Source organism: Biomphalaria glabrata, chromosome 1, assembly GCF_947242115.1.
Source record: "Biomphalaria glabrata chromosome 1, xgBioGlab47.1, whole genome shotgun sequence".
NCBI classification, from domain to species: Eukaryota; Metazoa; Mollusca; class Gastropoda; family Planorbidae; genus Biomphalaria; species Biomphalaria glabrata.
Window position 1 is genome coordinate 16,690,917 of NC_074711.1, and position 144,179 is coordinate 16,835,095.

The window sequence follows — 144,179 nt, forward strand, 5'->3', positions numbered from 1 at the left end:
TCCTTCATGCAGAACGCGACATTCATAAAGAATGTGGTTATTGTTTCTACGTGTGTCGTAATTGTCCCTGAACCATCCGAAGTAAACACCTATTAGACAGTTTCCAACTCGGAACTGGGCTAGGACGGTTTGTTCCGAACGATTAAGCCGCCACCACGTGTCCTTTCGGTCTGGTCTACTCAACTGCCTATAGAGCTCACCGCCAGCAGCATCCCAACTGTCGTACCAAAGTGCCAACAATCGGATGTTGGCTAGGGATCGTACACTCTCGTAAGTGCACGGTTCATCATGTAAGGTTGCCGTTTGCGCCGCGGACTTCGCTGATCAGCGAGAACGTTCTTTCAATACATTCTTATTAAACCTACGAATACTAAATACTTGTTCGTGAAGTAAGTGCTGCTCCTTTGCGGAATCAATTTATTTTTATATAAAAATAGCCGAAGCTTACTTTGATAATGTTAGAAACTATGCAGCTGTAGTGTTAGAATTGAGTTTTAGTTGGCCTATATAAATGTTTACAGAGTCTGGAGAGAACCACACTCGCGAGATGTCGGCAACAGTGGATTAGACCATTTTGGTAAACTCCAAAAATGAAATTATTTGTTTTAAATTAAATTATTTGTTTTAAATTAAATTATTTGTTTTAAATGAAATTATTTGTTTTAAATTAAATTATTTGTTTTGTTTCAGAGGATGGCAGCGAGAATGCTTAGAACTCGAGATCATTGCCATGACACCGCGGATATTCTACCACATGACCAGGCAGTCAATTAGCTGTAACGATCTCAAATTTTAATTGGTTTAAATATTTGACCAGGTCAAAGCTAAGGTGGATTAGAAGTTTCTGGGGATATTGTTTGAAAAAGAGTGTCTGCTAATATTGGAAAGATAGGCTACTTATATGCAGCATTCTTACAGGCGATTGGGGGGAGGGAGCGATCAGTCAAAGCAGGGGCCATTTTCCAAAGGTTACGGCCTATTTGGACAAGCCAAGGTATTGGTCTTGAGACAAAAAAAAAATCCACCTATTAAACACAGACGTAATTTTAACTTATGGATACGAGATATGATCGAAATCGAGGCTAAATGCGGCCCAATAATAAAAGGGCTAAGATCGACTGTAAGAGTCACTAACAGAGATCGTGTCACAAACAAAGAAATCCTATGTGGAACGGGCACGAGACTACAACGAAATTGAGACCGACAGTCGAATGAGGTTTCCGGGACATAGCCTATATGTTTTCGAACAAAAATAATATAAAACAATCTATACATAAACCTTTATAACCATTGCTCTGTGCACAGTCTTAAAGTAAATCTTATTAGCAATAATAAGACTACTGAGGGCAGCCACTTGACACATGGAGAGGTATAGAATGTAAGGGCTGGGGATACCAAGATCGTTGTCCAAAGATGTGAATTCATAGAGCTTTGCTGAGAAGGACTGGGATGGGTTTCAAATCCACAGGACAGGGAATGATGGGACAATTCATCTTCAGCCATGTCTGGAGGACATGCTCCTGGGGCAGGTTGGTAACACTCCACTTCATCTTCGGCCTCAGGCTCCATTTGGCTTTCTTCATCATCATCAGGACCTCTATCTCTTGTCTCAGTATCGGGCCAATCGTCTGTTGGTTTCAGACCTTGTCGATGACTTTCGTCGTGCAAATGTCAACAAATTCAACGTCAGGCTTCCTTGGATTCTCTTGACCACCATCAGGACTTCCCTCTTCAGTCTTGGCAGCTGGACCAACGTCTGTTGGGTGCAGATCTGGCTGGTATATCTCGACTTGCATATGCCTCTCAACGGCTTCGTCAGGTTTCAATGGGTTCTCATGATCACCACCAAGGCTCCTCTCACTGGTTTTAGCATCTGAACGAACGTCTGTATTGACGATTCTCTCCTCCACATCAGGTATGCGTTGGTTCATGGCGGCTATCTTGGTGTTCATGGCATCTATCTTGGAATTGATGTTTCCTATCATTGAGCTCAAGAGTTCATCCATATGCGGTTCTACGTCAAAAAGATACGTGTCTGGATCTTCCTCTTCTTCCACTATGTCTTCCCGGAGGCGTGCCTGTAAGGTTTCTTTAATTCCACTTGTCTTCAGCCTTCGATCGCGTAGCTCTCGCTTCAGTTCTTTCACTTCGAGTTCGTACAGCAGTTTCAGACGAGCCATAGTAGATCTGTTCCTATCCGATCCCACTTCTGACACCAGTTGTTACGAATCTCACTATCCAGGCTCTCTGCAAACTGCAGCTTACACCACCAACTTAAAGAACTTGACAACTCAGGGCTCCAAAGTAACGTAACAATTTAATAGTTGAATAAATAACAGCCAATACTGTACAATTGGCAACACGTACACTGTACAAATATCTCTCCGATAACACCGTTCCGCCGTATCAACTCTTGCACTGGCCTCTCGGTCTCGTTCCGGGCTTGCACTGGGTTCAACAGTTCAGGACTGACTTCACACACTAGGCTCGTTGTGTCGGACTCGATCGCAGACCAAGATCAAGACGCCAGCCGTCTCAACTGTACTTGACAGTACTCCGCACTGAACCGTCGTAATGCTCTGTACAGAACCACACCGTTGAACTGTGCTATAGTCGACCGTGTTCTGAGCCCCTGTCGTGAACCTCCTTTCTGAACCGTCTTGACTGCGACACTCCGCTCTTTATATAGGGTCCCTACTGGCCTTCTAGAACCGGACAGAACGTCGCTCGACCACTCTGGGTGTCAGATGACTACAACCCTCGTGACGCTCCTGAGCTCTGTTCACGACGTCGATCCTTCCCGAACCATCACGGTTGACCGCTCGTCTAGCGCTGGCCTGGGGCGATTTGCGTCGGCTAACTACACTCACACCACTACCCCCATCTGTGCTTCCACCAGGTTTATAACATTATATATATATATATATATATATATATATATAATATTATATCTATGGTATTCGAATTCGAAGGCCTATTGCTTTGATGCAAGGGTGGACTGGGTGTCAAAATCGGCCCAGGCATGTCTATACACTCCGGCCCATAAATTGTATATCGTACGATGGGCCTCAATTCTAGGCTTACCTGTTCTCAAAATCGTTATGTTAAGTTTAATAATGTATCTATAACTGTACGCATACTCTATATCTTTGTAAGACATAAAGGTCCCATGTTGCTTTTTCATCGCTAAGTGTGTAGGCCCTAAAAGGATGAAGCTTACAAGTTGCACTTCTCTACGGATGTAGGCTATTACATTATTTTGGAAAATGTCTTAAATTAAATTAATATTAGGACTATTTAGGACCTACAATGTGGTCTATAAACGATTTTTTTAACGCGACGCTCAGAGAATGTTATAAAGCTATTAACAATTTAATACGTACCAAAGTGACATTCGTGTGGACCTTTAGGTGACCCTACCGGCTCATTTGGGTACCGGCCCACCTGGCATTTGCCCGAATGCCCATATAGCCAGTCCGCCCCTGCTTTGATGCTATTTCGGGTTCGTAACATTTAGGCCTATGTGTCAATTGACGATTTGCCGGGAGTCTCATAAGACCATCGAAAATATGAATTGTTTTTTGGTAATTCTAACGTTTAAAGCTAGATATTGTACAAACTTTTTTTCCCATTGGAAGCTACTATATTTTTTTTTATTGCCCTCCCAGGATAGATGTTGTAGACAACTTTAACAGAATGGTCTCAAATATTGTAATTGCGCAGTATAAATGAATGTAAACTAATGCATACCGCAACGTTAAACTATATCATAGATATTACTTCAATGGTCACGCCGTGACGTCATAGCCAAATATTAGTAACAAAGACACTGCCACAAGAATTACAAGTAATTAAAAGCGTAAATGCATGAATCAAATGTAAACATGGCTCGATTTGTCTGAAACAATCCTATCCTTCCAAATGAAAGTTCAAATTGGCAAACGAATATAGAAGAAAATATTTAGATGTTGCCAATTGTATCTGATCACTATGAATCTGACAAACGGATATAATGGTAATTTCTTTGAAAGAACATTCGCGCATGCTTTAAAATCTACCAGACATACTGTTTGCACTTGCCAGAAGTCCATTCACAGTCAAAGTTGAAGAAGTTCCGAGACATATAAGAAAGTACTGATCTCATTACTAGCGATGCAGTAAAAATGTCAGTTTAAGAAATCTTGATCAAGTAATTGCAGTCGTATTCCGATTTGTCCGTATCACGATATTTTTCTCCATTTCAAATAATCATTTTCGAGAAATATCGCACGAAGCCAAAATAAAAGTAGACTTGTAGAAGATGACAGTATTTGTGATCTTGCAAAGACTGTCTAGAACATCTCTAATCTGGTAAAACATAAAAAAAAAAAATTCAGACAGTTAGAACGATATTGTAGCAATGATAGCTTGTCCCGATCAGCACTGCATGTGCTCCGTCATATGCTTTTCAAATTGTTCATCTAAGTCTGCAACATGAATATTGGTGACTAAGAAATAGAAAAGTAAATAGATGTAAGTCTGAAAGATCAATAATTCATTTATTTGTAATGCAATGATAAGGAGAATATATCTATTTGAAGAATATAATTCCATACTATTTCGTGATTAAATATAGTTTTGGCAATGTATATCAGATAGCCTACTTATAGGAAATGTCCATTGTATAACAGAAGGAACTGTTATTTTGCTTATGAACGGGGGGGGGGGGGGTCACCGCAGAGTGTGGAATTGTAAAAAGGGATCGCCAAGCTTAAAAAAGGTTGAGAACCGCTGTTCTCCAAGGACTTAATAATAAACAATAAGGTTCTAATAGGCCTAATGTTGTGAAAGTCCCCTGTCTTTATATAGATTTATGTAGCCACGGGAAATACTGTCGAAGACAAGCCTTATTATAATATGCATCCGTATGCATCATTCCTTATTTTTAAATCTAGGTTTTTAGACTTCATATATATCGGTTGAAAAGTGATTTACAAGAAAATGATGGCCAGTGATGACACTATGCTTAGCTACACTAGTACACCGGAAATGTAAATAAATGGCGATCATGGTACACAATTTTGCATGCTAGGATTAGTAGGATCTGAATTTTTTTTTTTAGAATAAGTTATGAAATTGACATACAGTGACGACAGTGTTACTGATATTAAGCAGTGCTGTTGTGTTGATACAGATTAGATTGATTAGATTTTAGATCTACTCCAGTTCTCTATCATTATAATCATATGATCTAGATCTATCTATAATCTATATTTGAATTATTTCCATAGATAGTAAACTATTAACTATAGTATAGTTACAATAGACAGTATGAGTATACTTGTAACATCAGTACATCAAGATCTAGACTAGTGCCTAGAGCAGTGAATGAGTGATGAACAAATTTGTGTTTTTAGGAGTGGATCAAAAACTTTTTTTAAACACAAAAAATTAGAATTTACTACTATTAGGGGCCTATATTTAAACTTTTATATACAAAATTATTCTAGATCTATGTAAATGAAGCTCTAAGTGATTTGACAGATTTAATAGTTCATCATATTGTAGTGCCAATTGACCACAACTTTCCTACATTTCATTATGAAAAAAGATGTAAACATTTGAAACATTACACAATTTGACATTTCTGGAGCGTGAGGTTTGGAAAAGTGGATTTGGACAAGCCCCTACAATACTCTAATTTTGTGTAACATTTAGAAATAATTACTTTACATTAAAATGCATACTAAAATATCTAGATTTTTAAAAATCACTGAAATCTTTTAAATTCACCATCAAATTACTTCAAGCTTACTTCATTCTTCCTAGCGTGTCTCCATTCACATCAGTCAGTAAACAAAGCATCTGAGTTAATTATGACATTTTTACAAATCAGACAGGAACATATAAAACTAATATATGCTGTTTCATCTTAGTTAGGCCAATATTAGAATTTTTATTCTTTGTTTGGGGCCCCCTCAATTCATGAAAACATTAAAAAATTATTTCTCTAATTCTGTGTTTCTCTAAATTTGTAAAAAAAAATATATCAGTTGTCATTGTTTTACTAATATTCTTTATTTTTTAAATGGATCTTTTTAAACAAAACTTAAGTAAAACAATTATAGAAAAAATCTATAAAATAATTTTGTTTTTCCACATCAAAAATACTAAAAATAAATAATCACACAAACATGGAGAAGATTGTTTACATGTATAAGCAATGAGTGGTAAGTTTCCACAATTTTTTTTTGTTTTGTTCTGAAGATGGCTGATATCCCCTTCTAATCTGTTAACATAAAAGATGAAGGGAGGGTGTAGATTTATCTAAACTGTAATGTGATACCAACATGTCTTTTTTTAAGTGCTTGGTAGGAATACTATTGTTCTTTACCTAAAAATGCCTGGTCGTGCGGTTTGCGCGCTGGACTGTCGTTCGGATTTATCGACGGTCGAGGGTTCAAACCCTGCCCACTCCCATCCCCCGTCGTCCTGCGAAGGTTTGGACTAGGAAGTAAACTATCTTCAACTCTGAAGGAACATCCGAATTATGTAAAACATTTTTTACAAACACATCACCTGAAATTTATGGTATTGGGGAGAAGCTTGATTCTTTGTCCAATTATCCTGTTTTTAGCTACGAATCTGACTTGCTTAAATTTTCTCTATGTAGTGATTTAATATTTAAAAAATCGCGTCTTGTTTTTTATTATGCTGAATTTTTTGTTTCTTTTTAAATATTCTGCAAACCTTAACTTTTGATACACATGAATTATTTCCAGTTGGTAGCCTGAATATAAAAAAAATCTTTTGATTACACTGGAATCTGATAAACTAGAGGTGTCTGATAACCTGTGGTGGAGGCTTGAAAAGTTGGAATAGACAATAATTGAACATTGTAGAACAGGACACTGTCCCATAGACACAATCTTTGCCAGGTTGACACAATAAGATTTTGAAATGTAATTGTGTTTGGTATCACAAGTTTTGTGTATACAAAATCGTAGTTTTCACACAGTATCAATATTTTGTTGTTATGATTAAATGTGTTTACCCATTTTTCATCAGATAATTTTTCTGTAATAGTAAGAAAAACAACACCATGAACTTAGCGAATTCACAAAATGGACCTAGGGGACAGGAGCCACCAATGTATATTCAAAGACCATCTGCTGGACAGTCACAAGATGTTCGCCATATTCTAGCCAGAAATTTCAGAGAACTCTACACAAGAGATACAATAAGGCCTGATACAGTAAAGAATTTACAAACATCAAGAGGTGGAGATGATGCTTACCATGAGCATTACGTGGAGAGTTTGCAAAAGGTATCAACATTGATTAAGTTGCTATGTTGAGGTTTTTGTTTTGGATAATGTAAAGTGATTTAAAAAAAAAGAAATAAAGATAGTTCATATTCATTCTTATAGATTTACTCTGAGTGGCAGCGTCGCATGGATGAAGCGGCCATGTTGGAGCGACACATTATGCAGGCTCAAGCTAGAGCTATGTCAGCTGATGAGCGAGCACTTAACAAGGCCTCTAAATCCTGTGATAATTTTGGCTCATTAGGGTTGCCACCAGGTAAAAAAAAAATAGGAAAAACTAAGCAATTTCACATTTAAAGAAGTTCATACTATTAGTTTAATTTATAAGAAATTCAAATGTCTATTGTTTAATAATATCAAAGCATTGTCTTGAGTCAAGAAGTTAAAGAAGTGTGCAATATTTAAATAACTGCTGTGATCTATGTCTATTGCCACATCTGATGCCTATGAAACTGACTGCCTGGTTGTTGTTGGGGGGGGGGGAGGTTTGCTTGTCTCCATCTGTCTCTTTCTTAAGTTAATTGCTGGTATGTGTTTGCCTCAATGCCAGTAAAAGCAAACTGACATATCTGATACAATTCATCATATTCCTGTAGTGAAATATGAAACAAAATCATTTTTAAAGAGCTTAATTGTTTTTTTTATACACAACCACCTTATCACATCCTATACTGTGCTTGTTCAAACTTGGGCAACCACAACCATGAGAAAAGCCTTGTCAGGGTGCCCCCTGGTTTCCCAAACTCTGCTGGCTTTAGGCACCTTTCCCAGTACTCAAACCATTTTTCCATTTCTATCTTTTGGATTGTTGCCAGATAAATGATGGAAACTCACTATATGGTGGGTTGTGTTAGCCATTCTAGGTGGACCAAGGAATCTACAACAGGTCTATCTGTTGTAACTTTCCACAATTGCAATTTATACAGTTATATTTAAAATCAATTCAATGGTATTAAAAGTTTTCAGTTCAACCTCATTTTATCATTTCTGAATCCCTTTTTTGGAATTTTGTTTCTTACTCAATACTCCACAATTCAATGTTAAAACATTTTGCTTGAATCCATACAATTTTTTTTCTTTTAAAAGATATAATGTATTTAAATCAAAGTAAGAGAAATACTTTAGTATAAGGACTACTACTTGATAACAAGAAATAGAAAAAAATATAGTTACATCACTCATGGATAATATAGCATCAAAGTTGATATAGAAGCCAGTTGGTATAAATTAAAATTGACACAGATTTAAACTTCATTATCTCTTTCTTTCTAAACTAGGGCGGGCACACTTCAAGTCATGCATTGACACTGAGCTACTAAGGAAGCATAATCTACTGATACCCAGTGATTATATGGTTCAAGAGCCTTTGACAGTACCAGCTCCTAAAGGTTAAATTCTTTTTTTGTGTTACTCTATTCCATTACCATGTTTTAAAAAAAATTCATTATAATCTAGTTTTTTTTTTATAGAGTTTGTGTCTATTGTAATAACTATATGATATCATTACACAGAGGAAACTTGCTGTGAATGCTGGGAAGAATTAAGGAGTGAGATCTTGTTCATTCATTTTTCTGTTCATTAAATTTTTCTTTCTGTGTTACAAGAAACAAAAAATACAAGTCAGAGCATAGTTTAGTGCACCTTGAAAAACTCAATCATTAGATGGAATGAAGAAAACAATTTGTATTTCATAAAGCTCATTAAGATGCACACACACACACAAATTTTTGTTGTCATTATTCATTTAAAATATTTTTTTCTTTATGTTTTTATTTGCATTTTGTTTGAGTCGAATTACATATTTTTATTCAAAATTTACTTGATATTAAATAATTAAAATATACACTTTTTATTTTTCATTAGCTCCTGAACTACCTGACTATGCCAGAGAGACTTTAGCCTCCCGGCAGCACAGTCGTCCCAATACTCAGCATTTAATCACTACTCCAAGATCAATGCTACCAGGAGACAGTGAGGACTTGCCATCATTTTTATCAGAGGAGGATATACAGGATTTGCCTGTGCAAAAACATGATGTGACAAGTAGCCAGGTAACAATCAATGAAATAGAAAGGCTAAAGTTATATTATTACATTTGAAGCAGCTCTGTATCTTTCTGGAATGTAATTGTCTAACAAGTGACACCTTTCTTATATTTAAATTAAAACTTTTTTCCCCTTTGAGATCTATAGGGCAGATGATGTAAAGGTCATCTGTTTCTGTGGCCCTTGGTTAATGCATGTTAGGCCAGCACAATGACCAACTGCCTTTACTTTTCCCCAACTAATGTCTGGCTGGACTCAACTTTAAATGGTTTTAAGCAGAAAATTTGAACTCAGCAAAGCTTGCTAGTTTTCATGACACTAACTATAATTTATTCTTGAGACAAGAAAAACAAAAAAATATCCAAGAATTTAAACTTTTTTTTAAGCCTTATTTTATTGTTTTGATTTCAGTTTATTTCCATTGTTTTGAAATTGAGGAGCAGAAAATTAAAAGTCACATAAAAAAAGTGTGTTTTTTTTAATGTTTATTTTTAATTCATTTTTTTTTTTCAATCAATTGATTAACATAAATGTGTTTTTTTTTCTAAAGCCTGAGTTTCCCAAAAAAGCTGGATGGAAAGAGTTTTTATCAGAGGAACAGAGAGAAATAGACAGAAGAGACTTGGACTTAATAAATGCAAAGATTAATTACCTTAAGAATCCACGTTATGTACCACCTGAGAATGTGAGTTCTTTGATAATTCCCAAAAAGAAGAAAAAAGTCATCAATGGTAACCTTCAGGTGGAACCTAAACAGTAAGTTTTTCTCTTGTAGCTAATTCATGAGGAAAGAAAATTTACCCAAGGAAATGTTCTCTGTATTTTATGAAATTTACAGATTGGCTAAAAATCCTTATTTTTTTCCCCCCTAAAACTAGTGATGTAAGCAGGTTCTATAGTTATCTCTTTTATCTTAAGCAAACTCTTGGATTTATTCCAAACTTAAAATTCTGAACAAAACTTTGATTGTCGCAGGAAACTCATTTTTAGAGTGTACTTGCTAGCCAAAACAAAATCAAATATTACACGAAAAATGTCTGTTAAAATTCCAAATCATGTACAGCATACAATAGGGACACTAATTCAAAAAGTAATAGTCTTTTTCTTCTGTATTCATGTTTACTATGCTGGAGGAGTCCAATATCTGAGATGAACTGCACAGCAGTCTCCCACCACAAAAATAAACCCCAAATGTTTGTAAATCTACTCATTTCTCCAAAACATTTTTTTTGTAAACTGCTGACAAATTAAATTACTTGAATATAAGTTGATCTACAATCAAAGGTTTAAAGACATTAAACAATATAAGCATGTTAAGTTTCCTTTGAAAATCTACAGGGAGTTAATGCAAATAAACTTTATTTCTATTTCTTGAGAGGTCATCAGCTATTCAAGGTTATTGTACACAATATTTACAAGTCCATAATAATGATCCACATTCTTTTCAGTCCCCAAAAAATGTCAGAAACTGTTGAATAAAAACAACAGCAAAAAAAGTTTTACACTTCAGATCCTTGGTTTTGTAGCTGAGTGTTTTACTGCTCAGCCAACATCAGAAAAATTAGCATAGCAAAAGGAATTTTGTTACAATATTATATTTAAAAAATATAAACCTATTTGAATGCAGACAAACTTCTAGTCCAGTCATCTTTGTGCCTTGTCCTGCTGTTGTTGAATTTATCAACTATAAAGTTGGAGAGGTCTATGAGGTAATGCACAATTTCTTAACTAATAAATATTTTGTCAACAACCAACAAATATAGATCAAACAAAATCTATTCTTGTTAATTTTGTTTTTGTATGAAACCTTAAAATATTTTTTCCCTTACTCCTAAGATTACATTAGAGTTGAAGAATATGTCTTCTGTAATGCGCCAATGTCGAGTTCTGCCACCCTCAAGTAGCATATTCTCAGTAGGCTTAGGTGAGAATGTACTGTTGTACATTTATAGCACAAGATTTGTATATTTGATAAATTTTAGAATTTATCTTTTTCAGGTACCTTTTTTTATTACTTATGTAAAGTCAAAAGTCTACTTGATATTTATTGTATTTGTAGTTATTAAGTACTTTTTATATACTTTGGTGATTTATTTCCATAGGCCAGTTTCCTGGAGAAAATGGGTTAGTTGCCCCAGGAATGAGCTGTAGATATAATATCAGGTTTGCCCCCAATTCTTTGAAAGATTACAATGACTGCATCACTGTCCAAACTCAGGGATCCTATTCTATTGATGTGCCATTGAGAGCCAGACGTCCACCACCTATTCTTACGTGTAAGTAAAATGTACTGTACTTGGTCTTTTTGATTTGAAACACATTTGAAATGATTGCACCAGTAAGTTAATTTGACTGTTTAATTTGCATGAACAATTTGTGGAGTCCTAAGTTTACTAAGCGAAGCTCTACTTTGTTACCTAATGTGCTAGTCTCTTTGTCTGAAAGCTAATAGTTTTTAAAGGATACCATTCTACATTATAGTGCATTTAGACAACCAGGGTAATATTAACTGTGTTGTATTACATAAAAGCTTGCTCAGATTGGATTCTGTAATAGTTGGAAAACAAGTCTTCATCATTGTGAAGAAATAAGTCCTTTTACGTTTAAAGTGCCTTTTAATTGTGGAACATTTCAACATAACATATATACACGGCAAGGTTAAGTACAGATCTATACTTCGCTAGCTGACTTCCTCTCTTCTTGTTTACACACTCGTCACTTCCCCCAAGTCCCCTAACTCTCGATACCCAACACTTGACCGTGTGTTATGGTTGACCACACAGTAACCGTGTCACAACAATTATTGTACAATATAAACAGAATGCTCACACAGTCATAGCTCTCAAAAGGTATCTAGAATAATTACTTTTACACTGACACTCTTCTGTTTATCCTCTTGTCTTCCCCTCCCTGGGTTGGACTTCAATTCTATAACCTCCTCTTCTTGCAATTTTTACTTCATTAAAAGCCTGAAAGCCTTTTATATTCTTGCTACATTATTATTATTATTATAGCTTTTATATAGCGCTACTTTCATGCTTATAGCATGCTCAGAGCGCTTTTGGTCAAATCTCATTTGTGGACCAGTTGGGGGGGGGGAGGGGGAGGGGGTATCTAGGAGTTGGTTTTCCGTGCTGCCTTTAGGTGCTCAGTAAACACAACTCTGCCCAATACGGGTGTCGAACCTCGAGCCCCCTTCTAGGTAGCCAAGCCAAGCCAAGTTCAAGCGCACTTGGCCTCTCAACCACAATTCCTACTACATTGCCATAAGTCTTTTACTTCATTAAAAGCCTTAAAGCCTTTTATATTCTTGCTACATTGCCATAAGTCTTTTAAACAATCAAGCCCAATCAGTGAAATAAAAAAAATGTATAAGCTTTTTTATTCCTATCTCAATGACTGTTGTTACAAAAAACTATTTTAAAACATTTTATTATCATTGGTATTTTATTACATTTATAATCATCACCTTATTCTCAGTAATATTTGTTTTTTGTTTTATGGCTGAAAGTACCAAATGAAATAGATCTTGGTAGCTGTTTGGTTGGTGGTGTGCAAGTGACTCATATCATTGTCAAAAATGAAGGAGGACCTGGAAGATTTTGTCTATTAAACAAAAATAAATGGCCATCTTCCAGCATCAGGGTAAGACATTGGAGTTTATGTACATTTATTTACAAATGTTTTTAACCATTGTATTGTCAAGAACAAGAGATTGTACTATTATCAATCTCTCACATGGTAACAAAACTAATTGCAGACTTAACTGATACAAATTAAAGTAAAAAGATTTTGGCTTAACATCTTATGAAATTAAACTGTTCATTTCAGTAGTGTCAGGGTCATTAAGACATTTGTTTGCAGCACTGCCACAATTAGGTTTTACTTTTTTTTTTTTGCTTGGGTAACTTGAAAATGCATTGAAAATGCAGAATAGAAATTTGGTTAAGTTTTCTTAGTTTAGGATTTGATCATGGAGGATCATGGATTGGAACTTGTGACATTCAGCTCACATTATTATAAAGCACGGAAATAAAAAAAAGAATGATTTAAACAGACTAAAAATAGTTTATGAGTAGTCTTGTTTAAAGATAGTCATGTTATATATTTATTGGATCTTCACTGTACAAACATATTAATGTCACATTGCTGTCAAGTAACCCCTTTCCTAACCATTGCACCAGCAAAGATGAGTAAAGTGACTAATTTTTTGTAATTTATCAATTTTGTTATTTATTTATAATTTATAGACTCTGATGCCAACTATGAACAGGATGAATTTTAAACAGTCACCTATCTTTATTATTCCAACAACATTTGAGCTACTTCCTGGACAAACTATTCTTTTGGAGGCTTATTTCAGTCCTCAGTCAGCAAAAGATTATTTGCAAGAAATGGTTTTAACGTGTGATAACTGCCATTCAGCCCACTTCATGGTTAAAGGTGAGAGCTTGTTGAGTCATTTACATTTTGCAAATCCTACCTTGCCTTTGCTAAAAACACTCAACATTTAATTATTTATGTACATCACATCAATTTCTGATGCTTTGTACAAAATCATGGAGTAAACACTGCTGTTTTTGTTCAATTTTTAATGTATGTAGGCGAGACCAATGGTCATAATAGGCCTGAACACTGACCTGTGATATGGCAACCTGTGGTCAGTGGAGACAAATAGTTCATTCCCACATCTCAGTCAGTGTTGATTTAGGTCACAAGTTTTACATTTTATCATTAGGGAGATGAATGTCAGCATTTAATTTCATAGATTTGCAGTTATGGTACATTTTTTTGTTACAGGGAAGTTAGGTTGCCATTGTGACTGAACTAAGCTTCTGCACCCTTCCACAAAAAGGAGATGGGAGATTCTAATTAGATCAATGTCAAAGGCAACAATTATTTCATTTCCAATGCTGTTCCCTAAACCAGAAAAAAAAAAAGGTTTTACAAAAATATGATATATTATGCTGCTAGTGCTACTTTCAGTTCATGTGGCATGTAATTTATCTCCACAGTTGAAAAAGTGAATGAGATCACACCAAGGCGAAGTGTGGAAAAAGAAAAGCCGAGTATATACTTTAGAAACATATTTAGTTGGCATAGCGTTAGAGTTATGGGACTTGATTTGGATAGTGAAAGTACTGAGTGGTGAAGGCCTGTGAAAACACAGTAGCATGGCTAAAAAAATTCACAAAATTACAAAATGAAGAATTAGTTTAGATTATCTTCTTCTTGTCAGAAGACATTAACATTGGTATTGATGTATAGATCCATATCTAAATTATCATTTATTAAATGGACCAAATAAACTTAAAAGTCCCAAAATAATGTATAAATGTTTGCAAAATAAAATACAACAAAATATTTGTTAGCATAAAAAGAAATCATTAGTTCATTGAATACATATGAATATTAACTGTTGTAATAATAATAACAATATTAATAAATCTCCGTAGCCTGTGGTATCATGTCATTAGTCAGCTTAACAATAAAATATCTGTAACACTTTCGATTTGTACATGTCTCTTCTTTTTGTTTTGGCGGAGATAGGTTGTGAACCTGCCTGAGTGAACCACATTGGGGGACAATTTCGCGTTTGTGTATCTGCACAAACTGTCTTTCTAACCTAGTTATTGTCCATTAGCTGATGAGTATTTAGTTACTTTCAGTTTCTTTTTGTTTTAGTAGTCAAACTATTATTAATTCATATAATGTTTCAGACCACTCAGACAACAGAATTTATATTGAAAACAATTGCTTTTTCATCATACACAATTTGTACATGTCCAGTGACTTTATAGGTCACTGTGTAGTGTGAATGGGATGGAGAAATGGGAGGTAGAGCACAGGCATAGGTGGTTTGATTGGAAAGAGGTTAGAATATACCTAGTCAGACAGATAGAGGCTTCTCTGTACTTTTGGAAGGCTGACAATAACTTTTAAATATCCTATTTTCTGTCAACTACAAAAATTATGGATCACTTGATATTACAATTAATAAATAAATATCAAGCATTTTTTTTTCCTTAACATTGTGAATTGTAAAGCCAAATACATATGTATTTTTTATTTCTTTAGGGGAAGGACAGCTGGTGAAAGTTGGCTTACCAGAAGAGAAAAATCTGGTATTCTCTGATCATCTGCCTGGAGAATTGAAAGACATAACAGCACAACATCTCATTAAGTTTGATGACCTCAATCCTTTCACATATACAGAAAAGAAAATCAGTGTCAGAAATTACACGTCAGTATGCCATTCTGTTTATATATACTTATCAAACACTCATTTTTTAATTTTTGTTTATGTTCCTAGTTATTAAAAATTAGATTTAAGTTGGAATAATCAAAGGTACATAACATCAAAACCAATTGCTTTTCTTAGCCTGCTTTTACAAAAAACAAAACAAACCCACATTCACACACAAATTTAAAATCTACATAAAGTTGCAATACATATTTTAACCTGTCTTTTTTTTTTATATAGAAAAGTGGAAATACCATATCAGTGGGTTTTTTATAAACCACTAATTCAGCATAGCTGTTCAGAAAAAGCCAACCTCAGTGGTACAGCAAAGGATGTGGAAAGAGCCCTAGATATGAGCAGTGTTTTTAGTATTCATCCCCCTAGTGGAGTCTTAAAGCCTTCAGAGTTGACAGACTTCATGCTGACTTTTGCTCCCCCTAAAGTAAATGGATTTATATATATTTATATATATTTAAAGTTTAGCCAATTATGCCCTATAAAAATTAGCAGATGCTGCTGCTCTCCATGCATGGTGTAATGCACAAATTGTAAGATAAATTTCCTTATGGATAATAAAGATTATTTTTATTATTATGTTAGAAACAAATGAGTATTCATTCTCTGGCACTGCCAGGGTCAAGTTTCGTTCATTGTAGTCCCTTTATCAGTTTCCACTGACGAATTTTCTGGTGAAGTGGCAGGTCTGCAGCAGTACTGCCCTCTGACAGGCAATGAGAATGTTCCTAGGGTTCTTGAAGGTATCTGTGAGGTCAGTTGTTATTATCCCCTCAATTGATATAACAATGGGGCATATTGTTATTTTGGATAACTTCCATAAATGCTTAATCCCCAAGCCTAGGTTCCCATATTTTCGTTGTTTTTCCAATTCTGTTTTTCATAAATTATGAGACGGTGGAATGGCAATGTCAATAATGCTAGAGTTTTTTTCTTTTTCATTGATGAACATTATTATTAGTTATGACATTAAAACACATTTTTTTTTTTTACTTTGAATCATAGAATTAGAACATTGTAGATTTTGCTTAAATCATTCTTTGGTTTGCTTATCATGGCTTCTTGTTGGTGTATTGGAGATAAAAAGTCTAAAAATAAACAATTCAAGCTCTATGTTATCCTGCAAATGCAACTAAAACTAGATCTAGGTATTAATTCTCTTCAAAATTTATTCTCATTTTCAAAATAAATAAAAAATCAGGATCAACTCAGACTATTCTAGCTGAAACATTTCACTATGTACAATAACTACACTTTTCTCTCCAATATGACCTTTTCATTTGTTTCCTTTCCAACTCCTGAAACAAACTGATGAAATAATATTTTCATGTTTTGTTTTTGGCTGCAGGAAGATGAGTACCACAGTACAGCTCATTTAATTCTAGAAAATATTCCTTATTCTAAGGACATGCAAAGCATTAACCAAGCTGATGATATGGCATCAATGGCCACATCCAACATTCACGAGGATGACTTAAGCCATGCTCCCCATGCATCTGGTAGTTTTCATTTTTAAATAGAATATAACATTGACTCATTTTTAACATGTATTTAAATTTTTTCCTTATGATTACTTGTTTGTTTTATATGTTTAGGATGTTCTTTCAGAATTATTACTTCCTATCCCTGAATGTAACAATCTATATACTCATGTAACAGCAGTGCATGTAACTGATGTTACTGGGGCAGAGATTGAAGTCAAAGGAAAGTGTGTCCCTCTAAATGTGGTGCTCCACCCATATGCAATCATCTTACAACCTAAAGCTCTGATTGGCACAACTATCAAAAGATTGTTTACGGTAAAAATTTATCTTAGTTTTTTTTAATGTACATATGTGCTACTTTAAAAAAACAAAATGGTCAATGACCTTTTCTGTATGCTCCATCTTAAAGCCCACACAGAAGCTTCTCCACTACAGGCATTGGATATATTAAAAAGGAATTGCAGGTACCTGATCCTGGTGCAGTTTGGGTTCAGTGCTGCAAGTTGTCTAAGAGTCATCAGCTCCTGAATTTTCCTCACTTTACTCCCATGTTTACCATATATAGCTACAAATCATTGAAGGTTAGGATTCAGAATTTTCCCTCTCTTAGGTGGGTAGCCAGCCAAGGCTTATGAGCCGTTACTGCCGAAAACTTACTAGTTTAAGCAGTTGCTCACCTTTACCCCTTTTCCTATCAGTGATAACAGTTCCGCTGGAAGTATTGTCTGAGCAACACATGATGGTCAGGAGTTGGACAGAGGCTTTCTGAGATGCATTTCATTGGAAGCACTTTATAAGTAGTGGAGAGCATCAGTCCATCACTGGCAATATGTAACCATGGTATAGACCATTGAACATTAATGTCATTGTTTGTTTTGTACACATCTGCAATGAATGCAGAATCAGTTGCTATAGTTACTTCTATAGTTAGGCTGGCTGAAATGTAAATTTGAACAGCCGATTGAAATACTGTTAATACTGATTTATTTATAGATGGGATTTTAGAAGTCCAGTTGGGGGATAGTAGCAATAGTAATGGTTCTTTGATAATACCTTCATTGATTGTTCAGCTTGAATGATGTCAGAGGAGATAATGAAATGATGTGTAAAAATATGAAAGACGATAGTGAAATATTTTTCACTTTATCCATAACAATGACATGCATTAAAGGACATAATCAGTTAATAAAACTTGTTTTCTATCTAAAGATTAAGGAGGTGTTCAGTATTTCATATGGCTATGGAGCCCTAGCTCTGATCTACATATTTTTCTACATCCATCGCAGACATAACTGTTGTCTACCTGTGCTCCTATTAGGTTCTATTGGTTATACACATCATTTGAAGGCTTTGATACTTTTTTAAAAAATCAAATACATTTGTATTGAATTTAAGACTGTTATATTAATGTTTTATTTATTTATTTTGTTTAAATGCTATTTCTTTTTAAAAGATGGCAAATCACAGTTTTTCAACCATCAGCTTTCAGTGGGACTCTTATGTGGAAGAAACCATCATTGAAGTAGAGCCACCATATGGTGAACTTGGTTAGTGTTGATATGTAGTACATCTTTGATTTCTATTCATTTTTTAATGCTATTTTTAGCATTTATAGTAAGATTTGGTGTTTATTAACAACCATTTTGCTAAACTAGCATGATCCTAGAATTGATTAGTGTCAAAAAGTTAAACAAAAGGTTTGCTTTTAACACCCCCTTTTCCCTTCATCCTGTTTTTTTAAATATATTCCATTTTAAAAGAAAAATTAAAAAAAAAATGTATTACATTAATTGTGTTCGAAATCAGTTTTTATAAGCCATAAAAACAATTATTTTGAACTAAACTTATCAATTCATCCAATTTATTTTACTGCTGATCAAAAGCTAAAAAATATGACTGAACATATGAAATTATAGAGACACTGATTTTTTGTTTTTTTTGTGTTCAATGCAGCTCATTATGATCTAAAAAAAAGTAAATAGATTTAAAACTGAAGCAAGAACTATTTGTTGCAGATTGTACTACTTAATACAAAAGATTTTGAAGCTCATTAATTTGTTCCTTACTTTAGATCCTGGTATGGCTATGGATCTAGAGATAAGTATTACTGGAGCTCAGATTGGGAAGATTAGTCGCACCTTGTTCTGTCGTGTGGTACACATGCTTGAACCCTTACCATTGTATGTACAAGCAGAATTTAAGGTAAGAACATGTGATGATCTTTTGGTGTCAAGTTTAAGCTTATTTTTCATGATATCCACAAGCTAAATAATGCTAGCGCAACACTTTTTAAATACTATATTCCAAACACTGAGATTTGCTATTGTTTTCATTCTGTGTGGTTATTTTTAAATCCCTATTCTTAGTATAATGTGGATGATGAGTGTTTACTTTGGGGACATCATTTCATTTGGCACTTATGTCATTGAACGACATGTAACTTACTGTTGCAAATTTCACATGCAATGTTTAAAAGAAACTGCAGTATGAACATATAAATTGTTAGCTCTAATAATTTATTGTAATTTGTAATGCACAGTTGTAAAACAAATTTTCTCATGGAAAATAAAGATTATTATTATTATTATTTTATATGTTATTATGTCATATATTAAAATTGTACAAAGTTAGCTTCAAAATAAACTTTAATGCTACATCATGTTTGTTACAAGCCAATGTGATGCTCTAAAATCCTAGTGTTATATCAAAATGAATATTTCTGGATACTTTTGTTGTTTCAAATCTATGTCATTATAATTTTGGACCTATATTTTGACAAAGATCTTATACGAGTAATATTAAACTTAATAATTATTTCTCAGGGACCTGAATTGAGTATTCTAGAACCATCTATCTATTTTGGGCTTGTCAGAGTTGGCGAATCAGCAGTGAAAGAATTGACTATTCTCAACACTTCTGAGATGAAGATTACCTTTACCATTCATGAGGAAACTGGAGACAAGGTAGTCATCTGACTTCTTCTTTCCATTCTGCTATATAATAGTATTATATCATTTGAATGAAACACTTTGCCACAATTAAAAATAACTAAATTGCTCAAAATGATTCTGAATATCCATTAAAAGATTCTATGCTACAAAAAAAAGTATATAAAATCGAAGTTTAATCTTTTAATTTCAATGTTTGTCATTAAATGCTCATTTGTCTAATGCTATCTTTTTGTTTACTTCATGTTAGGCAATGCAAAGTGATCTTAGATTTTCCATTACTTCAGGAGAAATACGTCCATTGGAAAGAAAAACTGTTGAATTATTCTTTACTCCACATGTTGTTCAACACCTTAAGACTATTTGTCAAGTCATATGTGATAAAGGAAACACCTGGTATTTTAAATGCTAGTTTTTTTTTACATTAGCATTTAGGATTTACATACATAAAAGTCTCTCAGGAATTAATTGAAATGTATTTTCAGAAATAAAGCAAAATCTGATGCTTTCAGAATCGAGTTGTGAACAGTCTATGTCTTTGTAGGAAGGGGGAGCATTTGAGTAGGAGGTTGATAAGTCAAGGTTGTTTTTGTTTCAGATATTTGCTCAATTTGAGGTGTTTGAATATTTTGTTTTGTAACTCAGTGATTTTTATGAGTGAAGCAGAGAGTGGAGAGTTTTGTTTTATCTTGGTTTTGAGAGGAGTTTTTCCTTTATTATTTTTAGGAGTTCAATGCCATTACTAATGGTGCAAATGGACGTATTTCACTTGGTACATAAATAAACTCTGCCCATAAACTGGAGTTATTAAGGCTATTGAATGGAAGTTTTCAGAAGGATAGAGCAAAGACACATCTACAAGTACTATTACAATTTGACTTGTCAACCTCACCCTCATATAACCCTCCTTCCTCCAGAGTTACAGAAGACACAGACTGACCACAACTCATTCATAAAAAAAAGTAAAGTTCCCCTTTCAGACCTTTTGGTCTATAGGGAGATGATTTAAAGGTCATCTCTTTCTGTGGCCTATGGTTAACGAGGTTGTCATGTTGCCAGCACAACCACCAACCTCCTTTATGTTTCCCTAACTAATTTCGGGTACCCATTAGAGCTGGGTGTACTCAGAGGTGCCCGAAGATGCCAAGATAAAAAATTCATCAGGATTCGAACCCTGGTACAGAAGGCAAATGCTTTACCGGTCAGCCACAGTGCCTCTACAACTCATTCATAACAGATGCTAATTTTCCAATAAATATTGTAAAAGTTTGTATGTTACCACCAATAAGTAGTACTTCAATAAGTGCTATAATGCTCTTTATCATTTTTTTGTCAGAAATAACAGAGCAGGTGATTTTGTTGGGTAGGTTAGCTTCAAGTCATTATCAGGAACCATCAGCTTTTGAAAAAATGATTTATTTTTTTAATTTAAATTAATTCTGTAATCTAAAAATGATAACACTAATTTTCAATATCAAAACAGTTCTGTTGCAGTGCAAGGAGAAGGCCAGAATCCTGTTGTTTGTTTCTTAGAATGTAATAAAATCTTGCAAGATGTCTATCTTGATGTACCTGTTATATTACAAGCTGTTCTACACAATCAAACATTGCTGCCAACTAATTACAGATGGGGAAAGGTAAAAAAACCCACCAAGGATAAAAAAGAACTAGACCTCAATTTTTTTTCCCTAAAAATATTTTACTAATATGAAACAAATCTGACATTACATCTTTGCTGTTTTCCTATATATATATATATATATATATATATATATATATATATATATATATATATATATATATATATATATATATTGTACTAAGTTTTTTGGAAATAGGAAAAACTTATTCTAACAAAAAAAAAAGGCAGCTTAAAATTTAAATTGATTAATGTTAAAGATGTTTTGATTGCAATTCTTAAAATGTACAACATAAAAATTAGCATTCAATGGATTAGAAATGATTACTCACATATGGTTGCCAACTATAATGCCAAAGAAAATTCACTAGTTGACCAACTTCCATATTGAAAAAAGAGAAGCTAGTTAGTAACAAATGCTTTAAATATTTTTAATCCACCATCATTATTGAAAGATGAACCCCTTAACTGTTTGCTAGAATTGGCCAAACAAACAAAAAAAAGCAGTATTTTAAACAAGTTTTGTGAAGATGTTTCTTCCATTGTTTTAATTTCTTGTTTCTTTTACATTTTCTGTAAACAAAAAATGTTCTATTTTTAGTTAACTGAACAATAGTTTGAGACTTAGACACTGTTTTGGAAAATTTATGTAATAGAAACAAATTGTGGCGATTTCAAAAGTAGAGATAAAAATCTTATGATTTACTTGTAGTAACATTTTGAACATTTCTCAATTCCAGGTAGAGGGAAGCCAAAGAGATTACTGCAGTATTGAGGTGGAAGATATGGAAGGAAAGATTTTAAGCTGGGAACAAAAACCTATTACAATTAGGTTTACACCATATAAATCTGTAAGTTCTTATCTACTACAGTACTATCTTCAGAAACATAAACTTCTACTAAAAAAATGTATTTCTTAACAATTTTTAAATATATATATATATATTTTTTTTGAGAAACAAGAATATGTACTATTTCAAATACATTTTGAAATATAGAAATAGTAGTTGACCACATATCAAAGTGTTTGTGCAGTTTGTGGGCTGGACTGTTGTTCGGACTTATTGATGGTCCCGGGTTCAAACCTTGCCCACTCCCATTCCCCGTTGTCCTGCGGGAGGTTTGGACTAGGAAGTAAACTATCTTCAACTCTGAAGGAACATCCGAAACATGTAAAACATTTTACAAAGTGCACACAGATCTAATGAACTGACAATAAATTTGAAGCATTAAATTGAACCATATATGTAAAGATTTGTTTAAGGTCAACTGAATATTTTAGGAAACTAACACAAACCTATGACATCTGATTTCTACAAATTGCACATCATAAATACTTAATCTTAGTCTTTTTTTTTTTAAATGAATAGAAATAATCAGAAAAAATATATTTATGACTAAAGTAATTCTACATATTTTTTTAGCTAGCAGAAGACATTTTTTTGGCAGGACTTATGCTTCAAATACTTATGCCTCTGCTTTATATGACTTTTATATATAGGCCTAGATCTAGAGCTATCCTATCATTCAACCTTGTTTAAGACCTATAATCTAAAAATATTTTCAGGCCATTGCTCTAAAACTTTGTGTCTTGGTCTATTTTTCTATTAAATCATCTTCAAATCTGTAGTCATTTTTATTTTAAGAACTTGTACATATTTTTCTGAATTGTTAAGATCGCATTGAGACAGGAATCATTTTTATTACTGCTAAAAATGCCAACTGCAATAGTATTACATTAATGAAGAATAAATAAAACTTACAAATTAATAGAGATTTTTAAATACACTAAATTTCTGCTTTTTTTGTGGCCTCCAAATAAGATAATTACTAAATTGTTAAATGTAAACATATATTTTACACTGCCATTGAAAAATATATAATCTGTTTAGAAATTAGAATTATTTATAATATTTGGTGCATATGTGTAAAAATGTTTCCAATCTAGCAACACAAATATTCATTCTTAATTTGAAAGAAACATATCTTGAAATATTTTTAAGGGTAACAAATGATTTAATTATTTTGTTATTATTTCAGTTGGAATTCAATGATTTGAGAATACCCTGCTGTATTGAAAATCAAAGTGAGAAACTTTTTCTAAATATAGTGTGTCAAGTAAAAACTCTCAGTGTGAGCTACAAGACTTCTACAGACAAAACGGATGTCAGGTTCTTAACTTTATCGTTACTAGAAACTGGTTTTGGTTTTATAATAATTCATGTTGAATAATTTTTTGTGTATAACAATAAGACAACTAATTTTTCTACCAACTAACAACAACATGGGCAAAGATTAATGATTGAAAAATAAAAAGAATTAAAGTGAATACAGTTAAATGGTCAATGGCATTCAAAATAAATGAAATATATTTATCTAAACTACAGATGATAAGTATTCTATATGTTGACTTTGGCATTAATAGACATAATAAACATTTTAATTTTAAGTAGATCTATTACTAAAGATTTTTCATGTTTATAGCTCATACTGCTCTTTTAAGTCACGTACCTGAAAATTGAGTGTGCAAATCTAAAATTTGTTTGTTTGTTTTCAGTTCTGATTTACAGTTACACTTTGGAGACCAAATTCAGTTCAATGAACCTGTGAAAAGATATGTCCACATCTTCAATGAAACAGCCATTCCAGCACATTTCAAAGTAGCAGCAGAATATTTTTGTGCATCTACTCCAGTGGCTACTGAGACTAATGTTTCAGCCACTTCTCAAAGGTAAATTAAAATACAACTGCCACTTTGCTGTCGTTGTTGCTGCATTAGATTAAATTAGTTGATAATAAGACATTTTAAAGGTTATATCTTTGTTAAAAGTTTCTCACTTTCTTGAGTGCAGCTATTTGATCTCAAATTAGTTACTGTTTGTAATAACAGGAGCATTCCATTAATAGCAATGGTCATTTGGAACATTTAATGCTTAGTTTGGATAGCCTGAGTCAACTTGAAACTGAATTAAAGCTTTCTTCAAGCCATCTTTGTTTTTTTTTTTGTCTGCTGCCATGTATTCTGTTGCAAAACTATCTTAACATACTGCATTCACTCAGACATTTTAAAGAAAATTTTATTCAGTAGAAAAGCATTTAAGTTTTTTTAAAAATTATTATAATTTTTATTTTCTTTAGCAACAGAAGAACTTTACTTTCCAGAACTCCAAATATTGCTGATCCATTGAGTAAAACTCCAGAGAAAATGAAAAAGGGTAATTTTAATATTGGTCAGTCCTAAAATGTTTGGTTCATCTGTGATATATTTAATGCACCAATGCTAGTATAGTAATTTTCATAATTATTGATTTATATTGATTTCAGATTATACCAAGATGATTCTGGGAGAGAAAAAAGGTGCTGCCTTTGTGCCTTATCCAGCTACTGGACACTTGAAGCCTTTTGAAGAACAGATCATTGAAGTCACAGTATTCAGTGATATGTGGGGAACTTATAAAGACCTTTTGAGGATTGAGGTGATAATAATTGACTCTTTCACTGACTCATCACTAATTCTCTTCCCACTTTAGGGGATATCTTAAAATTAAAAGCTTACAACAAAATATCCCTTAACTGTTCTCAGAATTACTAAATATGTGTTTGTGTGGATGTTTTGAGGTGGGGTGACTGTTTTTTTTTTGAACATTTCCATTTTATAAAAAATTGCACTGATATTTTATCCTTACGGGTTACAAATGTATATATTGATGGAAGGGATAAATATTAAACAAGTTAAAAATATATTTATCTTCACAACCAAAGAGTAAAGGTGGTAGTTTCTGCAGCTTTTATGCAGATGCCAAGTCATTCAGTGAGGCCTTAAAAATCCTTAACTTAAAGGGGCACTTCATGGAAACACAGACTGTCGTAATCATTAACTCAGAATATGTTCCAAGGCACTATCATCATAGCCTCACACAATTTAAGTAAATGATAACAATGCAGTGGGTACTGAGTCACATAGATATGACTGGCAACAGGGTTGCATGCTCCTTGGCCCACCAGGAGGAGCAAACACTACTCACAGAGTAGCCTGTGAGTTTTCATCATGCTCTAGCAAAGAACAGAATGATAGGATTTGAGCCTCTCAAGCCCTCTCTCACAAGGAGGTTGATGATGTTGGGTAAAATATGTATGTGTGTGTGTGTGTGTGCTTAAAAAAGAGGCTATATTATGAAAGGGTGTCCTTTTCAATATTCCATTGTAGAAGTCAAAATGTTATCCATTAGAGCTAGTAGAATTAATTTCATTGCCTAATAAAAAGAAATTCTGGACAAAATTAAACTTGTAAAAAGTCCAGTAGGGAATTGGCAGCAAAGGCGCCATATCCTGATTGATTGTTGGAAAGGATTTCTTCCAGAAATCAGGCGTGGACCTGAGTGGTTTATGATGTTGCTACATATTATGTGTTCTAGGATTTTACATGTGATGCTGGTAAGTGATACTGGTCTGTAGTTTCCTGGGTCTGATTTTTCTCCTTTTTTAAATAGAGGGGTGACATTAGCTTCTTTCCAGTCCCTTGGTACTCTGCCCTGGTTAAGAGATGCCTGAAAAAGTATTTTGAACACTGGTGCTAGCTCATTGCTTAGTTCTTTGCATAATCTAGCTGGAATACCATCAGGTCCAGATGCTTTATTAGGTATTAAATATAATATATAATTATATAGTAATAATAATAATAATAATAATATGGGAACCTAGGCTTGGAGATAAAGCGTCTATGGAAATTGTCCAAAATAACAATATAACCCAATGTTATATCAACTGAGGGGATAATAACAACTGACCTCACAGACACCTTCAAGGCCCTTAACATTCCTAGGAACATCCTCGTTGCCTGTCAGAGGGCGGTACTGCTGCAGACCTGCCACATCACCAGAAAATTCTTCAGTGAAAACTGTTATTGGGACTATGATGAATTTTGTTTCTCTTTAGCGAAACTCGACCCTGGCAGCGCTAGAGAATGACTACTCATTCATTTCTAACATAATAATAATAATAATAATAATATAATATATAATAATATAATAATAATATATAAATATTAAATATATTTTCCCCCATTCATTGCATCTCAGATTGTAAACTTATTTATTATTTTAATTATTTTTTTTTTTACAAGTTTTCTCCTTGAGGGTCAGATGGAATAATCAATGGAGATATGGATAGTATTGTGCTGAAACTTGTTAGATTGAATTAAAAACAGATTGATTATTTGCTTGATATTATTTGTATAGGTTGGTGATTTGGAACCAGTAGTGATGCCCATGAGTGCCACAGTGGTAGGTTGCCCTTTACATTTCCAGCTAACAGCTGGACAACCAGAACTCAGGACCATTGTAAGGTAAAATTTTTTTTTTTAAATCTCTTGAGCAAAGATAAGCTTTTTTTAAATCATAGTTACGTACTACTCTCATTATCTACAAGTTTGTTTCATTGAAAGTTCTTTCTACTTTTAGGTTTGGCAGTCATTCACCAGGAACTAAAGCAATCACTAGAAAGTTAAGAATCAATAACTCAAGTCCGTTTGGTAAAGTTGTATGTGTGTTTTGTAATGTCCCTATATATTCCTTGAAAATAATTGTTTTAAAATATAACTTAGTAACTTTTTAGGTTACTTAAAGAAAATTACTTATTGTTAGTAATATAAAGTTTCATTGAGTCATATGATAAAACACAAGAGTATCTCAATACTTAGTGGTGTCATATTAGAAATATTATTATTGAGAAAAAATGTTTATGAACTTTATTTTTTCTTCAGATATCCGAATTGATTGGGAAATTTTCGAAGCCTCTAATGATTCTACCAAACTGATTGATTTTCTCACTTCCTTTGGTCCATCATTCCCTGCAGAAAAGAAAAGTGGTAAAATACTTTAGTACTAAGTGATTATTATTTGTTTGAAATGGATTTTTTGAATGTTACAAATTTATGAAGTTTTATGTCAAATCAAACAGGGTTTAAAGCTCCAACCTTTTCGGACTAAGGAATCACTTTTTTTCTGAAGCTGCATGTGGAGTCATCCCACAGTAGACTTTTGATAAAATGATAACAACCTAAATTTTTTACTTAAATCTCGTTTTAGATCCTAATTTGTTTTATCAGCTATTAATTTTTAACCATGTAGAAAGGTTAAAAAAAAAAATAAAATACAATTATTCTGAAAGATTAATTGCACCATGAAATTCATTACATATGACATATGCTGCTATACTTAAAATGAGTTATTACCGAAGACCCTTTTGTTGTCTAAAGCTCTTAGAAAATTGCATTCAACAGACGGTTTGTTGTATTGATAATTAAATCATCATCATCATCATTCCTTTGGGTTCCTCATGGAACATAGGGCAAAAGTAAAGTTTCCCTTTCAGACCTAATGATCTATGGGGCAGATGATGTTAAAGTCATCTGTTTCTATGGCCAACGGTTAACCAGTAGGGTGCCATGTGGCTAGCACAACGACCAACTGCCTTTACTTTCCTCAACAAAAGTCAGGTACCCATTAGAGTTGGGTGGACTCAGGGACGCCCTAAAAATCCAGAAATTCAAAATCCCAGCCGTCACCGAGATTCAAACCCAGGACCTCAAGTTCAGAAGCCCATCGCTTAACCACTCAGCCACCGCGCCCCCTATTGATAATTAAATACACAAGCCATTTTAATGTAGATAAACTTTGATTAAGTTAAGTCTGAAAGAATTCTCTTATTATGCCGATTGTACACTAAGTTGCTATATGTTACTATAAGTTGCTAAAGGTTATTATTAGTAGGTATAAGTTACTATAATACAGGAATCTCATAAACAATGTTGAGCTAATTGTGTTTAGATCAAATGAATGGCTCATTTTGTTTTTTACCACTTTCACAAGCATTTCTCATAATCTCCTTAATCATTGAAATAATAATGTATGAGCCTGAGACATGTTTTGTCAGAAGACTAAGAAAGTGGAGCAGACACAAAATAGAGCAGTGAGATTCATAACAAATGTATATTCACATTTGACTAGAGTAACACCTTTTGTAAAATCACTAAATTTAGAAAGCCTTCAGGATAGAAGACTCAAAAGTAAAGTAACAATTATACATAAAACACTGAACCATAATCTTCAAATACAAAAACAAAATTTAATAAAATACTCTGAAAGACACAAAGATAAAGGCACATTCCTCGATCCATATGCTAGGACATATTTGTACAAATTTTCCTTCTTCCCTAGTGATATTAGAGCAAGGAATGGGTTGCCTGAGCTAGCCAGGAAAACCAGTGACTTGGCAGAATTGAAGTCATTGGTTAATATGCATGACTAAATGCATGAAGCATAGCATGTAATCATCTTCTTTTTTGAAGAAACGTCTGTATTATATAAGATAAGATAAAATAAGAATCTACCATGCTATGAAATGATCATGAAAATTACAGGCCTAGTACTTTAAACAAAAAATTATTCACAACCACATCACACTTTTATAATGCAACAGTTAAACTACACTTAAAGAGACAAATAAAAATGCAGTTTTTTGGATTATGGGTGATTTCAACCTACCTGATATAAATTGGAAAACACTAACCATAGATAAACACCAAAACCTTAAGGACATAAATGAGCTTTTCATAGAAACTTTACACAACCTAAGTTTAGATCAAATCATTAAAAAGCCAACTAGATTAAACAACACATTAGATCTCTTCTTAACCAACAGACCTGGATTAGTAGTTGATTATGATATTATCCCTGGTCTATCAGACCATGAGATAATAAAAATACACAGTCAGATAAAAGCAGTAGCCAATACAAAACCCAAAAGAAAAATCTTACTCTGGAATAAATGTAACCTAACACAACTACACCAAGCTGCATTAAACTTTCAACAAACATTCTTATTAGAAAAAGACATTAACCAACCAGTCGATGACCTCTGGAATTTCATTAAAAACCATCTTAAAAGCATTATAGAAAATCATATACCAACTAAATACACATCAAACAAAATAAATAAATGCTGGTTTAATAATAGACTAAAGAAGCTTTGTAAACAGAAGGAAAACCTATATAGAAAATTTAAAAAAACTAATGCAGAAAGAGTTTACAAAAAGTATATAAAAATTAAACACTTAACCCAAAAAGTAAGCAGACAGCTGCAGAGTGAATACATAAACAATGTAATATCTAAAGATAACAACAAAAACCTATGGTCATACATTAAGTCTAAGAAAATGGAAACAACAGGTGTAGCGCCATTAAAAGATGAACATAACATAATACATAATGATAATGAAACTAAAGCAAACATTCTAAACAAATACTTTGCATCAGCATTCTCAGCCCCAGGAGACAAAGACATATTACTGAATTTGAACCAAGTAGACAACATAGAAGATATAGTAGTACAAGAAAATGGAATTCAAAAACTATTAGCCAACACCAAACCAAATAAAGCTTCTGGACCTGATGGTATTCCAGCTAGATTACTCAAAGAACTAAGTAATGAGCTAGCCCCAGTGTTCAAAATACTCTTTCAGGCTTCACTTAACCAGGGCAGAGTACCAAAGGACTGGAAAGAAGCTAATGTCACCTCCCTATTTAAAAAAGGAGAAAAATCTGACCCAGGAAACTACAGACCAGTATCACTTACCAGCATCACATGTAAAATCCTAGAACACATAATATGTAGCAACATCATAAACCACTTAGACAAACATAATGTCCTCACACCATACCAACATGGCTTTAGGAAATATAGATCATGTGAAACACAACTAATAGGACTAATTGATGATTTTTCAAAAGGTTTAGATAATAGTGAACAAATAGATGCTATCTTACTAGATTTTTCTAAGGCTTTTGACTAAGTTCACCACCATAGTTTGCTTAAAAAATTAAAATATTTCGGCATTAATGGTCCACTGCATCAGTGGATTAAAGACTTTCTGATAGGGAGAGAACAAACTGTAATAATAAATGGTTCTAAATCAACACCGATAACAGTAAACTCAGGTGTACCTCAAGGAACAGTCTTGGGTCCACTACTATTTTTAATTTACATAAATGATTTACCAAATTGCATTACTTCAGGAACAAAAGTCAGATTATTTGCAGACGATTGCATAATATATAGAACAATAAAAACAACACAAGACACAGATATTTTACAAAGAGAATTCGATGAGTTTCAGAAATGGGAATCAAATTGGAGCATGTCTTTCCACCCAGAAAAATGTCAGTTGTTAAGAGTAACAAAAAAACTAAAACAAATTAATTCCACTTATCTTATTCATGGCAAACCAGTAACACAGACTAAAAACGCAAAATACCTAGGTGTTATAATAAATAAAAAACTGTCATGGAATCCACATATTGATGAAACTACAAAAAAATCAAACAAAGCATTAGGATTTATTAAAAGAAATTTCTATAAATCAAATAAGAAAATAAAACTAAAATGTTATTTAACCTTGGTTAGGCCAATAATAGAATATGCATCCACTGTTTGGGACCCCTCAACTCAAGAAAACATTAAGAAACTGGAACAGACACAAAATAGAGCAGTGCGATTCATAACAAACGAATATTCACATTTGACTAGAGTAACACCTTTAGTAAAATCACTAAATTTAGAAAGCCTTCAGGACAGAAGGCTCAAAAGTAAAGTAGCAATAATACATAAAACACTGAACCATAATCTTCAAATACAAAAACAAAATTTAATAAAATACTCTGAAAGACACAAAGATAAAGGCACATTCCTCGTCCCATATGCTAGGACAAATTTGTACAAATACTCCTTCTTCCCTAGTGCTATTAGAGCATGGAATGGGTTGCCTGAGCTAGCCAGGAAAACCAGTGACTTGGCAGAATTTAAGTCATTGGTTAATATGCATGACTAAATGCATGACGCGTAGGACATAATCATCTTCTTTTTTGAAGTAACGTCTGTATTATATAAGATAAGATAAGAAATAAATATTTAAATTTCTTTGTAGTTTAAGCATTTAAAATCAGAGGATTTATTTTTCTTTTATCTTTAAGACTCATCATTGTGTCTACTGAAACTCAGCTCTTCAGAGATTAGAACAATTGACCTTGTTTCATCCAACTTTATGGAAAGTGATGTCCCAGACAACAGGCCTCAAGTTGTATCTTGTTTCCTCAGGCCTCATGAAGGTGACCCTATTAAGGAACCCTTTTCAATACTACCCAAACAGTTGGTAAGTCATCTGAAAAATCAGCTTAAATTGGATGAAAAAGAAAATATTTCTAGTAATTCTCCTTTAAACCTGTAGTTTATCTTGCACTAGATATATGACACAAATGATCTTTTATTAAACATGCTACATCACCCACTCATGCAACGTTGTGTCTCGTCATATTAGGATATAAGAATTTATTTATCCTAAGTTTCCAGGCAGCGATTTCTATCATTACCCTTAGGCCAGTGAAGTCCTGTCATAGATATTTTTGAATCTATGACAATATTCTACCAATTAACCCTTTTATTCACAGCATTATGTTAATTATTGTTCAAGCTTGGTGGGCTTATTAATTTCGTAAGTTACTTTTTGAAATTTAAAATCCAAACGTTTTTTTTTTTAGTTTAAAATCCAGTGTTTATTCAGATATTTGTTTTTTGTACAGGTAGTGCCAGGCCATGGATCCAGCTATGTCAATGTGTCATTTTTACCCAGTGATGTAGTTGATGGAATAGATTATCTTGGATTTGCAAATGGCTACTTAAGTTTGGACAAGCTGGTAAATAATTTTTTTAAAATAGAAAATTGACTAATTCTCTCTCTTAGCTTTTCTTTAAAGAAAAACTATGAAAACCTCTTTTTTTTTAAATATAGAAATCCTTGAAGCAGAAATAACCTTTGCAGTCAATGTCATAAATTATGTATAGAAGCAATTTTAAAAGTTCATTTTTTTTTTACCATTTAGTTATGTAGAAGGTTTGATAGGTTATTGTTACAACAATTGTGCCCTAGTCTATTGAACTATATGTTGAGTTTGTTCTTTACGGAGAACATTGATTATGTGACAACAATGAACATCTTTAATATAGCTTTAAATAACATTAGCCATATATAGTTTTAAACCTTATGGGCATTGTCAAATAAAAATAGGGCTTAAGATACTAATATGGTTGTCCAGGTTTAAACCCCACCATCAATGCAGCATTTCTCAATATGTGCCCATGTTGGTGCACCTCATGAGTGCTGCACCCAAACAGCTGTTCCTGTGGTGGCAGTCCATTAAGTGTTACATATTTATTTGGTCCTTTGAGTTGAGAATCTCTGATTAGATGTATTGTTTTGGGAAATGTTTGAAATTCATGTTCAAAATAAAGTGATTGCCTATAAACTAAAGTTGTAGGCTGTAGGCTCATGTTACTTCTTTTTGTATTGCATCTAAATGCTGAGATCTATGCTTCTCAAAGATCATAAATTTTAAGAAAATATTTTTATGTGATATAAATCTCAGGTTGAAGAGCAAAGTAAAGTCTCAAGATCTGAAGCTTATGAAATTGACCATTTACAGTTAGAGTTCACAGCCAACCTCATACCGCCAATGTAAGCATTATTTAATAATGTGATGATAGTTAAACATGGCCATAATATTACTAAAGCTGTTTTTTTTAAATTTTATCTTAAACAGCATATTTTTAGAACCTCTAAACAAGAAATACATTTGCAGTTTTATAAACTGTGTTATGATAGCTATTTAAAAAAAATGTAATTCAAAACAATTTTTTACCTTTATCTTTACCTATCCCTAATCTGTTGGACCGTTGGGGCACCATGCAAGATTTGTTAACCATCTTTCTCCATTCCTCTCTGTCTTTTGCCTTAGAACATTTTTCGGTTCAAAACAAAATTTGCACTTAATATTTTTATTTGAAATCAGAACTTACTTCTATTTAGTTTTTATTGTATTAATACTGATCAAGTTTTACTACAGACACAATGATTGCTAAAAGTATGATCTTTTCAGTGAATATTTCTATCAATGAAAATGTTTAAGAATTAAAATAATTTCTACTGACATCATTTTGTCTCAGGCTGACTGTTGAAGAAGTGGATGAAGAAGGTTTGGTGATCAGGGCAGCAATGAGTGATTTGATGAAAGATGGCAAGGTGATAGTCACACTTTGAATGCATAATATTACCTTGTGAAACCCAGTCACACTTTGAATGCATAATATTACCTTGTGAAACCCAGTCACACTTTGAATGCATAATATTACCTTGTGAAACCCCAATTTCATTGTTTTCATTTCTTTTTGTTGTACCATTTTAAGTTAAATACAAGTAAGATTAGTTAAAAAAAAATCATTTCTACTTTATGTTCCAGTAATGTAATAAGCTAGATATTCATATTTGATTTGTCATTGAGAAATTAAAAGAAATAGGTAGGAATATTTAAAAAATATGCCATTTGGTGAAGTGTACATCTGTAACACAGTGAATAGCTGTATTAAGATTTTAGTGAATAGCTGCAGTTAGTAGTGAATAGCTTTATTAATATAGTAGTAAACAGCTGTATTTAGATAGTAGTGAATAGCTGTAGATAGTAGTGAACAGCTATATTTATATAGTAGTGAATAGCTGAATTAAGATAGTAATGAAATAAATCTTTCTATTCAATAATTTGAATTTGTTTTTATTTATTTAAGATGTTGAAAAAGTCACTGAGCACATCTTCTGTCATGTTGACTAACAACACACTCTCAAGGATGACTTTTCTACTCAGAGCCAAGAAACCTTTCATACTGGTGGACCTTGACACCACTTCAGAAGATGACCAACCCTCACAGGCAATGGTAACCAACATGTGTACACTGAATCCGGGTTCTCACATTATGGTAAGTGTCTTTTGAACTAAATTACTGTCAATTTATTTGGTTTGTATTAGGTTTCAATCTGTACAATTAATACTGTGTATAGTCACTCTTTCCATTCTCTGAAGGCAGCTTAGTTAGAGTGATACACATGTAAACTTATCATTTCTTGTGAATATTTTTTTCCCGCAATATCTTGAATACAATTTGGTATTAATAAAAGTGAAAGTTATTTTGTTCATTAATAAATAATGTGATTTTATTTTGTTCATTAATAAATAATGAGATTTTATTTTGTTTCTATTTGTTTAAAACAATTGATGTATTAAACTTCAGTTTGTAAATCTTTTTTTTCCCCCACTGTATTCATTATATATATTTGATAGACTTTAGTAAAATGCAACCGACATATAGATATGGACACTTATTCATATTGCCACTGTGCATTGCATGACTGGTGGTTGTTAAAAAGTGACCATTCCAGATGCCACTGTGCATTGCATGACTGGTGGTTGTTAAAAAGTGACCATTCCAGATGCCACTGTGCACTGCATGACTGGTGGTTGATAAAAAGTGACCATTCCAGATGCCACTGTGCACTGCATGACTGGTGGTTGATAAAAAGTGACCATTCCAGATGCCACTGTGCACTGCATGACTGGTGGTTGATAAAAAGTGACCACTCCAGATGCCACTGTGCATTGCATGACTGGTGGTTGTTAAAAAGTGACCATTCCAGATGCAACTGTGCACTGCATGACTGGTGGTTGATAAAAAGTGACCATTCCAGATGCCACTGTGCATTGCATGACTGGTGGTTGATAAAAAGTGACCACTGCAGATGCCACTGTGCATTGCATGACTGGTGGTTGTTAAAAAGTGACCATTCCAGATGCAACTGTGCACTGCATGACTTGTGGTTAATAAAAAGTGACCACTCCAGATGCCACTGTGCACTGCATGACTGGTGGTTGATAAAAAGTGACCACTCCAGATGCCACTGTGCATTGCATGACTGGTGGTTGTTAAAAAGTGACCATTCCAGATGCAACTGTGCACTGCATGACTGGTGGTTGATAAAAAGTGACCATTCCAGATGCCACTGTGCATTGCATGACTGGTGGTTGATAAAAAGTGACCACTGCAGATGCCACTGTGCATTGCATGACTGGTGGTTGTTAAAAAGTGACCATTCCAGATGCAACTGTGCACTGCATGACTTGTGGTTAATAAAAAGTGACCACTCCAGATGCAACTGTGCACTGCATGACTGGTGGTTGTTAAAAAGTGACCATTCCAGATGCCACTGTGCATTGCATGACTGGTGGTTGTTGAAAAGTGACCACTGCAGATGCCACTGTGCACTGCATGACTGGTGGTTGTTAAAAAGTGACCATTCCAGATGCAACTGCACTGCATGACTGGTGGTTGATAAAAAGTGACCATTCCAGATGCCACTGTGCATTGCATGACTGGTGGTTGTTAAAAAGTGACCATTCCAGATGCCACTGTGCATTGCATGACTGGTGGTTGATAAAAAGTGACCACTCCAGATGCCACTGTGCATTGCATGACTGGTGGTTGATAAAAAGTGACCACTCCAGATGCCACTGTGCATTGCATGACTGGTGGTTGTTAAAAAGTGACCACTCCAGATGCCACTGTGCATTGCATGATTGGTCTCTCATGAAAATTTTTCTCCAAGACTTTCATCTTCTCTTCAGGTTAAAGTTGGGCTTCAAGTGTCACAGTCCTTGCTGAGTCTCAAAACTGCAGAGAGAATTGATGACACTCTGGAGATCAAGAATATACTCAGCATCAACTATGACAACAAAACAAGACAAGTAAACCACTTTTAGTTATCTTTTTATTTTAAAGATGTTTCATTCATTTGAAAAGGTTTAACAGCAAACATAGTCAGCTTTTAACTTGTTGTTAAGTTGTTTAAGTTGATTTCATTATTGCTAAAAATGTGGTTGGCTTAATGAATACAGAGTTAAAGTTTTCATCTTGATGATCCCATGTCAAACTATTTATTTTTGTGAGGGTAAATATTACTATAGGGATAGTAAATAAAAATAAAGGTTTTATTTTTTTGTCTTGCTATACTATTGGATATTTTGGGTTCTAGCACATTAGCATAATTTAGGCCATGCCGTGCCCATAATCCCCTTTATAGCTCAAGTGCTTAAAGTTACACAAGTAAATTATTAAAAATAGAGTCCACTCACTACTCAGTAAAAATATATATAATTTAATAAAAATCTGTTGTAAATATGTATATATTTATTTACAAGTACTTTGCCCGATCTCAACTCAAATTTTAGTAGTCAACTCCACCTCCCGGATAAAGCCCAGAATCTACCCAGGATCAATGCAGTCAGTGTTATTAGGTTGTCTGTTCCAAAGTATTTCCCTCCTGGTATCTGGGGCAATCAAGGAAGATATGTTTCATGGTTAGATAAGAGTCACAATAGCCACACAGTGGGGGCTCCTCTTCCTTTAGCACAAAGGAGTGTGTGTCTTTGGACATTTATTTATGAAACCAAAAATTAAAAATAATAAATGCTTCATTTAAAACTGTGTCTCTGTTCAACTTTTGGCCTGATTCATTATTTGCCGTATTTGTTTTGAATTGTGCTACTCTGAAACAACAATTGCTTTGACATGTCTGTGCAGACTATCCCTATACTTGGTGTGGTGGCAGTGCCTCAGTTTGAGTTGTCTGCTAACAGTATTGACTTTGAATCCTGTCTTGTGGGTCAAACAAGGATCATTGAGCTCATGCTGTATAATACAGGAGCTGCTGACAGCTATTGGAAGATGCAGATAGGTAAGTGATTCTTTATCACTGTGGATATACACTTTACAATTAAGAAGTTAATTAGACAGATGATATATTGAAACTAAACACAGGAATTAACCTTTACTTTCCTTTGGAATGCATTGGCCTTGGCATTGTCTTAGTCTTACCAACAACGTGCGAAAATTTGTGTAGGTATATAAATTAACTTCAACAAATTGTAATGATTTTTACCTAACTTGACACATTATGACAGAATATCGAAATATAAATGTTTTCATATTGTACATAAAAAGCATTGTTCTAGTGTTTTGGTTTCCGATTATTTTATCTGTCAGTTGAATGAATGTGGTAACACTTACATGAGTGAAATTAATTTTTGGTTTTAATCTACACACAGAACACAGCAATAATGAGTTTGACAACAGCATGTTCCAAGTGCATCCCTCAGAGGGAGTTCTGCCTGCTCAAATTGACAAACTCAGTAATAACAAGACAGTGATTGCCATTTCTTTCACACCTAACTTGACACATTATGACAGAATATCGAAATATAAATGTTTTCATATTGTACATTAATGTACATAAAAAGCATTGTTCTAGTGTTTTGGTTTCCGATTATTTTATCTGTCAGTTGAATGAATGTGGTAACACTTACATGAGTGAAATTAATTTTTGGTTTTAATCTACACACAGAACACAGCAATAATGAGTTTGACAACAGCATGTTCCAAGTGCATCCCTCAGAGGGAGTTCTGCCTGCTCAAATTGACAAACTCAGTAATAACAAGACAGCGATTGCCATTTCTTTCACACCTCCGTAAGCAGCATCTCCTTTTTCAAATTCTTACAATTATACACTAGCTGCACCTAATACATTTCCAGCATGAAGCCAATTAAGGAAGTAAAAAACAAAACTTTAATTATTAGCACAGATGATAAAGAAATGGTTTCTGTAAAAAGTGTATTGCTTCTAATCCTTTTGTTGTGAATTTAGAATGGGTTGAGTGGGTCTATTTAAATAACACAGCTTAAGCTTTCAAGCTTTATAAAAAATAAAAATTTAAATGTATTGTTTTATTTTATAAATACAGAATTTTGCATTAAAAAATGTAGACTTTGTTTACCATTTTATTTTTTTAGGCATTCGGAGTGCTACAATGTTGTGTTTCAAGTGCAAGGCATTCTGGGGGAAATACCCCGCAGCCTTCTTGTAACAGGAATAGGATCTTATGATGGCAAATACGAGGCGATACTGAATGTGTAGTTAGAAAATTTAAATATGTTGATGGTTATTTCACTATATTTAAGCCAGGTATTCTGTTCTGTGAGGGTTAATAAACCCATAAAATGACATCAGAATTATTAGCATGACTAAACTAATGGTTAATAATCTGTAATTTATAAGACAAATATGTAGATCTTTTTAAGCAAGCCATACAAGTTTTGGCCTCATTAAAATTGAATTATCTCAGAGATATATTTTCTAAAGAAATAATATAGAATGATTATAAGTTAAGAAAAAGTTTTTAACTTAAAATTCATGTTTGATCTATGTTTATAAAAATATTATGTTAAGAAAAGCAGTAATTTAAATTTTTGCTTGTATGATTAAAATTAATACTCTAAGTTTTAGTTTTATTTATAATTTAAACAAATATATTCCAATGAAATGTATATTCTATTTCCCCACAATCACTGTGATATTTTGTGATACATGAAAATATTTTGTGATACATGAAAGTATATTTTGCCATACTGTCAATCTATACTGTGTACAATGAAAAGAAACTTTTATCTGCGTTAGTTTTGTATTTAAAATCTTTAATCATGTTGTATTTTTTTAAATTGCCTTCTTGCTCATTTACATTTAACAGTTTAATAATTTTCTCTATTGGTTTCTTTTGATATATTTACTATTTGTGCTTATAAAGTAATTTTTATTAATAAAAGAAAAAAAAAGGGAAATATTTTGTTTATGATTTCATGTGTAAGGTTAAAGAGACACAATCATTTTAGTTTTGCAATTTATCTCACACTGTACATGGTGTGCTTTAGTAAAATAAGTTTGAAGGGACTTCTGTCTTGTACATTCACATAGACCCTGCTATAGGGGATTAATCTCAGCATGGAGCCTTAGTCCATGGAGATTTACAAATGTTCATATTATTCTGTGTGGCCATGTGGTATGTGCTTTGGACTGCTGTCTCATTAGTCCTGGGTTTGAAGCCTGACAGCTTCCATCTCCTGCCATCTTGCAGCTGGTTTGGGTTAGGGTGTAACAATCTTCATTCCTATTGGAACATCTGATACATAAAACAATCTTTGTCTTTGTCAATGTTTCTTTGTATTTATGAAATGGTGGAATTTAGTTTCGTATTTGAATAAATCAACAACAACATCCATAAAGTTCCAGTTGTAAGATAATTAGCTGTGGACTGTTCATAGAAGAATTTGATGTCTTCCTATAACAAACGTTTACAGAAATTTGTAAAGATTTGTATCTTAAGGAGGGATTGATTTAATAACAACTTTTTATGTTATTTGTGTTCTAAGTCTCGACTTAAGGGAATTCAGTACCATAGAATCGAGTTATGCGTATATGCTCTAGAAGCTAGCGCGCATCTAATCTAGTATTCTAGCCTGCTTGAGTCTTCACATGGCTTAATTCACAAGTTAACTGAGTTACACATATAAACCTAATAGATAATCGAGTCAGTTCTTGTTACATTGTTAGCTTCACATTGCAACTAGAGCTGTGCTTGTTGCATTATTAGACGTACATTAATGCAACAAGGGCAGCACTGAATTCTTTTTTATTTTTGTTTTTTTTACTTCTTGGATTTCATAGTAGGCCTAAGCAGTGGACAGGAAGCTACTGCTCCGGGCCCACGAACGATAGTGACTTAAACGGGCTCTTGTAAGATAATTTTTAAAAATAAGAATTTGAATGTTTCAAATAATTACATAATTTTTCTTAAAACCATTTGATATTTATTGTTCTTGAATCGAATCTCTGGTCTATTGATCAAAAGAGTAAAACAACAAATCAGTGTGAATCATTACATGCAATGAAACTCCTACAGAAGGGGCAAAGGCAAGTAACTGGCGATTCAACTGGTGAGATTCGGGCAGAACGAGTTCTTTCGCCTTGGCTGGCTATATCCATATAGGACAAGGAAAACTCCAATTCAAATCTCTGCTGCTTGCAACTATTCCCAAACACGGGAAAGATTTCAGGGGTCAACTCTGAGGGAAAATCAGGAACTGGAGACACTTAGACAGTTTGCAACACAGAATGCTACAACTGTTCCCAAACTATCAGCACTTGCCGTTCCTTTGTATACATTAGCTGCGTGGAGATTGGGGAACTGCTGTGTGAGCGACACCTTTCCGACCATAGCTAATGCCCTGGCATTCATCTCATTTTTATTAGATGATCCTAGTCGTTTGACGTCTGAAAGAGGCCATACAGTAGGAAATCTATTAAAGGAAGGTAACTCTTAAATTGTCATTACAATGTTTCATTCTATTCTAACGTGTTTAATTTTTGTATTAATAATTGTAAATAATAATACCATTAATATCATTAATAATAATAAATATTTAAACAAGCAAAATTAAAACATACTTTAAAAAAGTGTAAATGTATCAATTAGTTTGGATTAGTCTAAACTAACTATAATACATGTGTTATTAGAAATATTTTTAGGCCTACAAATTGTATTTGTCTTCAATATCTACAATCTTTTAATGTTCTCAGTGCGCTATGAACGTATCACTTGTCTGGACCAGTTTGGAAAAAAGGGGGGTTGCTGTGATAGCCTTTTAAATGTATTTTATATAAAAAAAAACAAGTTGTACGACTTGAATCCGAATTCAAGGTTCAAGCCTTTTCAAGCCAATACACTAACCACTATGCCAGCGAAGTGCTAATGAAAACTGAAGGTTTCATAGCTATCTATTGTTAGTTTCAAAGTTTTAAGCGAAGACTAATTACATAATGTATAAAGGGGACTAATTCAGCTTACACCGCCTCATCTGTCAAGTACAATTTCTTTCCATAGGTAACTCAGAATAATTAATTAACTAAATGGTTACTTTTTTAAAAGTGGTTCTTGTTTTGTCAGGTAAGCCTATTATAAATTATTGTGGAACATTTCAACTTGATCTAAGATTGAGCGTGGGAGAAATAACGTGTTCGAAAATTGCTCCAGACAGACAGGCAGAGTGAGTTGATATAAGCTTTGTAACAATGTAAAAATACTCTGCTAGATAAAATTGTTTTCTTTTTATTTAACTGTTCTTGTTTTAATATTACGGAACATATTCACCACTTACTTACTTACTTACTTAGGTCCTCCCGCGCCGTTCGGCGCACTGGGCGGCAAGCTGTCTCCATAATGATCTGTCACTGGCAATGTCTGAAGCCTCCTCCCACCTGGTGTCCACTGTTCTGAGGTCCTCCATGAAGGTGTGTCGCCAGGTAATACGAGGACGTCCCTGTTTGCGCTTTCCTCGTTTTGGCTTCCATGTTATCGCAACTCTTGGTGTGCGTAATTCATTTTGACGTAGAACATGTCCCGCAAACCTCATGCGACGCTCAGTCACAACCTCACTAAGTGTTCGACTCCCAGTTCGGCATAGGATTTCCTTGTTTGAGATCCGGTCTGTGTAACTGACTCCCAAAATCCGTCTCAGCCATCTTTGTTGAGCCACATTTAGTCTTTTCTCAATTTTGACAGATGACTTCCACGTCTCACATGCATATGTAGCAGTTGGAATGACGATTGTGTTGAGAAGGTGTATTTTTGTCTCGAGTCCAATGGCTTGGCTAGTCCAAATAGGCTGCAGCCTTTGGAAAATGCTCCCTGCCTTTCCTATTCGGCATGCTACATCATGGTAAGCATCTCCATCATTTGTTATGATGCTGCCAAGGTACGTGAACTTGTCCAGCTCTTCAAGCTTTGACTCGCCAAGTCTGACGGGGACACCCTTTGCCTTATATCCCACTCGCATAATTTTAGTCTTATCCAAGTTTATGCGGAGGCCAATTTTGGGTGCCTCTCTGTCTAGGCTCTCCGTCATTTCTTGAATGCATTTATTTGTAGCCCCGAGTAGTGCAACATCATCAGCAAAGTCCAAGTCCGTCAATCGGAGTTGTTCATGCCATGGAATACCAAAGGCAGTCTGGTTCATTGCTCTCCTCATTATGTAGTCGATGGCTAGGAGGAAAAGGAAGGGAGATAAGATGCACCCCTGTCTCACACCTGTCTCGATTGTAAAAAACTCTGTTGTTCCCTCTTCTGTTTTTATGCAGCAACTAGACTGACTGTAAAGGTGTCGTAGGATCTGGACGAATTTTTCTGGGATGCCGTATTCTCTAACTATTTTCCATAGTGATTCTCGGTGGACACTATCAAATGCTTTTTTGAAGTCCACAAAACTGATCGTTAGCCGTTGTTGGTACTCAAGACTTTGTTCTATGATATTTCGTAAAACGAAAATCTGCTCTGTACATGATCTGCCTCTTCGGAAACCTGCTTGTTCTTCTCTGAGCCTTTCATCTACAGACTGTTGAAGCCGTCTCAACAAAACAGTGCTGAAAACTTTGCCTGGGACAGAGAGGAGAGTAATGCCCCTCCAGTTGTTGCAGTCTGCCAAGTTGCCCTTTTTTGGAAGCTTTACAATCACTCCCTTTTGCCAGTCCTCTGGGACTTAAGATACAGGAATTAATTGTAAGAGTTGACGATTCAATGAAAAATTTATTTGGTAGGATACTGTTACTTTTCTTAAAATACCATCGTCGGTAACAAAAATGTTGCTGACTGCGTATCGCTTCTAATATTTATCATGAGAAAGATGTTCACATTTGAGAAACGCTGATCTTTACATTTATACACAGTTTAAGGAAATGGATCATTAGGAAAGAGCAGTTCGTTTTTATTTTCTGATATATTTTATGCATACTAAAAAGAAGATGTTTCCTTTTTTTAAAAGTAAACATTTTTTTAAAAATATTAGTAAATAGCTTGACATGAAGTAATTAGTTTAATAGCAAAATTTTTTAAAAGCAAATTTTTTAACCCCCAAAAATAAAAAACTGTTCGCATAGATGTGTTACAAATATTGTAAATAATGATCTCACCTACTAAATAGTTTCCCGTGTTTTTTTTTTTTTTTTGTATTTTTTTAACCATTAATAATGATTAGTTGTAAAAATAGTGTATTTTTTGTTGTTGAAAAAATTGCTTGCATAGATAATTATAAAAAAATTAAAAATTAAATTTTTCGTTTTCAGAAAAAAACGTAGCCGTTACATCAGAACTTTGAAGGATCTAAAATATCATGGTATCGGATTGTCAATATCTGTTCAAGTTTAGATCTAAATGGGACGGGCGGACACAGACCACACTAAACTAATAGCGACTATTGCTCATTCGGGGGCCGCTAAAATGAGTCTGCTAAAATATCACATAAACAGATGGGGTCTAAAAATTAAAATACGCTATCATAATGTCTGTTCGGGTCAGTAAATTTTAAATGATGTGAACAAATATCAAATATTTTATCTGAGGTATTAATTTTAAAATTTATAAATAGCCTACTATATTACAAACGTGTTTTCAGACTATTAAGAACTAAATGCAACTGAAGAAAAAAATACAGAATGGACACACTTTTCAAGAGAGAGATTGAGAAAGAAAGAGACAGACAGAGAGAGAGAGAGAGAGAGAGAAAGCTGCAAAGACAGAATGCCAATAACTTTATTATGTTTAAAAAAAATCATATTGTTATAAACCTGGTGGTGGCACAGATGGGGGTAGTGGTGTGAGTGTAGTCAGCCGACGCAAATCGCCCCAGGCCAGCGCTAGACGAGCGGTCAACCGTGACGAGTTACGACGATCGGCCGAGACGAGTTAACAACATGAAGGTTCGAGTAGGATCGGCGTCGTGAACAGAGCTCAGGAGCGTCCCAGAATGGTCGAGCGACGTTCTGTCCGGTTCTAGAAGGCCAGTAGGGACCCTATATAAGAGAGGATGTTTCGCAGTCAAGACGGTCGAGAAAAGGGGCTCATTACAGCAAGGTTCACGGCAGGGGTTCAGAGCCCGGTTCACTACAGTCCGGTCGACTACAGCACAGTTCAGCGGTGTGGTTCTGTACGGACCATTACGACGGTTCAGTGCGGAGTACTGTCAAGTACAGTTGAGACGACTGGCGTCTTGATCTTGGTCTGCGATCGAGTCCGACACAACGAGCCTAGTGTGTGAAGTCAGTCCTGAACTGTTGAATCCAGTGCAAGCCCGGAACAAGACGGAGAGGCCAGTGCAAGAGTTGATACTGCGGAACGGTGTTATCGGAGAGATATTTGTACAGTGTAGGTGTTGCCAATTGTACAGTATTGGCTGTTATTTATTGACATTAAAGTGTTACGTTACTTTGGAGCCCTGAGTTGTCAAGTTCTTTAAGTTGGTGGTGTATGGTGCAGTTTGCAGAGAGCCTGGATAGTGAGATTCGTAACACTGGTGTCAGAAGTGGGATCGGATCGGAATCGGATTGGATCGGATCTACTATGGCTCGTCTGAAACTGCTGTACGAACTTGAATTTAGAGAACTGAAGCAAGAACTCCGTGATCGAGATCTGAAAACGAGTGGAAATAAAGAAACCTTACAAGCACGCCTCCGAGATGACATTTTGGAAGAAAAAGAAGATCCGGACACATATCTTTTTGAAGTCGAATCTAACTTGCTGGAAAAGATCAATTCCAAGTTAGATGCCATGAACACCAAGATAGCCGCTATGAACCAACGCATACCTGCTGTGGAGGAGAGAATCATCAACTCAGACGTTCGTTCAGATGCTAAAACCAGAGAGAGGAGCCTTGGTGGTGATCACGAGGACCCATTGAAACCTGACGAAACCGTTGAGAGACATATGCAAGTCGAGAGATACCAGCCAGGTCCGGACCTAACAGACGTTGGTCCAGCTGCCAAGACTGGAGATGAAAGTCCTGATGGTGGTAAAGAGAATCAAAGGAAGCTTGACGTTGAAGTTGATGGACATTCGCACGATGAAAGTCATCGACCAGGTCTGAAACCAACAGGCGATTGGCCCGATACTGATACGAGAGAGAGAGGTCCTGATGGTGGTGAAGAAAGCCGAATGGAGCCTGAAGCCGAAGACGAGGGACCTTTGCACGAGGAGTGTTACCAACCTGCCCCACAAGCATGCCCTCCAGACAAGGCTGAAGATGATGATCTGTCCCACAATTCCCCCCTGTCCTGTGGATTTGAAGCCCATTCTAGTCCTTCTTCGCAAAGCCCTATGAAGCCACCTCTTTGGTCAACAATCTTGGTAATCCCTGCCCTTACATCCTATACCTCTCCATGTGTCAAGTGGCTGCCCTCAGTACCAAACGACAAGAGAGCGATGCAACCACAACGTCACTGCAACAAGAGGACGATCAACTGGAGGAAAAGAAGAAGGCGGCGTTTGCGTAGTCCAACGTGCATGGTGATTCTACCAAGAAATAACTGCAGCCACATGAAAACCAACTGGCGGAGAAGAAGAAGAAGGCGACTTTAGCTGAGTGCAATATGGATGACCATGCGATCACGAGGTCGATACAACCAGATGAAGGCTAACTGGAGGAGAAGAAAACGTTTTCTGAGTTCCACGTGGATGGCGATGAAAGCGTCGTGAACAGAGCTCAGGAGCGTCCCAGAATGGTCGAGCGACGTTCTGTCCGGTTCTAGAAGGCCAGTAGGGACCCTATTTAAAGAGCGGAGGTGTCGCAGTCAAGATGGTTCAGAAAGCGGGTTCACGACAGGAGTTCAGAACACGGTCGACTACAGCACAGTTCAACGGTGTGGTTCTGTACGGAGCATTACGACGGTTCAGTGCGGAGTACTGTCAAGTACAGTTGAGACGAACGGCGTCTTGATCTTGGTCTGTGATCGAGTCCGACACAACGAGCCCAAGTGTGTGAAGTCAGTCCCGAACTGTTGAACCAGTGCAAGCCCGGAACGAGACGGAGAGGCCAGTGCAAGACTTGATACGGCGGAACGGTGTTATCGGATAGATATTTGTTATCGCAGAGCTATTTGTACTGTTCTACGTGCTCTAATTGTACAGTATTGGCTGTTATTTATGGACATTAAACCTTTACGTTATTTTGGAGCCCTGACTTGTCAAGTTCTTTAAGTTGGTGGTGTATGGTGCAGTTTGCAGAGAGCCTGGATAGTGAGATTCGTAACAATATGTTAATTTCTCACGTACTAAGATCTAATTCTACAGAATGTGTTAACCCCTAACAAAATTCAGTTTAGTTTTGAAAAGAAAATCATTGAGACAGCAGAAATCTTCACTTGACGATGGCGCATTTGGCAGTTGTTATTACAGCATTTCTAGCTCTGGGAGCTCATGGTGAGTCTAAACAGTGTATAATTCTTGAAATAATGAAAATCCTTTTTAACCTTAGCGCATTTTATAGTAAGATTCATAGTGCTCATCTTCTTGCGTTCTGATCGTAGGGTAATATTTGTCATAGTAGTTGGTAACACTTTATTGTCATCAATTGGTTTGGTATACATTTCAGCTCAACTTCTGGATCCCTGCCATAACTATCATTGCTTCAACGGTGGTCATTGCACTGCCCCCGCGGACTTTCCGCATTGCGTTTGTCCTTCAGGATTTTCAGGCTCTCACTGTCAAACAGCAGTACCTGTTGGAAGACAAATAGGTTTTTTTTCTGTTTAATTAATTTCTTTTATTTTATCCAGAATAACGTATTGTATTGTATTTCGTACATTGTTCTCTGATTACAAGTGCAATTCAAATTAATTTCCGTATATCTTACTAATATATACAAACAGACATACAGACATATAGATAGATAAATAGATAGATAGATAGATAAATAGATACATAGATAGATGTTCATAGGTTCTTTAAAAGCACCGCCTGTATTCTGTGACTTTGCAATATTTTAGAATATCATTGATTGAAGACAAATTACATACGTAATGACTGCTACATTCATATTTACAGGATTCATTTGGGATCCATGTGCTAACTACCAATGTGCTAATGGGGGCCATTGTACTGCCCCAGCTGACGCCCCGTACTGTGTTTGTCCAGTAGGATTCACCGGAACTCATTGTACAATAGCAACCCATATAGGCAAACGTATTGGTAAGTCTAATACATAAGAAGTAGGTAGCTTTTTATTCACTATTAGAAAATACATTGATAAGACTATGAAATGCAAAAGAAGTAGGTAGCTCCTACACTCCAGAGTCGCAATACCAGCATAGCTTTAAATGAAGTCTTGTATGCCTTCTTTGTATCAGATTGTAAACGTTATCTCGTAGGCCTAATGTTACAAATCTATTTTTAAATCAATGATTACTACAGAGAATACAAGACAACAAATATTATCTCTGAATTAAAAGATAAATCAAACCACGAACTTCAGAAAGTTGAAAATTCACCCAAAAAGTAGGTCAAAGCATGGAATTCTCAAGAAGATTGTACAAAAACGAACATATTCTTTTGAGGTTGTAAATTTTTTGAGGCAATTTTTTTTGTTGAGATTTTCTTACTAAAAGTAATTTTCAATATTATCCCCTACCCCTAACCTTTATCTTTTGCAAATCAGATTTTTAATTGAAGTCTACAGTTACAGTACTACACACAAGGTTGAGGCGCGGTGACTGAGTGGTAAAGCGTTTGCATTATGGGATCATTATTAAACATGATCACTGACTAGGGAACTATATGCTTTCCAAACTGATTGTTTTTTGAGATACGAATGCGTCAGAGGAGGCTCTAACGCCACACTTGCACTTCGGTTTGGACAAATCATGCATTTGAAAACAACAGAATGCAGCATCTTTAGCCTGAGTTTACCATACGTGATCAAGGACCTCTCTTTTATGTTTGGGTCTGTTCTGTGCTTTTTTTCCCTAACTTCTGTTGATATCAATCTTGATATGTTTCTTAGTTGGTCTACCTTAGTATTTTATTGACTACTAAGATACTCCATCAGTCAATAATATAATGAATGTGTTTGATTGGGGCGTCCCGGAATAACTTCTTTTATATTTTTTATTTCCAGTTATATCACGTGACCCTTGTGTTAATTATCATTGTGAAAATGGAGGTATTTGTACAGCACCAGCAGATGCGCCATATTGTCTGTGTCCTGTGGGTTTCGCCGGAAACAGATGTCAGTCGACACTTGTGTAATGTCAAAATTTACATTTTGTCTTTGATGCAAGAAAAAGAAACTAACTAAATAAATGTAAAAATATTGTTTCAGATATAAATAGCTTTGTGTTTTACATTTTTCTTTGTCATAGAATAAAGTGAAAAGAAATGTGTGAAGGCTGCAATGTGACGAGTTAATGGGGACCCAAAAAAAAAAACACAACAACCCACAATGATGTAGTATTTGAAACAATCGATGAGAAAACATATTTTTTTTGGGGGGGAGGGGGGGATTCTATTGTTTTTAAAAGCGAAGTAAGTTCTTTTCACTAGATTAAGTCCAACCAAGATCCATTAATTCAAAATAGATTCTTCAATTATCAATATCAATTATCTATAAATCAATCACTTCTGGTGTTTTTAAGTACTCCCTTAAAGACTGAGCCTGACTGATAGTCACTGATCTATTTCGACAACCTTTCTTTGTACTGTCTTTATTACTCGGTGTGATTCTTTTTATGATGTCTTGTTTGTGCAGCAAGGTTTGTATTACCTCAATTGCAGCTGGTAAAATAAGTTTGTCCCCAATAGTGAACCGCTTTCCTGATTTTCCAATCAATAAAGAAATGTTTTATTATAATACGAATCCCGCAGTCCATCATCTCACTTTGATGTTGTCCCTATGAGTTGTTGCAGTCAAGGCGTTTTCAAATATTTTTCTTTGTTTGAAAAAAAAAAATCTTTTTTTTTTGTCATCATACAAGGAAGCTTGAAAGGTTTCATTGAAACATAGTTTTATTATATAGAAGACATATTTTATATTACGCCTAGTGTGGACCCCCCGTCACGATATTAAATTTAAAAATAAAACTCTATTTTGTATTTTATTTGAGATGATTAGAGACTAGATATAAGAGAAGTTAATCATGACGAAAAAAATAAAGACATACGTTAAGAGATAGAGAGAGAGAGAAAGAGACAGAGAGAGAGAGAGAGAGAAAAAGAGACAGAGAGAGAGAGAGAAAGAAAGAGAGAGAGAGAGAGAGAGAGTATTCCAGTCACTTGTGTTTAAAAATCTTTCATATGGTAATTTCTCACGTACTTGGATCTAATTCTGTAATATGAATTAACTTTAGTTCAAATTCAATTTAAGTCCTAAAATATTATAATGAAAGTCGAAAGAAACATTCACTTTAAGATGGCGCATTTAGCAGTTGCTATTACAGCTTTTCTCGCTCTGGGAGTTCATGGTGAGTCTAAATGTCACATAATTTTGAAATCTTGAAGATCCATAGCTTCATAGGGCTCATTCTCTCTTGCTGTGATCTCATGGAGAATCTTGCCTTAGTAGTTGGCACTCTTTGCTTCATTCTTTGGTTATTCACTGACTTTTGAGTTTTACATTTTATTTGTTTTTGTGTATACATTTCAGCTCAAATACTGGACCCCTGCGTCAACTATCATTGCTTCAACGGTGGTTATTGCTTCGCACCCGCAGATTTCCCGCATTGCGTTTGTCCTTTAGGATTTTCAGGCTCTCACTGTCAAACAGCAGTACCTGTTGGAAGACAAATAGGTTTTTTTTTGTTTAATTTTGTTAATTTCATCCACTATATCTTATACTACACTAGCAGTACACATTCTATACACCCGTTGATTTGTTCCTAGGCTTTATATGTAGAATTATTGCTGGCACGGCGAAAAGAAAATCTATATCGACCACCTGCGGACAATGGTTATGCTTTCCATGAGAGTGGCAAAATATGTAGGTCACAGTTGGGGCTGCGCAGCCAGGGGAAATACTGCATTCCTTACAGATCTTCGGACTCGAAGACAAGCCTTATTATTTTTGCTGGAACAAACGGGCCACGTTTTAATTAAAGATCATCCTAACATATTATCTTAGCACGTGAATTAGTGTATCTGTTACAATGAAATGTTTCGGTTCGCTCTCTCTTTCCGTTTCTGTTTGTCTGTCTGTCTGTCTCTCTCTCTCTTCGCTCTATGGAATCCCCATTTTGTTTTCTTTTAACATGCGCATCGTAATTTCTCCGATATTGACTTTTATTTGAAAAGACTCGCTCCATAATGCGCCCCGACACATACACACACTCATATGACTTTTCTTCGGCTGTTCAATTAAAATTTTTTAATATCTCGACCGTGACCTCTTTCTCTTTCTGGTTAGTTTTTTTTCCCCTTAATGCAAGCAATATATGGTATTAGACACCGCATACATTTCTTCATACCATCAGTTTCAGGCCTATTAGACACAGCATACATTTCTTCATACTATCAGTTTCAGGCCTATTAGACACAGCATACATTTCTTCATACCATCAGTTTCAGGCCTATTAGACACAGCATACATTTCTTCATACTATCAGTTTCAGGCCAATTAGACACAGCATACATTTCTTCATACTATCAGTTTCAGGCCTATTAGAAACCGCATACATTTCTTCATACCATCAGTTTCAGGCCTATTAGACACCGCATACATTTCTTCATACTATCAGTTTCAGGCCTATTAGACACCGCATACATTTCTTCATACTATCAGTTTCAGGCCTATTAGACACCGCATACATTTCTTCATACCATCAGTTTCAGGCCTATTAGACACCGCATACATTTCTTCATACTATCAGTTTCAGGCCTATTAGACACCGCATACATGTCTTCATACCATCAGTTTCAGGCCTATTAGATACCGAATACATTTCTTCATACCATCAGTTTCTGGCCTATTATACACCGCATACATTTCTTCATACCATCAGTTTCAGGCCTATTAGACACCGCATACATTTCTTCATACCATCAGTTTCAGGCCTATTAGACACCGCATACATTTCTTCATACCATCAGTTTCAGGCCTATTAGACACAGCATACATTTCTTCATACCATCAGTTTCAGGCCTATTAGACACCGCATACATTTCTTCATACCATCAGTTTCAGGCCTATTAGACACCGCATACATTTCTTCATACCATCAGTTTCAGGCCTATTAGACACCGCATACATTTCTTCATGCCATCAGTTTCAGGCCTATTAGATACCGAATACATTTCTTCATACCATCAGTTTCAGGCCTATTAGATACCGAATACATTTCTTCATACCATCAGTTTCAGGCATAGTGAAAAAAATGCATTCCCTTTCCCCTTTCTATATTTATTTTGGTATTTTGTTCTCTAAACAAACAAAAATATTAATTTGGTTTTATTAGGCCTAACTGCAATCATTTATCTCATCCTTTTGAATGTAGTGAATTGATAATAGATCTAGATTAATTAATTATTTTTTTTTACAATGTTACAAAGTACCATTACTTGCTCTCTGCCCGTCTCTCTCTGTTGCAAACAAAAAGACTCTAGATATATATGTCTATGCTCTAGATCTATCTTATTAATGCTATTAGGATTTTTAAAAATTAGACTGCTCTCTTTTGGGGAAACACCGAAAATAAAATATTAAGGTTTGAAAGAAAGCTTGTGGTTTTTCGCGAATAGCGGTCCTCAAGTTGCGCATCTGTCAAAAACCCTTTTTAGTGTGCGCCTAGCAGGTAAAAGGAACCTGTGTACGAAATTTCATGCGGATTCGACAGACGGTTTAAGATATTTCTTGACCAATGAATGAATTACAAATATATAGTAGACACCAATCACCATCTATTGTATTTCGTACATTTTTACACGATTATAAAGTTTTAATTTCCGGATATCTCACTAAGACTAGGAATGAGTTGTGTTTAATAGACAGGCAAGCAGAAAGATATACTGTCTGTCTATCTATAAATACAGATATAGAATAGTTATACATAGACAGCTAGATAGATGTTCATTAGAAACATTGACTGCTAACTACGACTTTCTTTATATTAGCTTCAATTAAAGACTTACTGAAGACGTATCGAAGACTTACATAGAATATTACAACTGCATTCACTTTTATAGGTCCTTTTTGGGATGGATGTGCTATCCTAAAATGTGCTAACGGAGGCTATTGCATTGCTCCTGCTGACGACGCGCACTGTGTTTGTCCGGCAGGATTCACCGGAACCCATTGTACGGAGACAGCCCATATAGGCAAACGTATTGGTATGACTTGATAATATGACTGTTTAGGTCAGCGTTTCTGTAGCTGTTAGGCGGCTCTCTTAACACGAACTAACAAGGGGAGCTAACGCATATAATTATGTGTACACAATGATAGATATTTTAACATATAGATCTCTATCTTAAATCTCGTAGACGTACATTGGTAGTTAGCTGTTAGAAGACAAGTTTGTGCCATTCGAATCAAAGGTATTCGGATCCAAATACGGATATAACCAAACCGAATTTTATCAGCAATATGCAAACCTAGTTTTTGCTTGCAAATACTGCTGTTGTTACTACGGGTCATCACTGTAATGATTTAAATGTTGCAAAAAGCTATCACAGACCTGTATATATAGATATATTCTGTGGTCTGTACATAAAAAGCAAACGCTGCGTCGATTTTCTTTCTTCTTATACATGTAGTCACTTCCATAAAAAGAAAAATCAAATCTGAAAGCCTTTACAATGTTACTATAAACAGAAAATTCGCTGCCGAGGACAAACGCAGACGGCGAAAAGAAAATCTAAATCGACCACCTGCGCACATTGTTATGCTTGCCATGGATGTGCCAAAATATGTAGGTCACAGCTGGGGCTGCGCAGCCACGGGAATTACTGCATTCCTCACTAATCTTCGGATTCGAAGACACGCCTTATTATTATTATTATAAACAGATATAGGCTTACATTGTAAAGATAATAATCATAACGTAACGGTACACTGTGAAAAAAATATACATTTTTTTAAAGCGTATGGTAATGCTGTTTTAACTTTAACCGGAGCTATTTACATAATACAAAAGTAAATTTATTAAATTTAACCGTATCAGATATTGATGCGAAAAAAAATTTACAAAAACATAGTTACATATTTTTATGACTATTTCCGATGCAGTATATAGAATCATTTTTGTCAAACTAAAGTAATGCCAAACTCTGTGTCTGTGTGTCAAATATCTAATTACTTTGACTATAGTGTCTATATTGACTCTATAAATTTATTGCATTGTTAACTTAAATTCAAATAACATTGACAGTGAAAGTTGTCAACACGACGAATTTATGGAATAATGTTTCAAGTTCAAAGCTCTACCCTGTGCTCAATATTAAACGCCTGAATAGTAACCTTAGCCTGCCAAACTATGTATTACTAACCTTAGCCTGCCAAACTATGTATTACTAACCTTAGCCTGCCAAACTATGTATTACTAACCTTAGCCTGCCAAACTATGTATTACTAACCTTAGCCTGCCAAACTATGTATTACTAACCTTAGCCTGCCAAACTATGTATTATTAACCTTAGCCTGCCAAACTATGTATTACTAACCTTAGCCTGCCAAACTATGTATTACTAACCTTAGCCTGCCAAACTATGTATTACTAACCTTAGCCTGCCAAACTATGTATTACTAACCTTATCCTGCCAAACTATGTATTACTAACCTTAGCCTGCCAAACTATGTATTACTAACCTTAGCCTGCCAAACTATGTATTACTAACCTTATCCTGCCAAACTATGTATTACTAACCTTAGCCTGCCAAACTATGTATTACTAACCTTAGCCTGCCAAACTATGTATTACTAACCTTAGCCTGCCAAACTATGTATTACTAACCTTAGCCTGCCAAACTATGCATTACTAAGATATTATGCCGAAAACAGTACTCATTTTAGACCTTGCGATCTGTAGTGCGATAATGTGAAGATCATGTGTTTCTGTAGCCTTTGGTTAACGAGGGTGCCATGTGGCTAACACAACGACCAATCGCCTTTACTTTTCACCAAATCAACAAATATACTAGATAAGATTTATTATTTATCTTTTTTTTCCAGCTATATCACGTGACCCTTGTGTCAATTATCATTGTGAAAATGGAGGTATTTGTACAGCACCAGCAGATGCGCCATATTGTCTGTGTCCTGTGGGTTTCGCCGGAAACAGATGTCAGTCGACACTTGTGTAATGTCAAGATTTACATTTTGTCTTTGATGCAAGAAAAAGAAAAAAAAATTTTAAAAATATTGCCACATCTATAAATTACTTTCTGTGTTACATTTTTTCTTTGTCCAAGAGCAAAGTGTAAAAAATATTGATGGCTGGGTGTGGCTAAACTAAGTTGGTGCTGAAAAACAAAATGATGATAAATTATTCTTTACTATTTATAATTATGGATGCTATTATAAAAACAAATATAACCATTTCAATGGGGATCCCATTGTTTTTAAATCAAAATTACTTCTGTCTTGATCAAGTCAGACATTCTAAATGTATTGTGGATACTAACATTTTCAATAAGTAGTCACAACAGAAAACGAAATAGAACATGAAATGAGCTACTTCAAATAGGGACGTTACTTACGTCCTAGGCAGGTCAATCTAGTCGTGCATGGTAGTCAGAGGCGTAAACTCTGCTAAGTCGTTTTTGTTTTCGTGGCTTATTCAGGCAGCCCATTCCATGCTCAAATAAAATAAAAGAAGGAGCACTTGTACGAATGTTTCTTAGAACAAGGTATATAAAAATATGCCTTTATCTTTGTGTCTTTCTGAGTATTTTATTAAATTTAATTTTTTACTTGTTAACAAGTCCACGCAGAGATTTTTTAAAATTCCTTATACCTCCCCCCCCCCCCCCCAAATAAAAAAAATTAAATAAATAGAACTAAGTGTGAATCTCAAGCAGAAGATGTTGACATTCAGAGTGTTCTAGTGATTACTTTATGTGTTGAACGGAAGTTGTACTGGAATGCCACTGGAGAGAGGTCCCACCTGCTGTGGAGTCTTCAGCACTGACAACAGCAATGGGACCGAAAACTGGGAAACAGAAGTTACTAAAAATAGATCCAGAACAAGCTCCTGAAGTCTTGGAAGAAGTAGATGTGGTCGAAAAGGAAGCAGATCCTTACGAATCTCTACGGTAATATATTGTAGATTATATCTTGATATCTTGATCATTAGATTTAGTCAATTTAGACATATAGATCTAGATCGATGTTAATCTTGTCATCTAGAGCTACGTTTTAGGTCATCATAACTATTATCACCACTTCTATGATTTAGTTAGTTTATGATGCTACTCTAGATTAAAATTTGACTCATGTCAATGTTTGTTTTCTTTTACATGTTTTGGATGTTCCTTCAGAGTTAAAGATAGTTTACTTCCTAGTCCAAACCTCCCACAGGACGACGGGGGATGGGAGAGGACAGGGTTTGAACGCGGGACCATCGATAAATCCAAACGACAGTTCAGAGCGCAAACCGCACGACCAGGCAGCCATCTTGAATGTCAACTCTTTTTTTTTATATGTAAGACCACCCATCAACAAAAAGCATTTAAACTTAATTATCTTCTGTTGTCCAGTAAAAGCCAATGTCCGTGTATTGTACATATTAGAGTTACCTACAACTTTAGGCTTATTTATTTGAACACAATAAATACTCCAAATATAAACAAAAACAGATTCAAGTAGACTTAGTTACTTCTAGGAGTAATCTCACGAGAAATAGATTTAGTATATACAGACATAGCGACATACAATTCTCTGTTACACTGTGTCCAGTGTAGTCTCAGCTCTTTGAAAAGGTTACTGTGATGTTGGACCGTATTTCTATCTCAAGAAAGTTTTTATATAGTGACTTAATTTAATAACTAAATTTCAGTCTTAAGTTTTCTAAATATTTCAACTTGTAGTTAGTGTATAGAATGCAACCAGTGCTCTTATCACCATTGTTGTTGTTGTTGTTTTTTTTTGAAGCGCTGGATTAATTGTGAAAGTATAGCTCTTTTAGAATTCCATTAATTCCATAATTAACTAATACCTGTATATTTAGCAGCCGCTAGAAAGGTATAAAATAATGGTATCCCAAATATGAAAAATACTGACCACAGTGCACGCTTATACAGTTTACTGGGTTTAAAGAGATCATACAATCAATACAATCAGGTGCTCTAGCCAACAACCTCTGCGCTATCTAGATTCGAACCCAACATATTTCACTCAACAGCTACACTCCGCAAAAAAAGGTTCAGAAATGTAAGCTGCAGAGCCAAACCAGATATGTACCAGTCCGGAAAAAGCCTAAGTTGGCAGCGGTGTCTATTGCACGCCAGGACGATGACTCTACAGAGGAAGACGGGTGCAAGAAACACAAAAGTTTCTCAGCTCAAGACGCTGTTCGTGCTAGCTCTCTCTTGATGTCGGCAAAGAAAAATGGTACGTTTTGCGAGTGCATGTGTTGATAACCTGTCTGTCGCCAACAGCAGTTAAAACGTTAGCCAGCGTCAGTAACAGATTTACAAAACCTAAAATTTAAGTAAATGGATGGGATTTGATACAAAGTATAACTCTATAGCCTAAACAGTAACAGATTTACGGCAGTGTGCACTTTTCAGCCTTTCAAGTTTCAATGTCCTACTCATAAGAGGGAGGGTGTTGTGGACGGTCGTTGACTTGTAGCACCAAACTGCTGGTAGACAACTAAACCGCTGTAGGCGTATTATATCTTAACTTGTAAAGCTTGAAATAACTTGAATAACTTCTAATTCATGAGAAAACAGTTGATTAATTTTTTAAAAAAGTCATATAATGTAATGTGACTACTGACTGTATTGTCCTATGATGTTCAGTAGTGTGTACTCTAAGGTACTGTAAATTGAGGTGAAAAAAATATTCTATAAGGCTAATTACTGTATTGTGTGTCAATAAGTAATGAATCGATGTTTGAGATACTAAGGGTGTTTGTTTTGAATGACTAGAAGTGTATTGTGTGTGACTGTGTATGGACAAGCTAGCTTTAATGTTGCTACTTGGTCGAGTGATTGTGTGTGACTGTGTATGGACAAGCTAGCTTTAATGTTGCTACTTGGTCGAGTGATTGTGTGTGACTGTGTATGGACAAGCTAGCTTTATTGTTGCTACTTGGTCGAGTGATTTTGTGGGACTGTGTATGGACAAGCTACCTTTATTATTGCTACTTGGTCGAGTGATCAGCTGATAAGGGGGTTGTAAGGTATAACTAAGGGAGCAGGGATTGCTGAAGGAGGCAGCACGTACTAAAGGAAATGAAATGTCAAGATAATAAAGATAAGTGTTTAAAGTTATTATGTCTTTTCTTAGTGTGTACAAGATAACGAATACAATGTTAAAGTGACGATATAGTATGAGCACATTTTATCGTGTAAATTTCAATATGAATAAAATTTTATATTCGATAAAGTCAAAAGTCACATATTTACAAATATTTACAATAATTTACATCATAGTGCCTGCCTAAGCCTATTTGGTATCGGGTAATCGACTTCATAGCACATTTACAGCACTAAAAGATAGCCTTTGACTCGAAACAAAATGTGGTTTAACAGGAGACTTGTTATGGGGGCAAAAAAAAACTGGGTTGCTTAAACGAGGAACTTCATTTTAAACAAAACATTTATATTTTTTCTTCTTGTCTAGAGAGATGTTTCATTAATCAGCAATCCATTGCGCTGTTTGTTTGTCTCAGAAAAGTATCAGCTGGAGATGGACGTTATTAGCGCTCCGCCTCTGACTAAGTGGGTGTCGCCCAGTGAACTTCCACTTCTTCCTCCGCCCGTTCAGGTGTTGACACGCAGAAAGCCGCTGGCGTCCAGTGTCAGGCAACTGATGGCCAAGAAAAGTCAGCTACAAGCACGGAACCTGGATCACTTCGTTGAAGTAAGTGTTTTCGTTTCTTTTTGGCGGCAATGGCCGACATTTGTGAAATAACTATCACAGATTTCTAGTGGAAAACCCAGATATGAAATAGTTGCAAAAAATGACAACCTCCAAAACAGTGTAGCTACAGCAATTTCGGTGAAAATGACGAACATGGAATAAATCCGAAGATCCCGAAATTAGAAATCCCAATCCTCATCATGTTTCGTACTCCGGATCCCGGTCCGAGGCCAAGCGCTTTACCACTCAGCCACCGCGCCTGCGCGCGTGGATATTGTATCAATGTCATTTTAGTTTATAAGGAAATTATATATATATATATATATCATGGGCGTAGCCAGGATTTTTTTTCGGGGGGGGGGGGTTTCGGGGGGAATTTTTTCTCCCCCCCCCCCGCCCCCCCCTCGCGAAAAAAATATTTGTATATATGTATGTGTGTGTGTGTTCATAATCTTTATTACATTCTGACCCTTCATTCTTTTGGAACACGTTTATTGTGCCCTAGAATAGGTTCTTCCTGGAGTTAGTGGAAAAATTGTTGACTCCCCTCCATTGCCAGCAAGGGGCTCTGAGGGAGCTCTAGGAGCTCACCCTAGAGCGGGGCGGAGCCCCGCCGCCAAGCACTATTTCTGGCATAGAATGTCAACAAAATGCATATTCTGAGGTATCTACAGTGCATTTTCCTGCTATTAAAAAGTCGTATCTCAAAAATGTATGTGCTATTTTTACTGACTAAGACCCTGCCGCGCCGTTCGGCGCATTTGCCGTCAAGCTGTTTCCACAAAAATCTGTCACTGGTAATTTCTGAAGCCTCTTCCCACCTGCTCCGAGGACCTCCATGAATGTGTGGCGCCAAGTTGTACTAGGATGTCATCGCAACTCTTATTATGCGTAATTTATTTTGTCGGAGAACATGTCCCGCAAACCTCATGCGACGCTCTGTCACAATTTTACTAAGGGGTCGACTCCCAGTTCAGCATAGGATTTCCTTGATTTAGACCCGATCTCAATAACTAACTCCTAAAATCTGTCTTAGCCATCTTTGTTGAGCCACGTTTAGTGTTTTTCAATTTCGGCAGATGACTATTCACTGCACTTTATTAATGGAGCCCCGCAACTGGTAGAAATGTAACCTCTCTTGGATACGCTCTTGGAATTGGGTGACTGTAGTTTGCATTAGATTTTATATCGAAAAGAAAAGTTTTATCGTCAAAATCATCTGTTAGAGGTTTTAAACTAAAAATCTCAGGACTTTGTTGTAGTTTTTTAAATTCAAAACCCCAATTTAGCTACGATCATAGAATTTGGTAACTGTAGTTTGCTTTAGAGTAATATTGAAGATAGAGGTTTTCCACCTCAAAACGCTCTGTAGGGGGATTTTAAACTCAAAACCATCTGGAGGAAAGGAGTTTAAACTCAAAACCCCCAATTCGCTTGGCTACGCTCAAATAATTTTAGTGTGTAATTTGCTTTTTTTTATATTGAAGAGGTATTTTTTAGCATCAAACCGTTGTGAAGGGGAATATGAACTCAAAACCCCTTTTGGCAAAGCTCATAGCATTTTTAGTGCGTAATTTGCTTTTTTTTTTTACATTGATTATGTATTTTTTAACTTCAAACCCCGCTGGCGGGGGGTTTAAACTCAAAACCCATATGGCTACGCTCTTAGATTTTAGAGTGTGTAATTTGCTTATTTTTTTATTGAAGATGTATTTTTTAGCTTCAAACTCCACTGGAGGGGAGTTTAAACTTAAAACTGAGTCAAAACCCATTTAGCTACGCTCATAACATTTTGAGTGCATAATTTGCATTTTTTCCATATTGAAGAGGGGGTCTATCGTAAATTTTGGAGGGGTTTTAAAATCAAAATCTTCCTTAACTGTGCACTTGGAATTTGGGGATTATCGTTTGCATTTTTTGTGTGTTTTGTTTTATAAAAGAGGGGGATTTAACTGCAAAAACCCCTGGTAGGGGGGTTTCAAACTCAAAACCCCCTGTTAGGGGTTTTAAACTCTAAACCCCCTGGTAGTGGTTTTAAACTCAAAACCCCTTTAGCTGTGCTGGGGCAAGTGATGGTTTAGTATTAAAATCTCACCTAAAATTAACAAAATCAAAGCAAAAAAACATGTCACTAAAGTCCGTCTACCCCCCTCCCCCCCCCCCCCTGTGGTAGAGGGTTTCAAACTCAAAACCCCATGGTAGGGGTTTTAAACTCAAAACCCCTTTGGCTGCGCTGGGGCAAGTGATGGTTTAGTATTAAAATCTTAACTAAAATAAAGAAAATCAAAGCAAAAAATCAGTCACTTAAGTCCGTCTCCCCCTCCCCCCCCCCGAGGGGGGGGATTTCATTTCGGGGGGGGGTTTGAACCCCCAAACCCCCCCCCCCCGGCTACGCCCATGATATATATATATATATAGGAAGCAATGAATTTATGATTTTTAACAAGAAAAACATGCAAATGTACTTTAAAAAAAAAACAAGAACAATAGGCCAACATCCTTTATAAAACGTATAGAAAGATTTTTTTTTAAATGAATAAATGTTGAAAAAATGGATTTTTTTTAAAACCCTCCAAATCCTCCCCTCTCCGCTGAGTCCTGGTTAAGCGAATGTATAGATCCACTAGACTTTATCATATTCTAAAGATAGGCTTTTAGATCTAGAATTAGAAGACGATGCGCACAATGTTGCAGAACATTAATTTATTAAACTCTTGTATGAGTGCAGAAATATTGTTCAAGATAAATATGTTCTTGTTCTCTAGGCAAATTTTAATTTATTTCTTTTATACTTTTAAAACTTTAGAACGGTGTAGCTAGAGTTTTGCCAGTATGTCCGACGAGCTAGTCATTCTTTTCTAAAAGAGATAGGCTACAGCAATTGTCAAATTTCTAAGAAAATCGTTAAATCCGATGTCGAGAATTGCGTCCACCCACCCAGGTTTTTGTTTCCATAAAAAAAACAGTTAAATAAAAGTAATGCAATACATCTTGATTCTAAAACTCACTTTTTAAAATATTTTTTGTCATTCTTTAAAAGGTTTTGTCCTCCTTTTTTTTTGTCCTCCTTTGAGTATGTTGGTAACCCTACATCAGTCTGTTATTTGAACGGGACCTTAATTTCAGAATCTTAAAAAATGCCTATTTTGATTCAGCTACCCACTTTTTAAACAATGTTTTATTTGGTATGTGTGTCAAAGGGAAGCAACACATCATAGGCTCCGGAACTGAGAAATTAAAGAGCTAGTTATAGTCCCTGTAATAGACAAAGTGACCATATCATTAAAGAAACCATTTCTCTACAGGTGAAAGAAAAACAAATTCGAATGGAAAACTATCTAATGGCTGCTACGGGGAAAAATAGGTCAAATCTGCTTGTACGTAGGCAACAACTTCTTCCAAAAATACCGCCTGCAAACTTAGAGCAGCCTCTCATACGCTTGGAGAAAGCTCTACCGCCCGTCAAAGAATCAGCGGTCACCCTTTTTGGAATGGCCGAGCACATGAAGCTGGAAAAACGAGGTATCTGCCCGAGACTGACCAAGAAGCAGCAAGGGTACTCGATGGTCAGTGAATGGGTGGGCTGCCCGGAAGTGACCGATGTGATCTTCCAAAAGCTAGGCTTTGGTAACGAGGACGACCAGGAAGAAGAGTACAACTTTGGTTCCGTCCCGGAGGGTGAGAGGTCAGAGTACGTTCCTCAAATTGAAAAGCTAGGCTTGGTGGGGGATGTGAGCCCAGTTTTTGTAGGAAAAGCGAGGCCCAGTGTACCTAAAATTAGAATGACTGTACAGATTGCTAGTTTGACTAAATCCCAAGAAACCGGGTACAACAAGCACAGTAACAAACATTTCACTGCATCGCACCACTTAGAGAGAGCATCCATTTTTTCATATGGCTTCGGCGATTCTGAATCGAGTGTTGGCTTAATTATAGGCGACTCTGTTTTATCCTGGTCTGTCGCACAGGAAAGCAGGATAAGGTCCGAGATCATTGAAGTGGGATGTACCGCCGATCTAGGCAAAAATGAAATATGCTCCATAAAACTGACAAATACTGGAACCACGGCCATTAATTACAAATTTGTCAGGAAAGATCACAAAGACGCATTTGACTTGAAAAAATATCGCCTGACTCGGTTTATCATAGATGGCGATAATAGAGTCATTCTGCCTGGAGAGACATTCCAGGTTCCTGTGTTGTACAAAGGAGTTGAGCCCGGTTATTACACCGAGGACTGGTGTTTACTGACCCGGCCGGTGCTGGAAAACGGGGCGGAAATTATACTCCGCCTCTGGGGAATCACACGAGGTTTCGACAGCTTCATCAACGAGCGAGAGCTCATAGAAAAAATACTCCACAAAAGAGAAACAATTGCGGTAGTTCAAGACAGAATAGATAAGATATTAAAAAACCTACCTTTAAAAGAGACTATTGCAGTTGATGACCGTTTCCAACATGATATGAAAGGACCTGACCTCTTTCGCTTCCACAATCCCGGCTTGCACTATCGCATGCCGGAAGTCTTTCGGCTTGGAAAACTCTTGGAGATGCTGGACGTCCGGAAGACGAAGCCGATGACCCCGAAAAAGTTAGCCAACAAAAGCGAGTCGCTGATGGACAGTCTGAGTAACTTGGAAGCTTCGATTCAGACATTCTTTGTGGACCCTGCGATTTCCTTTACGGAGGAAAAAGAGCATGAAGACGACAACGAGGACGATGAAGTGGAAGACGACGACGAAGAAGATTATTTTGTTAATGAGCAAATGCCGATTATGTTCGAGCCAAAAAGCTCAGTGGCGCTCAATGCAGCGCCTGGCAAAAAATCCACCATCGATAGCTGGCAAACTTACATGCTAAGGAAGATCAATGCAGAAATGAAAGCGAAGTCAGTAATGTTCACAACTTCCAGTGAATACTTTGGCAAGTCTGCAATTCTGCATTCATCTCTCATGAATATAGTAAATTGCGACATTTCTGTGGATGAATTAGAGAACAGAATTCTGGACGAGGTAGATCTTTTAGAAGAGCAGGAAGCATACTTCAATGTGATGTCACAGCAGACGTCCAGACTTTGTTTTAGGTAATTAGTTTGATGTCAATCTGTCTCAATGGCTGTAAATCTAGCACTGCCTTAAGCATATCAATGTATTATTGTTTTAACACCCATCAGTCCATTTATATAAAATTTTAGATTAACAGTTATTTATCTTGGTTCCACCAGGTTTTTATTGCCGGAAGTGGTAATGGATATAAGCACTCCACTACCTTTAAAAGTATTGGCATGCGTCTCAAATAGCCTCTGACAATCAGTCCAACTCATTGCCTTCACGTGCGTTTCACATATTGGGTCCCGCGGAACTGTTAACACTGACAGGAGAGGAGGCGAATGCGAGTTACTGACGCCTAAACTAGTCAGCTTCGGGAACGAGGGGCTCGTTAACCTTGGCTGGTCACCCTGCTAGGAGAAGGAAAAACACAAACACTGGAAATGCTTTGGGAATGAACCCTGAAAAAAAATCAGAAGCTGGTGACCCTTAGGAAGCTGACATCATACTATGTTACACTCTGGCAAAGAGCAAACTGTCTAAACTTTTTCCATTTCTTTGGACCCAATAGCTACGACTGCTCTTTGGACCCAATAGCTACGACTGCTCTTTGGACCCAATAGCTACGACTGCTCTTTGGACCCAATAGCTACGACTGCTCTTTGGACCCAATAGCTACGACTGCTCTTTGAACCCAATAGCTACGACTGCTCTTTGAACCCAATAGCTACGACTGCTCTTTGAACCCAATAGCTACGACTGCTCTTTGAACCCAATAGCTACGACTGCTCTTTGAACCCAATAGCTACGACTGCTCTTTGGACCCAATAGCTACGACTGCTCTTTGAACCCAATAGCTACGACTGCTCTTTGAACCCAATAGCTACGACTGCTCTTTGGACCCAATAGCTACGACTGCTCTTTGAACCCAATAGCTACGACTGCTCTTTGGACCCAATAGCTACGACTGCTCTTTGAACCCAATAGCTACGACTGCTCTTTGGACCCAATAGCTACGACTGCTCTTTGAACCCAATAGCTATGACTGCTCTTTGAACCCAATAGCTACGACTGCTCTTTGAACCCAATAGCTAAGACTGCTCTGTGAACCCAATAGCTACGACTGCTCTTTGGACCCAATAGCTACGACTGCTCTTTGAACCCAATAGCTACGACTGCTCTTTGAACCCAATAGCTACGACTGCTCTTTGGACCCAATAGCTACGACTGCTCTTTGAACCCAATAGCTACGACTGCTCTTTGAACCCAATAGCTACGACTGCTCTGTCGGCGACAACGTTCCGATCAAAACTAATTCCCAGATTCTCTTCTCGTCCTTCATGGTATGAGGCATAGTCGCTTAACGACTGCAGAAGCCCTATGAGTCTACATTTCAGTGTTTCTCAAACTTTTGACCTACGTGTACCCCTTTTATAATTTTTGAAATGCTGAGTACCACTCCCCCACTCCCATTTTAATTTATTAAAGAACATAATAAATGGGTATTTAAAGAAAATCAGCATAGCAAATGAAGTGAAATGTCTTTCCGTACCCCTAGGGGTACGCGTATCCCACTTTGGGAAACATTGGTCTAAACCAATCTGTCATTAATAGCTTAAACAAATAACCAGTTAGCATTTTTTCTATCCAAATTCAGTACTGACACGGCTGTTTCTGATGTGAGCTCAGGGGTCGCCTTAACATTATTAATGAATACTATAGATCGTTTCTGTGATTTCGCTACAAAAGTCAAGGTAACAAAAATAATTTTTATTAGTGAAAAATAAACAAGTAAACAAAAGACAAACCTAAATGTTAACAAAAGGTGTGATGGTAGAGCGCATATGAGCGAAACGAAGCGTCTTGGATTCAAATTCTCGTTAAAACTGAAATTCTGGATTTTTAGGACTCCCCGAGTCCATCCAACTCTGATAGGTAACAGATAATAGTTGGGGAAAGTAAAGGCGGTTGGTTGTTGGACACATGACATCCATTATAACTGTCGTCAATAAAAACACATGAGTTTTACACCATCTTCCCCCTTATTGGGCACGATATAAAGAGGGTACAATGACATTTTTACTATGCCGTTATTAGATCTAAGTCGCTTCACGACAAAGTTGTTTTTTGCGAGTGTTAAAGTTTTTTTAGCGTTTGTGTTATGTTTATTTTCTCTAACTCATAACTAATAAGAGACAGGTATCCACAATGCTCTGGTTTGTATCACTGCATTTACTTTTTTCGCTTTCAAGATATCCGGTCATTTCAAAATGTGTACATGTCAAAGACGACGGGACACAGGTCCACTCAGGTCAAGTAAGGTCAGGTCACTATATGGGACCGGGATAAAGCTGTATTTTTGGTAGGCGAGGAAGGTGGGGCAGAACTGGTGTTCGCCACTTGAAGATGCCCAGGGGCATGAAATTTACTGGAGGGGAGGGCTTGTCCATTTATCGTATTCTCAGGGATGGATCTGATACTCTATTGTTGAATAGTTACAATTTTGACTTATTTAAAAAAAAATATTTTTACATTTTTTTCGCACTTTAAAAATATTTAGGCCTTTCATTTTCTGTAGCATTGGCTATTATCAAAATGTGTTTTTCTAAAGCGTCGACAAAATTTTTAAGTCCGAAATAAGCAGCGTCCAAATGTCGAAGACACAACTTCCGTACCAAATCGTCGCAAATCGGTCATAAAGCTTTAGCCCATCGATTGGGTTGATGGCATGACAAAAAAATTCGTTGTATCAGCAATGTAGTTATAAATCCATTTTTGGTGTATAAAGTACATATAAAAGACAGTATTAAGAATGTAAAAATAAAGAAATGATAGAATCAAGTAACGCCGTCTTCCAAGTAGGACACTTCCTACTGCTTTTTGCGAGCAGTGTCCCCCAACAAGATCCTTGTAAAACTTTTGAAAAACACATTGTTAATACGTCTTCGCCAGAGCGATGCTAAAGTCTCCATTCTTCTTTATATCAGAATGGTGATATTTTTGTAAAGTGACGTACCATCATTCTTTTTACACCTTGTGTGTGAATAATACAAGTCCTCTGCAAGGCGTCGTGGTAAAGAGTTGTAATGCGCTTGGCTTCCGAACCGGGAGTCCGGGGATCGAATCCTGGTGAAGACTGGGATTTTTAATTTCGGGAGTCTAAGCCCATCTGAGTCCACCCAGCTCCAATGGATACCTGACATTAGTTGGTGAAAAATAAATGCGGTTGATCGTTGTGCTGGCCACATGACACCTTCGTTTTATATCCTAAGCTAAGAATGTAGGAAAACGCTGGATTTACGGCTCGCGATTGCAACTTTTTGTTTTTGTCTAGGAACTAGTTAAAGTCTGAGAAACGAATGAAACGGTTATATAATCGTTAGAATGGTATTCATTTGAACATATTTAATAATTATGTAGTTAACATCTCTACTTCTGACTGCATGGATTGGGGCAGCGTATAATTTCAATAAAGTAATCCTTGCTTTATAGGAAAATTGGGGGAAAAGAAAAGCGGAAGCTCCCACAAACGTTTTGAAAAGGTTCTCAAGCCTTAGTATACATGGGCTATAAACTAACTCACTTGTGGAGTCTTGTTCATCCCGTAAATCCAATATCAAACTTTGAGACCAATCTTTCAGCTCCAGTGCTGTGAAAATTTATTCCACAATACAATCAGAAAAGCCAACACAGACAGCCAGATCTCAGTCCTGGATCACATGGAGGACAGCACGTTAGAAGTGCTACTTGAAGGAGATGGGGAGAAACTGTACGTTTACAACCAATGTCTAACTTTTGTTTTTCTTCTTTAACGTAATCTTGTTTAGGTTTATCTTGTTTAGGTTAATCTTACTTATCCTTATCCTGTTTAACTTTACCTTGAGAACTCTATCTTGTTTATATTTATGTTAACTTTAGTTTACCTTAACCCTCCTTATTTAACCAAACCAATGGTTTAGCATGCACGTCTAAATGGACATGTTGGACGTAATGTTCTGTAGCAATCTCTAAGATAAGATAAGAAATGGAGCGGCCCGCATTTTAACCTTCCGTTTGACATCATTTTGGCCCGTGAATTCTAGTTATCACTGATACTCATGCTGCGCCCCTTGAAATAGATTATTGTCTAAATGTTATTTATTTGTTTTATGCAGGGATTCTGAGGCGTCCATCCTTTTCTTGACTTCCATAACCTATTTCACCAACTTCCGACTTATTTCACACACTGACTACTATCAACTTGATCTCTCAAACGCCCCTACTTCCGGTTATTTATATCTCGTGTTCAAAATTCCCACTTTCCCGCTCTGTATTCAATCCAATTCACCAAAGTATAGCAAGATGCAATAAACTGTTTTACCTGTGACATGACAACTTTGATCAGCGTTCCTAACCCAAGAACATAAATTGTGCGCTGTATTCTACTGTATATGCTTGTGAACCAATATTCTTTGTACTACTGATAAATGGACTACATAAATCTAGATTTTAGAATTAACAAATGATACTCTCCCCTTATCAAGGGATGCTGCCTCCTCGTCCTCAATAGCCAAAGGGGAAGATGTATACGATGTTCAAGGCGACAACAATGACAACAATGTCACTTGCGATGACTTCATCCCAAGAAATGACATGGAACCCAAAAGGTTATTAATTCATAATTTTATCTATCGATGGCATATCATACAACACCAGACGACAGTGCAGACTGTGTGGCCACTCCAGAGTCTCATCGTCAACGACGCCCTCCACAACGACGCCCTCCACAACGACGCCCACCACAAACTAAAATATTTCACCTTCACCTATCCCTTAGTGTGTTGGACCGTTGGGGCACCACGCAAGATTTGTTGACCGTCTTTCTCCATTCCTAATATCTATATTATAAAGTAGAATGTTAGGTGTATGTATGTATGTATGTTACTTATAGACATCAAAACCGCTTGACCAATCTTGATAAAACTAGGCAGGAATGTTCCTTGGGTACTAACTTAGACCGTAGTGTATGTATTGTAGCCCTAAAACAAACTTAAGACCCTCAAAAAAAAAAGTTGTCCGACTCTATTACATCTATAGTATTTTATAGATCTAGGCCATGTCTACAATGTTGACACGAGAAAAGATCGAAAAGATTTAGACCTAGATCTAATTTGAAGAAATACACTTTGCGCAGATAGTTTTTTACTTTGACACATGAAAATACAAAATAAGATCCATTGATTTCAATATATACTAAAATTAACCTTCAATTTTGTGTTTCAAAAGCATTTTTACATAAATTAGTTCCTTATATCTGTGACTACAGATTTCCTGACGAACATTCTTTCATTAGACAATACCGTAATGAATCGCGTACTAAATATTAATTCGTTTAATTGTTTACTTTATAACCCCATCCCTAGATCTAAAACTCTAATTCAACTCTAAGATGATAAAACTTCTCTTCGCACAGATAGTTTTATACTTTAACACATTAAAATATTAATTAAAGTCCATTCATTTCATATTTTGATCAAATAAACATTCAAATTTGGTTTTCTAAAGCTACATTCGTTTACGAAAGCTGCGAAGCCGAGTTGAGATAGGCCTAGATCTATATTCATTCATGAATCGCGTACTAAAAATTATTTCGTTTAATTGTTCACTTTATAAACCCATTCATTTAACAAAGCTATCGCTCTTTTCGTTTTTAATAGATAAGAATGTAACGACTTCGGGTAAACCCATTTTCGCAAAACTAATTTTATTTTCGTAGCGAAAGAGAAATAACGTGAAAGGATCATTAGCTACGTTTAACATACATCTAAATCCAATCCACTAGATTATTCAAAAGCATTTTTTACATAAATTAGTTCCTGATATCTGTGACTACAGATTTCCTGGCGAACATTCTTTCATTAGACATTACCAAATGGTTACACATTAACACATCTCTCTACTGAGTCTATTCCTAGGCCTAGGTCTAAAACTCTTATTGAACTCTAAGACTGATAAAAGTTCTTTTCGCAAAGATAGTTTTATGCTTTAACACATAAACATACTCATTATTGTCCATTCATTTCATATTTTAATAAAATTAACATTCAAATTTGTTTTTCTAAAGCATTTTTAATACATTCGTTCGCTGTTCGCTAAAGCTGCGTAGCCGTGTTGAGATAGGCCTATATTATTCATTCATGAAAAAAAGTTCACGCATGCGCAGCACAGAATGAACTCTATAAAAGCCAATTTTTAACTCTAGATTAGTGTAGATTTAGATCTATGTCTACCTCAAGATCTACTTTATACTTTATACACATGAACATACAAAATTTAGTCTATTCATCTCAAATTTTAATCAAATGTATGTAGGCCTAAAAGCAAATGTTTTAATTTGGAAAAAAAAATGGATTTAAGTCTATTAGCTATTTTGATTTGATAGCTTCATTCACACTATGTTTACATTGACACATTCGCTTTACTTATTACATTATTATTTCGTTTAATTGTTTACAAAATACTCTCAGTGACTATATCGAAAGTAATGCGCAAATAAAGACCCGCGGGTCGCGGGTAACATATGTCTAGTATATCTATATTATAAAGTAGAATGTGAGGTGTATGTATGTATGTTACTTATAGACATCAAAACCGCTTGACCAATCTTGATAAAACTTGGCAGGAATGTTTCTTGGGTACTAACTTAGACCGTAGTGTATGTATTGTAGCCCTAAAACAAACTTAAGACCCTCAAAAAAAATAAAGTTGTCCGACTCTATTACAGCTATAGTATTTTATGGATCTAGGCCATGTCTACAATGTTGACATGAGAAAAGATAGAAAGGATTTAGACCTAGATCTAATTTTAAGAAATACACTTTGCGCAGATAGTTTTTTACTTTGACACATGAAAATACAAAAGAAAATCCATTGATTTCATTATATAATAAAATTAACCTTCAATTTTGTGTTTCAAAAGCATTTTTTACATAAATTAGTTCCTTATATCTGTGACTACAGATTTCCTGACGAACATTCTTTCATTAGACAATACCGTAATGAATCGCGTACTAAATATTAATTCGTTTAATTGTTTACTTTATAATCCCATCCCTAGATCTAAAACTCTAATTCAACTCTAAGATGATAAAACTTCTCTTCGCACTGATAGTTTTATACTTTAACACATAAACATATTAATTAAAGTCCATTCATTTCATATTTTGATCAAATAAACATTCAAATTTGGTTTTCTAAAGCTACATTCATCTACGAAAGCTGCGAAGCCGAGTTGAGATAGGCCTAGATCTATATTCATTCATGAATCGCGTACTAAATATAATTTCGTTTAATTGTTCACTTTAAAATCCCATTCATTTAACAAAGCTATCGCTCTTTTCGTTTTTAATAGATATGAATGTATCCACCTCGGGTAAACCCATTTTCGCAAAATAATTTTATTTTCGTAGCGAAAGAGAAATAACGTGAAAGGATCATCATCTAAATCCAATCCACTAGATTAGTAAACACAAACTTAGACCCGCAGGCCGCGGGTAATGTCTGGCGAACATCCTTTCATTAGACATTACCAAATGGTTACACATTAACACATCTCTCTACTGAGTCTAGAATCCTAGAACCCTAGGTCTAAAACTCTTATTGAACTCTAAGATGATAAAACTTCTTTTCGCAAAGATAGTTTTATGCTTTAACACATAAACATACTAATTATTGTCTATTCATTTCATATTTTAATCAAATTAACATTCAAATTTGTTTTTCTAAAGCATTTTTAATACATTCGTTCGCTGTTCGCTAAATAAAGCTGCGTAGCCGTGTTGAGATAGGCCTATATTCATTCATGAAAAAAGGTCACGCATGCGCAACTCAGAATGAACTCTATAAAAGCCAATTTTTAACTCTAGATTAGTGTAGATTTAGATCTATGTCTACCTCAAGATTTACTTTATGCTGTAACACATGAACATACAAAATTAAGTCTATTCATCTCAAATTTTAATCAAATATATGTAGGCCTACAAGCAGATGTTTTAATTTGAACAAATGGATTTCAGCCTATTAGCTATTCTGATTTGATAGCTTCATTCACACTATTTTTACATTGACACATTCGCTTTACTTATTACATAATTATTTCGTTTAATTGTTTACAAAACACTCTCAGTGACTATATCGACAGTAATGCGCAAATAAAGACCCGCGGGTCGCGGGTAACATATGTCTAGTATATATATAAAACAAAACGAAATTTTAAATGTTTAAAAAACAACCCTTTTTGGCTTACATTTTGAAAGAGAAGTTACTGTTAGATCAATGTGGGAAATATTGCAATGGGGAAGGAGGTGGTGTTGAACATCAAAATGGAAATTGGTAACTGCTTCATCTTTTCATTGAGGGTGAATTTGATGACTTTAATTTTGCTTTAGTTTTCCTCGTGCTGTTACTTGAACTCTCTTACATTGACTTTATTGATGGCGCCCAACCACTGGCAGGAGAAACAAGTCCTAGATTATTTCGTGGTGGTTTTACTCCCCCCCCCCCTTTTCTTTTTTCTTCCTCTCCCCTTGGCAACGCTTATGAAGGAAACACGTAACATAATGAATACGAATTCTTCGTTCGTTTTTTTTTCCAAAGTAAAAAACTAAGAATGCGAATATTAAAGAGCAAAAAGACGAAAGTATTAAATTACAAACAGTTTCAGTTTTAGTCTAAGCCACGACCACAAGTTGTTATTAGAACTACTCACATGAAACCCTCATGAGACGTGGGCCATGACAACACATCATGCAATGTCTGTTAGTGGTCAGGAATGTAATGATTTTTTTTTTACTTTTCTGTTTTTTATCATTTATTAATCTCTCTAAGTAAATAGAGTAAAGTTGCGATCTATTGGGTAGATGATGTAAAGGCCCAATGTTTCTGTTGCCAACAGTTAACGAGGGTGTCATGTGGCAAATACAATGACCAACCACCTTTTACTTTTCCCCAACTAATGTCAGCCACCCATTAAAGCTGACTGGACTCAGAGGCGCCCAGAAATCCCGGATTCGAACCCCGGACCCAGTTTCGGAAGCCAAGCGCTTTATCGCTCAGCCACCGCGCCTCTAAGTTAGATTTTAAATAGTCATACAACAATATTATTTAATATAAAAACAGCCTACCACTTTAAAAAAAATAATAATAAGACTTGTCTTTGTAACCGAAGATTAATGAGGAGTGCAGTATTTCAGGTGGCTACGCAGCTCCAGCTGCGACCTATATATTTTGCAACATTCAGAGCAGACATAACTATTGTAACATTCACTAAGATATATTTGTACGTATGGCAGTGAATCTCAGTCTTTCCATTCTCTTCTCTCCTCCACCCAGTTATAAAGCCCATTATTACGACAAGATCTACACCAAGATGTATCTTCTGCTGTGTGACTACTTCGACTCACTGGACCTGCTCCTGTCTCACTTGTGTCAGAAGAAAGACAAGAGAGGTGACACAAGTACACTGCTGCCTGGAATTCAAAGGTGAATATAGAGTTACTTGTAGACAACATTGGTTCTCAAATGTGTAGGCCTTTTTTGTGTCCAGGGTTGAAAAGTGAGAGTTCACAAAGAAATAGTTCGTGTTGTTTCCTGAATGAACTTTGACCCCAGGCAATGGAGCGAATGCAAGTTCAAACTATGTAACAATAACGAAGTCGGACGTTTTGGCGCAGTTGTCGTTTTGGCGACGGGACTTTTTGGCGCTTAATATTTTTGACATATATGATAAATTAATTTAAATACGTATATCAAACGATTATTACATTTCAATGTGTTAACCTTTTTCCTTTTAGATTTTGATATTTTATTATGCCTTTATGTGGTCACTTCATGTCAACATTCTGTTACCAGGGCTTTCATGTTATAAATTAAGAATTCATTAAGAGGCTCTACATTTTGGGACCTCACCAAAGCTGTAATGTGGTACCAACATGCTTACTTGGAAATGCATTTAGCGGAACACTCAGCTTATTTTATTGTAGGGAGATTAATTCAAGTGTTGGACTACAAGTTAATTATTCCTGTAGTTTGTGGAATACCTATTCATGCCTCACAGAACACCAAGGTTCCGAGGAACACAGTTTGGGAAAAACTGATCTAACTTATCCTCCCCTGAATGTCGTACTTTTATCTCCCCTTTCTTTTTGCACATTAATCTAATGTACTTATGTTATACCATTCTTTCTATTTTGAATTTAGGGTAAGCATAAAGGCCAATAAGAACGAGACCCAAGCCCTGCTAAGCGCCCCGTTACCCCCAAGCTGGGTAAGACTGGCCCAAAAAATGGACTTGGTCTCAAATCAGATAAACAACACTTTACGATTGTCCAAAACATCCCAGCAATGAGCAATGAGCAACATATGAGCAATCAAAAAAGAAAGGAATCAACGAAAGCTTTGCTACGTTTTGAATCCTGTTTTTATACCTTTTAGTTTTTACAATGTTTATTTTACATCTTTTACAATTCATGTTTTTAAATGTCCAAATGTACTCTGTGTGTAAAACAAATAAATGAAATATTATCAAATACAAGAAAAAAAATGAATTGTTTATTTGTGTGTTTGTATGGGATTGTGTGACGACGTTCAATCAATTCTTGTTGTTTAGATTACAATTTCTGCAAAAGAGCTAACAGCTCAACAGCAAAAAGCTTGCTAGAAGACGAAGAAGAAGAAGCTTACAATTTCTTCATGGGTGGAAAGGAAGTTGGTCAAAAGTTAGAAGCTCAAGTGCACATAGTGGTTAGAATGTGGAATGGCGCGAATCTGTGTTGAATAAAAAAGGAGTGTAAGTCGACAGATTATGTGAATGTCTTGGGTTCGACCCTCATTCTTTTTTCCTTATTTTTTGAATGACAAAATTTGAATGTTTTTCGTTCACTATGTTATTACAACATAAGATACGAATCAATTTTAAAAAAATATTTTTTTTTAAAAACACATTTAGCGAGATTAAATGTAACAGGTTTACACCAGTGATGTGCAGACTACTGCCCTCAATTTCAGTCTTCACCAAGTTTCGAACCCGGAACCTCCGGTTTAGAAGGCAAGCGCTTTATCGCTCAGCCACAGCGCATCCAAAGTAAAGTTCCCCTTTCAGACCTTTTGATCAATAGGGCAGATGATGTTAAGGTCATGTTTTTCTATGGCCAAGGGTTAAAGAGCAGGGTGTCAAGCGGCCAGCACAACGACCAACCGCCTTTACTTTCCCCAACTATATTCAAGCACACATTAGAGTTTGGTGGACTCAGGGGGCCCTGAAAATTCCGAAATTCAAAATCCCAGTCTTCACCGACATTCGAACCGAGAACCCAAGGTTAGGAAGCCAAGCACTTAACCGCTCTGCCACCGAACCCCCTTTATATGATTAACTCAGGGGCTAAATTCGGAGTTCAATTTCATGGATGCTTGAGAGGTCCCTCTTCTAAATTTTGTTTACAATAGATTTTTATAAAATTATATAAATTTTAAATATTTTTTAGTATTTGAGCTATGAATGGACCTTATTTTTAATAACTTAGCTGTATAGCTAAACAGAAAAAGTAAACTATAAAAAGATATTGAAAATCCGATATCATGATATCTTAGGTCTTAGACCTATCAACGTTCTAATGCAACGGCGACTTTTTTCTTTTCTGAAAGCGAAAAATTTAATTTAAAAAATCTACTATGCAAGCAGTTTTTTCAACAACAATGAATACACCATTTTTACACTATTTACTATTAATTGAAAAAACAAACAAACAACAACACAGGAGACTATTTAGAAGGAGTGATTATTTTTTACCATATTTTTAACACATCTATGCAAACTGTTGTTTTTTTTTTGGTTAAAAAATGCTTAAAAATAATTTGTACTATTAAACTTAATACTTTCTGTCAAACTAGTCACTAATATTTTAAATAAATTGTTTACTTAAAAAGGGGGAAAAAATCTATTTAGTTTGCATATAGGCTAATAGATCAGAAACTAAAAACGACCTGCTCTTACCTAATGATCTATCTTATTCAAGCTGTGTATATATCTATAGACCAGCGTTTCTTAAATGTGAACGACACATACTCGTGATATTTAATTAAAAGCGATGCGCAGTCAGCACCATTTTTGTTACTGACGATGGTATTTGACGATAGAATTACACTTCCGCACCAATTACATTTTTCATTGAATTGTCGACTCATACAATTAATTCCTGTATCTTAAGTGGTAAATATGTTACCGTATTATTAAAACAAGATCAGTTAAATAAAAAGAAAACAATTTTATCTAGGAGAGTATTTTTACATTGTTACAAAGCTTATATCAACTCACTCCCTCTGTCTGTCTGGTACAATTTTTGAACACGTTATTTCTCCCACGCTCAATCTTAGATCAAGTTGAAATTTTGCATAATTATTTCTTGTACCTGACAAATAAACGCTAAAATTTAATTTTTAAAATCAACAATGCAAGCAGGTTTTTTTTTTTATAAAAATACATCATTTTTACAATAATTCACTATAAATAGTAACAAACACGGGAGGCTATTTAGTAAGGGAGATGACTTTAACCATATTTTTAACGGATTTATGCAAACGGTTTTAGATTTTTTGTTTTTCATATTATCATGTGAACAGCAGCATCCATTGGGGCTCCACACAAGATCTATCAACCTACTTTCTCCATTCTGCTCTGTCATTTGCCTTTGATACAATTTCATTATGATATTCTTTCAGAAAATATTGAAACTTGCCTTTTTACCTGCCTGGGTGGCCCACTTCGGGGGCCGATTTTGAGTTTGTGTTTGAGTTTATATTTAAAAAACGATCACCCAAATACCCCATTCTTCCTCCCCCACCCCTTTCCAACTGGTCCAGACAAGTGATAGGATCATAGCGTAGTGAGAAAGCTTAAAGCATGAAATTGCGCTAAATAAAAAAAAATTAGTAAAAATCATTCTTCGTCTCTGGAATATTCTCTTTTCTTTGGTTAAAAGTTTAAAGGGCCTTTGGTTGGGATTGTGTTAATACACCTGTAATAAATAACATGGGACACTGCCAGTTAAACAATGTTTTTTAAATTGTGTATGTAGTATATCCCCCCCCCCTTTGTTTGAACAAAAAACGTTTTAAGTAATTCTTTGTTAACTTTTACAGTAGTGATCGCTAGTATTACCCACCGGCTACGCTCGTTGATTTGTTTCCAGGCAATATGTTGTTTATGTTGTCAGGGACCTTCCCTTTTTTCCTACTTATAGTAACAATAATAGAAAATCAAACCAGTAAACGCTCCTCCATATATTCTTTTGGCTCGTGAGTCCTGCTAAGTATTTGATGTTGTATTGAACTGGCCCGTAATTCCGAGTTTGACTTCTCTCTTTTCCCCCAAGTCTCTGTCTTAACCAATAGTCTTATTGACACTCTCTAACTAATCTACTGATATTCACTTCTTAATTGATATATTGGGTAGGCTCTACGATATTTTTTTTTGACCTGAGACCTTTTTATAAAGCTTATATCAATTCACTCTGTCTGGTACAAATTTTGAATATGTTATTTCTCACAGACCTATTCTCGATTCAAGTGTAAACTTTACACAATGTTTTATTGCATCTAACAGAACACGAATCAATAAAATTTTGTTTTATTCCAAAAATGGAAATTAATCCTTCAGTATTAAGATATATGGCTAAATATGTGATGTTTTGTCCTGCTAGATAATTGTAAACGTTAATTCTTCAACACCCATTCTCGGATCAAGCTGAAACTTTACACAATTATCATTTGTACCTAAGAAAAGATTATCAATTAAAAATTAACCAATTAGTCAATAAAGTTCTGGTAATTATTTTTTTAGATAAAAAAGAAAATAAATTCTACATTATTGAGATATGTAGTTGTAATTGTAGAGTTCTTCCCTTTAGATAAGCTATTTTAAAAAGTATTTTTATACTTTGCTTGTTTCTTATTACATCCTGCAACGCTCGCATATTTTGCTATATATTTTTCCACTCTCGCATTTCGTCAATCCCCCTTTTGGTCCTTGAATTCGAGTATATGTTACGTTGAAATGGCCATCGATAACAGGTATACTTATTTCCTCCAGCAATACTCTTTAGAAAATAGTCCTACATACAATCTCTGAGTTCAACACATTTTTGGAAAATCTCCAATGACCTTATCTCCTAAACGGAAGTGATTTCATCATTGCAGACGACAAAGATGTCTTTGCACAAGGGTGACAAGGTGATTAAAAAAACAATAAAAAAGGGTAACTCTTCAAAATGGTAGGCCCATCAGCTAATTCACATTGTATAGAAGTAATTATTTATATTTTTTTCTCAAATTTTGGATTCTAAATCTAGAACAAAGTGTTCTTTATAAGATCTAGATCTAGATTTGGTTGTATCTTAGATTAAAGATTTGGTTTTAGATGTAGCATAAATATCCATTACCCCTCCCCTACACTTAGATATTTGGTAGAATCCAGTCTTTCAAGACTGGATTTAGAATAATTGCTGCAGAATGTGAAGAAACCAATGAATTAGGGTTACCAGACGCTTTACAGCAATCTATAAGGGCAATATTATTTTTAAAAAAATTAATTGACTAATGGACCTCATTCACCAATCGTAAACAAACAACATTTAGCCACGTGATTCTCTATATCTTCTATACAAATTATGTAATCCATGATATGTATTTTTCATTTTTTTAAAATCAATATTATGACGTGGCTAAATGTGTTTATTTACGATTGGTGAATGAGGTCCATTGTTTAATTACATCTTATATTTTTAAAAAATCTTATTTTAGTATTATTAGAGACCAAACTGTTTAAAATCTATATTCTAAAGCCAAACTTTTTTTTATACCAAACAGTAGATATGGTAGAGCCCAATTGTCTTTGTGGCCAACAGTAAACTATGATGCAATGTTGTCATCACAATGAAAATTATATTTTTCCTTTCAGGCAACTCATAGAGTTAGGCGGATTAAGAGTTAACATTCAATTCTAGGATTCAGGGTCTCTAGGATTCAGGGTCTCTAGGATTTAGGGTCTCTAGGACTCAAGGTCTCTAGGACTCAGGGTCTCTAGGACTCAAGGTCTCTAGGACTCAGGGTCTCTAGGATTCAGGGTCTCTAGGATTCAGGGTCTCTAGGATTCAGGGTCTCTAGGACTCAGGGTCTCTAGGATTCAGGGTCTCTAGGACTCAAGGTCTCTAGGATTCAGGGTCTCTAGGATTCAGGGTCTCTAGGACTCAAGGTCTCTAGGACTCAGGGTCTCTAGGATTCAGGGTCTCTAGGACTCAAGGTCTCTAGGATTCAGGGTCTCTAGGACTCAGGGTCTCTAGGATTCAGGGTCTCTAGGATTCAGGGTCTCTGGGACTCAAGGTCTCTCTCAAGGTCTCTAGGACTCAAGGTCTCTAGGATTCAGGGTCTCTAGGATTCAGGGTCTCTATCACTCAAGGTCTAGGACTCAGGGTCTCTAGAATTCAGGGTCTCTAGAATTCGGATCGTATGTAGAGTAGAATACCGAAACAAACAAAAAAATGTCTCAAGTTTGCACGATGTCATTTGAATCAATTTTCAAACATGTTTCTTTTCTTCAGGAACAAAGTACACAATGTAACAGACATATCAAGGACGCCATCATCTGTTTTGATGGAAGAACCTGGAGCTAACGAAGCAGAGAATTCAAACTTTCTAGCTAACGGACCACCAGATGTGCAAACCATGAAGACGCTGTACGTCTTAAGGAGAAGGAAACTCAAGAAATCCTCTTTGGATGAGTTCAGCATGAGTGGTTGGACTTCGCCTAAGGAAAAACTTAGACCTACAGGCAGCAAGGCATTCCTGAACCTGATTACAGGTAGTATACTGAGGCACAGTACTGTCTTTATACTCTGATGAAGCACGGTACCGTCTTTATACTCTGCTGAGGCACAGTACTGTCTTTATAATCTGCTGAGGCACAGCACTGTCTTTATACTCTGCTGAGGCACAGCACTGTCTTTATAATCTGCTGAGGCACAGCACTGTCTTTATAATCTGCTGAGGCACAGCACTGTCTTTATACTCTGCTGAGGCACAGCACTGTCTTTATAATCTGCTGAGGCACAGCACTGTCTTTATAATCTGCTGAGGCACAGCACTGTCTTTATACTCTGCTGAAGCACGGTACTGTCTTTATACTCTGCTGAGGCACAGCACTGTCTTTATAATCTGCTGAGACACAGTGCTGTCTTTATAGTCTGCTGAGGCACAGTACTGTCTTTATACTCTGCTGAAGCACGGTACTGTCTTTATACTCTGCTGAGGCACAGCACTGTCTTTATACTCTGCTGAAGCACGGTACTGTCTTTATACTCTGCTGAGGCACAGTACTGTCTTTATACTCTGCTGAAGCACGGTACTGTCTTTATACTCTGCTGAGGCACAGTACTGTCTTTATACTCTGCTGAAGCACGGTACTGTCTTTATACTCTGCTGAGGCACAGTACTGTCTTTATACTCTGCTGAAGCACGGTACTGTCTTTATACTCTGCTGAAGCACGGTACTGTCTTTATACTCTGCTTAGGCACAGTACTGTCTTTATACTCTGCTGAAGCACGGTACTGTCTTTATACTCTGCTGAGGCACAGTACTGTCTTTATACTCTGCTGAAGCACGATACTGTCTTTATACTCTGCTGAGACACAGTGCTGTCTTTATAGTCTGCTGAGGCACAGTACTGTCTTTATACTCTGCTGAAGCACGGTACTGTCTTTATACTCTGCTGAGGCACAGTACTGTCTTTATACTCTGCTGAAGCACGGTACTGTCTTTATACTCTGCTGAGGCACAGTACTGTCTTTATAATCTGCTGAGGCACAGCACTGTCTTTATACTCTGCTGAGGCACAGTACTGTCTTTCTACTCTGCTGAGGCACAGTACTGTCTTTATACTCTGCTGAACCACAGTACTGTCTTTATACTGTGCTGAAGTACATTACTATCTTTATACTGTGCTGAGGCACAGTACTGTCTTTATACTGTGCTGAAGTACATTACTATCTTTATACTCTGCTGAGGCACAGTACTGTCTTTATACTTTGCTGAGGCACAGTACTGTATTTACTTTAAGACCTAAAGCTCTGAGAATTTTCTTGATACAAATTTAGTTTATGCTAAATACAAATGTTTAAAAACATTCACGCAATTCTTAGCTCCAAAATATAAGGTTTATAATTTAGTCACACCTAATTTGCATCTCTTTATTCAGACACTTTAGCGGACGACATTATCTTCCCCAAGAAGATGTCAGTTCGAGAACCGGACCCCAGTACACCAGAGCCGTGGCATATCCTTCACAGGCAGCCCCCATATGACCGACTTTACCATGTCAACTTGGAGAAGAGTCTTAATCTGGAGAAAAGTAGCCTACAACTATTTGAAAAGGTCCTTAGCCTATGTATTGGTTTGTAAGAATTTAACCATTATTATTTTTTTTCTGTTTTCCACAAAGATAAAGTGAAACATAGCACAGAGTTTTAATTAGTTCGCAAAATAAGTGACTCTAAATAATCAAGACTCAAACTCAGTTTGTGTGCTTAGTCAGTGGGTTATGAGATTAATTTTTTTTACAAACTAATATCAACTCACTCTGTTTGTCTGGTAAAAAAAAGTTTGTACACGTTATTTCTCCCACACCCAATCTCGGATCAAGGTGAAAATTTGCACAGTTATTTCTTTTATTTGACAACACAAGAACAAATAAAGAAAATAACCACTTAGTTAACTATTGGTAATTAACTATCTTGTTTGGTATCTTCAACACGGTAAAGAAATTTTACTTGACTGGAGTGGTGGTATAAGATGAATTAGTCCTCTTTATAGGTCGACGTTTTTTTTTATGTCAGATGTATAAGTTTGTTAGAAAGTAAAAAGTTATGTAGTTAAATCTATAAGTTTGTTAGAAAGTAAAAAGTTATGTAGGTCAGATGTATAAATTTGTCAGAAAGTAAAAAGTTATGTAGGTCAGATTTATAAGGTTGTTAGAAAGTAAAAAGTTATGTAGGTCAGATGTATAAGTTTGTTAGAAAGTAAAATGTTAAGTAGGTCAGATTATAAGGTTGTTAGTAAATAAAACGGTCTGTATGTCAGCTGAACAAGGTTGGTAACAAGTAAAAATGCACTTAAATATATTAATTTTAGAGTTAACAGCTCAAGAATATTTGGCCTTTTTTTTTAAACCATAGACACACAAAAATAAATAATAATTTCTGACAACTTGACAAGTGTAAAATTTTTTTAATTTTATTTTTTCAGATGAAAAGACATCAACTTAAAACTGAAAATTTCTTAATGGAAAAAACTGGGAAAAAACGAAGTGGGTTATTACTCCGGAGAAAACAGCTATTACCGAAGCTTCACTCGCACAGCGATGAGAGGGATCTATTAGAACTAAATATAGTTGAGAAGCCCAAGGAAGTACCACAGAGAAACATTTTTGTTTACGATAAATACAACACTTTTTTGAAACGCGACCTCCTGCCTGCCATCAGTAAAAAGGACATGGGTTTTCCACTAGTGCAAGAGTATGTTGGTTGCCCTGACGTTACAGATTACATTCTGGGAGAGTTGGGAATGTCATCCAGACATAAAACCTTTGGCGGCAGTCCAATGCATTTGAATGATAGCTACAGCTCGGCTCCGTTCATTCCTCTGTTGGGTGTTTTAGGGTCAAAGTCAAATCGTCAGAAAAGCGGCTTGAGAATTGAGACTGAGTCCGTCAACACTAGTTTTGAGAAAAACCGGGAAGCGTTCTCCCGAGCCAGCGAGAGCGTCTATCGAGAGAAACTCTTTTATGATAATCTGCTGCCCAACGATCTGTGTACCAGGGTCGCGCTAACCTTTGGTAACCATCATTTGGAGTGGACGACGAACCAAGAACGGGGGTCGAAGACATGGATAGTCTCTGTCGGATGTTCTGCTGAGCATGGCCAGAGAGGCTTCGGATCAGTCACCTTGAAGAACACAGGCACATGCGCAATTTATTTTCATTTTGAAAAAGAAGACACAGTCAATGCGCTGAAGACGTCGCTAAGTTTACCTAACAAGTTTGTGTTTGACTCATGGGGAGGAGTCATATTGCCTAACGAAGTCTTTAGAGTACCCTTTTTATACCACGCGTACTCGTTGGGTATCTATTCAGAGAATTGGAGGCTCATTACCAAGCCGGTTCTGGAGAATGGCGCCAAGATTTTAATGCGGATATCTGGGACAACAATGTACCAAGACATGCGCATAGGAGACCCCTGTGCGATCGAGAAAAGGGTCCAGGAATTTCAAGCTACAATGATTGCTAAACAAATAGTTGATGACCTCATTCGCCACCTACCACTTTCTGATTTCATGCTAAAGAATACAGTGTTCCCGAATGTGTGTTCAGGCCCTGATGTTTTCCTTGCATTAAATCAAGGCTTCTACTACAAAACTGCATCCGTATACAGACTCGGGAAACTGTTGCATGTCTTGGAGCACAGGAAGTTGATCAAGGAGGAAGGCTACGGAGAAGACATAGGCTACAGCGAAAGCTTCGCTGGACCGCGCCGTTCATCAAGTTTCGAATACCCGGAACTGGAAGACGAGGAGAACGAGTTTGAGGACTACGGCGAGGAAGAGAGCGATCACGATGTCTATGTTTCTAGCCCTCCAAAGTTTAACAAGAAGTCATTGTACATGTCCCTGAAACGCAAGACAAGGTATCAGTCAGAGATAGACCCTGTCAGGACGCTTTATTTTCTGTTAGACCCAGATAGCCCAAGGCTGAAAGTGTTTTCCAATGACATTGATGAGTCCTTGTCTCCAGAGGCTCTACAGGCTAGCGACTTAATGGTAGCTGCTACGGACTCAAACGTTCGTACCTTCAAGAGACGAATTTACCCAAGAGCTCCTGTCAACCTGACTTTCACCGATTTTAAAATCGATAAAATTAGAGATTTGATTTTAGAAGATTCCTCAAGTGTTAATATTCAGAATACACATTTCGCAGTACTTTCCAATGAAGTGGATAAATTATCTTTCAGGTATGCTAATCGTTTTAATAAGTTGCAATTTTCTCAGACATGGCTTGTTATTTATTATTCAACAGAACTATTGGAATACTTGAATGGTTTATAGAACAAGAATACCTTCTTTTTTTTCGCAATAAATTAAAATCATTTAGATAATGGGGGCGCGGTGGCTGAGTGGTTAACTGGTGGCTTCCGAACCTGAAATCCTAGGTTCGAATCTCGGTGTTGACTGGGATTTTGAATATCGGGATTTTTAGGGCACCTCTGAGTTCACTTAATTCTAATAGGTACCTAATTTTAGTTGGGGAAAGTAAAGGCGGTTGGTCGTTGCGCTGGCCAAAGAAACCTAAACATCATCTGCCGTATAAGTTCGCAAGATCTGAAAGGAGAACTTTTTTTTATAAAAATATATAATAGATACGTTTGCTGTTCAGCGCTGCGGAAAATGAAGAAGTAGTGATATTTAAAAATGTAAGATTATAGATCTAGAAGTAGTGATATTTAAAAATGTAAGATTATAGATCTAGAAGTAGTGATATTTAAAAATGTAAGATTATAGATCTAGAAGTAGTGATATTTAAAAATGTAAGATTATAGATATAGAAGTAGTGATATTTAAAAATGTAAGATTACAGATCTAGAAGTAGTGATATTTAAAAATGTAAGATTATAGATCTAGAAGTAGTGATATTTAAAAATGTAAGATTACAGATCTAGAAGTAGTGATATTTAAAAATGTAAGATTATAGATCTAGAATTAGTGATATTTAAAAATGTAAGATTACAGATCTAGAAGTAGTGATATTTAAAAATGTAAGATTATAGATCTAGAAGTAGTGATATTTAAAAATGTAAGATTATAGATCTAGAAGTAGTAGAGTGCAATCGTCATTTGGTTTGCTTTTATTTCTTCCACACCCTATTTCGGATTAAGTTAAACGTTTTCACAATTATTTCTTGTACCTGACAAAAAAACAAAACAAAACAACTAGTTAATTAACTATTTAATGCGGTGGTATAAATTGAATCAGTTGCCTTGAGGAGGCCCGAGTCCAAATGTAAACTTTTTAAATACGCATTTGAAAGGCGATCACGGTAACATTAATGCCGATACTCTCTTCTTTACCCCGCCCCATTCCCAACTGGTCCAGACAAGTGATAGGATCATAGCACATTGAGACAAGTGATAGCATCATAGCGTATTGAGACAAGTGATAGCATCATAGCACATTGAGACAATTGATAGCATCACAGCACATTGAGACAAGTGATAGCATCATAGCACATTGAGACAAGTGATAGCATCATAGCACATTGAGACAATTGATAACATTATAGCGTCTTGAGACAATTGATAGCATCATAGCGCATTGAGACAAGTGATAGCATCATAGCGTATTGAGACAAGTGATAGCATCATAGCACATTGAGACAATTGATAGCATCATAGCACATTGAGACAATTGACAGCATCATAGCACATTGAGACAATTGATAGCATCATAGCACATTGAGACAAGTGATAGCATCATAGCGTATTGAGACAAGTGATAGCATCATAGCACATTGAGACAATTGATAGCATCATAGCACATTGAGACAAGTGATAGTATCATAGCACATTTAGACAATTGATAGCATCATAGCGTATTGAGACAAGTGATAGCATCATAGCACATTGAGACAATTGATAGCATCATAGCACATTTAGACAAGTGATAGTATCATAGCACATTGAGACAATTGATAGCATCATAGCGCATTGAGAAAGCTAAAAGCATGCAGTTGAACTAAACAAAAACAGTTAATATAAATATTTGTAATCGCAAAGATTTATTATTATTAGTCTAGATCTATTAAACATTTATTTACATGACTGATCAAAACTAATTGATACCGCTACTATTAATATAAGCTTTGTTTTTTGTAACTATTTTTTAAAACGTTTTTCCTGTTTTAATTTATTTCATGTTCCATTCCATACTTCAGACAATTCGAGCCATTGGCCATCAACCTAAAATTGTTGATAGCGAAAACCCTTTTATGTCATTTTTTGGATACATTTTGTGACAGTGTACACAAATTGAAGGTAAGCGTGATTCATCTCAAATTGATATTCTCCCTTTAGTGTGTCTGGCTCTAGAGAGGAAGAGGTAATTCCAAACAAGCAAAATAAAAATAAAAATTATTTAAAAAAAAAAAAAAAAAAAACAAGGGGAAAAAACTCCGCCCTGGAAACTATCAATAATGTACAAGTTATTTCCCTTATTCGAAATCAAAATAATAAATTACCAATAATTAACTGACTATTTGGGTATTTTTTAAAATATTAATTCCCGTTTTGTTAGGTAAAATAAATAGTTGTTTAAAGTATCAAGTTGATTGGAGAACGCTTGAGGGAGAAATAGAGCTAACAATTATTTAAAGGTACTTAGCCCAACAAATTTAGCCATATCTGTGAATACTGAAAAATTAGTTTCCCTTGTTCGTATCAAAAAAAAAAATTAATTATCAGTAATAATTGACTAATAGGTTACTGTTGTATTGATTCATGTCATGTCTATGCCAATGAATAATTGTGCGAAGCTTTTACTTGATTCGAGAATAGGTGTGGGAGAAACAATGTGTACACACTTTTTACCAAACAGACAGACAGACAGTAAAAGGAGGGTATAGTAGGCTCACAGCATGACTTCATCTATTCAGTAGAGTTCTACAAACGATTAGAACTGTAGATCTATACTCTAAACTGTTTGAAAGAATTAAAAAGAACAACTAGAAATGCATTTACAGTTGTAACCGAGCACCGAAATATTCAATCAATATCGATCTAAACATATCACAGGGCCGGATTTTTTCCCCGGTCAAGTGTTTCAAAACTTTATTGCAAACCAATTCAATTATTTCAACAAAGAATTTAGTTATTAGTTAAAAACAATTGTAAGGGCCCTTTCTTGTGGAATACCCGGGTCAGTAGCCTCGACTGCCTTGATCCTACGTCTCATATCACACCATATGAAAGTGTAAAAGTTATCATTCCATATCGAAGCTCACAATATCACACCCTATCGTAGTCTGCTCTATATGTAAATCTAAGTAGACTCTATGAAGATCTTGAGTGGTTAATTATGGTTATCAACTCTTCTGTGTCAGTTGACATTACTAGTGACGTATCTTTTTAACTAGGTCAACTCTTCTGTGTCAGTTGACATTACTAGTGACGTATCTTTTTAACTAGGTCAACTCTTCTGTGTCAGTTGACATTACTAGTGACGTATCTTTTTAACTAGGTCAACTCTTCTGTGTCAGTTGACATTACTAGTGACGTATCTTTTTAACAAGGTCAACTCTTCTGTGTCAGTTGACATTACTAGTGACGTATCTTTTTAACAAGGTCAACTCTTCTGTGTCAGTTGACATTACTAGTGACGTATCTTTTTAACTAGGTCAACTCTTCTGTGTCAGTTGACATTACTAGTGACGTATCTTTTTATAAGGTCAACTCTTCTGAGCCAGATGACATTACTAGTGACCTATCTTTTTAACAAGGTCAAATCTTCTGTGTCAGATGACATTACTAGTGACCTATCTTTTTAACAAGGTCAAATCTTTACCGCAATTTCTCCCACTTCCAATTCTCGGATCATGTTGATCATTCATTGTCGATGATAACACAGGAATCAATTAAAAATTAACCAATTAGATAATCAATTAGTCGTAATTAATTAAAAACAAACCACTTGGCTAATTTAGAAAATTAGGTCGTTCCATAAGAAGCTCATACTATCAATGGGCTAATAAACCTTCAATTTTTAATAGTACTTGAATAGCTCAGTGGCAAAATAAGTTAGCATCCCATCTTGGAAACAGTAGTTTGAATTCCGACTCGAGCAGACTTTATTTTCATCGGTAGAGTGCTATTGATGCAATTTTATTCAATAAAAGCGATTATTTAAAAAAAATATTTTTAAAAACATTTCCTTGTTTTTCCTTGTAGCTCAGCTGCAACCTGGAAGAAAGTTATATGCTACTTCCTAACGCTGATTGGTCACATAGGAAAGTGAAGTCGGATGGAGATATGTTAGTCTCTAAATATTTGAACAAAGTCGAATCCTGGATGAAGAGAAGCAACAACTTGTTACGTTCTATCTCTTCCCCGGGGTAGGAACATGTAAATAGCATTGGTAGTTACATGTTAAGTTCTAGGGTGAATGTCTTAAGATGTAAAGTTCTAGGGTAAATATCTTTAGATGTAAAGTTCTGGGGTATGTCAGGGTGGGATTTCAGCTCGTTGACTCCGGGGTAGACATAAGTTCCTCGAGCTCCCAGGTTCCCCACCTCGACAGTTTAAACCCAAGCCAATAATATCGGCATCGAAGCCGTGACTGGCCAACACTGAATACAGGGTTTTTCAATGTAACATGTAGCGAATACCAACAGTTGTTCAACGTGAACACTATTAATGGCAACGTAAGTTTATGTACATTAGTTAACAACAATATTGTACTTTTAACAATTTTATGAATGTATGAAATAGGATGACATGAGTGAGGAATAAAGGTCATTAGTATTTACAAAGGAAACACAAGGTATACATATTATGCAACGAAATATATCACACCTTAAACTCGGTGCCATAATTCAATCACGACACAGCCTACACTCAATGCCTTAGATGCACGGGCCATATCAAACCACACTGTGAATCAAGCTTGACTCCAACAGAGCCTGCGTCCCTATTAAGAAAATACACATTCCTTGAGATCGCCGTCCACACGATCATAGGAACAACGAATTTCGAGCTACACCACAAAGACTAATACAGTAACTGACTTACCCAATACTGGGGGAAAAAACCCATATGAGAAACTCTTACAAGAGATCCAGCCTCATCACACAACAGAAGCAAAGCAAGGAAGCAAAATAACATCAACAAAAGAGCGTTCCTAGAAACTAAAACTCACAATATGGTACACCAAGGAATACACAAAAAGAAAATGCGCATGATAGGGTAAATGTCTTAAAATGTAAAGTTCTCTTGGGTAAATGTCTTAAGATGTAAAGTTCTCTTGGTTAAATGTCTTAAGATGTAAGGTTCTGGGGTAAATGTCTTAAGATGTAAAGTTCTCTGGGGTGAATGTCTTAAGATGTAAAGTTCTCAGGGGTAAAATCTTAAGATGTAAAGTTCTCTAGGGTAAATTTCTTAAGATGTAAAGTTCTCTGGGGTAAATGTCTTAAGATGTAAAGTTCTCTGGGGTAAATGTCTTAGATGTAAAGTTCTCTAGAGTAAATGTCTTAAGATGTAAAGTTCTGGGGTAAATGTCTTAAGATGTAAAGTTTTCTGAGGTAAATGTCTTAAGATGTAAAGTTCTCTGGGGTAAATGTCTTAAGATGTAAAGTTCTCTAGGGTAAATGTCTTAAGATGTAAAGTTCTCTGGGGTAAATGTCTTAAGATGTAAAGTTCTGGGGTAAATGTCTTAAGATGTAAAGTTCTGGGGTAAATGTCTTAAGATGTAAAGTTCTCTGGGGTAAATGTCTTAAGATGTAAAGTTCTGGGGTAAATATCTTGAGATGTAAAGTTCTGGGGTAAATATCTTAAAATGTAAAGTTCAAGGGTAAATTTCTTCGGATGTAAAGTTCAAGGGTAAATATCTTCGGATGTAAAGTTCAAGGGATGTAAAGTTCAAGGGTAAATATCTTCGGATGTAAAGTTCAAGGGTAAATATCTTCGGATGTAAAGTTCAAGGGATGTAAAGTTCAAGGGTAAATATCTTCGGATGTAAAGTTCAAGGGATGTAAAGTTCAAGGGTAAATTTATTCGAATGCAAAGTTCAAGAGTAAGTATCTTAAGATGTAAAGTTCAAGGGTAAATATCTTCGGATGTAAAGTTCTTGGTTATGTACATGTAAGATGCATGTTTCCTTGTAGTTCAGAAAACACTATTTATCTGGAATCTGCATTCGATCTCAAGCCCCCTTGATAGGTAGTAGATTCATCTTTTCTGCCAGACATCCATTCGAGATTCTACTTATAAATGAGAATAAAAATTTTTTAAGGTCATTCATTTAGCCTTCAATTAATTTTGTAACAAATGAGCTTTGAATATTACCATCTCGGATTCATAATTTTTGGCCATAACCGGCGGAAGGAAAAAGACAAACAAGACTATAGTCCGGGCACCAACAGAGGAGGCGGCCTTTTCGCGCTTTTAAAATGTTTCTTGTATATGTATCGGAAACTTTTTGGCAAGTGGGGGAAGGCAATGGGGCTCCCACGTACCAAGTTGTCTGTGGCCCAAATATTTCTGGTGACTGGCCTATCCTCCGCCATATTCTTGAGCCCGGGGCCATCAGTACCTTGCTACGCTATTATATCTATGTGAAGGTAAGTACTGAAAATTAGTTACTGTGAAAATCAAATAAAAAATGTATTTAAAACTGAAGTTTAAAAAATAATGTTACCATTTTAATATTCTAATAAGCGTCAGAGTAAGAATAAGTCGAACTTTATAATATATATATATATATATATATATATATATATATATATATATATATATATATATATATATAGATAGATAGATAAATAGATAGATAGATAGATAAGGCTAATCTTCGAGTCCGAAGATTAGTGAGGAATGCAGTATTTCCAGTGGCTGCGCAGTCCCAGCTGAGACCTACATATTTTATCACATCCAGGGCAAGCATAACCATTGTCCGCAGGTGGTCGATTTAGATTTTCTATTCACCGTCTGCGTTTGTTCTCGGCAGCAGATTTTCTTTATATATATATGCATGTATAGGCCAAAATATTTACGCATAGAGTACTTTACAGAAAAATAGCAGATGATATACCAATTTGACTAACAGGGATCTTTTTTTTTCTTCAGCGCTAGAGGTCCACAGAGCCCTAAGGAAACAAGAACTACATCGGCTTTGGAAAACAGGTAAATAATTACGAAACATTTAAGTTGATTAGTTTGACGAGAGACGAAAAAGAAAGTAGGTGCTTGTATTACTTCGATCAGTTAGAAATCAAATAAAACAAAGTTTTGTCTTCTTCATCCAGTCATCTTCTTTTTCTGCTGAGTTCTTGAACATTGGTGCTACTTGTACGGTACTGTTTTGTGCTAACAACTTTAATGATCTAATTAAAAAAAAGTTTCCCTTTTCAGATCATGCGATCTATAGGGCAGATGATGTAAAGGTCATCTGTTTCTTTGGCCCAAGGTTAACGAAGGTCTCATGTGGCCAGCACAACGACCAACCGCCTTTACTTTTTCCCCCAACAAAAGTCAGCTAACCATTAGAGCTGCGTGGACTCAGAGGCGCCCTAAAGATCCCGAAATAAAAAATCCTAGTCTTCTAGTCTTCACCAGGATTCGAACCCGGGACCCCGGTTCGGAAGCCAAGCGCTTTAACGCTCAGCCACCGCTCCTTATTATCTAATTTGCATATGCTATTAAACTGGTATAGAACATATGTCACCCTCCTTCTCCTAATCTAAAATCCAAGCATTAGTAGATAATATTACAGAAAGAAAAACCTAATAAACTAGACTAAATATATGACCTAGACTAAATATCTCTCAGCTAGACTAAATGACAGCACCCAAGGCTAAATGACATCGTCCTAGACTAGATAACATCCCCAGAGAATAAATCAACTCACCTCTAGCATTCTCCTAGAGTCCTAGACTAAATAAAATCATTGAAGACCAAATAACGTCACACTAACACTAAACTAAATGACATCGCCCTCGAGCCCTATAGTAAATGAAATCACCCTAGAGTGCCCTAGACTAAATAACATCTCCTAAGCATTAATGAGACAGTCCAAGACTAAATGAAACCCTAGACTAAATAACACCACCCTAGACAAGATGACCGCGCCCAAGGCTAAACAGCATTACCTAAGTATAAGTGAAACCCTTTTGGACTAAATGTCATCGCCCTAGACCGTCTGACCTTGAACTTTACTATGTAATATTGACCATAAAAAATGTCTCCTCTACGAATGCCAGTCAATTATTTTCTAGATATCAATGCTGTTACATGCCTTCACTATATGCTACCATGTATCAGCTCTTGTCGGACTACTTTGACCAGCTTGATGAGCTCTTCAATACACTTACTGATGACCAAGACAAACCAACGAGGCCGGACACATTCATCAAGTAAGATTTGTACAAAAATATCTATTAAAAATTTTCATCATGGCGGAAAAAGCTATAAATAGTAAGCATTTTGGCGTATCCGGTTTACAAAAAAAAAAAAAGGTATGTGCTGACAAGCTTATGAAGCTATTTAGTTACATACCTAAATATTATTGACTTAGTTGGCAACACTGAAGCTCAATTTAGCGTACTTGACATTGTAAAGTTTATTGTGACCTATCCCAATAATGCAGAAATGTACAGCTAAATAATTGCTCTTTAGACATCCATAATTTAAAATGTCTAGTATCTTACAAGTATCTTCAATTATTTTATCATCTCATCTAAGATGATGAGATAAGATGAGATGATAAGTATCTTGGGAAAAGTTAAGATTAACTATAAAACTCAAGACTCAAAGCCAAAGACTAAATGTAAAAGCCAAGACTAACTGTCAGGACTAACTTATCTTCTCATCTTATACATTACAGACGCTACTTCAAATTAGAAGATAATTACGTCCAAATCGTACCCTTGTTAATCTAGTCATGCATAGAATCCAGAGACCCAAACTCTGCTAAGTCGTTGGTTTTCTTAAAAAAACTCATTTCATGCTCTAATGGCACTAAGAAAGAAGGAGCACTTATATGACTTTGTCCTAGCATATGGAACAAGAATTATTTTTTTTTTTATCTTTGTGTCTAAGTATTTTATTATGTTATGGTAAGTTATGGTTCAGTGTTTTAAATAGTACTAGCCGGATATGACGTGCGGTCTGCGGATCTTAGTTTAGGTATTACTGATCAAGTGGATTAGATCTATGTCAAACCTGGCTAATGTTCCTTTCAATTTTTTTTTCTTTCGCCACGAAAATAAAAGTAGATTGTGAAAATGAGTTTACCCGTTAAGCCGATACTTTCATAGCAAAAATAAAATTCTTTGAGAACGGGTTTACCCGAGTTGTTAAAAAGTTTCGTCCTTTAATAGAGATAAATTTAGCTAACTTTTTAAATTGTAGCTTATTTCTAATTTGCTGTCAAGTTCTTTGGCCCGATTACATGACATTTTCTTCCAAATAAGCAGATAACATTACACGAATGTAATAGAATTGGTCAGTGCTTTTTTTGTAAAAAAAAAAATAGGTGCCGGTACTCATTGACGGATTGCCTAACTTTTAACAACTAATAAACGTTAAAATACAAGAAAAGAAATAATTTTTCTCAACATTGAAAAAAGTGCCGGTACGCCGCACCGGTGCGTACCATCACAAAAAAAGTGGAATTTGTTTCCGCACTTTAGAATTCGGTACGAAATAGCGGCTGGTCCGATTAACCGGAATCCGATTCAATATTTAATTTTTTAAAAAGGACGATCTTTCAACGAGGTCTAATCTGGCGGGCTTTCTTTAATCATTGCCTATAATAATGAAATTATAAAATGGACATTTTTTTTGTCGATTTCAGAGCTCTTTTAGTAACAAAATGATCATTATTAAATATATTTTTTTACCTACTTAACTTTTTTCTTTCAATATTATCATTTAGTAAAATGTGTCTAGGTCAAGTTGGACAATCTGAAACGTGTATAAGATATAAATCAATTCCCCTCCCCCCCCCCCACCTAACACCATTGTCAAGTGTTTCTCCTACCCAGAGTCAACTATTTCTCTTCTTGTCCTCTAGAGTAACAAGGATCTCAATGCCGGCCACGTCAAAGGACATTGTGTACGGTCCCAGAGAGAGAAAAGCTTGGATTCAGCTGACCGAACAAATGGCGGAAATAGCCAACAAGATCAAACGTAATAAGAGTGTCAACTGGTCACGTGAGGTATTCTTACAGGTTAGATTTGTTAGATCATGTCTGGAGATTTTGAGTTATATCTATATCTGTCGAAGAGGGAACAACAGAGATTTTTACAATCGAGACATGTGTGAGACAGGGGTGCATCTTATCTCCCTTCCTTTTCCTCCTAGCCATCGACTACATAATGAGGAGAGCAAAGAACCAGACTGCCTTTGGTATTCCATGGCATGAACAACTCCGATTGACGGACTTGGACTTTGCTGATGAAGTTGCACTACTCGGGGCTACAAATAAATGCATTCAAGAAATGACGGAGAGCCTCCGCATAAACTTGGATAAGACTAAAATTATGCGAGTGGGATATAAGACAAAGGGTATCCCCGTCAGACTTGGCGAGTCAAAGCTTGAAGAGCTGGACAAGTTCACGTACCTTGGCAGCATCATAACAAATGATGTAGCGTGCCTAATAGGAAAGGCAGGGAGCATTTTCCAAAGGCTGCAGCCTATTTGGACTAGCCAAGCCATTGGACTCGAGACAAAAATACACCTTCTCAACACAATCGTCATTCCAACTGCTACATATGCATGTGAGACATGGAAGTCATCTGTCAAAATTGAGAAAAGACTAAATGTGGCTCAACAGAGATGGCTGAGACGGATTTTGGGAGTCAATTACACAGATCGGGTCTCAAACAAGGAAATCCTATGCCGAACTGGGAGTCGAACACTTAGTGAGGTTGTGACTGAGTGTCTCATGAGGTTTGCGGGACATGCTCTACGTCAAAATGAATTACGCACACCAAGAGTTGCGTTAACATGGAAGCCAAAACGAGGAAAGCGCAAACAGGGACGTCCTCGTATTACTTGGCGACACACCTTCATGGAGGACCTCAGAACAGTGGACACAAGGTGGGATGAGGCTTCAGACATTGCCAGTGACAGATCTTTATGGAGACAGCTTGCCGCCCAATGCGCCGAACGGCACGGGTAGACCTAAGTCTAAGTAAGTCTAAGTCTGTCGAAGGTCTGTCTTTGTCTTATGGTTTAGAATACAACGCCCCCAGTATTGGACATAACTCAAGAATTGGCATTTAATTGTGTGGTTTAAAAATCTGGAGGATGACGCTTTTCAGATGCTGAATCTAGCTAAAAGTCTTTTTGCTTTAGAAATAAAATGTTGAATAAAGGGAAATAATTCTAACAATTACATTTGGCATTTAGACATTTGTTCATTGAGAATTGAATGAATGACAATAAGCACTTATATTCTCAAATGTTTACAAAATATAAAATTAAAGCACCTTTCAGACCTTGAGATCTATGGGGCAGATGTACATGTCTTCTGTTTATGTGGCCCACGAGGGTCTCATGTCTCATGCATATCAACCAACCGCATTTACTTTTCCCAAACTAAATGTCAGGTACCCATTAGAGCAGAGATACACTTTTTTAACCCGGAACCTCTTTATATAGTCAAAACTTTTTGTTGAGAATATAAGATTTGTTTAAAATATAATTTTAAAAAAATGACTTGGATAAGGTTAATAAGATTTTATGAGTGTAATTATGTCCGGTTAAATGTTTATAAGAAGCAACCGCAAGTCTCAACTAGCACACATTTCTAGTCTTTTGTTTTTAAACTTTGAGATGAGGTTCATGACGACACTGAATCCACGTTGTACCAGATAAAAAGACTGGGAAGCAATCAACAACTTGTGTACAGTGACCCATATTGCAGGATATAAACTTCGAATCTGTTTTTGTAACGAGAACTTCGTGGTTTGAAGTTTCTCGTTGGTGGCTATTTCAATAGGCTGCTTCTTTACTATGGATTCATGAAGAACTGAGTTTGTCCATGCGCAAAATGTAATATCCAAGGGAAGGGTGTCTTTAAATCTTTGGTTTAGTTTGTATGTCATAGAATAGTACACAATAGACAATAGAAACAGGAGTGAGGGGTGAGTTGATTATTATTATAATTATCCGAAATATAAACTGTATACAATTTTCATCTTTCTGCGGACCCTACACCGTAGTCTCGCGAACTACTGGGGGTCTGCGTACCATAGCTTGAAAACCACTGCATTGGAGCAAGTTCAGAAATAGGAAACATGGACAATCTTATAGTTTCTATTGTTTCTATTCATTGTTTTGTTCTCTAATTGATACAACTACACTTTGTAGCCTATTAGCTTTTTTTTTTAAATTATTATTTTTTTAAAATTATTATTATTATATTTTTTTTTAAAGGTGAATCAGGGTGGTGGTAGTGAAATGGGGTGGGTTGGGGGTGGGGGAAAGTTATACAATATGCTCGTTAGAAACTAGTTGACCATTGCCCACTGCACTTCTCTTGTAAAACAAAAGGGTTCGTTGTCAGATATAGAAAGTCGCTGTCAAAATCGTATTTTCTACATTATCGTTAGTTGTTTTTTTATCAACACGTGACAGACGAACTGAGGCTCAGATTTTCCAAACGATATCCGCTAAAGACCATCAATGAGCTTTAAATTCAGGTTAAACCGGTATGTGAGACGCGCCCTTGGGAATAAATTAAAACGAGCTTTTAGATGTGGATAAACTACAGTTGATATCAGCTGGTCCTATCTCCATGAGGTTAGTAGGTTTCCCCTCTAAATCTCACCATAGAGACTAATTATTTAAAATAATTGAAATTAAAGCAAAGAATAAAAGCAAAAGTAAGATAAAGGTCAGAATGTATACCTACAAATTCTTGTCACGTACAGAGGGCACAAACAATTTATTTTCCATATGTTGCAATAACTAACGATATTTTGGTGCAATATAGAAAATATGTTAAGATCTATCTGTCTATCTATCTATCTATCTATCTATCTATCTATCTATCTATCTATCTATCTATCTATCTATCTATCTATCTATCTATCTATCTATCTATCTATCTGATTGTAAACTTCTAATGTAGAAACTCAGTAAAAGGTATGCCAGTACATAACTGGCAACGTGGATTACAATAAATATATCCTAAGGGCTTTCCTAAGTTTGATAAGATTTTTTTTTCTTGTTGTAAGCGATTTTAGCAATAAGAAGTTTTCGGGGTTGCGGTGAACTAGAAAGGGACGAACAGAACTGTGTGAGACAAACAGGAAGATTGGAATTGTGTTAAACAAACAGAATTGTGTCGGATTAACAGAACTGTGTGAGACAATTAGATCTGTGTTAGAAAAACAGAACTGTGTTACATAATAGTTCAACTTTTTTTTTTATTGTTTCGACAAGCGAGTTGAAATAATCAATTTGTTATTGTCTGTTTTGTACAGGAGCCAGACGGAGAAGTGCGCACAACTTGAGGAGCTTCCAGACTTAATTTGACTTGACACACGAGACGAGAAAATGAGACTCAGTTTAATGAGACAGCAGTCCAGAGAGGCAATCTATTGCTGGTGAACTAAGAGACAGGAAGTGATGATTTCTTAGTCATGTCGGTCTTCATTTGGCTGAAAGTGAACCACATTACTTGTATCTCACTAACTTGTCTCCGAGGCTGGAAGTGAACCACATTACTTGTATCTCACTAACTTGTCTCAGAGGCTGGAAGTGAACCACATTACTTGTATCTCACTAACTTGTCTCAGAGGCTGGAAGTGAACCACATTACTTGTATCTCACTAACTTGTCTCAGAGGATGGAAGTGAACCACATTACTTGTATCTCACTAACTTGTCTCAGAGGCTGGAAGTGAACCACATTACTTGTATCTCACTAACTTGTCTCAGAGGATGGAAGTGAACCACATTACTTGTATCTCACTAACTTGTCTCAGAGGCTGGAAGTGAACCACACTACTTAGCACTTGTATCTCACTAACTTGTCTCAGAGGCTGGAAGTGAACCACATTACTTGTATCTCACTAACTTGTCTCAGAGGATGGAAGTGAACCACATTACTTGTATCTCACTAACTTGTCTCAGAGGCTGGAAGTGAACCACATTACTTGTATCTCACTAACTTGTCTCAGAGGATGGAAGTGAACCACATTACTTGTATCTCACTAACTTGTCTCAGAGGCTGGAAGTGAACCACACTACTTAGCACTTGTATCTCACTAACTTGTCTCAGAGGCTGGAAGTGAACCACATTACTTGTATCTCACTAACTTGTCTCAGAGGATGGAAGTGAACCACATTACTTGTATCTCACTAACTTGTCTCAGAGGCTGGAAGTGAACCACATTACTTGTATCTCACTAACTTGTCTCAGAGGATGGAAGTGAACCACATTACTTGTATCTCACTAACTTGTCTCAGAGGCTGGAAGTGAACCACACTACATAGCACTTGTATCTCACTAACTTGTCTCAGAGGCTGGAAGTGAACCACATTACTTGTATCTCACTAACTTGTCTCAGAGGCTGGAAGTGAACCACATTACTTGTATCTCACTAACTTGTCTCAGAGGCTGGAAGTGAACCACATTACTTGTATCTCACTAACTTGTCTCAGAGGCTGGAAGTGAACCACATTACTTGTATCTCACTAACTTGTCTCAGAGGCTGGAAGTGAACCACATTACTTGTATCTCACTAACTTGTCTCAGAGGATGGAAGTGAACCACATTACTTAGCACTTGTATCTCACTAACTTGTCTATTTGGCTGGAAGTGAACCACATTACTTAGCACTTGTATCTCACTAACTTGTCTCAGAGGATGGAAGTAAACCACATTACTTAGCACTTGTATCTCACTAACTTGTCTCAGAGGCTGGAAGTGAACCACATTACTTAGCACTTGTATCTCACTAACTTGTCTATTTGGCTGGAAGTGAACCACATTATTTAGCACTTGTATCTCACTAACTTGTTTCAGAGGATGGAAGTGAACCACATTACTTAGCACTTGTATCTCACTAACTTGTCTCAGAGGCTGGAAGTGAACCACATTACTTAGCACTTGTATCTCACTAACTTGTCTCAGAGGATGGAAGTGAACCACATTACGTAGCACTTGTATCTCACTAACTTGTCTCAGAGGATGAAAGTGAACCACATTACGTAGCACTTGTATCTTACTAACTTGTCTCAGAGGATGAAAGTGAATCACATTACTTGTATCTCACTAACTTGTCTCAGAGGATGGAAGTGAACCACATTACTTGTATCTCACTAACTTGTCTCAGAGGCTGGAAGTGAACCACATTACTTGTATCTCACTAACTTGTCTCAGAGGATGGAAGTGAACCACATTACTTGTATCTCACTAACTTGTCTCAGAGGCTGGAAGTGAACCACACTACTTAGCACTTGTATCTCACTAACTTGTCTCAGAGGCTGGAAGTGAACCACATTACTTGTATCTCACTAACTTGTCTCAGAGGCTGGAAGTGAACCACATTACTTGTATCTCACTAACTTGTCTCAGAGGCTGGAAGTGAACCACATTACTTGTATCTCACTAACTTGTCTCAGAGGCTGGAAGTGAACCACATTACTTGTATCTCACTAACTTGTCTCAGAGGATGGAAGTGAACCACATTACTTGTATCTCACTAACTTGTCTCAGAGGCTGGAAGTGAACCACACTACTTAGCACTTGTATCTCACTAACTTGTCTCAGAGGCTGGAAGTGAACCACATTACTTGTATCTCACTAACTTGTCTCAGAGGCTGGAAGTGAACCACATTACTTGTATCTCACTAACTTGTCTCAGAGGATGGAAGTGAACCACATTACTTGTATCTCACTAACTTGTCTCAGAGGCTGGAAGTGAACCACACTACTTAGCACTTGTATCTCACTAACTTGTCTCAGAGGCTGGAAGTGAACCACATTACTTGTATCTCACTAACTTGTCTCAGAGGCTGGAAGTGAACCACATTACTTGTATCTCACTAACTTGTCTCAGAGGCTGGAAGTGAACCACATTACTTGTATCTCACTAACTTGTCTCAGAGGCTGGAAGTGAACCACATTACTTGTATCTCACTAACTTGTCTCAGAGGCTGGAAGTGAACCACATTACTTGTATCTCACTAACTTGTCTCAGAGGCTGGAAGTGAACCACATTACTTGTATCTCACTAACTTGTCTCAGAGGCTGGAAGTGAACCACATTACTTGTATCTCACTAACTTGTCTCAGAGGATGGAAGTGAACCACATTACTTAGCACTTGTATCTCACTAACTTGTCTATTTGGCTGGAAGTGAACCACATTACTTAGCACTTGTATCTCACTAACTTGTCTCAGAGGATGGAAGTAAACCACATTACTTAGCACTTGTATCTCACTAACTTGTCTCAGAGGCTGGAAGTGAACCACATTACTTAGCACTTGTATCTCACTAACTTGTCTATTTGGCTGGAAGTGAACCACATTATTTAGCACTTGTATCTCACTAACTTGTTTCAGAGGATGGAAGTGAACCACATTACTTAGCACTTGTATCTCACTAACTTGTCTCAGAGGCTGGAAGTGAACCACATTACTTAGCACTTGTATCTCACTAACTTGTCTCAGAGGATGGAAGTGAACCACATTACGTAGCACTTGTATCTCACTAACTTGTCTATTTGGCTGGAAGTGAACCACATTATTTAGCACTTGTATCTCACTAACTTGTTTCAGAGGATGGAAGTGAACCACATTACTTAGCACTTGTATCTCACTAACTTGTCTCAGAGGCTGGAAGTGAACCACATTACTTAGCACTTGTATCTCACTAACTTGTCTCAGAGGATGGAAGTGAACCACATTACGTAGCACTTGTATCTCACTAACTTGTCTCAGAGGATGAAAGTGAACCACATTACGTAGCACTTGTATCTTACTAACTTGTCTCAGAGGATGAAAGTGAATCACATTACTTGTATCTCACTAACTTGTCTCAGAGGATGGAAGTGAACCACATTACTTAGCACTTGTATCTCACTAAATTGTCTCAGAGGATGGAAGCTTCTTTGTTGTTAAGAAATGGTTCCTTGATAAATGCAGAAAAGTAGGATATACATAAAAGGGCTTTCTTCAAATGAAATCTACTCAACACCAATTATTTTACAGTCAACTAGGAAGATATATTTATATAATGTATATATTTATGTATTTTTGTATTTTATGTTATTTTTTTCCCATCAGACTTTGCAATAAAGTATTCTTTGTTTCAAATCTTGGACACTCTTTTACAGTCAAAATGAAGTTACAACCTTATTACCACTCTATTAGCAATCCTCTAGCAAATATTTTGATAATACATATAATTGTTAAGCTCCCCCTTTGAGACCATGAAGCCTATAGGGCAGATGATGTTAAGGCCATCTGTTTCTTTGGCCGACAGTTAAGAGCAAGGTGTCAGGTGGCCAGGACAACGACCAACCGTCTTTACTTAAGTCAGGTGCCCATTAGAGTTGGGTGGACTCAAGGGCGTCATAAAAATACTGAAATTCAGAATCCAAGTCGTCACCGAGATTTGAAGCCAGGACCTCAGGTTCGGTAGCCAAGCGCTTAACCACTCAGCCACCGCGCATAAATGACGGTTGTTCAATTCCAGCCAATCTCCGTTCCACCCAAATATATGCATGTAAGGATGAACCAAATATGTTTCGATTTCAATCTTCCTGATAATTACATTGGCCCAGGGGCATAGCTACGAACGGAAAGGAGAGCGCAACTTCTTTGGGGCCCCTGCATTTTGCGTAATATTAATTTTTAATGTAAAAAAAACACTCATTTGGGGGCCCCCTCAAGTGGGGCCCGGGGGGATTTTCAAATTCTCCTCCTCCTCCACCCACCATAGCTACGCCACTGCATTGGCCCTTAGATTTTGTAGTGCGCAAATACAGCTCTATATGATAGTCACATTGTCATCAAAGAACTCAAAGAGACGGAGACGAACGCGTGATGGACACATTATCTTTCATCATGATTTGACCCAACGTTTTATAACGCTGATACCTGATTCCGTCTCTCTGTCTGGACAAATTCTTTTCCACTTCCCATTTCTTTGATCAAGTTGAAACTTTGCACAATCATTCATTGTCAATTACAACATCCGAATCAATAAAACAAATTAACCAGTTCTTTAATTAGTTAGTCGTAATTAATTAATTTCGTTTTATTTAGAAAACACACTATGCTAACGGGAGATAAGCCTTACAATAATGATATGGTCGCAATGGTGCTCTCTCCCCTCTCTGAAGCGCGAAAGGAACTCTTCTCAACATGCAAGATCAGCAGACGATAAAAGTCTCAAGACCAAGAGAGTAACTTACGCAGCTGTGAACAGTTATCAATATGTCTATCTCAACAAGCAGGGCCGGTCTTTCATTGGTCCCGCGCTAACTCTAGTTGTAAACTATTAAATTAAACCATTTTAAAAACTTATAACAGGATTTCCGCGGCCTCCTGATTTTCCAGTTGAAGTGAGTTTATATCAAACAAAATATAAATCATACTTTAAAAAAAGGGGCAGGTTTTTCCTATTTCATTACTATACGATTTATTTCCCTTTCTCATTATCAAACAAAATTAATTAGTTACCACTATTGATTAACTAATTGGTTAATTTCTTTTATTGATTCATGTTTTGTTTGGAACCATGAATAATTATGTGTAGTTTCAACTTGATCCGAGAATGGGAAGCATGAGAAATAACTCATTCAGTATTTGTTACAGACAGACAAAGTGACTTGTGAGTATCAGCTTTCTAAGAAATAAATCTTGACTTTAGATTAATCCGAATGTGTCTAGATCTATTCTGAGATTGAAAAGTGTATATATATATATATCATGGGCGTAGCCAGGATTTTTTTTCGGGGAGGGTTTTGGGGAGGGGGGGGGAGATTCCCCCCCCCGACCTCCACCCCCCCACCCCCGCGGAAAAAAATTATATATATATATATGTGTGTGTGTGTGTACATAATTAATCTTTATTACATTCTGACGTTTATTGTTTATTGTAGACTCCCCGCCATTGCTAGCAAGGAGGTCTGGGGGAGTTCGCAGCGCTCCCCCAGCGCGGGGCGAAGCCCCGCCGCCGAGCACTATTTCTGGTATTGAAAGCCAACAAAATGCATATTCTGAGGTATCTACAGTGCATTATCTTGCTATTAAAAAGTCTTATTTCAAAAACCTAATGTGCTATTCTTACCGACTTAGACCCTCTAGCGCCGTTCGGTGCATTTTCCGGCAAGCTGTTTCCGCAACTCTTATTTTGCGTAATTCATTTTGTCGGAAAACATGTCCCGCAAAACCTCATGCGACGCTCTGTCACAACCTTACTAAGGATTCGACTCCCAGTTCGGCATATGATTTCTTTGATTTAGACCCGATCTCTATGACTGACTCCTAAAATCTGTCTTAGCCATCTTTGTTGAGACACATTTAATGATTTTCAATTTCGGCAGAAGACTATTCACACTTTATTAATGGAGCCGAAGCCACTGGTAGAAATTTATAACATTTCTTGACTACGCTCTAGGAATTACATGCTTGTATTTCGCTATAGATTTTATATAGAAAAGGAAAGTTTTTTCGTCAAATCATCTGTTGAGGGGTTTTAAACTAAAAAATCTGTTTTTTTTTTGTTTGTTTTGTTTCAAAACCCCATTTAGCTACGATCATAGAATTTGGTGACTGTAGTTTGCTTTAAAATAATATTGAAGAGAGAGGTTTTCAACTCTAAACGCTCTGTAGGGGAATTTTAAACTCAAAACTATCTGGAGGGGTTTTAAACTTTAAAGAAAAAGCCATCTGGAGGAGGGGAATTTAAACTCAAAACCCCTTTGGCTATGCTCATAGATTTTATAGTGTGTAATTTGCTTTTTTTTTATATTGAAGAGGTACTTTTTAGCTTCAAACCCCAACTGGAAAGGGGGTGGGGGTTAAACTCAAAACCCCTTTGGCTACGCTCATATAATTTTAAGTGTGTAATTTGCTTTTTTATATTGAAGATGGGGTTTATCGTAAATTTTGGATGGGGTTTTAAAATCAAAATCTTCCTCAACTGTGCTGTTGGAATTTAGGGATTGTTGTTTGCATTTTTTTTTTGTTTTGTTTTATAGAAGAGGGGGATTTAACTGCAAAAACCTCTGGTAGGAGGTTTAAAATTCAAAACCCCCTGTAGGGGGTTTTAAACTCAAAACCCCCTGATAGGGGTTTTTAAAATCTCAAAACCCCCTGGTAGGGGGATTTAAACTCAAAACCCCCTGGTAGAGGGTTTTTAACTCAAAACTGCCTCGGCTGTGCTGTGGTAAGTGATGATTTAGTATTAAAATCTCACCTAAAATAAACAAAATGAAAGCAAAAATCAGTCACTTAATTCCGTCCCCACCCCCCTGTGGGGGGGGATTTCATTTCGGGGGGGGGTTTGAACCCCAAGAACCCCCCCTGGCTACGCCCATGATATATATAATTCCTAGTCTTTGTGTATTTCCTATATCCATTCATTTATATATTCTACGATTGAACGATTCAAGTCTTCCCATTGAACTGTTCCATTCGCTAAGGTGGATCTGCTATCCAAGGATTCTCTTCAGCGATCTCCAGAGTAACTTTGAAAGTCGTGTCTCCATATTTTTATCTTTAATTACTTCAACATAATGACCGCATGACACCAGTGTCTCACGTGGGCTTAATCCAACACAAAATATGTAGGCTTACTCCCTGAGTCTATTACTAAGTTTCTGTATGGGCAGCAGGGCTTCAGACACGCTGCGAATAATGTTCAAACTTTGTCATCTGATAATCTGTAACTTAATGCTTCGAGATGGCCATATTGGGGCGATAAAGATTAAAGCGATTGTCGTTTCTCTTCGTCCTAGCAGAATCTGGCCATCCTATGTTTCTACAAGATCCTATCTGGATACCCGAGCTATTTGGATGGGACTATAAAAACTAGAGATAATATTTTTGGGCGGGCAAACATTTTTCTTTCAAGTGAAAGTTGTCTTAGTAAGAGTGTGGATCTGTGTTAAGGTAAGTGTATTATTACGCTTAAAAGCCGGCTTATTCTGTCATAACAAATATTGAGTTACTATAAAGAAATATTAGTCTATAAGATAATTGAAGATAACTAAATTATGCATATGTGCCAAAAACTAAAACTCATAACTAGACCCTTATAATATTAGTACGTTATATAGTAACAGTTGGCTCTAACACAATTATAAGAGTCTTTTTATGCAACTATATGTTCATTTTTATTTTATTTATTTTATCGTATCATGCAGGGCATAGGCAAACTCCAATCGGTGGGGGCCTCGCACAAGACAAAAAAAAAAATTAGAGAAAAAATTGTGACTCTTGGATCAGATCTCAAACACTATGACTCTTATGTTTACTCTAACTCAGTCTTTATTACGGAAATTGCGATGTATGAATTTCCGTTATTTATCGATTTAGATATAAATCTAGACACAGGCAGGTTTTTAAATAAATAGCGTTTTTTTTTTCCGACCGAGTTTATTAAATGCAAGCGAAAGCAAAGAAAAGCCCAAACAAAACTGCCCAATAATTATGCTATAATTTTCGTTCCCTTTGACATTGTACAGCGACGGGTCCATCATGATTTATTATTTAAACCATACTGAAGTTTAGACCTATACTGATAAGTGTTTCCTAGAACCTCAGTCACATGGGATGTTTCTAATTTCTTTAGAATTAACTACCTATGGCCTCCTTCAGTCGCCAAGCGACTAAGGATATCTCCTAGAAATGAGATGAATGCCTGGCTTTAGATACGGTAGGGACGATGCCCACACATCATTTCCTCTCTCTCCACGCAGCTGATGTGAACAATGGAACGGCCAGAGCCGATACAGTTTGGGACCATCGGTCGCAAGCTCTGCCAGGGTGTAGCATTGGGATAGCACTGTTTGGTTGCATAAGGATCGCCAGCTCATGATTTTTCTTCAGGGTTGACTCCTGAAGCCCTCTCGACGTGTGGCTAATGCTACCAAAAAGCAGACATTGCAATACATTTCATGTACATTCTCTTTCAAGCGGATCTTGGAAAAAACTGTATATACATTGACTATGTTGACATTTAATTAAAGTCCAATAATTCCCTATAAAATTCATATATGTTAAAAACTATTACCGGTACGGCTCACCATGGTAGCAATGTAACGTCGATAAAGTAAAAATACTCAAGACATGCACAATTTTAAAATAGGTGTATGACTTTTTGCATTTAATTTGATAATTAAATTTAACTTCCTTTCACTATGTCAAGTTATCGAATGTCATGAACACCCGGTTGCAAATTTGGATTTGAAGGAAGAATAATAAATCTCTCGCGAATAAATAACAAGTGAGACAATACCGAAATAATCCCGGTAACTCTTGACAGCGCTCATGGAACACTGAAAATTTTTGTATGCCAGTCTAACAGAAACAGATGACCATTACAGCATCTGCGTAATAGATTGCAATGTCTGAATGGGTTGCATTTCTTCTTTACTTTACTAATATTTATAATTTTTTTGTTTCCACAGCTTAGAGCCTCAATATGATTGGATATTTAATAATGGCCGCCCTAGTGGGGTGTGCAATTTCACAAGCATATAGCGGCCCATACTCTCCGTATATGTACCCATTAAATGGGCCCTATAATAGTGGCCCGAACAATGCATACAACGCACCAGACAATACATACAATCCACTAGGCGGTCCTTACAATTCAATGAACAATCCGTATAATCCACCAATCAATCCTTACAATCCACCAAGCATTGTTTACGATCCAACATACAATCCATCAAGCAATCCTTACAATCCACCATACAACCCGTCAAGCAATCCGTACAATCCACCAATAAATCCTTACAATGCACCAAACAATCCTTACAATCCACCAAGCAATCCTTACAATGCACCAAACAATCCAGTAAACAATCCTTACGATCCACCATACAATCCATCAAACAATCCTTACAATCCACCAAGCAATCCTTACAATCCACCAAGCAATCCTCACAGTGCACCAAACAATCCTTACAATCCACCAAGCAATCCTTACAGCGCACCAAACAATCCTTACAATCCACCAAGCAATCCTTACAGTGCACCAAACAATCCTTACAATCCACCAAGCAATCCTTACAGTGCACCAAACAATCCTTACAATCCACCAAGCAATCCTCATAATGCGCCAGTCTATGTAGATGACGATGACGATGACCAAATGTACAAATACTTTGAAACTTTTGAAACCACAACGCCCCCACGCAAGTATTTGCCCAGACCCGCCTCCCCAATCACTACAACTTCTAAGCCTCAACCCGTTTACACCAAACAGCCCTATCAACCCGCTCCCGTGACCACCAAAGCCCCAAGCGTTTACAACCCTCAACCAACAGTCAGTAACCCCAAGCCGGCCCCCAGTGTTTACACACCACCAAAGACCAGCAAACCTTCTACTACACAGTATACAACTTACAGCTCAACAGAGAAGAACGGTGAGTACTAACGTGGAGACCTACTAGAATATCTGAATGCTGAATGGATTTTTGGGTGCGCTTTAAACGTATGTGGGGATCTGCATGATTAGTTTCCTTTAAGTCAGAGAAGACACTGTGTCTTAGAGAGAAAACATCGTGGTACAATCCATTGAAACGGCTTTTCATCCTTGTGGCCTTCTTTAAATATTTGTCATCAATCTATTTTTATCTTCTATCTCTCACACACCTTTTCCATATCTTTTTAATCTCTTTCTTTCTTTATCTATGTCTCTTTACTCAACTCTGTGCCTCTTCTTAGTTCTTTCATATCGCCTTTTCCTCTCAGTGGCGTAGCTATGGTGGAGGGAAAGGGGCTCCAAATTGAAACATTCCTCCATTAAATATGAACCCATTGCATGTTATCTTGCTAGTCATGTCCTTATGTAAATTAGTGACCACGTTGCATGTAGTCCATACATAAGACTTACATATGTATTCAGTACATTACCTAAAGTCATGATGTTGAATGTCATAGTGCAGGGGCCCCTAAAAAAAGTCAAGCCCCCCGGGCCCCCAAATCTTTTGCTACTCCATTGCTCTCTCTCTCTATTTCGCGAATTCTCTTGTCACATCACACTATGCGACTTTACCTCCCCTTCTCTCCATCTCTCTCAAACATCAATTTATTTCTCTTATCTCAAAGTCTCTCTTATTTATTTATTTGTCTTATTTCGGTTCTATGCCTCTCCTTCCAAGCAGCAATGACGTGGACGTCTTTCATTCTGATGAACTGATAATTTAACTGGTCAGTTTGAAGGAGAGTCTAGTGTCACTCATCAAGTCAGTCATGCTGATTATGTTCTAGTACAATCATTGAGATAACCACTCGTGATTTGTTTTGTTCTACTAACTCTATTGGAGATTACGTACTAAAATTAGTCATAGTCCTCTGCTCTATGTTAACATTTGATTTTTCATTTTATAATTCTGTGCTTAAAAACTGCACAATAACTATTCTAGGATTTAAAAAGAAATGCATAGCTTATCAACCCTTCCGTGTCTTCTCTACACCGAAAACGCCAAAACAAATCTGGTTAATAATAGATTGGCCTCCATTTCTGAAAATAATCTCTAGTTGCTTTATTCTTGGTGTTCAAGGTATATAGACGTCATTTCGTTTTAAAACTGATTTGTATTTTTCCTCCATTCCTCTTGTCCCTTGTACTTTCTCTTGCTTGACTAATACAACAATGATTCCTGTATTAACAGACTGTGCATTAAGAACAGCCAGCAATCCAGCCCAGTTTTATAACGGCGTGACACTTATGGACTGTCCCTATGGCTTAGTCTTCAACCCTAAAGATTGTACATGCGGCTTTAGCAAATAAAATAACAAGTAAGTCGAGTCTAGCTTGAGATCCATCGAGCGAGGTTTCATTACACATGGATTACAGTACTTTTTCAATCGTTATCCAATGAGTAGATTCCTTTTAAAACCTTGAGATCTATGGGGCAGATGATGTTAAGATGATAATTTTTCAGTGATCGACATTTATCGAGAGTAAAATGGCAAGCCAAATGACCAACTGCCATTACTTTACCCCAGTTGTATCAGGTATCCACAAAATTTCGAAATGAAAAATTCTAGATTTAATCGGGATTCTAACTCATGAGTCCTTGATTCGGAAGCTATTAAGCCATTAAAAAAAACAAATTAAACAATACATTAAGAAATAATTTTCAATAAGGAAATTTAAATAAAATTCACATGTTATCATTCCGCCCTATAGTACAGTGTTATTGTTATAAAGTTAATCTATAATTTAACCACATCTAATATTTATCTTTCATTAGGATGACAAATGAAGTCAGTATTTGACTATTAGCCGAATATTTTTTCAATACAAATACATGGGAAACATTTTAAAATACCTAATGGGGAGATTGAAACGATAAACTATTTCAATGGCTTTGTGTTTTTATATTTACCTGGCCCATTTACCTGGCCACGGCAAGACATTGATTTCAAGACTTCCTTTGAGTGAATAACGTCATGTTGAGTCATCAGGTGCGCCAAAGTTGTGTCTAATTTTAGGTTTTTCAAAAGGGCAACCTCAACAAGACGTGCAATGGCGCAAAAATAAAATGCAAGATTAACCTTAGTGAAGATGCTATCTATTCTTTGTCATTTTGCGTCTCGAGAGACGATCTTTTCCCTTTGCAACTTCTTGTATGACTTAAGAGGCTAATTATTGATACACAGCTGGCTTACAGGTTGGGCATATGTAATCACCAGGTGCCGTTGCACTTTCACCCTTTTTTTTTCTAAAATTATTGTGTATGGCATCTGCAATCCAGGAGCCTTCCTTTATGCTTGCCCTCCATGTGGATCTATTTAGTGCCTCTGTTTCCCAACTGTTAGTGTCGATTTTGAAAAGCTTTATGTCTCGTTTGCATACATCAGTACCTTAAAAGTGGACCACCAGCGGTTCTACTGCCTTCTGTTAGATCTCCATACAAAATGTCTTGTGGACACTATTTATAATATATATATTTATATATATATATATATATATATATATATTATAGATATAATTTGTATATTCAAATCCGTGTATATAAATCTAAATTTAGTCCAGGCAGACTATAAATTTAAGCTTTTTTGTGATGTGGTTGAACAGGTTTTTATTTGTAAGTGTCCCTTTTGTTATCCTTTATTTCCTTGCTCCTGCTGCTTTAGTAAAGTAAGTTCCCATATTTCAGACCTTGCGATCTATAGGCCCAGAGGATGTAAAGGTCATCTGTTTCTTTGGCCAACGTTTAACGAGCAGGGTGTCATGTGTCCAGCAGTCCAGCACAACGACCAACTGCCTTTACTTCCCCAACTAAATTCAGGTACCCAATAGAATTGGGTGGACTCAGGGGCGCCCTTAAAATCCCGATATTCAAAATCCCAGTCTTCAACGAGATTCGAACTCAAGAGCCAATGATCGGAAGCCAAGAGCTTGACCACTCAGCCACAGCATTATAATAACTTATCGTTTACCCAAAGTTACATTTTTTAAAGTCCGTTTGTATTTAGTTGCTTTTTAAAGGTTTGAAATTATTTTAAATTTCAAAACAAATAAGAAAAATAAGAAAGGAAAAAACAAGCAAAAAATATATCAATGACTTCAAAATTTTCTAAAGAAATGTAGACTGTGACTATTTTATAAAAATATAGGAAGATAATTTTGGTCTATGCTCAATCTTGGAACTACATTGATACAAAAACACCAGAACTTTTAATGTGAGAAAATATACTGACTGCGCATTTTATTTCACGAGCTATTAATTTTGCTATTACAATTTTCCCTTCCTCTTGTGTCCTAAATACAGTCGCTCCAACTAACGTGCAGAATGTCTGAATTAAAAATGATTTGTGTGTGTGTAATATTTAAATGAAATTTGAAAGACTTGAATGTTAACAATAAATATATGAACATAATTTTCTTTACAGAAAATCATTTTAATTGTTGTCTTTTTTGACTTTCTATTTTGTAGCATTTTCCTCTGAGGTCAACTCTCCAGGGTGTTTTGTGTCTACACATTCAGTTCAAATATTTACGTCTGTCAACATTTCACATGAATTCCAGAAACGTGACAACAGCCAGAATAATGCACAGATTACTTCTAATAACTTTGAATAAAGTTTTCATAGAAAACAATGTAATTTATATATTTATGATATTTTTGTGTCTGACTTCTGCACATGCGTTACTTACAGAAACACAATCTCTGTGTTTTTAGTGGCTTCACTTTCATGCTTGAATCAACCAAATCTATATCTATGTGTTTTTTTGTCTGTGTTTTCTTGAAAGGGCGCACTGATGTGACCTGCCTTATCATGTAACTTTAGAACTGAATAAAGAGAAAATAACTTCCATAGTATGAATACAATCACCACCATTTTCTAATTTAAGTTAATTTAAAAAACAAAAAAACAACATTTGTTTGCAGCTGAGTTGACATACAGAAGATTAGATCGAGATTTAACTCAAAACTAAGCAGCACGATAACCGCCAAGATTTAACTTTCTTACAAAACCTAAAAAAAAAGGTTTGAACCTGAGTGCACTGAGCATTGTTACGTACACACGCTATGCTAAAAATATGTTTTTAAGGTATATAAGTACAGATTTTCGCGTATATAACCCATGGATTAAACAAGTTTTGACCAACTAATGGCAGCTGTGTGAGGTAAACAAAGGTGCGGGGTTTAATACATTTATTTTACTCATAACTATATCGTATGGGAAACTATGGACATACTGATGGGTCTTTATACCTCCTATAGTTCGCTGTGTTGTTGTGTATAAGGGTGCGGGTTTATTTTTTTATTTTACTTATTTTGTAATTTGTGCTGGATATACGCGTATGAGAAGTAAGTGCGCAAAAATAGGGTACACATTTCTTGTTAGATACTTAAATATCAGGTGACCGAGCCTCGCTCGGATGAATAATTTGTTAAGGAAGGATATATATCCGAAGTCATTTTGAGAATATTTTTGTACCAGGTGGCCGAACCTCGCTCTGTTAAATAATTTCGGAAGATTATATACCCGAAGTCATTTTGGGAATATTCTTGTTATTACGAAAATGAACGATCGGATAAAGACTACTAATCTGAAGAGTTGTTTTAGTGTTCTGTTAGTTCTAATTGTAGGCCTAATTGTACATGTCGATTAAATTTAAAGTCTTTTAAGTCCTCCTACAGTCTAGACAAACTACAGCTCACGTCCGTCTTATAGTTTTACAATCCATCTTTTGCGTAAAACTATTGTAGGCTTACTATTATTGGCTTGGAAGAAAGTCTTTGCAATGTAACTTCTCTGCACTTAGTGACAAAGTAAAATGGCGCATTTTTTCTTATTAGACTTAAATCATGGCATTAGTTTTCTAAAGAAACGTTTCCGTGGGGCACCTCTGTTACGCCAAACAATATGCTCGTTACCCATACGGGTTACGTGCCCTGCCCAGCCTGACTGTCGGACTATAGGAAGTTCATACCGGCTTTTGCCATCCATCCATCCTAGTGGTGCTATGGCCTGCTTTTACACATCCATCCATTCAGATCTCTCCTGGCCCTAACTCCAAGCTTTTTACCGAGGTTTATAGTTAAATCAAAAGAGGCTGCAGTGTACGCAAACTCGTTGACCGCTAGATGGATATCATGTTTAGTGTGAGCAAGTAAGGCGTAGAGAAGCTGTGTTATGACCATTTCCTTTGTTTTGGTACAGGAGAGGTAGACACTGAAGCATGAACACATGGTAATAATTCACCAGCAAAATAATAATAATAATAAGGCTTGTCTTAGAGTCCGAAAATTAATAAGGATTGCAGCTGTGACCTACATATCTTGCCACATCCAGGGCAAGCATAACCATTGTCCGCGATGCTCGATTAAGATTTTCTTTTAGCGTCTGCGTCTGTCCTCGGCAGCAAATTTTCTTTTGGTCTCAAATGTGTATCCGCGGCCTTTGTATAGAGGGAATTCTTTAAGTCTGACAGTTACGCTGGACAGAGCAGTATCCTGTATGGGAGACGAATCTCAGACGAACGCATGCCAAAGGCAGTCTTTTTTGGTGAGCTAAAAAGTGGTCGACGTAACACCGAAACCCTTAAAAGACCAGCTTATGGTGCAAACTTAACTTAGCTGACATGGAAGAGAGCACATGGTTGCATGCAACCTCAGAACGAGACAGCTGGAGGTCACCAGCAAAATAAACAACAAAGTAAAAGGTATCTACACCGCTCTACACAATTAAAGTGTAAACAACTTATTAAGCACTTAAACCACAATAACTAATCATATATCGGCACATTTAATTTCATTACTTTTCTTTCATAGTTCTATAATAAATCAATCTACAGTAAGATGGTGCGCAAATGTTTAATTAGGTCTATTGATCCTTTAAAACTCGTTCTTGTTTGCAAAGAAATATTTTAGTATACTGCGGTAAGCCTAGTGACGTAAACAGCGTTTTTCCCGTTTACGTCATGGAAAATTTTCATTCATAAAACATTCTAGTCAAAATTAATTTTTCGATAATGAGGCATTTTCAAACTGATATAACGGTCGACCTCGAGTTTTCCCGATGTGGCCAATGAGTTGAGAATTTTTTTCTCACTAATATGCACATACCTTGAAATTTTAAAGAAAATCGTTAGAGCCGTTTTCGAAATAAAATTTATATATATATATATATATATATATAAATATAAATATAAATACATACATACATACATACAAGAATTGCTCGCTTAAGAGTATAGGATTTAAACACCTAAACCTAAGATCTGGCTGGCAAAACGGAACTTCTCAATACGAGACGAACGCTGAACTGGTTCGGTCGAATTGTAAGACAAAACTCATTGTCAAAAGTGATCATTCAAGCTACATTAGAAAAGTCTGGCTGGACAACATTAAAAGAATGGACCGGCCTCTCTCTTGAAGGGATTTGGTTAAGCGAACTGTCACAGCACCTTTACGACGAAAGTCAAGGGGGAGATAATGATGATGATGACATTGATTGAAACACTTGTTTTGAGAGTTCCAAGCTAAGATCAAACGGACAAAATAGAAAAAGTCAGTTACTTTAATTTCTAAAACATAATTTCTGTACAAGTTTTACATCTTTAATTTCAACATACCTACTATTATTCTTTAAATTTGTATTAAAGTCAGGGACGTAGCTATAAATTTTCAATCGTTTGAGGGCCCGGGGGGCTTGACCTCTTTTGGGGGCCCCTGCATTTTGCGTAATATTTAATTTTTAAAGTAATTTGGGGGCCCTCAAAAAGTGTGTGGGGGGGGGGGAGGGGGGCACGGGGGGATTTTCAAATTCATCTCCCTCACCCTAGCTACGCCACTGATAGAAGTCTGCACCTTTAACTTAGATACTTTTATCTTGAAGTGGAATGTAATCTCTTCGCAATAGAAGATATTCAGGGACGGAGAAAATGAAAAGTATATCTTTTAATTGGATTGATTTGATCTAGCACACGAAGACAAGATGTCAAGCTTTGTCTGAATTAGCTCGCTATTAGATCGCTATTAACAAGTTGCAAAACGTAACCATTAGCACGTGGCCCATATAGCCTGATTTCGAAAAGAACTCAAATTCACGCCACATTAATTACTTCTTCATTGGGTTAGGAAGATGTTCTCAGAAAATGTGTAGTGGACATCAGATATACACTATTGTTTATTAACAAACAATACTAAATCGCAATAATTATGATTAATAATGATAGTTGATTACAAAACAATCTCAAAATAAAAAAAAAACTGCATTGAAAAAAAAAAGTGAAACAATTGATGTCCAATGAAACAATAAAAGCGCCCCCCCCCCATGTCATTAACCCTAACCCTCTGATCATTCCCATTCCTTCACAATCCTGTTACAAAGCCCAGAATTAACAAACCAAGAAGTATCAGACTATTTTGTGAATAGTTCAACTCTCTGGACCTGCTCCTGTTTCATTGGTGCAAGAAAGACACACACACACACACAATTCCAACTGGAATCTTTACTGTCTTGTTTTCAAAGGTTCTAAAAATTTCGTATATGAGTTCCATGTAGACAACAGCAGTTCCCAAATGTGTAAATTCGTCATTAGACACTCTTAACTGGACTAGAATGAGATTGATAGTCTTTGAGAAGAGTTGGTTGTACCGATTCTTTATGATCTAGTTCCTTTGTCCAAGTATATATGAGACTAAAACTTCTTTTGTATTACTTTTGATTTGATGAGTGATTTATTTAAATATTGATTAAATAATTAATTAGGTTTTAATTTATATCAATACCTAAAGTATATCAAAATAAGATTACACCAATCGGCCAATGGGTAATGAATATTAAAGCCATTGTCTTGCTTTAATTATTTAAATTAATATCGGAGTTTATTTCATTAGGCTCACTTGATGTTATTTTCACTAAACAACCTATTATCGATAATAATACTTCTAGATATGCTGGCGAGAAAATTAACTGTAATAGAAGTGAAATACGCAATCTCATAGAATCGTTTTGCATTGTTTTTTTTACCTGAAAACAAAGCGAACCACCTATTATCGTTAATGAATTTTCTGACTTAATTTATATAGTATTGTACCAATGCGCGAATTCGTCTATGAAGCCACATTTTTCAACAAAAAGTCTGTGATCTATCATAAAGACCTACTCAGCAGAAGTTGTGTAAATTTATGAAAAAAACTTCTTGCATAATCAATTTTAAAAACAAAACTATTCACTTTCAGAAGATATAAAGTAGTCGTTGCACCAGAACTTTGCAAGATCGAAAATATCTTCAATCTTCAAATACAAAAACAAAATTTAATAAAATACTCTGAAAGACACAAAGATAAAGGCACATTCCTCGTCCCATATGCTAGGACAAATTTGTACAAACACTCCTTCTTCCCTAGTGCTATTAAAGCATGGAATGGGTTGTCTGAGCTAGCCAGGAAAACCAGTGACTTGGCAGAATTTAAGTCATTGGTTAATAAGCATGACTGAATGCATGACGCGTAGGACGTAATCATCTTCTGTATTCGTCTGTATTATATAAGATAAAATAAAAATCATGATATCGTTTTTTTCAATCTCTTTTCCACTTTTTCGCAATCTAAACGAAGGTATGGACACAATTATTTTAGTTTTGTTTTGTTTTTAATAGATCACACAAAATGAATAGCGGCTTTTCCCTTTTCTGGGGCCGCTATAAAATATATGATACAAAGTTAGAGGGGAACTTTTTCCTAAACTGTATGCTGCGGATCCCTCGCGAGGCCCTAATATGTGTTCCACGAGGTCCTAATATGAGTTCCACGAGGCCCTAATATGTGTTCCACGAGGCCCTAATATGTGTTCCACGAGGCCCTAATATGTGTTCAACGAGGCCCTAATATGTGTTCAACGAGGCCCTAATATGTGTTCCACGAGGCCCTAATATGTGTTCCACGAGGCCCTAATATGTGTTCCACGAGGCACTAATATGTGTTCCACGAGGCCTAATATGTGTTCCACGAGGCACTAATATGTGTTCCACGAGGCACTAATATGTGTTCCACGAGGCCTAATATGTGTTCCACGAGGCCCTAATATGTGTTCCACGAGGTCCTAATATGTGTTCCACGAGGTCCTAATATGTGTTCCACGAGGCACTAATATGTGTTCCACGAGGCCCTAATATGTGTTTCACGAGGTCCTAATATGTGTTCCACGAGGCCCTAATATGTGTTCCACGAGGCCCTAATATGTGTTCCAAGAGGCCCTAATATGTGTTCCACGAGGCCCTAATATGTGTTCCACGAGGCACTAATATGTGTTCCACGAGGTCCTAATATGTGTTCCACGAGGCCTAATATGTGTTCCACGAGGCACTAATATGTGTTCCACGAGGTCCTAATATGTGTTCCACGAGGCCCTAATATGTGTTCCACGAGGCCCTAATATGTGTTCTACGAGGTCCTAATATGTGTTCCACGAGGCACTAACATGTGTTCCACGAGGCCCTAATATGTGTTCCACGAGGTCCTAATATGTGTTCCACGAGGCCCTAATATGTGTTCCACGAGGCCCTAATATATGTTCCACGAGGCCCTAATATGTGTTCCAGGAGGCACTAATATGTGTTCCACCCAAGAGGTCCTAATATGTGTTCCACGAGTCCTAATATGTGTTCCAAGAGGCCCTAATATGTGTTCCACGAGGCCCTAATATGTGTTCCACGAGGCCCTAATATGTGTTCCACGAGGTCCTAATATGTGTTCCACGAGGCCCTAATATGTGTTCCACGAGGTCCTAATATGTGTTCCACGAGGTCCTAATATGTGTTCCACGAGGCACTAATATGTGTTCCACGAGGCCCTAAAATGTGTTCCACGAGGCCCTAATATGTGTTCCACGAGGTCCTAATATGTGTTCCACGAGGCACTAATATGTGTTCCACGAGGTCCTAATATGTGTTCCACGAGGTCCTAATATGTGTTCCACGACGTCCTAATATGTGTTCCACGAGGTCCTAATATGTGTTCCACGAGGTCCTAATAAGTGTTCCACGAGGTCCTAATATGTGTTCCACGAGGCCCTAATATGTGTTCCACGAGGTCCTAATATGTGTTCCACGAGGTCGTAATATGTGTTCCACGAGGCACTAATATGTGTTCCACGAGGTCCTAATATGTGTTCCACGAGGCCCTAATATGTGTTCCACGAGGTCCTAATATGTGTTCCACGAGGCACTAATATGTGTTCCACGATGCACTAATATGTGTTCCACGAGGTCCTAATATGTGTTCCACGAGGCAGTAATATGTGTTCCACGAGGCACTAATATGTGTTCCACGAGGCCTAATATGTGTTCCACGAGGTCCTAATATGTGTTCCACGAGGCACTAATATGTGTTCCACGAGGTCCTAATATGTGTTCCACGAGGCCCTAATATGTGTTCCACGAGGTCCTAATATGTGTTCCACGAGGTCCTAATATGTGTTCAACGAGGCCCTAATATGTGTTCCACGAGGTCCTAATATGTGTTCCACGAGGTCCTAATATGTGTTTCACGAGGCCCTAATATGTGTTCCACGAGGCCCTAATATGTGTTTAACGAGGCCCTAATATGTGTTCCACAAGGTCCTAATATGTGTTCCACGAGGCACTAATATGTGTTCCAAGAGGCCCTAATATGTGTTCCGCGAGGCCCTAATATGTGTTCCACGAGGCACTAATATGTGTTCCACGAGGTCCTAATATGTGTTCCACGAGGCCTAATATGTGTTCCACGAGGCACTAATATGTGTTCCACGAGGTCCTAATATGTGTTCCACGAGGCCCTAATATGTGTTCCACGAGGCCCTAATATGTGTTCCACGAGTCCTAATATGTGTTCCACGAGGCCCTAATATGTGTTCCAAGAGGTCTTAATATGTGTTCCACGAGGTCCTAATATGTTCCACGAGGCCCTAATATGTGTTCCACGAGGCCCTAATATGTGTTCCACGAGATCCTAATATGTGTTCCACGAGGCAGTAATATGTGTTCCACGAGGCACTAATATGTGTTCCACGAGGCCTAATATGTGTTCCACGAGGTCCTAATATGTGTTCCACGAGGCACTAATATGTGTTCCACGAGGTCCTAATATGTGTTCCACGAGGCCCTAATATGTGTTCCACGAGGTCCTAATATGTGTTCCACGAAGTCCTAATATGTGTTCCAAGAGGTCCTAATATGTGTTCCAAGAGGTCCTAATATGTGTTCCACGAGGTCCTAATATGTGTTCCACAAGGTCCTAATATGTGTTCCACGAGGTCCTAATATGTGTTCCACGAGGCCCTAATATGTGTTCCACGAGGCACTAATATGTGTTCCACGAGGCACTAATATGTGTTCCACGAGGCCTAATATGTGTTCCACGAGGCCCTAATATGTGTTCCACGAGGTCCTAATATGTGTTCCACGAGGTCCTAATATGTGTTCCACGAGGCACTAATATGTGTTCCACGAGGCCCTAATATGTGTTTCACGAGGTCCTAATATGTGTTCCACGAGGCCCTAATATGTGTTCCACGAGGCCCTAATATGTGTTCCAAGAGGCCCTAATATGTGTTCCACGAGGCCCTAATATGTGTTCCACGAGGCACTAATATGTGTTCCACGAGGCCCTAATATGTGTTCCACGAGGCCCTAATATGTGTTCTACGAGGTCCTAATATGTGTTCCACGAGGCACTAACATGTGTTCCACGAGGCCCTAATATGTGTTCCACGAGGTCCTAATATGTGTTCCACGAGGCCCTAATATGTGTTCCACGAGGCCCTAATATATGTTCCACGAGGCCCTAATATGTGTTCCAGGAGGCACTAATATGTGTTCCACCCAAGAGGTCCTAATATGTGTTCCACGAGTCCTAATATGTGTTCCAAGAGGCCCTAATATGTGTTCCACGAGGCCCTAATATGTGTTCCACGAGGCCCTAATATGTGTTCCACGAGGTCCTAATATGTGTTCCACGAGGCCCTAATATGTGTTCCACGAGGTCCTAATATGTGTTCCACGAGGTCCTAATATGTGTTCCACGAGGCACTAATATGTGTTCCACGAGGCCCTAAAATGTGTTCCACGAGGCCCTAATATGTGTTCCACGAGGTCCTAATATGTGTTCCACGAGGCACTAATATGTGTTCCACGAGGTCCTAATATGTGTTCCACGAGGTCCTAATATGTGTTCCACGACGTCCTAATATGTGTTCCACGAGGTCCTAATATGTGTTCCACGAGGTCCTAATAAGTGTTCCACGAGGTCCTAATATGTGTTCCACGAGGCCCTAATATGTGTTCCACGAGGTCCTAATATGTGTTCCACGAGGTCGTAATATGTGTTCCACGAGGCACTAATATGTGTTCCACGAGGTCCTAATATGTGTTCCACGAGGCCCTAATATGTGTTCCACGAGGTCCTAATATGTGTTCCACGAGGCACTAATATGTGTTCCACGATGCACTAATATGTGTTCCACGAGGTCCTAATATGTGTTCCACGAGGCAGTAATATGTGTTCCACGAGGCACTAATATGTGTTCCACGAGGCCTAATATGTGTTCCACGAGGTCCTAATATGTGTTCCACGAGGCACTAATATGTGTTCCACGAGGTCCTAATATGTGTTCCACGAGGCCCTAATATGTGTTCCACGAGGTCCTAATATGTGTTCCACGAGGTCCTAATATGTGTTCAACGAGGCCCTAATATGTGTTCCACGAGGTCCTAATATGTGTTCCACGAGGTCCTAATATGTGTTTCACGAGGCCCTAATATGTGTTCCACGAGGCCCTAATATGTGTTTAACGAGGCCCTAATATGTGTTCCACAAGGTCCTAATATGTGTTCCACGAGGCCCTAATATGTGTTCCAAGAGGCCCTAATATGTGTTCCGCGAGGCCCTAATATGTGTTCCACGAGGCACTAATATGTGTTCCACGAGGTCCTAATATGTGTTCCACGAGGCCTAATATGTGTTCCACGAGGCACTAATATGTGTTCCACGAGGTCCTAATATGTGTTCCACGAGGCCCTAATATGTGTTCCACGAGGCCCTAATATGTGTTCCACGAGTCCTAATATGTGTTCCACGAGGCCCTAATATGTGTTCCAAGAGGTCTTAATATGTGTTCCACGAGGTCCTAATATGTTCCACGAGGCCCTAATATGTGTTCCACGAGGCCCTAATATGTGTTCCACGAGATCCTAATATGTGTTCCACGAGGCAGTAATATGTGTTCCACGAGGCACTAATATGTGTTCCACGAGGCCTAATATGTGTTCCACGAGGTCCTAATATGTGTTCCACGAGGCACTAATATGTGTTCCACGAGGTCCTAATATGTGTTCCACGAGGCCCTAATATGTGTTCCACGAGGTCCTAATATGTGTTCCACGAAGTCCTAATATGTGTTCCAAGAGGTCCTAATATGTGTTCCAAGAGGTCCTAATATGTGTTCCACGAGGTCCTAATATGTGTTCCACAAGGTCCTAATATGTGTTCCACGAGGTCCTAATATGTGTTCCACGAGGCCCTAATATGTGTTCCACGAGGCACTAATATGTGTTCCACGAGGCACTAATATGTGTTCCACGAGGCCTAATATGTGTTCCACGAGGCCCTAATATGTGTTCCACGAGGTCCTAATATGTGTTCCACGAGGTCCTAATATGTGTTCCACGAGGCACTAATATGTGTTCCACGAGGCCCTAATATGTGTTTCACGAGGTCCTAATATGTGTTCCACGAGGCCCTAATATGTGTTCCACGAGGCCCTAATATGTGTTCCAAGAGGCCCTAATATGTGTTCCACGAGGCCCTAATATGTGTTCCACGAGGCACTAATATGTGTTCCACGAGGTCCTAATATGTGTTCCACGAGGCCTAATATGTGTTCCACGAGGCACTAATATGTGTTCCACGAGGTCCTAATATGTGTTCCACGAGGCCCTAATATGTGTTCCACGAGGCCCTAATATGTGTTCTACGAGGTCCTAATATGTGTTCCACGAGGCACTAATATGTGTTCCACGAGGCCCTAATATGTGTTCCACGAGGTCCTAATATGTGTTCCACGAGGCCCTAATATGTGTTCCACGAGGCCCTAATATATGTTCCACGAGGCCCTAATATGTGTTCCACGAGGCCCTAATATGTGTTCCACGAGGCCCTAATATATGTTCCACGAGGCCCTAATATGTGTTCCAGGAGGCACTAATATGTGTTCCACCCAAGAGGTCCTAATATGTGTTCCACGAGTCCTAATATGTGTTCCAAGAGGCCCTAATATGTGTTCCACGAGGCCCTAATATGTGTTCCACGAGGCCCTAATATGTGTTCCACGAGGTCCTAATATGTGTTCCACGAGGCCCTAATATGTGTTCCACGAGGTCCTAATATGTGTTCCACGAGGTCCTAATATGTGTTCCACGAGGCACTAATATGTGTTCCACGAGGCCCTAAAATGTGTTCCACGAGGCCCTAATATGTGTTCCACGAGGTCCTAATATGTGTTCCACGAGGCACTAATATGTGTTCCACGAGGTCCTAATATGTGTTCCACGAGGTCCTAATATGTGTTCCACGACGTCCTAATATGTGTTCCACGAGGTCCTAATATGTGTTCCACGAGGTCCTAATAAGTGTTCCACGAGGTCCTAATATGTGTTCCACGAGGCCCTAATATGTGTTCCACGAGGTCCTAATATGTGTTCCACGAGGTCGTAATATGTGTTCCACGAGGCACTAATATGTGTTCCACGAGGTCCTAATATGTGTTCCACGAGGCCCTAATATGTGTTCCACGAGGTCCTAATATGTGTTCCACGAGGCACTAATATGTGTTCCACGATGCACTAATATGTGTTCCACGAGGTCCTAATATGTGTTCCACGAGGCAGTAATATGTGTTCCACGAGGCACTAATATGTGTTCCACGAGGCCTAATATGTGTTCCACGAGGTCCTAATATGTGTTCCACGAGGCACTAATATGTGTTCCACGAGGTCCTAATATGTGTTCCACGAGGCCCTAATATATGTTCCACGAGGTCCTAATATGTGTTCCACGAGGTCCTAATATGTGTTCAACGAGGCCCTAATATGTGTTCCACGAGGTCCTAATATGTGTTCCACGAGGTCCTAATATGTGTTTCACGAGGCCCTAATATGTGTTCCACGAGGCCCTAATATGTGTTTAACGAGGCCCTAATATGTGTTCCACAAGGTCCTAATATGTGTTCCACGAGGCCCTAATATGTGTTCCAAGAGGCCCTAATATGTGTTCCGCGAGGCCCTAATATGTGTTCCACGAGGCACTAATATGTGTTCCACGAGGTCCTAATATGTGTTCCACGAGGCCTAATATGTGTTCCACGAGGCACTAATATGTGTTCCACGAGGTCCTAATATGTGTTCCACGAGGCCCTAATATGTGTTCCACGAGGCCCTAATATGTGTTCCACGAGTCCTAATATGTGTTCCACGAGGCCCTAATATGTGTTCCAAGAGGTCTTAATATGTGTTCCACGAGGTCCTAATATGTTCCACGAGGCCCTAATATGTGTTCCACGAGGCCCTAATATGTGTTCCACGAGATCCTAATATGTGTTCCACGAGGCAGTAATATGTGTTCCACGAGGCACTAATATGTGTTCCACGAGGCCTAATATGTGTTCCACGAGGTCCTAATATGTGTTCCACGAGGCACTAATATGTGTTCCACGAGGTCCTAATATGTGTTCCACGAGGCCCTAATATGTGTTCCACGAGGTCCTAATATGTGTTCCACGAAGTCCTAATATGTGTTCCAAGAGGTCCTAATATGTGTTCCAAGAGGTCCTAATATGTGTTCCACGAGGTCCTAATATGTGTTCCACAAGGTCCTAATATGTGTTCCACGAGGTCCTAATATGTGTTCCACGAGGCCCTAATATGTGTTCCACGAGGTCCTAATATGTGTTCCACGAGGTCCTAATATGTGTTCCAAGAGGTCCTAATATGTGTTCCAAGAGGTCCTAATATGTGTTCCACGAGGTCCTAATATGTGTTCCACGAGGTCCTAATATGTGTTCCAAGATGTCCTAATATGTGTTCCACGAGGTCCTAATATGTGTTTCACGAGGTCCTAATATGTGTTCCACGAGGTCCTAATATGTGTTCCACGAGGTCCTAATATGTGTTCCACGAGGTCCTAATATGTGTTCCACGAACTACAGGAATAATTTACTAATAAGCCACGACGTGAAATGATCTCTCTAAACAACAAGCAAAGTGTTCCGCTAAATATTCAGAATATGCGAAGTGTTCCGTTATGGAGAAAAGTTTGGGAACCACTGCTACAGGGTAGGTGTACTATTGGGAACCACTGCTACAGGGTAGGTGTACTACACGTGGACCTGACTTAAATGAACTTCATTCTCATCAATGTGACAGCAACATATAACGATGACATAAGTCGGTGTGTGCTACAATTTTATATCTATAACAGTTTACGATCATGGTCTCACATTCTACTGCGTCTTGCAGTCGTGGGAACTGGATCTGTGGGACAAAGTCATCCCATTATTTGAATAAGTGTCAAAGACATGACCAAAAAAAAAGCCATTTACCCCCCCCATCCCGTTTATTCCATATTCACATTCAAACGCAGTGTTACAAAACTATTTAGTCGGCGCTTGATTATCTAAATGCTGTGTTCGCAGTGTCTTACTTTCTTGAGTAGGAAATGTCACTCCTACTATGACCCTGGAAACATGACAAAAACGGTCACTTCAGTGTCAGTCTATGATAATCCTATCCCACATTCAAATGTAACCAAGTTCAGATTCAAGACATTGATTGGATAAAATATGTATTTTTAAACCTTTTTTTTTTTTTTTTTTTTTTTTTTTAAGCCATACCTCGAGTTTAATATCACAAGATCTGTAACGATCACCTGGGGCAGTTTGCTAATGTAGATTCGTTCAAGCCAGGGGGATTTAAACCAAGATAAACCTAAGCCAGTCCTAATTCTTGTCAGCAAGAAATGTCAAGTGACATCATTTACTACGTTGATACTATAAGGATACTTTGGATTTCATTCATTTTTTCCCAACGCTCACTTCTTTCTTTTTTTTTTTAAATTGTTGATTGAAATAAAAGTCTGTTAATATTGACTGCTGAGTTCCTAATTACAAGAAGTAACACATTTTCAAAGTAACACAAGAAGTAAACACATTTACAAAGTAACACAAGAAGTAAACACATTTACAAAGTAACACAAGAAGTAAACACATTTACAAAGTAACACAAGAAGTAACACATTTACAAAGTAACACAAGAAGTAACACATTTACAAAGTAACACAAGAAGTAACACATTTACAAAGTAACACAAGAAGTAACACATTTACAAAGTAACACAAGAAGTAACACATTTACAAAGTAACACAAGAAGTAACACATTTACAAAGTAACACAAGAAGTAACACATTTACAAAGTAACACAAGAAGTAACACATTTACAAAGTAACACAAGAAGTAACACATTTACAAAGTAACACAAGAAGTAACACATTTACAAAGTAACACAAGAAGTAACACATTTACAAAGTACTTACTAATAGAACGAACATATATAATTCTGGGACCTGTGTAGCAAGGACCCGCCTTTAAGAGAAGATGGCAAATATCCGTGGCACTAGTCCTGGCCTCAGTCCTAGTCTCTAGACCTAGCTTTAGGATAGCTCTAGACCTAGTTTAGCCCTAGCTTTAGCATACTCCTAGACCTATCTTTAGCCCTAGCTTCAAATTCTTTTGTTTCTCTTTGTTCAGCTAGGAAAAGAAACCTTTCTATTTCTAATTTGGAAATCTCTTTGAGTTAGATAGATAGTTTGTAAGTTAGAAGTAGGACAAGTGATTCTAGGGGGTGGGAAAAATATTGAGACATGATGGTGTAACTCTTATTGTGTCAATGACTAACTAGCAGTCAGCTTGCATTAGCTCGTGTACTTAATAAGCTACTATAATTATACGGGGGAGGGGGGAATATTTCTCTAAGTCTATTGAAAAACAAATAATGCAGAAAAAAAATGTGATTGTTATCGAGAAAATTCGAATTTCATTGATCTCTTAATTAGCATTTTGTTCAAGGGATGATTCTTGCCCTTCCCACAATGGGGCATGAGATTGAGCTGTGATATCTAGCTACGTACACTAGGGCCCGTCAATCACATGTAAGCGTATATAAGTGAAATGATTAGCGCATTGTAGTCAGTCTTCTTCCTGTGAGTACCTGACTTGGTTGGTAAGATGTTTCAAATTTTTTAAAAATATTTCTTTATGTGATGGTAGTAGATCTAAGTGGAATACGCATATTACATGACTGGAATCTAGTTCTGAAAATTAAAAAAAAAACAGATGACATAAAGATATTTTACTATAGTATTTGTTGATTAGATCAAAGTAATAGGAAGATTGAAAGTTGGACAAATAAATCACAATGAGATTCTTCTTTCCCAGTGTTACTGTTTATTGCTAGTCCGTAAAAGTTGAGCAATATAAACTAAAAGAAACACAAGATTATTATAAGATCATTATCTGTTAGGGTTAGTAGACATTAGGTATATCCTTGTCCGGGGCCGGATTCAAGCACGTGGAGCCCCAGAGGCTGGATTTTTGTGAAGGCGCCTAAACTTTTCGAAAGTCTTTATACAAATCCACTTATTAATAATCCAATTCTATCTAAAAGCACGCGCCATAGTTTAGAAGAAAGAAATACAGTAGTTGTACATTGAATGTCATTTTCCTTTAAAAAAAAAATAATATACATATTTTAGTTTAAAAAAAGGATATTTTTTTAAGTTTGTGGCATGGGTTAACGCACTGACTGTGTAAATCCGTAGCTGCTATAAATGGACAATTCTTAATCACGACAATGATGCCGACATAAGGATTTAAAGTATTTGTGCATAAAAATGCGAAAAAAAAGTTTCAACATAAAAACGTTAAAGTTTCTGACCCGTCGAAATTCGGTTTTTAAACAAATCTCTATTGTGGGGGACCCTTTCTTCTATGCCATTATTATTATTATTAGTTTCTCACTAATATTTACAATACTTTATTTTAAAGCTACATCTTTCAAGACTTCATAATGTGTTAAGTCTTTCTGTTCAATACCACATGAAATTTATTGATTGATTTATTCACTTATGAATCACTCTGTATAATGGCTTGAACTTAAGAAAACAACAACGAACGATCAATACAGTTATTAATGTTATAAATCATCTAGTTGTGTACTTCAAAAGTAAACATACTTTTAATGACCTATTTATTTTCTGAAAAGAAAACAACAAACCGTTATTTAAGAATTTAATTTATTTGAAATATTAATCTTTGATCATTCTTTCTGATCACGTAGGTAGAGTACCTAAGGAACACATACCATGGCCTGCACGCTTCTCTTTACCCTGGCGACATGCTTGATTGTGGTCAGTGCACAGAATGTACCACTTTACAATCCTCAATACGATTCAAATCCTACGCCTGCACCCAGCTACCAGCAAGTGGCCCCATACAATCCACTGTCAGCATACGTGTTTAAAAAAAACACCCCAATGTATAATGCTAACTACGCACCATCTGTAGTTGCCAGTTACGCATTGAACCCGTCACAGCCATCTTATCAGGTGGGGAGTTATCCTGTGTCGGCAACGAACCAGGCATACGGTAGCCCAAGTCCTGCTTCACAAAGCAATACTCAGACTGTCTCCCAAGATTATTCTCCTGTCAGTTATCCAGTTTACACGGAGCCATCAAAAACAGCAACCTACTCCAGCCCGTCAGTTTACGCAGAGCCATCAAAAACAGCAACCTACTCCAACCCGTCAGTTTACGCAGAGCCATCAAAAACAGCAACCTACTCTAGCCCCTCAACCTACTCTAACCAACCAACCAATGTCAACCCATCAGTCTACTCAGAGCCATTAAAAACAGCAACATATACCAACCCTTCAACCTACTCTAGCCCTTCAACCTACTCCAACCCACCAACCTACTCCAATCCATCTGTCTACTCAGAGCCATCAAAAACAGCAACCTATTCCAGCCCTTCAACCTACAACCAACCAACCTACTCCAACCCATCTGTCTACTCAGAGCCATCAAAAACAGCAACCTACTCCAGCCCCTCAACCTACTCCGACCAACCAACTTACTCCAACCCATCAGTCTACTCAGAGCCATCAAAAACAGCAACATACTCCAGCTCTTCAACCTACTCCAACCAACCAACTTACTCCAACCCACCAGTCTACTCAGAGCCATCAAAAACAGCAACCTACTCCAGCCCTTCAACCTACTCCAACCCATCTGTCTACTCAGAGCCATCAAAAACAGCAACCTACTCCAGCCCTTCAACCTACTCTAACCTACCAACCTACTCCAACCCATCTGTCTACTCAGAGCCATCAAAAACAGCAACCTACTCCAGCCCTTCAACCTACTCCAACCAACCAACCTACTCCAACCCATCTGTCTACTCAGAGCCATCAAAAACAGCAACCTACTCCAGTCCTTCAACCTACTCCAACCAACCAACCTACTCCAACCCATCTGTCTACTCAGAGCCATCAAAAACAGCAACCTACTCCAGCCCTTCAACCTACTCCAACCAACCAACCAATTCCAACCCATCTGTCTACTCAGAGCCATCAAAAACAGCAACATACAGCAAACCTTCAACCTACTCCAACCCATCAACCTACTCCAACCCATCAACGTACTCCAACCCATCAACCTACTCCAATCCATCAACCTACTCCAACCCATCAACGTATTCCAACCCATCAACCTACTCCAACCCATCAACCTACTCCAACCCATCAGCCTACTCCAACCCATCAACTTATTCACAATCATCAAAGGTTGTCTCCTTTCCAGCATCTAATACCTTTTATAAACCTTCTCCTTACAATAATCCAAGTTCTTCCTCTGCCTACCAAGCAGGCTCACAGACATACAGCAATCAAAATAAGCAGCAGTACAATAACCAAAATCAAGGTCAACAGTACTTTAACCAAGCTCAGAATGGCCAGCAGTACTCCAACAAAGCTCAGAATGGTCAACAGTACTCTAACCAAGCTCAGAATGGTCAACAGTACTCTAACCAAGCTCAGAATGGTCAACAGTACTCTAACCAAGCTCAGAATGGTCAACAGTATGCTAACAAAGCTCAGAATGGTCAACAGTACGCTAACAAAGCTCAGAATGGTCAACAGTACTCCAAACAAGGTTCATACAGTTCAAAACGTAAGTTGAGAATGTATTTTTACATTTAAGACTTTTCTTTACAAGTTAGAACTTCATGGAGCCTGGAACCTAGACCCGGATCTCAAAAACAGCTCTAACGAAAAAATAACTGTTTTTTATCCTTCTATTATAAAAAGTTTTTTTTCGACCCATTGGTATTATTGAGCAATGGAATAGATTCATTGAAGGATTAAAAAGCCGGCCATGTACCAATGTGCCAATAATCATAATCATAATAAGGCAATTTTGAAGATAAAAGATGAATGCAGTGTTTCTCATGGCTACGCAAACCCAGTTTGCGACCTGCATATTTTCCCGTATTTCCTACAGACAAAGCCTTTGTCCGCTGGCGGTGTATTAAAGTTTTCTTTCCGACTTCTTCGCCTGTAACCAATAATGGCTTTTCTGTGAGTCTCAATAGTCTCGCAGCCTTCGTGAGAACTTTCCAACTGTCTTTTCAGAGGCCATCTGCTGCCAGCTACTTTTCTCTATCTATGTGAGGGCTAAATGGCGCCTCAGTTGATTTTTATAGCGCTTACAGGGGCACCTGTGTTACGCTCGCCAAAGAAGATCGCCTTTTGGTATGCGGTCGTCTTCTTTTCGGGATGTCTCCGACCTATAATCAAAATGTTATTTAAAAAATATTTTACGAGGATTTGTGTGTTTCTGTTTATTAAATTGAGCGGTGTCTGCTGTGCAAGTAAGCGGCTAATACGTGAGTGTACAACAGTAGATAATGGGAAGTGTACAGTAGTAGGGCATGGGATGTGTACAAGATGTGTGTAGGTAGTTGAACAAGCTTTTAGAAATGTACAAATAAAGGGAATACCAACCTTTTCTTACAAGCACAGATACACACTGGTAGACACAATCATACGACACTCATACAATGTTGGTAAGAAAAACTAGTTCAACAGTATTTATCTTAGTATTTCAGCGCAGTCTCATGTTTCTATACCTTGTACTGTGTAACATAATGGCAGCGCAGTCTCATGTTTCTATACCTTGTACTGTGTAACATAATGGCACAGGGCCTCTCACGTAGACCTTTATATGTTTGTTTAAAAGTTGTTTCTTCTGTTCCTTCAGCCTGTGGTGATGGTATCGCTGCTCATCCTAATGACATCTACAAGTTTTTGCTGGGCGACATTGAGATGGCGTGTCCCTACGGAACGTATTTCGACTCGGGACTCTGCACCTGTCAGCATATAGCTGGTGAGTTGACCAATGTTTAATTGTTGCTGTCGTTGATGTAATGTGAGTTCCAAACAAAAAAGGATTCAAACGTAGGTAAAATGTTTAACGACACTTGCCCATCTCTTCAATTCATTCTGTGACAGTGGTCGATTTTATTTTGAGTTGATTTCTGGATATTTATTGGAGGAATTAAAAAAAAAACCACAACATTTTCGTGAACTTTAAAAATTTTTTTTCCCTTTAATCTCAAATAAAAATACTATCCAATCACCCTGTCTGTCTGGTTGGAATCTTTTATACGTAATTTCTTCCACTTCCCATAATTGGATTACGTTGAAACTTTGCACAATTATTCATTGTCGATGACAACACGTGAGTCATTCAAAACATTAAACAATTACTTTATTAAGTAGTGGGGATTAATTAAATTATTTTATATAGAGAAAGTAGGGCCTACTACACTAAGAGCATATAAGCCTTGTGTAGAGTATTTTGTCGTTCGTTAAAATGTTTACACTGACTCCTTGCAAAAGCCAAGAGAACCCTTTACTTTTATAAGTACTTGGATACATAAGACGCTTAAGGTCGGCCTTCCATAGTGGAGGCTCAAGACTCGAGCAACTTTCACAAAAATGTTTGTAAAAAGACAGCAAGGACAAAAATCTCCCAGATTCAGCCTCCCACCCCTTACTGATTCATTAAAGTGATTGGTCCATAGAACACTGAACATGCTATAAGCACGAAAGTTGCTTAGAATTAAAACATTCAGTAAAAATATCTCCAATCGAACACATGTATTATTGTTATTCTAGATCTACTAAAAATTGTTTACAGAATTGATTCAAAATTATTGATGTAATTATACTAAATGTAAAAATTTTTTTTTTTTAGTATTTTGCTTGTTTTAAATTATACTTACTATCTGTCTATGCGGAAGGTTTGGGCTAGGATGTAATAACCAACAATTAGGAGAAACATCCGAAGCATATAAAAAACAACAACAACAAAGTTTGATAACAAGCTAATACAAAAAAACAACGTAAATACGACTTTATAAACCGCACTTTTTTCCCCTTGGTCTCCTTTCGAGATTCTCGGCTCTCCCACACAACCCCCCACTATTCTGTTGACGAATTTTTCATCCTAGTTAAAACTAGACAAACTGCAGACCTGTAAGGGAAGATGATTGACTTACTAGACACATACATTTGTATCTCATGGTTCTCCGACATCATCTAACATTATCTTTTTTTTTCAGAATCCTATGGGTCAGACGCCTATGATGACAAGTATTAAATTGTAACATCCTGGAGCAATAGAAGGACACTTAAGCTCTGGTCTGTTTCATGCATGACGGAAACTAGATGACGTCAGAGCACATCATGGCTGCCATCACTTTGTCTTGTTTTATAACTTCAAAACATAAAACAAATAAAAAATAATTAAAACAAATATTGATCAATAGACTGGTGTTGTTTATGGGTTTGTGTATGTTGGAAACTGGGGTAGGGGGTTGTCAAGGCTCATGTCTGAATATGAACGATATGATAGAGTTATCCCCAGTCTCTACTGTAGAAATACTACAGACTGGACTATCAACCTATAAACTACTATAGAAATACTTAGGACAGAGTGCAGGCTGGACTATCAACCTATAAACTACTATAGAAATAGTTAGGACAGAGTGCAGGCTGGACTATCAACCTATAAACTACTATAGAAATAGTTAGGACAGAGTGCAGGCTGGACTATCAACCTATAAACTACTATAGAAATACTTAGGACAGAGTGCAGGCTGGACTATCAACCTATAAACTACTATAGAAATACTTAGGACAGAGTGGACTATCAACCTAAGAAAAAATGAGAGTTATGTTCTAAAATTCTAGAAGAATCCAACCCTCCTCCTCCTCCTACTAAAGAAACCGTGCTGTTGTGTGTAGTGCATGTATGTCACCATACAGGACAATAAAATGTGTGGTTTCCCAGAGCTGTCCAGACGGAGACCAACAAGTTTGAGGCAGATGAAAAGAATATACATCCATTGTTAATGTCTTTATTGTCTTCACTGCTCTACTCTAAGGAGCGACTCATATCTCCTCCCCCCCCCCTGGAGGAAGCGATACAATATCGAATCCAATCATCAACGGAACTTAAGTAAAGTTCCCCTTTCAGACCTTGTGATCTATAAGCATGGGCGCCCGCCAAATTTTAGACATTTTTTTCGCACCATCAAATCAATTAACTTCTAAGTAGCAACTGAACAAGTCGTGCTTCCACTGGTTAATGTAGTAGAAGATTAGCCTATGCATAACAGGAATGGATGACCAACCATGTACGTGCACGCCTCTGAATTCTGAGTAGCCACATTTTAGCCAATTTTTTAAAAAATATTTTATAATGAAAACATCTTCCAGATCTGTTTTGTTTTTATTACGTAGATGTAGATTTAATCAGAATTCAGGGGGGTGCAAGTGCGCCACCATGTACCCCCCTGCGGGCGCCCATGCAGTATAGATTCAAAAGTTTAATAAACTAATGTTCAAGAAATTGTTGCGCATCGTCCTCTAAGCCTAAATCTAAACGCATATCATTGGAATATTAAAAAGTGTATTAGTAACAAGTAGTGCTTCCCCTAAAGTACAGTTGTAAAGATATGCTATTATTGTAACTAGAATTGGCAAATCTGTAGTTCATGTCCGACCATGTACGATTTATTATAGGCTAGCAATTCTTTGCACAATAAAGGGTTTTAATATTGTATAGCATGTTTTTTTGTGACGAATTGTTTTCATTTACACATAGATTTAGTTATTATGAATGCCACAAGGTCGACTTTCAGTAAACATTTTGTATGGTCATTTAACAAAAGGCAGGTCGTCCATTGCTAAGGTATACTGATGTATGCTCTTCAAAATCGACACTAACAGCTGGGGAAAAAGTGGCACTGGATAGATCCACATGAAGAGCGAGCATTAAAGGAAAGGTCCTGGACTGCAGATGCCATACACAATAACAGTAGAAAAGAATGGTGAAAGTACAAAGGATTGGCTTTTTTACCTTTTTAGTCACACAAGAAGTTGCAAAGGGAAAAAATCGTCTTGAGACGTAAAATGCCACAATTACTTTTTATAATATTTGGTTAAGGTCTAGGATAGTTTTATTTTCGTTGGAGGAGAAATCCTTGCCAATTATGTTTCGATGTGATAAATGTTCTGGTTTCTTTAAACAAAAGTAAACAGTGTAAATGTATTAACGTCTTGCGGTCAGTGTCATCGCTCGATAAAATAGCAGATGAAACAAGTCCACCAGTTTACAAATGAAGAGATACAAGAAAGTTCTTCACATGCCAACGTTCAAGTCAAACCGTTGTGTTTATAACACGATCAAGTCTTTTCAAAGCATTCCGACTCTCAGAATTTGCAAAGTTATAAACTCGCGCTCGTAGGTCATGACAAGGCCGACTCACGATAAAACACATCTTGAGAGACAGCTATTTATTTAGATTAGTCGGTTATAAAAAAATGCACACAAAAACTGCAAATAGACACTAATGTGTGTAAGTTGATTTGGATCAACGGAGCATTGGCAGCAGCACGAAACCAGAAAAATGCATCATAAACTAACTGCATTTGCTTGGTATTTTAGTGAAGAATTTGTAGATATCTCAGGCACTGAGCAGATGTCTTTAAGTGTTAATTTTGTTGATTGCGATTGTATTCGATCTCATTGGTTTAGTTCCAGTGGTTCAGAGAGACTAATTGCATGTGTCTAATGTCATTGTACAGTCTAGATACGGAGAAAATACTCGGCCAAGGCTGCCCCGTGATGGCTGGTATTCTTTTTCCATAACTGTCCCTAGCGTAAGCGTTGGTGCTAAATTTACCTATTTTGTGTGAGACACAATCAACTGAAAAAAAACTAATCCATTCGAGATTTAAGTCTCAACTTTGAGATCTTTGACTGTTTGGCGGATCTTAAAATACCGACTGCAAGTGAAACCAAACAAAAAAATACCTGCTGCTTTTTGTCATGGAAAAAAACATTTCATAAGCAGAAGAAGGCTGGGTTTATATTATTTTCTCATGAACGGTGTGCTTGTGAGAGAAGTGAAGTTAATTTAGACCTAAAATACTAATAAACAATCATTATGGTGTTAGACGAGGACGGACCTCAGTATTGTGCAAACTCCTGCCAGCAGAAATACAGTATTTCTTTAGTACACGAAAAGGTTATCTGGGTGAATTTCACCGCAATTTGTATTTTAAAAGCATTTACAAAAAAAAAAAATAAAAAAAAAAATGGAACGACCAGAAGTCAAACTCGTAGCTCATGCCTCCTCGGAACGACGTGCTCACCACTCTGCTAGTCAGATGAGGGAACAAAACCCGAATTATTGGCCCGAATAGCACAGTCCACAGCAGCCCTTTCAAAACTTAAAATAATATGGAAAGATAAGGGCTTAGCCTTCGGCACCAAAATCAGACTGATGCGCTCTCTGGTCATGGCCACATTTTTATATGCTTGTGAGTCGTGGACGTTGAATGCAGAGCTTGAGAGGAGGATCCTAGCAATGGAATTGAGATGCTACAGAAGGATCCTAGGCATCACATTCAAAGACCGCATCACAAACCAAGAAATCAGAGACAGGGTTACTGTAGCGATCGGAGCTCATGACGACCTGCTTACTATTGTGAAAAAACGAAAGCTTAAAACCTTTGGCCACATTACGAGATCTACGGGGCTCGCAAAGACCTTTCTTCAGGGAACAGTGCCAGGAAAAGAAGAAGAGGCAGACAGAAAAAGCGATGGGAGGACAACATTAAATAATGGACAGGCCTGCCATTGAGAGAGGTTCTGAACAAGGCAAAAAAAAGGGAGGAATGGAGAAAGACGGTCGACAAATCTTGCCTGGTGCCCCAACGGTCCAACAGACTAAGGGATAGGTAAAGGTAAAAAAAAAGTCAGGTACTTATGACTAGAGAAATTTGTATAGTAATTTCTTGTTTGGTTCAAATTATAGCTGCGAATGGATTGTTCCAGCACTCCTATGGATTTCTATACTAGTCTATCTAAAATTGGGTAAAGCTTAGATAAATCTATATATTGACAAGCGTACATCATGCTGTGTCTATTTAGCCAAACATCTAAGAAAAATATATAGAAAGGAAATTGTTATGTAGGAATGGCCTTCCAAACTCCTTTGGAGGGTATTACCTTCAAAATTCTCAGTACTTATTTTAATTATTTAAACTCGACGTTTCTAATTAGGTAGCGCAACGGTTTATATAAGCAAAGAATAAACATGTTTTTCAGTACTCTAGAGATGTCCAATAGTGTGAGTTTTTGTATTTATATTAAGTATATATTAATATTAAAACTGGTTTAAACTTAAAATAAACTATTCCAAAAACATTTAAATTTTAATTTAAAAAAATCAAAAGTATATTTTTTTAATGTTAAATTTGTGTAATAATGTGTTTAAAAAATATTTTAGTAATTTATTGCCGATATTTCTATTTACTGTAAAATTTAATTTATTATAAAATAAAATGCAAATTTTTCTTAATAAAACACATATAGAGTTCTCTACATCGTTGTACTACGAAAATACAAAACGGAAAGGTCATTCCTTCCAGGATGAATAACTGTTGGAAAAGATGTCATCTATTTTTAATTTGAAAAAATATTACTAAATTTAGAATTGTAAAGTCAAATGTAGTGTCAGCATGAAATGCACTATTACTTTTTGCTAATAATGTTTTAAAACATATAAAATGTTTTGATTCATATAATATTAAACATTTTGAAGCAATATTTGGAAAATACTAAAAAAATATATGTAGATTTATTTTTCAAAATGAGGATTTTTGAAGGTATGTATAAAAACATTAAGTCTCGTTAACCAAATGTCTGGTTTGGCACTTGCGTAGAAAGTCGGCTTTCCAAGCCAACGGTGGACAGTTCGAATCTCTGTACGTGAATATTTTTTATACATATTTTTCTTCTCCCTTCATTTACTCAATAAGAAACTACTAAGAAAAATTACAAATTGCAATAGTGTATGTGTTTTTTAAATTATATTTTTATCATCATCTGTTCCTTAAATAATGTCGCAATAAAAAAACTATGCTCTTTCATGCAAATTGAAACTTAAGTCTAGTGTTTATTTACATTTGAATGATTTCTGACATGCCGTTTCGCACAAACTTTTCATGAACGTTAAATGCAACTCTTTCAAGTGACTGATGATTTGGTGTTTATTCTTTATAAAACTGTAATATAATTAAATGAGTCTTCAGTGTCATGGGAATAATTGTAAATAGTTTTTATACTCACAAACAATTTTAAGAGTTTCTAATCTCCGTGCAATATAAATACAGTATTTCTTTTGTACACGAAAATGTTATCTGGGTGAATTTCACCGCACTTTGTATTTTAAAAGCATTTACAATAAAAATTAAAAAAAAAATGGAACGACCAGAAGTCAAACTCGTAGCTCATGCCTCCTCGGAACGACGTGCTTACCACTCTGCTAGTCAGGTACTTATGACTAGAGAAATTTGTATAGTAATTTCTGGTTTGGTTCAAATTATAGCTGAGACTCATAAAGGCGACTAATTCAGCTTATACCACCACTTCAGTCAAGTACATATTCTCTCACTTGTCGAGATTCCTAACAAAATAATTAATTTCCATTAGTTTAATAACTAATCGCTATTTAAAATCATTTTTGGTAGATAAAAGAAAAAAATGTGGAACATTTCATATTGATCCGAAAATGGGTTTCGGAGAAATAGCGTGTACAAACTTTTAGAAGAGAGACTGACAGTATGATTTGATATAAACTTTGTAAAATTATTATTAAAAAACGATTGGGTTTTCTTACACCGTTTCTGAAAACGTTTGCCCATAACAGGACTAAAGAATGGGTGAAAGTAAAAGTAACTGCTAATTGATTAAGTTACAATATAAAATTTAAAAGTAAGTTCGTGTACTTAAGGTAATTTTTTTAATGAGATCTATATCATTTGCAAACAAGAGAGTGGAAATAAATCTCCCGGTTATGTTGAAGCAAGGCATAAATGCTTTTAGAATTTATAGAACAATATGTTTTAAAAAAATATTAAAGTGGAGAGAAGAGAGAATGGATTGTTCCAGCACTCCTATGGATTTCTATATTAGTCTATCTAAAATTGGGTAAAGCTTAGATAAATCTATATATTGACAAGCGTACATCATGCTGTGTCTATTTAGTCAAACATCTAAGAAAAATATATAGAAAGGAAATTGTTATGTAGGAATGACGTACCAAACTCCTTTGGAGTGTATTACCTTCAAAATTCTCAGTACTTATTTTATTTTAATTATTTAGACTCGACGTTTCTAATTGGGTAGCGCAACGATTTATATAAGCAAAGAATGAATATGTTTTTTAATTCTACACAAGACCAATAGTGTGAGCTTTTGTATTTATATTAAGTATATATTAATATTAAAACTGGTTTAAACTTAAAATAAACTATTCCAAAAACATTTAAATTTTAATTTAAAAAAATCAAAAGTATATTTTTTTAATGTTAAATTTGTGTAATAATGTGTTTAAAAAATATTTTAGTAATTTATTGCCGATATTTCTATTTACTGTAAAATTAAATTTATTATAAAATAAAATGCAAATTTTTCTTAATAAAACACATATAGAGTTCTCTACTTCGTTGTACTACGAAAATACAAAACGGAAAGGTCATTCCTTCCAGGATGAATAACTGTTGGAAAAGATGTCATCTATTTTTAATTTGAAAAAATATTACTAAATTTAGAATTGTAAAGTCAAATGTAGTGTCAGCATGAAATGCACTATATATAAAATGTTTTGATTCATATAATATTAAACATTTTGAAGCAATATTTGGAAAATACTAAAAAAATATATGTAGATTTATTTTTCAGAATGAGGTTTTATTAAAGTATGTATAAAAACATTAAGTCTCGTTAACCAAATGTCTGGTTTGGCACTTGCGTAGAAAGTCGGCTTTCCAAGCCAACGGTGGACAGTTCGAATCTCTGTACGTGAATATTTTTTATACATATTTTTCTTCTCCCTTCATTTACTCAATAAGAAACTACTAAGAAAAATTACAAATTGCAATAGTGTATGTGTTTTTTAAATTATATTTTTATCATCATCTGTTCCTTAAATAATGTCGCTGGGGTGCAGTTACGGTACACAAAAATTTTGTCACTCTTCTCATATTTAGTAGAAATCAAGGAAAAGTGTAATAATGCTGTTTAACGTCGATACACTAGCTTTTCATTGTAATTGTATTACTTTCTTAGCTTTATTAAAGGTCTTTCTAACAGCGAATCGAGTCTAACGATATCACCGGTCCAGCTCAATGTTAGTCTCGTTACATTATTAAAAATTTTTTCTCTTATACCAGCCAATGTGTTTACTTGTAAAAGTACAAATTTATTTCTTTTCTTTCCTGTTATCTAAGAGAAACTTATCATTCAACCTCAAAGCCCCAAATGGCTCAGCATTAATGCAAGAATCGACTAAAAGGTGGACACACTTTATTATTGCTTTATCTACACACACAAAAAAACGTTTATGTTCCTTAGTAAATTGATCACTTGATCCATCCCTCAAAGTTTTGCGCTTTATAAACTCAACACCTCGTGTTGTGTCATGCTTATCTCTTAAAAATATGGTTTGCCAGTCTTTGAAGCTCTGTGTCAAATCACATTATCCGTCTCATTAATGTCGATATGTCAAAGAATTTTTAGAAAATGAATATAAGTTGGATATTTTAGCTACAGTATTTCTTTTGTAAACGAAAATGTTTTCTGGGTGAATTTCACCGCAATTTGTATTTTAAAAACATTTACAAAATTAAAAAAAAAATGGAACGACCAGAAGTCAAACTCTTAGCTCGTGCCTCCTCGGCGGAACGACGTGCTTACCAATCTGCTAGTGAGGTACTTATGACTAGAGAAATTTGTATAGTTATTTCTGGTTCAAATTATAGCTGAGACTTATAAAGGGGACTAATTCAGCTTATACCACCACGTCAGTCAAGTTCATATTCTTTCCCTTGTCGAGATTCCTAACAAAATAATTAATTTCCAATAATTTATTAACTAGTTGGTGTTTTTATATTTTAGAAAAAATTGTGGAAAATTTTATATTTATCTGAAAATGGGTTTTGGAGAATTAACGTGTCCGACAACAGCAAGAGGGGAAGTAGCTAGCAATGGACTTGAGATGCTACAGAAAGATTCTAGGTTTCACAGACTAATTCCGCATTACAAATGAATAGATTATAGACACGATTATTAGAACATCGTTTGGACCTTCAAACTACGGTACAAAAATGCAATTTTAAAATCTATGGCCTTATCACTAGGTCATCTGGGTTCGCAGAGATTTCTCTTCAGGGAACAGTACCAGGAAAAAGAAGAGGCAGACAGAGAAAGCGATGGCAAGACAACATAGAAGCATGGACGAACCTGTCATTAAAAGAGATTCTATTCAATGATCTTGTTTTGTGCCGTAACTGTCCAACAGACTAACGGATAGGTGATGGAGATATCCGTCCTTTACTGCTGTTTAAATAGTTGTTATATATGTTTATTTTACCAAGGAACGCTCTTAAACCTCTCACTAAAAAGGCCTGCATTAAAACTATCCCCCATCGATAAAACAATGATATAGTATTCACAAACACTTTTTAGGCCCACCAGTTTTCCCATAGTATAGTCTAATTAACCTTTGAATTCTAAAAGAGCATAGCTATAGGCCACCCGACACCTATAGAATGTCTTACACTTACAGGTAAAGTAAGAAATGAATGCTATATCTCCTAGTTTGCCTAGTCATTGTATAGAATGACCGGAACTGCTTCAGATGATGTGTGAATAGTTGATTAAATAAAATTGTGGTGAGTGTGGAGTTTATTTAATTACAACTGTCCAAGTGTGCAATGTTTTGTATTTCTATTCTAGGCCTATTATGTCAAAATTTGATAAGAAAGATGTTTCATATTATGTTGTGTAAAAGGTAAAAGAAAATGTGTATAATATTTATATAAATAAAGCAAATACGACTTCTAAGAAGGAACCACTTGACTAGATATTGATTTCAAAGCAGAAAATACGTTTTGTTTTGATGATCGTGGAGACCACTAGTTAATTAATCCTATTTAATTAAGGCTTCAGGGCATTCATTTTGTTTAATTTTGTCATTTTAAAAATACTTATACCCGATTATTATAAAGTCGACTTGAAATTCAGCTTACTAATCAACTCAGAGGGCAATCTTACAAAAAGAAATGTTAAAAAATGTATAATAAAATATTTTCTCATTTAAATTCTTCTTATCAGGTTGATCTAATTGACTTTAAGTCCTATCAAAGGTAAAAATAAAATAAAACCTGTACCCAATGAAATTTGTTTTTTCACTAAATACTATTGGAAGAAAATGTCAGAGATCGAGTTGTATATTTTTTTTTTTACAAAGTTTATATCAACTCACTCTGCTTTTCAGTGTTTTTATCTGTCTGGTAAAAAAAAATATTTTTCGGTGTTTATTTTTTTTTTTGAAAGCATAGAAGCTTTCCTGAATGCGCCTTCCTTGTTTTCAGAATACAAGTACAACATTTTCTCTTTCCATGTATTTGCTTTATATTGTTTTAAATGTGTAACTTCATTAAATGTCTACTTTGTTAGTTTGCTTTGAAAACTCAGATTTGCTTTTTTTTTGTTGTATATTTATTTCCACTCAGTTCTTCTGGTCAACAGATTGTTAATATTTCAATAAATGAAACATTAGAATTTCTTTGGACAACAGAAACGGAAAACAACAGGAAAAAGCCCCTTGGATCTGGTTTCTTTTCATCCCAGTGTCCAGTATTTGAATTTAACAAATTTGGTTTTGTGTCAGAAGTAAGGTTGTCTTATCATCTTCTAAAGCCTCATCTCTTGCACAGAAAATTACTCTGAGAAAAAAAATTGAGATTGTAACGACTAGATTATTTTATATGTAAGTTTTAGATTTTAGTTACTTAATAAATACTATAGTCTTGATTATTGTAAACTAAAGTTTACCAGAACTGCTCCACTTACTTTTCATTATTTTCAGCACTGTAAACACCCACAGCATCGATATAAATCTTTTTAGGCTTTTTCCCAAACCATCCTCCCAATGTGTCGAGTATTGAAAACTCCTTCTTCCACCGGACAGACACGGTCGCTATGGAGCCAATGTCTACTGGATCGATTAGAGAAACATGCACTACTTGGTTATTGGTTAAACTGATTGGGCTGAAATCAGGGAAATAAAACACATAAATTATTATCCCGTTAATTAACCATCATTACGTTAAAATTTCGCTCTTAAAAGCATTCTTCAAGTACAAAGTTTTGTACCAGTTGACTTGAAGAACTGTATGAGAGAGAGAGAGAGAGAGAGAGTGTATATATATATATATATATATATATATATATATATATATATATATATATATATATATATATATATATATATATATATATATATATATATATATATATATATCTGTGTGTGTGTGTGTGTATATAGCTCATAGAGGTTCCAGTCTTCCTGTCAGCAAAAGATTGAACTGGGACTTGCAGTTGGGTAAAAGCATCCAATATGAAAACAAGTATTACACTTCAGTCAGACGTTACAACCCCTGCAACGTTTTCTCGTTTTGACCGCCTGGTAGAGTCGTCAAACGTTTGGCTTCCAAAACGAGGGGCCTTAGGTTTGAATCTCGTCGAAAAAATGGATTTTGAATTTCGGGATTTTTAAAGAGGCCCCTGAGTCCACCCAACTCTAATGGGTACCTGGAATTACTTGGGAAAAGTAAAGAAGGTAGTTCGATTTGCTGGCCATATGACACCCTCGTTAACCGTAGCCATAGAAACAAATGACGTTTACATGGTCTGAAACGAGGGGAGTATCATCATGTTGATTTTTATTGTAAAGTAAAATGTTGTCCATATTTTTGGGGCATTATCACGTGATAAAAGAGAAACATTTATGTCACAGTATGTCTGAACTTATATTAACTCACTTTGTCAGGTCATAAGTTTCTACACGTTATTTCTCCTACACCCAATATTAGATAAAGCTGAAATTTCGCCAATTATTTCTTTTACCGGACAACACAAGAATCAACAACAACAAAAACCAATTAATTAATTAACTATTGATAATTATTATTTTGGGGTATCGAACAAGGCAAAGAATTTGTATTTTAATGTTGTGGTGGTATAATCTGCACTAGTCCGCTTTATAGATCACAGCTTTAAAGTTTGAATCTAACAATAGTTAGAGAAAACTAAAACCCTGAAATAGCGCTAAACAAAATTAACGGGTAAAAATATTTCAAATCGCACAGATTTATTATTGTTACTCTAGTTCTATTAGAAATTTAATTACATGACTGATCCAAACTAATTAATGCAACCACATTTCATTAAAGCTTTTTTTTTTTTTATTTTGTAAAAAGTATTTTTGTTCTTTCTCTGTATCACTTACTTGTTACTGGATTTGACCGACTTGATGACTCCTGAGTACGTAGCAACGTTCACTTCGATAATTCCCTTCTCAGAAAATGTTGGCTGGGAACTTAACTTGATGAAGACTTCCCAGTGATATTCTAAAAATAAACACGTGTTTTTAAAATACTTCTTGCTACTTTTTAAAATAACTTTTTTTAATACACGTAGTACGAATGATCTATATTTATATTGTTGTTTGTGGCAAAATTTGTAGGTTACAGCTGGGGCTACGTAGCTTCGGGAAATGCTGCATCCCTCATTATCTTCTGACTCGAAGACAAGCTTTAATATTATATTGCTAAATAGCGAGTTTTTTATATAGCACAACTACTCACAATCCATGAGCTAACTATGAGTCTTTAAAAAAAACAAAGTCAACTATACGAGGTTGACTGGGGTTGGTCAATTATTAGGCTAAATTGCCCTACAGTCGATTGTGATAACTCCGATACAAAAAGCATTTTCTTTCAATCAGCTTGAAGTAGACCAGCAACACCAAATACAACGTGGCGCTTGTTCTATTAGCATCTGGAAAATAAACTTGATGTATGTTACGAACTTTCCTGCAGAATTTTTTTGGATTACCGAAATAAGTATTAAAGTAGAAAAAAAAAATACGAGCGACGTCGAAAGGTTATCAAGTTGGCTTTTCTCTATAAAACTTCGTCAGTTTTTAGTCGTAAAATTTCATATCGACGTGAAATGTAGACTCTACGTGACATTTATTGACTACGAAGTTTAAAGACATGATTGACTTTAAAACGTGAAAACAACACTTACGACAAAAAGGTTCCGAGTCTGAGGTTGTTAAGTAATATTTCTGAATGAGTTCATTTATTGGCTTGGCGTGGAAACCCATCCTGGCACATCCCTGTGTACTGCAGGTCCTACATTTACCGGACTGAACATCATATTTAATTCATCATTAGTGACATACATACATCATTTTTTAACAATGAGATAGATCATTTAAAATTTGACATACACACATCCTTTTAACCTTGGCATAAACACATCACTTCAACCTTGACATTACCACATCAGTTCAACCTTCACATACATCATTTCACTTTTAACATACATCATTTCAACCTTGACATATCATTTCCCCAGCCATGATAGACACAAAGTTATTATTCGGATTCATCGATCGTCAGATAAAGACATAATATTTCTTTCGATTCTCCCAACAAATATAGCTAATAATGTCTAACTTCTCTGGCTGATTTAGCTAATCATTCACACACTTTGATCGTTGATTTGAGCAACAAGTTCTTTCACTACGCATGTAAAATCTCCCCATGTTTTAAAGGTATCCACGTGTCAAATAAAACAAAAGATTTGGTTAAAAACCTGAACGTCTATTGATGTTTACGTATAAAACAACGTACTGACCACAAAGTCTTCTTCTCCACTACATGGGTACGCTGTGTAAGGAAATTTCACGTTGACACTCTCTATGAAATACTTGACAGACCGTGCGTGATTGCATGCACCTTCTCTAGCAGCTGGACAACAAAATGAACAAAACTGTGTCGAGACAATCAAGTACAAAAGCTCATATTTTATGCTTTAAAAAAATGCGTATCTAATCCGAGGCATTCTCTCAGAAACTTACATCTTTTAAATCAGTTTTTAAAATATTTTGACTTTTAAACACAAGTCCGGAAGCTGCATATAATCCTACCTCCACGCATTCCTAGTTCTAATATATCTTTTATTGGGAAATATTGGCAGCCAGGCATTTCATGACCCAGATTTGGATAGAAGTCATAATGACCCATAGGCTGCAATGTCCCGAGACCTAAAATAATTGAAGAGAAAATAAAATATATATTAAAAAAATAATAAAACTCTCCAATTGCAAAATCAGCAAGAACAAACTTGTGTTCATTTACATTTACATTTTACATGTATTTATTTGTATAGTACTTGAATATCAAGAAAGATAAACTAAAAATACGCTTCAGCTTAATTATGAAATTCCACATTGACATGTCTGATAAAAACAGACTCGAGATACCTAATAACAACAAGCTTCTGCCATCAGTATGTATGACGTCAACAAATCTGGCGTCTGACGGGTCAAGTCGGACTCTTATGTCCGTGTTTTCGAAGTAAGGTCCTGCAGGGTCAAGGCCTGAAACATAAAGTGCGTTGAAGTGTCAGATAAAGCACTAACCA

At 36.4% G+C, this 144,179-nt stretch overlaps 8 protein-coding genes across 21 annotated transcripts in view; 7 read left to right on the top strand and 1 right to left on the bottom strand.

The window, feature by feature from the left end:
* The first annotated feature begins 4,966 nt into the window (after window positions 1-4,966).
* On the top strand, window positions 4,967-40,814 carry LOC106065117 (deleted in lung and esophageal cancer protein 1-like). Of its 9 annotated transcripts, none has more exons than XM_056025154.1 (39): window positions 5,033-5,050; window positions 6,762-6,941; window positions 7,048-7,306; window positions 7,409-7,562; window positions 8,584-8,694; window positions 8,818-8,853; window positions 9,170-9,357; window positions 9,902-10,107; window positions 10,979-11,060; window positions 11,188-11,275; window positions 11,454-11,627; window positions 12,863-12,996; window positions 13,602-13,794; window positions 15,430-15,595; window positions 15,836-16,037; window positions 16,959-17,109; window positions 17,270-17,409; window positions 18,548-18,641; window positions 19,166-19,296; window positions 19,917-20,057; window positions 20,293-20,438; window positions 21,526-21,679; window positions 22,422-22,532; window positions 23,722-23,852; window positions 24,239-24,412; window positions 24,820-24,896; window positions 25,006-25,157; window positions 26,919-27,025; window positions 27,141-27,211; window positions 27,443-27,547; window positions 31,710-31,888; window positions 32,316-32,429; window positions 33,159-33,247; window positions 33,736-33,811; window positions 34,351-34,539; window positions 36,240-36,359; window positions 37,195-37,348; window positions 37,719-38,138; window positions 38,462-40,814. In XM_056025154.1, exons 3-38 carry the CDS (start codon window positions 7,082-7,084, stop codon window positions 37,895-37,897), a joined length of 4,944 nt encoding a protein of 1,647 aa, XP_055881129.1. In that variant the 5' UTR covers window positions 5,033-5,050; window positions 6,762-6,941; window positions 7,048-7,081; the 3' UTR covers window positions 37,898-38,138; window positions 38,462-40,814. The 9 variants fall into 9 exon arrangements, with proteins under 9 accessions (XP_055881138.1, XP_055881125.1, XP_055881132.1 ...); XM_056025146.1 differs by having other exon boundaries at window positions 6,762-6,917; XM_056025175.1 differs by having other exon boundaries at window positions 6,762-6,917; window positions 17,273-17,409.
* A 5,771-nt stretch (window positions 40,815-46,585) lies between these two features.
* On the top strand, window positions 46,586-48,650 carry LOC129925390 (fibropellin-3-like). The gene is made up of 4 exons (XM_056025188.1): window positions 46,586-46,746; window positions 46,919-47,062; window positions 47,371-47,514; window positions 48,440-48,650. Exons 1-4 carry the CDS (start codon window positions 46,695-46,697, stop codon window positions 48,568-48,570), a joined length of 471 nt encoding a protein of 156 aa, XP_055881163.1. The 5' UTR covers window positions 46,586-46,694; the 3' UTR covers window positions 48,571-48,650.
* Window positions 48,651-49,620: 970 nt separating this feature from the next.
* LOC106065116 (neurogenic locus protein delta-like) lies at window positions 49,621-54,686 on the top strand. The gene is made up of 4 exons (XM_013223877.2): window positions 49,621-49,781; window positions 49,964-50,107; window positions 52,495-52,638; window positions 54,479-54,686. The coding sequence occupies exons 1-4, from the start codon at window positions 49,700-49,702 to the stop codon at window positions 54,607-54,609; spliced, it is 501 nt and encodes a 166-aa protein (XP_013079331.2). The 5' UTR covers window positions 49,621-49,699; the 3' UTR covers window positions 54,610-54,686.
* Window positions 54,687-55,353: 667 nt separating this feature from the next.
* On the top strand, window positions 55,354-73,954 carry LOC106065106 (uncharacterized). 2 transcript variants are annotated; one of them, XM_013223866.2, is made up of 9 exons: window positions 55,360-55,560; window positions 56,649-56,857; window positions 58,146-58,336; window positions 61,642-63,419; window positions 65,042-65,138; window positions 67,026-67,153; window positions 67,908-68,030; window positions 72,754-72,903; window positions 73,621-73,954. In XM_013223866.2, exons 1-9 carry the CDS (start codon window positions 55,445-55,447, stop codon window positions 73,766-73,768), a joined length of 2,940 nt encoding a protein of 979 aa, XP_013079320.2. In that variant the 5' UTR covers window positions 55,360-55,444; the 3' UTR covers window positions 73,769-73,954. The 2 variants fall into 2 exon arrangements, with proteins under 2 accessions (XP_013079321.2, XP_013079320.2); XM_013223867.2 differs by lacking the exons at window positions 67,026-67,153; window positions 67,908-68,030; window positions 73,621-73,954 and having other exon boundaries at window positions 55,354-55,560; window positions 72,754-72,887.
* A 2,920-nt stretch (window positions 73,955-76,874) lies between these two features.
* Window positions 76,875-106,024, top strand: LOC106077504 (uncharacterized). 3 transcript variants are annotated; one of them, XM_056025189.1, is made up of 11 exons: window positions 76,875-77,687; window positions 79,014-79,273; window positions 80,667-80,842; window positions 81,713-83,472; window positions 85,450-85,549; window positions 87,458-87,621; window positions 90,350-90,406; window positions 91,498-91,635; window positions 93,297-93,453; window positions 104,216-104,366; window positions 105,887-106,024. In XM_056025189.1, exons 1-10 carry the CDS (start codon window positions 77,623-77,625, stop codon window positions 104,363-104,365), a joined length of 3,027 nt encoding a protein of 1,008 aa, XP_055881164.1. In that variant the 5' UTR covers window positions 76,875-77,622; the 3' UTR covers window position 104,366; window positions 105,887-106,024. The 3 variants fall into 3 exon arrangements, with proteins under 3 accessions (XP_055881164.1, XP_055881165.1, XP_055881167.1); XM_056025190.1 differs by lacking the exons at window positions 104,216-104,366; window positions 105,887-106,024 and adding an exon at window positions 96,720-96,959; XM_056025192.1 differs by lacking the exons at window positions 104,216-104,366; window positions 105,887-106,024 and adding an exon at window positions 96,720-96,959 and having other exon boundaries at window positions 93,297-93,441.
* Window positions 105,901-110,538, top strand: LOC106065105 (sporozoite surface protein 2-like). The gene is made up of 3 exons (XM_013223865.2): window positions 105,901-106,849; window positions 108,101-108,227; window positions 110,375-110,538. The coding sequence occupies exons 1-2, from the start codon at window positions 105,901-105,903 to the stop codon at window positions 108,217-108,219; spliced, it is 1,068 nt and encodes a 355-aa protein (XP_013079319.2). The 3' UTR covers window positions 108,220-108,227; window positions 110,375-110,538.
* A 15,808-nt stretch (window positions 110,539-126,346) lies between these two features.
* On the top strand, window positions 126,347-130,859 carry LOC106065114 (uncharacterized). Of its 2 annotated transcripts, XM_056025194.1 has the most exons (4): window positions 126,347-126,729; window positions 126,775-128,210; window positions 129,300-129,425; window positions 130,666-130,859. In XM_056025194.1, the coding sequence occupies exons 1-4, from the start codon at window positions 126,347-126,349 to the stop codon at window positions 130,701-130,703; spliced, it is 1,983 nt and encodes a 660-aa protein (XP_055881169.1). In that variant the 3' UTR covers window positions 130,704-130,859. The 2 variants fall into 2 exon arrangements, with proteins under 2 accessions (XP_055881169.1, XP_055881168.1); XM_056025193.1 differs by having other exon boundaries at window positions 126,347-128,210.
* A 9,298-nt stretch (window positions 130,860-140,157) lies between these two features.
* Window positions 140,158-144,179, bottom strand: part of LOC106065101 (pancreatic triacylglycerol lipase-like) — a 9,642-nt gene continuing 5,620 nt past the window's right edge. For both annotated transcript variants that reach the window (XM_056025196.1, XM_056025195.1), the window contains 7 exons: window positions 144,019-144,135; window positions 143,683-143,799; window positions 143,391-143,503; window positions 142,776-142,896; window positions 141,973-142,093; window positions 140,535-140,732; window positions 140,158-140,407 (listed from right to left, as the gene is read on the bottom strand). In XM_056025196.1, coding sequence (XP_055881171.1) covers window positions 140,329-140,407; window positions 140,535-140,732; window positions 141,973-142,093; window positions 142,776-142,896; window positions 143,391-143,503; window positions 143,683-143,799; window positions 144,019-144,135 — 866 coding nt within the window. In that variant the 3' untranslated portion in view covers window positions 140,158-140,328. The remainder of the gene's footprint in view (window positions 140,408-140,534; window positions 140,733-141,972; window positions 142,094-142,775; window positions 142,897-143,390; window positions 143,504-143,682; window positions 143,800-144,018; window positions 144,136-144,179) is intronic.

Excerpts from the sequence above, each read along its gene's own strand:
- LOC106065117 (XM_056025163.1), top strand. The coding sequence starts at position 7,082 with ATGAACTTAGCGAATTCACAAAATGGACCTAGGGGACAGGAGCCACCA. Across the intron at positions 8,854-9,169 it reads ATGCTGGGAAGAATTAAGGA|CTCCTGAACTACCTGACTAT; the intron begins GTGAGATCTTGT and ends ATTTTTCATTAG. Across the intron at positions 33,248-33,735 it reads GCCAACCTCATACCGCCAAT|GCTGACTGTTGAAGAAGTGG; the intron begins GTAAGCATTATT and ends ATTTTGTCTCAG.
- LOC129925390 (XM_056025188.1), top strand. The coding sequence starts at position 46,695 with ATGGCGCATTTGGCAGTTGTTATTACAGCATTTCTAGCTCTGGGAGCT. Across the intron at positions 46,747-46,918 it reads TCTAGCTCTGGGAGCTCATG|CTCAACTTCTGGATCCCTGC; the intron begins GTGAGTCTAAAC and ends TATACATTTCAG. Across the intron at positions 47,063-47,370 it reads ACCTGTTGGAAGACAAATAG|GATTCATTTGGGATCCATGT; the intron begins GTTTTTTTTCTG and ends TCATATTTACAG.
- LOC106065116 (XM_013223877.2), top strand. The coding sequence starts at position 49,700 with ATGAAAGTCGAAAGAAACATTCACTTTAAGATGGCGCATTTAGCAGTT. Across the intron at positions 50,108-52,494 it reads ACCTGTTGGAAGACAAATAG|GTCCTTTTTGGGATGGATGT; the intron begins GTTTTTTTTTGT and ends TCACTTTTATAG. Across the intron at positions 52,639-54,478 it reads CCATATAGGCAAACGTATTG|CTATATCACGTGACCCTTGT; the intron begins GTATGACTTGAT and ends TTTTTTTTCCAG.
- LOC106065106 (XM_013223866.2), top strand. The coding sequence starts at position 55,445 with ATGGGACCGAAAACTGGGAAACAGAAGTTACTAAAAATAGATCCAGAA. Across the intron at positions 58,337-61,641 it reads ACCTGGATCACTTCGTTGAA|GTGAAAGAAAAACAAATTCG; the intron begins GTAAGTGTTTTC and ends ATTTCTCTACAG. Across the intron at positions 67,154-67,907 it reads GAAGGAGATGGGGAGAAACT|GGATGCTGCCTCCTCGTCCT; the intron begins GTACGTTTACAA and ends CCCCTTATCAAG.
- LOC106077504 (XM_056025189.1), top strand. The coding sequence starts at position 77,623 with ATGTCTTTGCACAAGGGTGACAAGGTGATTAAAAAAACAATAAAAAAG. Across the intron at positions 83,473-85,449 it reads GTGGATAAATTATCTTTCAG|ACAATTCGAGCCATTGGCCA; the intron begins GTATGCTAATCG and ends TCCATACTTCAG. Across the intron at positions 85,550-87,457 it reads ACAGTGTACACAAATTGAAG|CTCAGCTGCAACCTGGAAGA; the intron begins GTAAGCGTGATT and ends TTTTCCTTGTAG.
- LOC106065105 (XM_013223865.2), top strand. The coding sequence starts at position 105,901 with ATGATTGGATATTTAATAATGGCCGCCCTAGTGGGGTGTGCAATTTCA. Across the intron at positions 106,850-108,100 it reads CAGCTCAACAGAGAAGAACG|ACTGTGCATTAAGAACAGCC; the intron begins GTGAGTACTAAC and ends CTGTATTAACAG.
- LOC106065114 (XM_056025193.1), top strand. The coding sequence starts at position 126,347 with ATGGCCTGCACGCTTCTCTTTACCCTGGCGACATGCTTGATTGTGGTC. Across the intron at positions 128,211-129,299 it reads AGGTTCATACAGTTCAAAAC|CCTGTGGTGATGGTATCGCT; the intron begins GTAAGTTGAGAA and ends CTGTTCCTTCAG. Across the intron at positions 129,426-130,665 it reads CACCTGTCAGCATATAGCTG|AATCCTATGGGTCAGACGCC; the intron begins GTGAGTTGACCA and ends TTTTTTTTTCAG.